Here is a 144179-nt window from a genome sequence, read left to right as displayed (position 1 = left end):
GTTCGGGTGTCGACTAGACATGTGTCTATTAATGTTGATGCCTGGCTTTTGTAAGTTCGGGTGTTGACAAGCATGAATCTACTTATGTTGATACCTGGCTTGTGTAAGTTCGGGTGTTGACAGACATGTGTCTATTTATGTTATACCTGACATGTGTCATTTAGGGTGTCGACAGGCAAGTGTCTGCTTATGTTAATGCCTGGCTTGTGTCAGTTCGGGTGACGACAGACATGTGTCTATTTATGTTGATACCTGACCTGTGTCAGTTTGGGTGCTCAAAGGCATGTGTCTATTTACGTTGATGTCTGGCTTGTGACAGTTCGGATGTTGATAGGAATGTGTCTATTAATGTTGATACCTGACGTGTGTGAGGTCGTGTGTTGACAGGCATGTGTCATTTCGGGTGTTGACAAGCATGTGTCTATTTATGTTGATACCTGACATGTGTCAGTTCGGATGTTGACAGGCATGTGTCAGTCCGGGTATTGACAGGCATGTGTCTATTTATGTTGATACCTGACATGTGTCAGTTCGGGTGTCGACAGACATGTGTCTTCTTATGTTAATGCCTGGCTGGTGTCAGTTCGGGTGTCGACAGACATGTGTCTGCTTATGTTAATGCCTGGCTGGTGTCAGTTCGGGTGTCGACAGACATGTGTCTGCTTATGTTAATGCCTGGCTGGTGTCAGTTCGGGTGTCGACAGACATGTGTCTGCTTATGTTAATGCCTGGCTGGTGTCAGTTCGGGTGTCGACAGACATGTGTCTGCTTATGTTAATGCCTGAGTTGTGTCAGTTCGGGTGTCGACAGACATGTGTCTGCTTATGTTAATGCCTGGCTGGTGTCAGTTCGGGTGTCGACAGACATGTGTCTGCTTATGTAATGCCTGGCTGGTGTCAGTTCGGGTGTCGAAGACATGTGTCTGCTTATGCTAATGCCTGGCTGGTGTCAGTTCGGGTGTCAGTGTCTGCTTATGTTAATGCCTGGTGGTGTCAGTTCGGGTGTCGACAGACATGTGTCTGCTTATGTTAATGCCTGGCTGGTGTCAGTTCGGGTGTCGACAGACATGTGTCTGCTTATGTTAATGCCTGGCTGGTGTCAGTTCGGGTGTCGACAGACATGTGTCTGTTTATGTTAATGCCTGGCTGGTGTCAGTTCGGGTGTCGACAGGCATGTGTCTGTTTATGTTAATGCCTGGCTGGTGTCAGTTCGGGTGTTGACAGGCATGTGTCTACTTATGTTGATACCTGGCTTGTGTCAGTTCGGGTGTCGACAGACATGTGTCTGCTTATGTTAATGCCTGGCTGGTGTCAGTTCGGGTGTCGACAGACATGTGTCTGCTTATGTTAATGCCTGGCTGGTGTCAGTTCGGGTGTCGACAGACATGTGTCTGCTTATGTTAATGCCTGGCTGGTGTCAGTTCGGGTGTCGACAGACATGTGTCTGCTTATGTTAATGCCTGGCTGGTGTCAGTTCGGGGGTCGACAGGCATGTGTCTGTTTATATTAATGCCTGGCTGGTGTCAGTTCGGGTGTCGAAAGACATGTGTCTGTTTATGTTAATGCCTGGCTGGTGTCAGTTCGGGTGTCGACAGGCATGTGTTTGTTTATGTTAATGCCTGGCTGGTGTCAGTTCGGGTGTCGACAGGCATGTGTCTGTTTATGTTAATGCCTGGCTGGTGTCAGTTCGGGTGTCGACAGGCATGTGTCTGTTTATGTTAATGCCTGGCTGGTGTCAATTCGGGTGTCGACAGACATTTGTCTGCTTTTGTTAATGCCTGGCTGGTGTCAGTTCGGGTGTCGAAAGACATGTGTCTGCTTACGTTAATGCCTGGCTGGTGTCAGTTCGGGTGTCGACAGACATGTGTCTGCTTATGTTAATGCCTGGCTGGTGTCAGTTCGGGTGTCGACAGACATGTGTCTGCTTATGTTAATGCCTGGCTGGTGTCAGTTCGGGTGTCGACAGACATGTGTCTGTTTATGTTAATGCCTGGCTGGTGTCAGTTCGGGTGTCGACAGACATGTGTCTGTTTATGTAAATGCCTGGCTGGTGTCAGTTTGGGTGTCGACAGACATGTGTCTGCTTATGTTAATGCCTGGCTGGTGTCAGTTCGGGTGTCGAAAGACATGTGTCTGCTTAGGTTAATGCCTGGGTGGTGTCAGTTCGGGTGTCGACAGACATGTGTCTGCTTATGTAAATGCCTGGCTGGTGTCAGTTCGGGTGTCGAAAGACATGTATCTGCTTATGTTAATGCCTGGCTGGTGTCAGTTCGGGTGTCGAAAGACATGTGTCTGCTTATGTTAATGCCTGGCTGGTGTCAGTTCGGGTGTCGACAGACATGTGTCTGCTTATGTTAATGCTTGGCTGGTGTCAGTTCGGGTGTCGAAAGACATGTGTCTGCTTATGTTAATGCCTGGCTGGTGTCAGTTCGGGTGTCGACAGACATGTGTCTGTTTATGTTAATGCCTGGCTGGTGTCAGTTCGGGTGTCGACAGACATGTGTCTGCTTATGTTAATGCCTGGCTGGTGTCAGTTCGGGTGTCGACAGGCATGTGTCTGTTTATGTTAATGCCTGGCTGGTGTCAGTTCGGGTGTCGACAGACATGTGTCTGTTTATGTTAATGCCTGGCTGGTGTCAGTTCGGGTGTCGACAGACATGTGTCTGTTTATGTTAATACCTGGCTGGTGTCAGTTCGGGTGTCGACAGACATGTGTCTGCTTATGTTAATGCCTGGCTGGTGTCAGTTCGGGTGTCGACAGACATGTGTCTGCTTATGTTAATGCCTGGCTGGTGTCAGTTCGGGTGTCGACAGACATGTGTCTGCTTATGTTAATGCCTGGCTGGTGTCAGTTCGGGTGTCGACAGACATGTGTCTGCTTATGTTAATGCCTGGCTGGTGTCAGTTCGGGTGTCGACAGACATGTGTCTGCTTATGTTAATGCCTGGCTGGTGTCAGTTCGGGTGTCGACAGACATGTGTCTGCTTATGTTAATGCCTGGCTGGTGTCAGTTCGGGTGTCGACAGACATGTGTCTGCTTATGTTAATGCCTGGCTGGTGTCAGTTCGGGTGTCGACAGACATGTGTCTGCTTATGTTAATGCCTGGCTGGTGTCAGTTCGGGTGTCGACAGACATGTGTCTGCTTATGTTAATGCCTGGCTGGTGTCAGTTCGGGTGTCGACAGACATGTGTCTGCTTATGTTAATGCCTGGCTGGTGTCAGTTCGGGTGTCGACAGACATGTGTCTGTTTATGTTAATGCCTGGCTGGTGTCAGTTCGGGTGCCGACAGGCATGTGTCTGTTTTTGTTGCTAACTGGCTTGTGCAAATTCGGGTGTTGACAGGCATGGATATACTTATGTTGATACCTGGCTTGTGTCAGTTCGGATGTTGACAGACATGTGTCTATTAATGTTGATGCCTGGCTTGTGTAAGTTCGGGTATTGACAGACATGTGTCTAATTATGTTGATACCTGACATGTGTCATTTCGGGAGTCGACAGGCAAGTGCATTTATATTGATACCTGATTTGTATCAGTTCGGGTGACATCAGACATGTGTAAATGCCTGGCTTGTGTCAGTTCTGGTGTTGACAGGCATGTGTCTATTTATGTTGATGCCTGGCATGTGTCACTTCGGGTGTCGATAGGTATGTGTCTACTTTTGTTGACACCTGACATGTGTCAGTTCGAGTGACATCAGACATGTGTCTATTAATGTTGATGCCTGGCTTTTGTAAGTTCGGGTGTTGACAAGCATGAATCTACTTATGTTGATACCTGGCTTGTGTAAGTTCGGGTGTTGACAGACATGTGTCTATTTATGTTATACCTGACATGTGTCATTTAGGGTGTCGACAGGCAAGTGCAATTATATTGATACCTGACTTGTATCAGTTCGGGTGACATCAGACATGTGTCTATTTATGTTGATACCTGACCTGTGTCAGTTCGGGTGCTAAAGGCATGTGTCTATTTACGTTGATGCCTCGCTTGTGACAGTTCGGATGTTGATAGGAATGTGTCTATTTATGTTGATACCTGACGTGTGTGAGGTCGGGTGTTGACAGGCATGTGTCAGTTCGGGTGTTGACAAGCATGTGTCTATTTATGTTGATACCTGACATGTGTCAGTTCGGATGTTGACAGGCATGTGTCAGTCCGGGTGTTGACAGGCATGTGTCTATTTATGTTAATGCCTGACATGTGTCAGTTCGGGTGTCGACAGACATGTGTCTGCTTATGTTAATGCCTGGCTGGTGTCAGTTCGGGTGTCGACAGACATGTGTCTGCTTATGTTAATGCCTGGCTGGTGTCAGTTCGGGTGTCGAAAGACATGTGTCTGCTTATGTTAATGCCTGGCTGGTGTCAGTTCGGGTGTCGACAGACATGTGTCTGCTTATGTTAATGCTGGCTGGTGTCAGTTCGGGTGTCGACAGACATGTGTCTGCTGATGTAAATGCCTGGCTGGTGTCAGTTCGGGTGTCGAAAGACATGTGTCTGTTTATGTTAATGCCTGGCTGGTGTCAGTTCGGGTGTCGAAAGACATGTGTCTGCTTATGTTAATGCCTGGCTGGTGTCAGTTCGGGTGTCGACAGACATGTGTCTGCTTATGTTAATGCCTGGCTGGTGTCAGTTCGGGTGTCGACAGACATGTGTCTGCTTATGTTAATGCCTGGCTGGTGTCAGTTCGGGTGTCGACAGACATGTGTCTATTTATGTTAATGCCTGGCTGGTGTGTCAGTTCGGGTGTCGACAGACATGTGTCTGCTTATGTTAATGCCTGGCTGGTGTCAGTTCGGGTGTCGACAGACATGTGTCTGTTTATGTTAATGCCTGGCTGGTGTCAGTTCGGGTGTCGAAAGACATGTGTCTGCTTATGTTAATGCCTGGCCTGGTGTCAGTTCGGGTGTCGACAGGACATGTGTCTGTTTATGTTAATGCCTGGCATGGTGTCAGTTCGGGTGTCGACAGACATGTGTCTGCTTATGTTAATGCCTGGCTGGTGTCAGTTCGGGTGTCGACAGACATGTGTCTGCTTATGTTAATGCCTGGCTGGTGTCAGTTCGGGTGTCGACAGGCATGTGTCTGTTTATGTTAATGCCTGGCTGGTGTCAGTTTGGGTGTCGAAAGACATGTGTCTGCTTATGTTAATGCCTGGCTGGTGTCAGTTCGGGTGTCGAAAGACATGTGTCTGCTTATGTTAATGCCTGGCTGGTGTCAGTTCGGGTGTCGAAAGACATGTGTCTGTTGATGTTAATGTCTGGCTGGTGTCAGTTCGGGTGTCGACAGGCATGTGTCTGTTTATGTTAATGCCTGGCTGGTGTCAGTTCGGGTGTCGACAGGCATGTGTCTGTTTATGTTAATGCCTGGCTGGTGTCAGTTCGGGTGTCGACAGACATGTGTCTGCTTATGTTAATGCCTGGCTGGTGTCAGTTCGGGTGTCGACAGACATGTGTCTGCTTATGTTAATGCCTGGCTGGTGTCAGTTCGGGTGTCGAAAGACATGTGTCTGCTTATGTTAATGCCTGGTTTGGTGTCAGTTCGGGTGTCAAAAGACATGTGTCTGTTTATGTTAATGCCTGTCTGGTGTCAGTTCGGGTGTCGAAAGAACATGTGTCTGCTTATGTTAATGCCTGGCTGGTGTCAGTTCGGGTGTCGACAGACATGTGTCTGCTTATGTTAATGCCTGGCTGGTGTCAGTTCGGGTGTCGACAGACATGTGTCTGCTTATGTTAATGCCTGGCTGGTGTCAGTTCGGGTGTCGACAGACATGTGTCTGCTTATGTTAATGCCTGGCTGGTGTCAGTTCGGGTGTCGACAGACATGTGTCTGCTTATGTTAATGCCTGGCTGGTGTCAGTTCGGGTGTCGACAGACATGTGTCTGCTTATGTTAATGCCTGGCTGGTGTCAGTTCGGGTGTCGACAGACATGTGTCTGCTTATGTTAATGCCTGGCTGGTGTCAGTTCGGGTGTCGACAGACATGTGTCTGTTTATGTTAATGCCTGGCTGGTGTCAGTTCGGGTGCCGACAGGCATGTGTCTGTTTTTGTTGCTAACTGGCTTGTGTAAATTCGGGTGTTGACAGGCATGGATATACTTATGTTGATACCTGGCTTGTGTCAGTTCGGATGTTGACAGACATGTGTCTATTAATGTTGATGCCTGGCTTGTGTAAGTTCGGGTATTGACAGACATGTGTCTAATTATGTTGATACCTGACATGTTTCATTTCGGGTGTCGACAGGCAAGTGCATTTATATTGATACCTGATTTGTATCAGTTCGGGTGACATCAGACATGTGTAAATGCCTGGCTTGTGTCAGTTCTGGTGTTGACAGGCATGTGTCTATTTATGTTGATGCCTGGCATGTGTCACTTCGGGTGTCGATAGGTATGTGTCTACTTTTGTTGACACCTGACATGTGTCAGTTCGGGTGACAACAGACATGTGTCTATTAATGTTGATGCCTGCCTTTTATAAGTTCGGGTGTTGACAGGCATGAATCTACTTATGTTGATACCTGGCTTGTGTAAGTTCGGGTGTTGACAGACATGTGTCTATTTATGTTATACCTGACATGTGTCATTTAGGGTGTCGACAGGCAAGTGCAATTATATTGATACCTGACTTGTATCAGTTCGGGTGACATCAGACATGTGTCTATTTATATTGATACCTGACCTGTGTCAGTTCGGGTGCTCAAAGGCATGTGTCTATTTATGTTAATGCCTGACATGTGTCAGCTCGGGTATCGACAGACATGTGTCTGCTTATGTTAATGCCTGGTCTGGTGTCAGTTCGGGTGTCGACAGGCATGTGTCTGCTTATGTTAATGCCTGGCTGGTGTCAGTTCGGGTGTCGACAGACATGTGTCTGCTTATGTTAATGCCTGGCTGGTGTCAGTTCGGGTGTCGACAGACATGTGTCTGCTTATGTTAATGCCTGGCTGGTGTCAGTTCGGGTGTCGACAGACATGTGTCTGCTTATGTTAATGCCTGGCTGGTGTCAGTTCGGGTGTCGACAGACATGTGTCTGCTTATGTTAATGCCTGGCTGGTGTCAGTTCGGGTGTCGACAGACATGTGTCTGCTTATGTTAATGCCTGGCTGGTGTCAGTTCGGGTGTCGACAGACATGTGTCTGTTTATGTTAATGCCTGGCTGGTGTCAGTTCGGGTGTCGACAGACATGTGTCTGCTTATGTTAATGCCTGGCTGGTGTCAGTTCGGGTGTCGACAGACATGTGTCTGCTTATGTTAATGCCTGGCTGGTGTCAGTTCGGGTGTCGACAGACATGTGTCTGTTTATGTTAATGCCTGGCTGGTGTCAGTTCGGGTGTCGACAGACATGTGTCTGCTTATGTTAATGCCTGGCTGGTGTCAGTTCGGGTGTCGACAGACATGTGTCTGCTTATGTTAATGCCTGGCTGGTGTCAGTTCGGGTGTCGACAGACATGTGTCTGCTTATGTTAATGCCTGGCTGGTGTCAGTTCGGGTGTCGACAGACATGTGTCTGTTTATGTTAATGCCTGGCTGGTGTCAGTTCGGGTGTCGACAGACATGTGTCTGCTTATGTTAATGCCTGGCTGGTGTCAGTTCGGGTGTCGAAAGACATGTGTCTGCTTATGTTAATGCCTGGCTGGTGTCAGTTCGGGTGTCGACAGGCATGTGTCTGTTTATGTTAATGCCTGGCTGGTGTCAGTTCGGGTGTCGACAGACATGTGTCTGCTTATGTTAATGCCTGGCTGGTGTCAGTTCGGGTGTCGACAGACATGTGTCTGCTTATGTTAATGCCTGGCTGGTGTCAGTTCGGGTGTCGAAAGACATGTGTCTGTTGATGTTAATGCCTGGCTGGTGTCAGTTCGGGTGTCGACAGGCCATGTGTCTGTTTATATTAATGCCTGGCTGGTGTCAGTTCGGGTGTCGACAGACATGTGTCTGCTTATGTTAATGCCTGGCTGGTGTCAGTTCGGGTGTCGACAGACATGTGTCTGCTTATGTTAATGCCTGGCTGGTGTCAGTTCGGGTGTCGACAGACATGTGTCTGCTTATGTTAATGCCTGGCTGGTGTCAGTTCGGGTGTCGAAAGACATGTGTCTGCTTATGTTAATGCCTGGTTTGGTGTCAGTTCGGGTGTCAAAAGACATGTGTCTGTTTATGTTAATGCCTGTCTGGTGTCAGTTCGGGTGTCGAAAGACATGTGTCTGTTTATGTTAATGCCTGGCTGGTGTCAGTTCGGGTGTCGAGAGGCATGTGTGTGTCTGTTTATGTTAATGCCTGGCTGGTGTCAGTTCGGGTGTCGACAGGCATGTGTCTGCTTATGTTAATGCCTGGCTGGTGTCAGTTCGGGTGTCGACAGACATGTGTCTGCTTATGTTAATGCCTGGCTGGTGTCAGTTCGGGTGTCGACAGACATGTGTCTGCTTATGTTAATGCCTGGCTGGTGTCAGTTCGGGTGTCGACAGACATGTGTCTGCTTATGTTAATGCCTGACTGGTGTCAGTTCGGGTGTCGACAGACATGTGTCTGCTTATGTTAATGCCTCAGTGGTGTCAGTTCGGGTGTCGACAGACATGTGTCTGTTTTTGTTGCTAACTGGCTTGTGTAAATTCGGGTGTTGACAGGCATGGATATACTTATGTTGATACCTGGCTTGTGTCAGTTCGGATATTGACAGACATGTGTCTATTAATGTTGATGCCTGGCTTGTGTAAGTTCGGGTATTGACAGACATGTGTCTAATTATGTTGATACCTGACATGTTTCATTTCGGGTGTCGACAGGCAAGTGCATTTATATTGATACCTGACATGTGTCAGTTCGGGTGACATCAGACATGTGTAAATGCCTGGCTTGTGTCAGTTCTGGTGTTGACAGGAATGTGTCTATTTATGTTGATGCCTGGCATGTGTCACTTCGGGTGTCGATAGGTATGTGTCTACTTTTGTTGACACCTGACATGTGTCAGTTCGAGTGACATCAGACATGTGTCTATTAATGTTGATGCCTGGCTTTTGTAAGTTCGGGTGTTGACAAGCATGAATCTACTTATGTTGATACCTGGCTTGTGTAAGTTCGGGTGTTGACAGACATGTGTCTATTTATGTTATACCTGACATGTGTCATTTAGGGTGTCGACAGGCAAGTGCAATTATATTGATACCTGACTTGTATCAGTTCGGGTGACATCAGACATGTGTCTATTTATGTTGATACCTGACCTGTGTCAGTTCGGGTGCTCAAAGGCATGTGTCTATTTACGTTGATGTCTGGCTTGTGACAGTTCGGATGTTGATAGGAATGTGTCTATTTATGTTGATACCTGACGTGTGTGAGGTCGGGTGTTGACAGGCATGTGTCATTTCGGGTGTTGACAAGCATGTGTCTATTTATGTTGATACCTGACATGTGTCAGTTCGGATGTTGACAGGCATGTGTCAGTCCGGGTATTGACAGGCATGTGTCTATTTATGTTGATACCTGACATGTGTCAGCTCGGGTATCCACAGACATGTATCTGCTTATGTTAATGCCTGGCTGGTGTCAGTTCGGGTGTCGACAGGCAAGTGTCTATTTATGTTAATGCCTGGCTGGTGTCAGTTCGGGTGTCGAAAGACACGTGTCTGCTTATGTTAATGCCTGGCTGGTGTCAGTTCGGGTGTCGAAAGACATGTGTCTGCTTATGTTAATGCCTGGCTGGTGTCAGTTCGGGTGTCGACAGACATGTGTCTGCTTATGTTAATGCCTGGCTGGTGTCAGTTCGGGTGTCGACAGACATGTGTCTGCTTATGTTAATGCCTGGCTGGTGTCAGTTCGGGTGTCGACAGACATGTGTCTGCTTATGTTAATGCCTGGCTGGTGTCAGTTCGGGTGTCGACAGACATGTGTCTGCTTATGTTAATGCCTGGCTGGTGTCAGTTCGGGTGTCGACAGACATGTGTCTGCTTATGTTAATGCCTGGCTGGTGTCAGTTCGGGTGTCGACAGACATGTGTCTGTTTATGTTAATGCCTGGCTGGTGTCAGTTCGGGTGTCGACAGGCATGTGTCTGTTTATGTTAATGCCTGGCTGGTGTCAGTTCGGGTGTCGAAAGACATGTGTCTGTTTATGTTAATGCCTGCCTGGTGTCAGTTCGGGTGTCGACAGGCATGTGTCTGTTTATGTTAATGCCTGGCTGGTGTCAGTTTGGGTGTCGACAGGCATGTGTCTGTTTATGTTAATGCCTGGCTGGTGTCAGTTTGGGTGTCGAAAGACATGTGTCTGGCTGGTGTCAGTTCGGGTGTCGACAGGCATGTGTCTGTTTATGTTAATGCCTGGCTGGTGTCAGTTCGGGTGTCGACAGACATGTGTCTGCTTATGTAAATGCCTGGCTGGTGTCAGTTCGGGTGTCGACAGACATGTGTCTGCTTATGTTAATGCCTGGCTGGTGTCAGTTCGGGTGTCGACAGACATGTGTCTGCTTATGTTAATGCCTGGCTGGTGTCAGTTCGGGTGTCGACAGACATGTGTCTGCTTATGTTAATGCCTGGCTGGTGTCAGTTCGGGTGTCGACAGACATGTGTCTGCTTATGTTAATGCCTGGCTGGTGTCAGTTCGGGTGTCGACAGACATGTGTCTGCTTATGCTAATGCCTGGCGGGTGTCAGTTCGGGTGTCAAAAGACATGTGTCTGCTTATGTTAATGCCTGGTTGGTGTCAGTTCGGGTGTCGACAGACATGTGTCTGCTTATGTTAATGCCTGGCTGGTGTCAGTTCGGGTGTCGACAGACATGTGTCTGTTTATGTTAATGCCTGGCTGGTGTCAGTTCGGGTGTCGACAGACATGTGTCTGTTTATGTTGCTAACTGGCTTGTGTCAAATTCGGGTGTTGACAGGCATGGATATACTTATGTTGATACCTGGCTTGTGTCAGTTCGGATGTTGACAGACATGTGTCTATTAATGTTGATGCCTGGCTTGTGTAAGTTCGGGTATTGACAGACATGTGTCTGCTTATGTTAATGCCTGGCTGGTGTCAGTTCGGGTGTCGAAAGACATGTGTCTGTTTATGTTAATGCCTGGCTGGTGTCAGTTCGGGTGTCGACAGGCATGTGTCTGTTTATGTTAATGCCTGGCTGGTGTCAGTTCGGGTGCCGACAGGCATGTGTCTGTTTTTGTTGCTAACTGGCTTGTGTAAGTTCGGGTGTCGACAGACATGTGTCTGCTTATGTTAATGCCTGGCTGGTGTCAGTTCGGGTGTCGACAGACATGTGTCTGCTTATGTTAATGCCTGGCTGGTGTCAGTTCGGGTGTTGACAGACATGTGTCTGCTTATGTTAATGCCTGGCTGGTGTCAGTTCGGGTGTCGACAGACATGTGTCTGCTTATGTTAATGCCTGGCTGCTGTCAGTTCGGGTGTCGACAGACATGTGTCTACTTATGTTAATGCCTGGCTTGTGTCAGTTCTGGTGTTGACAGGAATGTGTCTATTTATGTTGATGCCTGGCATGTGTCACTTCGGGTGTCGATAGGTATGTGTCTACTTTTGTTGACACCTGACATGTGTCAGTTCGAGTGACATCAGACATGTGTCTATTAATGTTAATGCCTGGCTTTTGTAAGTTCGGGTGTTGACAAGCATGAATCTACTTATGTTGATACCTGGCTTGTGTAAGTTCGGGTGTTGACAGACATGTGTCTGTTTATGTTGCTAACTGGCTTGTGCAAGTTCGGGTGTTGACAGGCATGGATATACTTATGTTGATACCTGGCTTGTGTCAGTTCGGATGTTGACAGACATGTGTCTATTTATGTTGATACCTGGCTTGTGTCAGTTCGGGTGTTGACAGGCATGTGTCTATTTACGTTGATGTCTGGCTTGTGACAGTTCGGATGTTGATAGGAATGTGTCTATTTATGTTGATACCTGACGTGTGTGAGGTCGGGTGTTGACAGGCATGTGTCATTTCGGGTGTTGACAAGCATGTGTCTATTTATGTTGATACCTGACATGTGTCAGTTCGGGTGTTGACAGGCATGTGTCAGTTCGGGTGTCGACAGACATGTGTCTGCTTATGTTAATGCCTGGCTGGTGTCAGTTCGGGTGTCGACAGACATGTGTCTGCTTATGTTAATGCCTGGCTGGTGTCAGTTCGGGTGTCGACAGACATGTGTCTGCTTATGTTAATGCCTGGCTGGTGTCAGTTCGGGTGTCGACAGACATGTGTCTGCTTATGTTAATGCCTGGCTGGTGTCAGTTCGGGTGTCGACAGACATGTGTCTGCTTATGTTAATGCCTGGCTGGTGTCAGTTCGGGTGTCGACAGACATGTGTCTGTTTATGTTAATGCCTGGCTGGTGTCAGTTCGGGTGTCGACAGACATGTGTCTGCTTATGTTAATGCCTGGCTGGTGTCAGTTCGGGTGTCGACAGACATGTGTCTGCTTATGTTAATGCCTGACTGGTGTCAGTTCGGGTGTGTCGACAGACATGTGTCTGCTTATGTTAATGCCTGGCTGGTGTCAGTTCGGGTGTCGACAGACATGTGTCTGCTTATGTTAATGCCTGGCTGGTGTCAGTTCGGGTGTCGACAGACATGTGTCTGCTTATGTTAATGCCTGGCTGGTGTCAGTTCGGGTGTCGACAGACATGTGTCTGTTTATGTTGCTAACTGGCTTGTGCAAGTTCGGGTGTTGACAGGCATGGATATACTTATGTTGATACCTGGCTTGTGTCAGTTCGGATGTTGACAGACATGTGTCTATTAATGTTGATGCCTGGCTTGTGTAAGTTCGGGTATTGACAGACATGTGTCTACTTATGTTGATACCTGGCTTGTGTCAGTTCGGGTGTTGACAGGCATGTGTCTATTTATGTTGATGCCTGGCTGGTGTCAGTTCGGGTATCGACAGACATGTGTCTGCTTATGTTAATGCCTGGCTGGTGTCAGTTCGGGTGTCGACAGGCAAGTGTCTATTTATGTTAATGCCTGGCTGGTGTCAGTTCGGGTGTCGACAGACATGTGTCTACTTATGTTGATACCTGACATGTGTCAGTTCGGGTGTCGACAGACATGTGTCTGCTTATGTTAATGCCTGGCTGGTGTCAGTTCGGGTGTCGACAGACATGTGTCTGCTTATGTTAATGCCTGGCTGGTGTCAGTTCGGGTGTCGACAGACATGTGTCTGCTTATGTTAATGCCTGGCTGGTGTCAGTTCGGGTGTCGACAGACATGTGTCAATTATATTGATACCTGACTTGTATCAGTTCGGGTGACATCAGACATGTGTCTATTTATGTTGATACCTGACCTGTGTCAGTTTGGGTGCTCAAAGGCATGTGTCTATTTACGTTGATGTCTGGCTTGTGACAGTTCGGATGTTGATAGGAATGTGTCTATTTATGTTGATACCTGACGTGTGTGAGGTCGGGTGTGTTGACAGGCATGTGTCAGTTCGGGTGTTGACAAGCATGTGTCTATTTATGTTGATACCTGACATGTGTCAGTTCGGATGTTGACAGGCATGTGTCAGTCCGGGTGTCGAAAGACATGTGTCTGCTTATGCTAATGCCTGGCGGGTGTCAGTTCGGGTGTCGACAGACATGTGTCTGCTTATGTTAATGCCTGGCTGGTGTCAGTTCGGGTGTCGACAGACATGTGTCTGCTTATGTTAATGCTTGGCTGGTGTCAGTTCGGGTGTCGAAAGACATGTGTCTGCTTATGTTAATGCCTGGCTGGTGTCAGTTCGGGTGTCGAAAGACATGTGTCTGCTTATGTTAATGCCTGGCTGGTGTCAGTTCGGGTGTCGAAAGACATGTGTCTGTTTATGTTAATGCCTGGCTGGTGTCAGTTCGGGTGTCGACAGGCATGTGTCTGTTTATGTTAATGCCTGGCTGGTGTCAGTTCGGGTGTCGACAGGCATGTGTCTGTTTATGTTAATGCCTGGCTGGTGTCAGTTCGGGTGTCGACAGACATGTGTCTGCTTATGTTAATGCCTGGCTGGTGTCAGTTTGGGTGTCGAAAGACATGTGTCTGCTTATGTTAATGCCTGGCTGGTGTCAGTTCGGGTGTCGACAGACATGTGTCTGCTTATGTTAATGCCTGGCTGGTGTCAGTTCGGGTGTCGACAGACATGTGTCTGCTTATGTTAATGCCTGGCTGGTGTCAGTTCGGGTGTCGACAGACATGTGTCTGTTTATGTTAATGCCTGGCTGGTGTCAGTTCGGGTGTCGACAGACATGTGTCTGCTTATGTTAATGCCTGGCTGGTGTCAGTTCGGGTGTCGACAGACATGTGTCTGCTTATGTTAATGCCTGGCTGGTGTCAGTTCGGGTGTCGACAGACATGTGTCTGCTTATGTTAATGCCTGGCTGGTGTCAGTTCGGGTGTCGACAGACATGTGTCTGCTTATGTTAATGCCTGGCTGGTGTCAGTTCGGGTGTCGACAGACATGTGTCTGCTTATGTTAATGCCTGGCTGGTGTCAGTTCGGGTGCCGACAGGCATGTGTCTGTTTTTGTTGCTAACTGGCTTGTGTAAATTCGGGTGTTGACAGGCATGGATATACTTATGTTGATACCTGGCTTGTGTCAGTTCGGATATTGACAGACATGTGTCTATTAATGTTGATGCCTGGCTTGTGTAAGTTCGGGTGTTGACAGACATGTGTCTATTTATGTTGATACCTGACATGTGTCAGTTCGGGTGTTGACAGGCAAGTGCATTTATATTGATACCTGACATGTGTCAGTTCGGGTGACATCAGACATGTGTAAATTGGAAAGCCTGGCTTGTGTCAGTTCTGGTGTTGACAGGAATGTGTCTATTTATGTTGATGCCTGGCATGTGTCACTTCTGGTGTCGATAGGTATGTGTCTACTTTTGTTGACACCTGACATGTGTCAGTTCGAGTGACATCAGACATGTGTCTATTAATGTTGATGCCTGGCTTTTGTAAGTTCGGGTGTTGACAAGCATGAATCTACTTATGTTGATACCTGGCTTGTGTAAGTTCGGGTGTTGACAGACATGTGTCTATTTATGTTATACCTGACATGTGTCATTTAGGGTGTCGACAGGCAAGTGCAATTATATTGATACCTGACTTGTATCAGTTCGGGTGACATCAGACATGTGTCTATTTATGTTGATACCTGACCTGTGTCAGTTCGGGTGCTCAAAGGCATGTGTCTATTTACGTTGATGTCTGGCTTGTGACAGTTCGGATGTTGATAGGAATGTGTCTATTTATGTTGATACCTGACATGTGTCAGTTCGGGTGTTGACAGGCATGTGTCAGTTCGGGTGTCGACAGGCATGTGTCTATTTATGTTGATACCTGACATGTGTCAGTTCGGGTGTTGACAGGCATGTGTCAGTTCGGGTGTTGACAGACATGTGTCTGCTTATGTTAATGCCTGGCTGGTGTCAGTTCGGGTGTCGACAGACATGTGTCTGCTTATGTTAATGCCTGGCTGGTGTCAGTTCGGGTGTCGACAGACATGTGTCTGCTTATGTTAATGCCTGGCTGGTGTCAGTTCGGGTGTCGACAGACATGTGTCTGCTTATGTTAATGCCTGGCTGGTGTCAGTTCGGGTGTCGACAGACATGTGTCTGCTTATGTTAATGCCTGGCTGGTGTCAGTTCGGGTGTCGACAGACATGTGTCTGCTTATGTTAATGCCTGGCTGGTGTCAGTTCGGGTGTCGACAGACATGTGTCTGCTTATGTTAATGCCTGGCTGGTGTCAGTTCGGGTGTCGACAGACATGTGTCTGCTTATGTTAATGCCTGGCTGGTGTCAGTTCGGGTGTCGACAGACATGTGTCTGCTTATGTTAATGCCTGGCTGGTGTCAGTTCGGGTGTCGACAGACATGTGTCTGCTTATGTTAATGCCTGGCTGGTGTCAGTTCGGGTGTCGAAAGACATGTGTCTGCTTATGTTAATGCCTGGCTGGTGTCAGTTCGGGTGTCGAAAGACATGTGTCTGTTTATGTTAATGCCTGGCTGGTGTCAGTTCGGGTGTCGACAGGCATGTGTCTGTTTATGTTAATGCCTGGCTGGTGTCAGTTCGGGTGTCGACAGGCATGTGTCTGTTTATGTTAATGCCTGGCTGGTGTCAGTTCGGGTGTCGACAGGCATGTGTCTGTTTATGTTAATGCCTGGCTGGTGTCAGTTCGGGTGTCGACAGGCATGTGTCTGTTTATGTTAATGCCTGGCTGGTGTCAGTTCGGGTGTCGACAGACATGTGTCTGCTTATGTTAATGCCTGGCTGGTGTCAGTTCGGGTGTCGACAGACATGTGTCTGCTTATGTTAATGCCTGGCTGGTGTCAGTTCGGGTGTCGACAGGCATGTGTCTGTTTATGTTAATGCCTGGCTGGTGTCAGTTCGGGTGTCGACAGACATGTGTCTGTTTATGTTAATGCCTGGCTGGTGTCAGTTCGGGTGTCGACAGACATGTGTCTGTTTATGTTAATGCCTGGCTGGTGTCAGTTCGGGTGTCGACAGACATGTGTCTGCTTATGTTAATGCCTGGCTGGTGGTGTCAGTTCGGGTGTCGACAGACATGTGTCTGCTTATGTTAATGCCTGGCTGGTGTCAGTTCGGGTGTCGACAGACATGTGTCTGCTTATGTTAATGCCTGGCTGGTGTCAGTTCGGGTGTCGACAGACATGTGTCTGCTTATGTTAATGCCTGGCTGGTGTCAGTTCGGGTGTCGACAGACATGTGTCTGTTTATGTTAATGCCTGGCTGGTGTCAGTTCGGGTGCCGACAGGCATGTGTCTGTTTTTGTTGCTAACTGGCTTGTGCAAGTTCGGGTGTTGACAGGCATGGATATACTTATGTTGATACCTGGCTTGTGTCAGTTCGGATGTTGACAGACATGTGTCTATTAATGTTGATGCCTGGCTTGTGTAAGTTCGGGTATTGACAGACATGTGTCTATTTATGTTGATACCTGACATGTGTCAGTTCGGGTGTTGACAGGCATGTGTCTATTTATGTTGATACCTGACATGTGTCAGTTCGGGTGACATCAGACATGTGTAAATGCCTGGCTTGTGTCAGTTCTGGTGTTGACAGGAATGTGTCTATTTATGTTGATGCCTGGCATGTGTCACTTCGGGTGTCGATAGGTATGTGTCTACTTTTGTTGACACCTGACATGTGTCAGTTCGGGTGACATCAGACATGTGTCTATTAATGTTGATGCCTGGCTTGTGTAAGTTCGGGTGTTGACAGCATGTGTCTACTTATGTTGATACCTGGCTTGTGTCAGTTCGGGTGTTGACAGACATGTGTCTGTTTATGTTGTTATACCTGACATGTGTCAGTTCGGGTGTCGACAGGCATGTGTCTATTTATGTTGATACCTGACATGTGTCAGTTCGGGTGTCCACAGACATGTGTCTATTTATGTTGATACCTGACCTGTGTCAGTTCGGGTGTCGACAGGCATGTGTCTATTTATGTTGATGCCTGGCTTGTGTCAGTTCGGGTGTTGACAGACATGTGTCTATTTATGTTGATACCTGACATGTGTCAGTTCGGGTGTTGACAGGCATGTGTCAGTTCGGGTGTCGACAGGCATGTGTCTATTTATGTTGATACCTGACATGTGTCAGTTCGGATGTTGACAGGCATGTGTCAGTCCGGGTGTCGAAAGACATGTGTCTGCTTATGCTAATGCCTGGCGGGTGTCAGTTCGGGTGTCGACAGACATGTGTCTGCTTATGTTAATGCCTGGCTGGTGTCAGTTCGGGTGTCGACAGACATGTGTCTGCTTATGTTAATGCCTGGCTGGTGTCAGTTCGGGTGTCGACAGACATGTGTCTGCTTATGTTAATGCCTGGCTGGTGTCAGTTCGGGTGTCGACAGACATGTGTCTGCTTATGTTAATGCCTGGCTGGTGTCAGTTCGGGTGTCGAAAGACATGTGTCTGTTTATGTTAATGCCTGGCTGGTGTCAGTTCGGGTGTCGACAGGCATGTGTCTGTTTATGTTAATGCCTGGCTGGTGTCAGTTCGGGTGTCGACAGACATGTGTCTGCTTATGTTAATGCCTGGCTGGTGTCAGTTCGGGTGTCGACAGACATGTGTCTGCTTATGTTAATGCCTGGCTGGTGTCAGTTCGGGTGTCGACAGACATGTGTCTGCTTATGTTAATGCCTGGCTGGTGTCAGTTCGGGTGTCGACAGACATGTGTCTGCTTATGTTAATGCCTGGCTGGTGTCAGTTCGGGTGTCGACAGACATGTGTCTGCTTATGTTAATGCCTGGCTGGTGTCAGTTCGGGTGTCGAAAGACATGTGTCTGCTTATGTTAATGCCTGGCTGGTGTCAGTTCGGGTGTCGAAAGACATGTGTCTGTTTATGTTAATGCCTGGCTGGTGTCAGTTCGGGTGTCGACAGGCATGTGTCTGTTTATGTTAATGCCTGGCTGGTGTCAGTTCGGGTGTCGACAGGCATGTGTCTGTTTATGTTAATGCCTGGCTGGTGTCAGTTCGGGTGTCGACAGGCATGTGTCTGTTTATGTTAATGCCTGGCTGGTGTCAGTTCGGGTGTCGACAGGCATGTGTCTGTTTATGTTAATGCCTGGCTGGTGTCAGTTCGGGTGTCGACAGGCATGTGTCTGTTTATGTTAATGCCTGGCTGGTGTCAGTTCGGGTGTCGACAGACATGTGTCTGCTTATGTTAATGCCTGGCTGGTGTCAGTTCGGGTGTCGACAGACATGTGTCTGTTTATGTTAATGCCTGGCTGGTGTCAGTTCGGGTGTCGACAGGCATGTGTCTGTTTATGTAAATGCCTGGCTGGTGTCAGTTCGGGTGTCGACAGACATGTGTCTGCTTATGTTAATGCCTGGCTGGTGTCAGTTCGGGTGTCGACAGACATGTGTCTGTTTATGTTAATGCCTGGCTGGTGTCAGTTCGGGTGCCGACAGGCATTTGTCTGTTTATGTTAATGCCTGGCTGGTGTCAGTTCGGGTGTCGACAGACATGTGTCTGCTTATGTTAATGCCTGGCTGGTGTCAGTTCGGGTGTCGAAAGACATGTGTCTGTTTATGTTAATGCCTGGCTGGTGTCAGTTCGGGTGTCGACAGACATGTGTCTGTTTTTGTTGCTAACTGGCTTGTGCAAATTCGGGTGTTGACAGGCATGGATATACTTATGTTGATACCTGGCTTGTGTCAGTTCGGATGTTGACAGACATGTGTCTATTAATGTTGATGCCTGGCTTTTGTAAGTTCGGGTGTTGACAAGCATGAATCTACTTATGTTGATACCTGGCTTGTGTAAGTTCGGGTGTTGACAGACATGTGTCTATTTATGTTATACCTGACATGTGTCATTTAGGGTGTCGACAGGCAAGTGCAATTATATTGATACCTGACTTGTATCAGTTCGGGTGACATCAGACATGTGTCTATTTATGTTGATACCTGACCTGTGTCAGTTCGGGTGCTCAAAGGCATGTGTCTATTTACGTTGATGTCTGGCTTGTGACAGTTCGGGTGTTGACAGACATGTGTCTATTTATGTTGATACCTGACATGTGTCAGTTCGGGTGTTGACAGGCATGTGTCAGTTCGGGTGTCGACAGGCATGTGTCTATTTATGTTGATACCTGACATGTGTCAGTTCGGGTGTTGACAGGCATGTGTCAGTTCGGGTGTCGACAGACATGTGTCTGCTTATGTTAATGCCTGGCTGGTGTCAGTTCGGGTGTCGACAGACATGTGTCTGCTTATGTTAATGCCTGGCTGGTGTCAGTTCGGGTGTCGACAGACATGTGTCTACTTATGTTAATGCCTGACTGGTGTCAGTTCGGGTGTCGACAGACATGTGTCTGCTTATGTTAATGCCTGGCTGGTGTCAGTTCGGGTGTCGACAGACATGTGTCTGCTTATGTTAATGCCTGGCTGGTGTCAGTTCGGGTGTCGACAGACATGTGTCTGCTTATGTTAATGCCTGGCTGGTGTCAGTTCGGGTGTCGACAGACATGTGTCTGTTTATGTTGCTAACTGGCTTGTGCAAGTTCGGGTGTTGACAGGCATGTGTCTGCTTATGCTAATGCCTGGCGGGTGTCAGTTCGGATGTCAAAAGACATGTGTCTGCTTATGTTAATGCCTGGTTGGTGTCAGTTCGGGTGTCGACAGACATGTGTCTGCTTATGTTAATGCTTGGCTGGTGTCAGTTCGGGTGTCGAAAGACATGTGTCTGCTTATGTTAATGCCTGGCTGGTGTCAGTTCGGGTGTCGACAGACATGTGTCTGCTTATGTTAATGCCTGGCTGGTGTCAGTTCGGGTGTCGACAGACATGTGTCTGCTTATGTTAATGCCTGGCTGGTGTCAGTTCGGGTGTCGAAAGACATGTGTCTGTTTATGTTAATGCCTGGCTGGTGTCAGTTCGGGTGTCGACAGACATGTGTCTGTTTATGTTAATGCCTGGCTGGTGTCAGTTCGGGTGTCGACAGGCATGTGTCTGTTTATGTTAATGCCTGGCTGGTGTCAGTTCGGGTGTCGACAGACATGTGTCTGCTTATGTTAATGCCTGGCTGGTGTCAGTTCGGGTGTCGACAGACATGTGTCTGCTTATGTTAATGCCTGGCTGGTGTCAGTTCGGGTGTCGACAGACATGTGTCTACTTATGTTAATGCCTGGCTGGTGTCAGTTCGGGTGTCGACAGACATGTGTCTGCTTCGGGTGTCGACAGACATGTGTCTGTTTATGTTGCTAACTGGCTTGTGCAAGTTCGGGTGTTGACAGGCATGGATATACTTATGTTTATACCTGGCTTGTGTCAGTTCGGATGTTGACAGACATGTGTCTGTTTATGTTGCTAACTGGCTTGTGCAAGTTCGGGTGTTGACAGGCATGGATATACTTATGTTGATACCTGGCTTGTGTCAGTTCGGATGTTGACAGACATGTGTCTATTAATGTTGATGCCTGGCTTGTGTAAGTTCGGGTATTGACAGGCATGTGTCAGTTCGGGTGTCGACAGACATGTGTCTATTTATGTTGATACCTGACATGTGTCAGTTCGGGTGTTGACAGGCATGTGTCAGTTCGGGTGTCGACAGGCATGTGTCTATTTATGTTGATACCTGACATGTGTCAGTTCGGGTGTTGACAGGCATGTGTCAGTTCGGGTGTCTGCTTATATTAATGCCTGGCTGGTGTCAGTTCGGGTGTCGACAGACATGTGTCTACTTACATTCGGGTGTCGACAGTCATGTGTCTGCTTATGTTAATGCCTGGCTGGTGTCAGTTCGGGTGTCGACAGACATGTGTCTGCTTATGTTAATGCCTGGCTGGTGTCAGTTCGGGTGTCGACAGACATGTGTCTGCTTATGTTAATGCCTGGCTGGTGTCAGTTCGGGTGTCGACAGACATGTGTCTGCTTATGTTAATGCCTGGCTGGTGTCAGTTCGGGTGTCGACAGACATGTGTCTGCTTATGTTAATGCCTGGCTGGTGTCAGTTCGGGTGTCGACAGACATGTGTCTGCTTATGTTAATGCCTGGCTGGTGTCAGTTCGGGTGTCGACAGACATGTGTCTTCTTATGTAAATTCCTGGCTGGTGTCAGTTCGGGTGTCGACAGACATGTGTCTGCTTATGTTAATGCCTGGCTGGTGTCAGTTCGGGTGTCGACAGACATGTGTCTGCTTCGGGTGTCGACAGACATGTGTCTGTTTATGTTGCTAACTGGCTTGTGCAAGTTCGGATGTTGACAGGCATGGATATACTTATGTTGATACCTGGCTTGTGTCAGTTCGGATGTTGACAGACATGTGTCTGTTTATGTTGCTAACTGGCTTGTGCAAGTTCGGGTGTTGACAGGCATGGATATACTTATGTTGATACCTGGCTTGTGTCAGTTCGGATGTTGACAGACATGTGTCTATTAATGTTGATGCCTGGCTTGTGTAAGTTCGGGTATTGACAGACATGTGTCTATTTATGTTGATACCTGACATGTGTCAGTTCGGGTGTTGACAGGCATGTGTCTATTTATGTTGATACCTGACATGTGTCAGTTCGGGTGTTGACAGGCATGTGTCAGTTCGGGTGTCGACAGACATGTGTCTGCTTATGTTAATGCCTGGCTGGTGTCAGTTCGGGTGTCGACAGACATGTGTCTGCTTATGTTAATGCCTGGCTGGTGTCAGTTCGGGTGTCGACAGACATGTGTCTACTTATGTTAATGCCTGACTGGTGTCAGTTCGGGTGTCGACAGACATGTGTCTGCTTATGTTAATGCCTGAGTTGTGTCAGTTCGGGTGTCGACAGACATGTGTCTGTTTATGTTGCTTACTGGCTTCTGTCAGTTCGGATGCTGACAGACATGTGTCTATTAATGTTGATGCCTGGCTTGTGTAACCTGACATGTGTCAGTTCGGGTGTTGACAGGCATGTGTCAGTTCGGGTGTCGACAGACATGTGTCTATTTATGTTGATACCTGACATGTGTCAGTTCGGGTGTTGACAGGAATGTGTCAGTTCGGGTGTTGACAGGCATGTGTCAGTTCGGGTGTCGACAGACATGTGTCTGTTTATGTTAATGCCTGGCTGGTGTCAGTTCGGGTGTCGACAGACATGTGTCTGCTTATGTTAATGCCTAGCTGGTGTCAGTTCGGGTGTCGACAGACATGTGTCTGCTTATGTTAATGCCTGACTGGTGTCAGTTCGGGTGTCGACAGACATGTGTCTGCTTAGGTTAATGCCTGAGTGGTGTCAGTTCGGGTGTCGACAGACATGTGTCTGTTTATGTTGCTAACTGGCTTGTGCAAGTTCGGGTGTTGACAGGCATGGATATACTTATGTTTATACCTGGCTTGTGTCAGTTCGGATGTTGACAGACATGTGTCTGTTTAATGTTAATGCCTGGCTGGTGTCAGTTCGGGTGTCGACAGACATGTGTCTATTTATGTTGATACTGACATGTGTCAGTCATGTTGTTAATGCCTGGCTGGTGTCAGTTCGGGTGTCGACAGACATGTGTCTGCTTATGTTAATGCCTGGCTGGTGTCAGTTCGGGTGTCGACAGACATGTGTCTGCTTATGTTAATGCCTGGCTGGTGTCAGTTCGGGTGTCGACAGACATGTGTCTATTTATGTTAATGCCTGGCTGGTGTCAGTTCGGGTGTCGACAGACATGTGTCTGCTTATGTTAATGCCTGGCTGGTGTCAGTTCGGGTGTCGACAGGCATGTGTCTGCTTTATGTTAATGCCTGGCTGGTGTCAGTTCGGGTGTCGACAGACATGTGTCTGCTTATGTTAATGCCTGGCTGGTGTCAGTTCGGGTGTCGACAGACATGTGTCTGCTTATGTTAATGCCTGGCTGGTGTCAGTTCGGGTGTCGACAGACATGTGTCTGCTTATGTTAATGCCTGGCTGGTGTCAGTTCGGGTGTGTCGAAAGACATGTGTCTGCTTATGTTAATGCCTGGCTGGTGTCAGTTCGGGTGTCGACAGACATGTGTCTGCTTATGTTAATGCCTGGCTGGTGTCAGTTCGGGTGTCGACAGACATGTGTCTGCTTATGTTAATGCCTGGCTGGTGTCAGTTCGGGTGTCGACAGACATGTGTCTGCTTATGTTAATGCCTGGCTGGTGTCAGTTCGGGTGTCGACAGACATGTGTCTTCTTATGTTAATGCCTGGCTGGCATGTGTCAGTTCGGGTGTCGACAGACATGTGTCTGCTTATGTTAATGCCTGGTTGGTGTCAGTTCGGGTGTCGACAGACATGTGTCTGCTTATGTTAATGCCTGGCTGGTGTCAGTTCGGGTGTCGACAGACATGTGTCTGTTTATGTTAATGCCTGGCTGGTGTCAGTTCGGGTGCCGACAGGCATGTGTCTGTTTTTGTTGCTAACTGGCTTGTGCAAGTTCGGGTGTTGACAGGCATGGATATACTTATGTTGATACCTGGCTTGTGTCAGTTCGGATGTTGACAGACATGTGTCTATTAATGTTGATGCCTGGCTTGTGTAAGTTCGGGTATTGACAGGCATGTGTCAGTTCGGGTGTCGACAGACATGTGTCTATTTATGAACCTGACATGTTTCATTTCGGCTGTCGACAGGCAAGTGTGCATTTATATTGATACCTGACATGTGTCAGTTCGGGTGACATCAGACATGTGTAAATGCCTGGCTTGTGTCAGTTCTGGTGTTGACAGGAATGTGTCTATTTATGTTGATGCCTGGCATGTGTCACTTCGGGTGTCGATAGGTATGTGTCTACTTTTGTTGACACCTGACATGTGTCAGTTCGGGTGTCGACAGACATGTGTCTGCTTATGTTAATGCCTGGCTGGTGTCAGTTCGGGTGTCGACAGACATGTGTCTGCTTATGTTAATGCCTGGCTGGTGTCAGTTCGGGTGTCGACAGACATGTGTCTGCTTATGTTAATGCCTGACTGGTGTCAGTTCGGGTGTCGACAGACATGTGTCTGTTTATGTTGATACCTGACTTGTGTCAGTTCGGGTGTCGACAGACATGTGTCTATTTATGTTGATACCTGACCTGTGTCAGTTCGGGTGCTGACAGGCATGTGTCTATTTATGTTGATGCCTGGCTTGTGTCAGTTCGGATGTTGACAGACATGTGTCTATTTATGTTGATACCTGACATGTGTCAGTTCGGGTGTTGACAGGCATGTGTCAGTTCGGGTGTCGACAGGCATGTGTCTATTTATGTTGATACCTGACATGTGTCAGTTCGGGTGTTGACAGGCATGTGTCAGTTCGGGTGTCGACAGACATGTGTCTGCTTATGTTAATGCCTGGCTGGTGTCAGTTCGGGTGTCGACAGACATGTGTCTGCTTATGTTAATGCCTGGCTGGTGTCAGTTCGGGTGTCGACAGACATGTGTCTGCTTATGTTAATGCCTGGCTGGTGTCAGTTCGGGTGTCGACAGACATGTGTCTGCTTATGTTAATGCCTGGCTGGTGTCAGTTCGGGTGTCGACAGACATGTGTCTGCTTATGTTAATGCCTGGCTGGTGTCAGTTCGGGTGTCGACAGACATGTGTCTGTTTATGTTAATGCCTGGCTGGTGTCAGTTCGGGTGTCGACAGACATGTGTCTGCTTATGTTAATGCCTGGCTGGTGTCAGTTCGGGTGTCGACAGACATGTGTCTGCTTATGTTAATGCCTGGCTGGTGTCAGTTCGGGTGTCGACAGACATGTGTCTTGACTTATGTACAATGCCTGGCTGGTCAGTTCGGGTGTCGACAGACATGTGTCTGTCTTATGTTAATTCCTGGCTGGTGTCAGTTCGGGTGTCGACAGACATGTGTCTGCTTATGTTAATGCCTGGCTGGTGTCAGTTCGGGTGTCGACAGACATGTGTCTGCTTATGTTAATGCCTGGCTGGTGTCAGTTCGGGTGTCGACAGACATGTGTCTACCTCATGTTAATGCCTGACTGGTGTCAGTTCGGGTGTCGACAGACATGTGTCTGCTTATGTTAATGCCTGGCTGGTGTCAGTTCGGGTGTCGAAAGACATGTGTCTGTTTATGTTAATGCCTGGCTGGTGTCAGTTCGGGTGTCGACAGGCATGTGTCTGTTTATGTTAATGCCTGGCTGGTGTCAGTTCGGGTGTCGACAGGCATGTGTCTGTTTATGTTAATGCCTGGCTGGTGTCAGTTCGGGTGTCGACAGACATGTGTCTGCTTATGTTAATGCCTGGCTGGTGTCAGTTCGGGTGTCGACAGACATGTGTCTGCTTATGTTAATGCCTGGCTGGTGTCAGTTCGGGTGTCGACAGACATGTGTCTGTTTATGTTAATGCCTGGCTGGTGTCAGTTCGGGTGTCGACAGACATGTGTCTGCTTATGTTAATGCCTGGCTGGTGTCAGTTCGGGTGTCGACAGGCATGTGTCTGTTTATGTTAATGCCTGGCTGGTGTCAGTTCGGGTGTCGACAGACATGTGTCTGCTTATGTTAATGCCTGGCTGGTGTCAGTTCGGGTGTCGACAGACATGTGTCTGCTTATGTTAATGCCTGGCTGGTGTCAGTTCGGGTGTCGACAGACATGTGTCTGCTTATGTTAATGCCTGGCTGGTGTCAGTTCGGGTGTCGACAGACATGTGTTCTATTTATGTTGATACCTGACATGTGTCAGTTCGGGTGTTGACAGGCATGTGTCAGTTCGGGTGTCGACAGACATGTGTCTGCTTATGTTAATGCCTGGCTGGTGTCAGTTCGGGTGTCGACAGACATGTGTCTACTTATGTTAATACCTGGCTTGTGTCAGTTCGGATGTTGACAGACATGTGTCTGTTTATGTTGCTAACTGGCTTGTGCAAGTTCGGGTGTTGACAGGCATGGATATACTTATGTTGATACCTGGCTTGTGTCAGTTCGGATGTTGACAGACATGTGTCTATTAATGTTGATGCCTGGCTTGTGTAAGTTCGGGTATTGACAGACATGTGTCTATTTATGTTGATACCTGGCATGTGTCAGTTCGGGTGTCGACAGACATGTGTCTGTTCTTATGTTAATGCCTGGCTGGTGTCAGTTCGGGTGTCGACAGACATGTGTCTGCTTATGTTAATGCCTGGCTGGTGTCAGTTCGGGTGTCGACAGACATGTGTCTGCTTATGTTAATGCCTGGCTGGTGTCAGTTCGGGTGTCGACAGACATGTGTCTGCTTATGTTAATGTCTGGCTTGTGACAGTTCGGGTGTTGATGATTAGGCATGTGTCTATTTATTTGTGATACCTGACGTGTGTGAGTTCGGGTGTTGACAGGGGCATGTGTCAGTTCGGGTGTTGACAGCATGTGTCTATTTATGTTGATACCTGACATGTGTCAGTTCGGATGTTGACAGGCATGTGTCAGTCCGGGTGGTATTGACAGGCATGTGTCTATTTATGTTGATACCTGACATGTGTCAGCTCGGGTATCCACAGACATGTATCTGCTTTATGTTAATGCCTGGCTGGTGTCAGTTCGGGTGTCGACAGGCCAGTGTCTATTTATGTTAATGCCTGGCTGGTGTCAGTTCGGGTGTCGAAAGACACGTGTCTGCTTATGTTAATGCCTGGCTGGTGTCAGTTCGGGTGTCGAAAGAAATGTGTCTGCTTTATGTTAATGCCTGGCTGGTGTCAGTTCGGGTGTCGACAGGCATGTGTCTGCTTATGTTAATGCCTGGCTGGTGTCAGTTCGGGTGTCGACAGACATGTGTCTGCTTATGTAAATGCCTGGCTGGTGTCAGTTCGGGTGTCGACAAGACATGTATCTGCTTATGCTAATGCCTGGCGGGTGTCAGTTCGGATGTCAAAAGTCATGTGTCTGCTTATGTTAATGCCTGGTTGGTGTCAGTTCGGGTGTCGACAGACATGTGTCTGCTTATGTTAATGCTTGGCTGGTGTCAGTTCGGGTGTCGAAAGACATGTGTCTGCTTATGTTTTATGCCTGGCTGGTGTCAGTTCGGGTGTCGACAGACATGTGTCTGCTTATGTTAATGCCTGGCTGGTGTCAGTTCGGGTGTCGACAGACATGTGTCTGTTAATGTTGATGCCTGGCTTGTGTCAGTTCGGGTGTCGACAGACATGTGTCTATTTATGTTGATACCTGACATGTGTCAGTTCGGGTGTTGACAGGCATGTGTCAGTTCGGGTGTTGACAGACATGTGTCTGCTTATGTTAATGCCTGGCTGGTGTCAGTTCGGGTGTCGACAGACATGTGTCTGCTTATGTTAATGCCTGGCTGGTGTCAGTTCGGGTGTCGACAGACATGTGTCTGCTTATGTTAATGCCTGGCTGGTGTCAGTTCGGGTGTCGACAGACATGTGTCTGCTTATGTTAATGCCTGGCTGGTGTCAGTTCGGGTGTCGACAGACATGTGTCTACTTATGTTAATGCCTGGCTGGTGTCAGTTCGGGTGTCGACAGACATGTGTCTGCTTCGGGTGTCGACAGACATGTGTCTGTTTATGTTGCTAACTGGCTTGTGCAAGTTCGGATGTTGACAGGCATGGATATACTTATGTTGATACCTGGCTTGTGTCAGTTCGGATGTTGACAGACATGTGTCTGTTTATGTTGCTAACTGGCTTGTGCAAGTTCGGGTGTTGACAGGCATGGATATACTTATGTTGATACCTGGCTTGTGTCAGTTCGGATGTTGACAGACATGTGTCTATTAATGTTGATGCCTGGCTTGTGTAAGTTCGGGTATTGACAGACATGTGTCTATTTATGTTGATACCTGACATGTGTCAGTTCGGGTGTTGACAGGCATGTGTCAGTTCGGGTGTCGACAGGCATGTGTCTATTTATGTTGATACCTGACATGTGTCAGTTCGGGTGTTGACAGGCATGTGTCAGTTCGGGTGTCGACAGACATGTGTCTGCTTATGTTAATGCCTGGCTGGTGTCAGTTCGGGTGTCGACAGACATGTGTCTGCTTATGTTAATGCCTGGCTGGTGTCAGTTCGGGTGTCGACAGACATGTGTCTGCTTATGTTAATGCCTGGCTGGTGTCAGTTCGGGTGTCGACAGACATGTGTCTACTTATGTTAATGCCTGACTGGTGTCAGTTCGGGTGTCGACAGACATGTGTCTGCTTATGTTAATGCCTGGCTTGTGTCAGTGTCGACAGTTCGGGCCTGTCGGGTGACAGACATGTGTCTGCTTATGTTAATGTGTCAGTTCCGACAGACATGGTGTCTAGTTCGGGTGATCGACAGACATGGGTGTCAGCTTCGGATGTTGACAGGCATGGATATGTGTCAGTTCGGGTGTTGACCTGGACATGTGTCTGTTTCGGGTTGTCCTGACAGACATGTGTCTGTTTATGTTGCTAATGACTGCTGTGCAAGTTAGGTGTGACAGGCATGATGTATGCTTATGTTGATACATGGATTGTGTCAGTTCGGATGTTGACAGGACATGAGTCTATTTATTGTTGATGCCTGGCTGTGTAAGTTCGGGTATTGACAGACATGTGTTCTGCTTTATGTTTGATACCTGGCATGTGTCAGTTCGGAGTGTTGACAGACATGTGTCTGTTTATGTTGATAACTGGCATGTGTCAGTTCGGGTGTTGACAGGCATGGACAGAATGTGTACTTTTATGTTGATACCTGGCTGGTGTCAGTTCGGATGTTGACAGACATGTGTCTGCTTATGTTAATGCCTGGCTGGTGTCAGTTCGGGTGTCGACAGACATGTGTCTATTTATGTTGATACCTGACATGCCTGACTGGTGTCAGTTCGGGTGTCGACAGACATGTGTCTGCTTTATGTTAATGCCTGACTTGTGTCAGTTGGGTGTTGACAGACATGTGTCTGTTTATCGTTGCTTACCTGGCTTGTGTCAGTTCGGGTGTCGACAGACATGTGTCTGCTTTATGTTGATGCCTGGCTGCTGTGTCCCTTAGTATCTGTCCGATGCTGTCAGTTTCTGGTTATGGGCAGCCTTTACTGTGTCAGTTGGGTGTCGACAGACATGTGTCTATTTATGTTGATGCCCTGAGCATGTGTCAGTTCGGGTGTTTGACCAGAAATGTGTCTGTTGTCATGTTGCTTAACTGGTTCTGTCTTAGTTCGGATGCTGACAGACATGTGTCAATGTTGATGCCTGGCTTGTGAACTGACATCCCTGTCTGTTCGGGTGTGACAGGCATGTGTCAGTTCGGGTGTCGACAGACATGTGTCTGCTTATGTTAATGCCTGGCTGGTGTCAGTTCGGGTGTTGACAGGAATGTGTCAGCTTCGGGTGTTGACATGCCTGGCATGGTGTCAGTTCGGGGTGTCGACAGAACATGTGTCTGCTTATGTTATTGCCTCGGCTGATGTCAGTTCGGGTTGTCGACAGACATGTGTTTGCTTTATGTTAATAATTCCTGGCTGGTGTCAGTTCGGGTTTTGTCGACAGACTTGTGTCTGCTTTATGTTAATGCCTGGCTGGTGTCAGTTCGGGTTTCGTCAGCCAGGTTTTTGCAGACATGTGTCCTGCTTGGGTGTAATGACAGGCAATTGTGTCTGTTTATGTTGACTAAACTGACAGACATGTGTGTCAAGTTCGGGTGCTTGACAGGCATGTGTATGTCTGCTATGTTTATTGCTGGCTTGTGTCAGTTCGGATTGTTCGACAGACATGTGTCTGTTTATGCTTAATCGCATGGCTGGGTGGATTCAGTTCGGAGTGGTCGACAGGCATGTGTATGCTTATGTTAATTTGCCTTGGCTGGTGTCAAATAGGGATATCAAACCTTAACTATCAAAATCAAAGATGACCGCCTGGTGGCCATCCTTGTTTTTCCTATCAGCCTCAAAATTTGTATGGCACAAATAGGGACCAAGGGTAACTTTCATGTGAAGTTTGAACAAAATTCCTTCAGTAGTTCTTAAGAAATATCGATAACAAACTTCAACTGCCAAAATCAAAGATGGCTGCCTGGCGGCCATCTTGTTTTTCCGATCAGCCTCAAAATCTGTATGGCACAAAAAGGGACTAAGGTTACCCTCCATGTGAAGTTTGAACAAAATCCCTTCAGTAGTTCTCAAGAAATATCGATAACAAACTTCAACTGCCAAAATCAAAGATGGCTGCCTGGCGGCCATCTTGTTTTTCCGATCAGCCTCAAAATCTGTATGGCACAACTTGGGACCAAGGTTACCCTCCATGTGAAGTTTGAACAAAATCCCTTCAGTAGTTCTCAAGAAATATCGATAACAAACTTCAACTGCCAAAATCAAAGATGGCTGCCTGGCGGCCATTTTGTATTTCCGATCAGCCTCAAAATCTGTATGGCACAACTAGGGACAAAGGGTAACCTTCATGTGAAGTTTGAACAAAATCCTTTCAGTAGTTCTCAAGAAATATCGATAACAAACTTCAACTGCCAAAATCAAAGATGGCTGCCTGGCGGCCATCTTGTTTTTCCGATCAGCCTCAAAATCTGTATGGCACAACTAGGGACCAAGGGGACCCTCCATGTGAAGTTTGAACAAAATCCCTTCAGTAGTTCTCAAGAAATATCGATAACAAACTTCAATTACCAAAATCAAAGATGGCTGTCTGGCGGCCATCTTGTTTTTCCGATCAGCCTCAAAATCTGTATGGCACAAATATGGACCAAGGGGACCCTCCATGTGAAGTTTGAACAAAATCCCTGTAGCAGTTTTTAAGAAATAGTGATAACAAGGATTGTTTACGGACGGACGCCGGACGCCGGACGGCGGACGACGGACCACGGACGCAGGGCTATTTGAATAGTCCACCATCTGATTGATGATGGTGGGCTAAAAATATGATTGTCCTTCCCTAATGATGTTTTACACCAAATATGGAAAAAAACCACTCAAGGGTTAAGGAGGAGTAGGATTTTAAAGCCAAATTTCATTGAAGTTCCCCCTTCTGATCGCCACTCCTCTGTCCCCAGGGGTCAGACCTAACTCGTTCATATCAAATATGATTGTCCATCCCAAATGATGTTTCACACCAAATCTGGATGAAATCCACTCAAGAGTTAAGGAGGAGTAGGATTTTAAAGCTTAAAATAAGAAAATTTGCCCTTTTGGGGCCCCACTCCTCAGCCCCTATGTGTCCGACCAGGCTCATTTATATAAAAAATGATTGTCCTTCCCCAATGATGTTTCACACCAAATATGGATGTAATCCACTCAAGGGTTAAGGAGGAGTAGGCTTTTGTATAAATAGTCTTACGCACGACGCACGGCGCACGACGACGGACAAAACATGACGACAATAGGTCATCCTGACCTTCGGACAAAACTGTACGTATGGAAACAACACCCCTAGTCGCTCGTTATCTTCATGTACCTCAATTACGGAGCTGACGTGAATGGCTTTCCTATCATTACACAACTAACACATCCTTCACCCAACAAATATCAGGTCTTTGGATATCATGGTCACTGGCAAGACATTTCAATGTTTAAATATTAAGCATATAAGCCATATGAAGTTGTTTCAAGGGCAAATTATTCATACGAATAAGATTGGTAGGGCTTAATGTTAGCAGCCTACTGAAGCAATATCTCAGCGTTTTATAATTATTATGAAGACTAGTTTGAAGGTTGTATCGTAACTCTGTAATATGGAGGTCATTCTATTGATTAAACGTGATGGCCCTTCATTTGAGTAGCCGTTCATGTCAGCTTTTAAGGGACTCAATATTATGTCTCCGAGGTTAATGATACAAAAAGGAAATGAAGAATTATTTATGGTGATTGATGCATTGCGTACACTGATGCTAAATGTAAACTGTTTACCAAAGTCCTAAAATGCATACAATTATCTTTTGTTCGTATTTCTTACTTGCAATTCGTTTTGAGAGAGGGAGTCTACTGCCTGTTCTGCTTGACTGTCGATTTCACGCTGTATCCGTGCCTAGAAACAAAGATAATATACGTTTTAGCAGACGTAGGAAGATAAAACGTAAGTCTCTTCTTATTGTTAATTTGCACCCGTGTGACTCATATATGGTGGGTAATTTCGTCATACTGAATAATTGGCAATCAGGTTTATACACATTTCAAAACATGGATAGCATGTATATGTAATTTGGGAACCAATACCAATGTTATAATCATCATATATTCGTAAGACATCGTGTAATTCATCACTGCTGCGACATGCATTTGACGAACTCCCTCTTTACTTCCGGTAGCGACTGCGATTTTGTTTCAGCACAATTTCGAATCCTTTTTTTTGTTCCTAGTGGACAGAAAATACTGTAACAATAGTTAATGCCTGTATTGCTGTAAACTATGAAGGGATGCCCTGTCACTTGTAATAACAAACTAAGTACTACTAAATAACTAACTACTGCCATATAGTGGCATATAATATGCAGTACAGCTTTATTAAGTAAAGTAAGTCGTTTTATTCAGAGAGTAATTAAGGTTCCAGTAATATCAGGAAAATAGAATTGTTATGTTTCAATGTATCTCTATTGTCTATTGATGAATGTGTCTATCTATTATTTCCTTCTTTTTTATTATTACTTTTTTTACCTCTTGTACATATATCTTGAGTGAATAAAATCTTGAAGCAAATTTCACTTTCAAGAACTTTCTCTCAACTATCGACAATTCGAACACTCTTGTATCGTCACTAACTGAGTCTTGTTTTGTATGTGTATCGTCTATGTCATGTCAAAACATCAATGCCACGTCCAACGACAGCAACAAAGGCGACAAAAGAAATCTGACCAATCAGCTGAATAAGGACTATATAATATACCACAAATTAATTCCGTTGTTAAATTATGCAGTTTCTTGGAAGGTTTCTATGTCTCGGTTAGTACTGGCTAAATATTTATCTGGAAGTTTGATGTTAGTGTGTCAAAGCAAGCTATAAATACCAGTTAATCCATCTTTTCTGGGTTGATATCTAATCCACCTTTTCTGGGTTGATACCGAGGTGTAAATTTCTTTGTGTGATATCGAGGTTTATTATATGACTGGAGTTTTGCTGTATTTTGATTGGCCGATTCGTTTCTCAGAAGTATTCATCAACTGCGATATCAACCCCGAAATCGGCGGCAAAAAGCACGCGAGGTTACTGGACTCAGTCCAGATACCTCTCGCGAGTCCAGTAACCTCTTTCAAAAATAGATCGAGGAAAACTCCCTTGAGATGTGACGTCATAATCACTTTTGGTGTCGAGTCGTACCCAAGTATAGCGTAACGAGAGTTTCTCTCATTCAATGACGTCGGGATAATCTATTGTGACTTCATTATTATAGTCGGCAACAAAAGGCAGCAAGTTTACTGCGATCAACGGTGATCAACTACAAACTTAAATTTATGGCCTCGATATCACCCCCAGAATATATCACTTACTCGGGTTGATAACTCACCGTATTCACCTGAAAATAGGCGATAATTGTATAGTAGATACCAGCTAACCCATCTTTTCTTGTGGCGATATCGAAGTGTAAATACCAGCTAACCCACCTTTTCTCGGGGTGATATCGAGGTGTAAATACCAGCTAATCCACTTTTTCCGGGTTGATATCGAGGTGTAAATACCAGCTAACCCATCTTTTCTAGGGTGATATCGAGGTGTAAATACCAGCTAATCCACTTTTTCTGGGGTGATATCGAGGTGTAAATACCGGCTAATCCACTTTTTCTGGGGTGATATCGAGGTGTAAATACCAGCTAATCCACTTTTTCTGGGGGTGATATCGAGGTGTAAATACCAGCTAACCCACCTTTTCTGGGGTGATATCGATGTGTAAATACCAGCTAATCCATTTTTTCTGGGGTGATATCGAGGTGTAAATACCAGCTAACCCATCCTTTCTAGGGGTGATATCGATGTGTAAATACCAGCTAATCCACTTTTTCTGGGGTGATATCGAGGTGTAAATACCAGCTAACCCATCTTTTCTGGGGGTGATATCGAGGTGTAAATACCAGCTAATCCACTTTTTCTGGGGTGATAAAGAGGTGTAAATACCAGCTAACCCATCTTTTCTGGGGCGATATCGAGGTGTAAATACCAGCTAACTCATCTTTTCTGGGGTGATATCGAGATGTAAATACCAGCTAACTCACCTTTTCTTGTGGTGATATGTAGGTGTAAATACCAGCTAACCCACATTTTCTTGGGGTGATATCGAGGTGTACATAACAGCTAACCCACCTTTTCTTGGGGTGATATCGAAGTGTACATAACAGCTAACCCACCTTTTCTGGGGGTGATATCGAGGTTTAAATACCAGCTAACCCACTTTTTCTGGGGTGATATCGAGGTTTAAATACCAGCTAACCCACTTTTTCTGGGGTGATATCGAGGTGTAAATACATGTTAACTCATCTTTTCTGGGGTGACACAGATGTGTAAATGCTAGCTACATGTAACCCAACTTTTCTGAGGGTGATATAGAGGTGTAATTACCAGCTAATCCAACTTTTCTTAGGTGATATAGATGTGTAAATACTAGCTACATGTAACCCACTTTTTCTGGGGGTGATATCGAGGTGTAATTACCATCTAACCCATCTTTTCTTGGGTGATATCGAGGTGTAAATACCAGCTAACCAACCTTTTCTGGGGGCGATATCGAGGTTTAAATACCAGCTAATCCACTTTTTCCGGGGTGATATCGAGGTGTAAATACCAGCTAACCCATCTTTTCTGGGGGTGATATCGAGGTTTAAATACCAGCTAATCCATTTTTTCTGGGGGTGGTATCAAGGTGTAAATACCAGCTAATCCATTTTTTCCGGGGTGATATCGATGTGTAAATACCAGCTAACCCATCTTTTCTGGGGGTGATATCCAGGTGTAAATACTAGCTAACCCATCTTTTCTGGGGGTGATATCGAGGTGTAAATACCAGCTAACCCATTTTTTCTGGGGGTGATATCGAGGTGTAAATACCTGCTAATCAACTTTTTCTGGGGTGATATCGAGGTGTAAATACTAGCTAACCCATCTTTTCTGGGGGTGATATCGAGGTGTAAATACCAGCTAATCTACTTTTTCCGGGGTGATATCGAGGTGTAAATACCAGCTAACCCACCTTTTCTCGGGGTGATATCGAGGTGTAAATACCAGCTAATCCACTTTTTCCGGGGTGATATCGAGGTGTAAATACCAGCTAACCCATCTTTTCTGGGGGTGATATCGAGGTGTAAATACCAGCTAATCCACTTTTTCTGGGGTGATATCGAGGTGTAAATACCAGCAAACCCATCTTTTCTGGGGTGATATCGAGGTGTAAATACCAGCTAACCCACTTTTTCTGGGGTGATATCGAGGTGTAAATACCAGTTAATCCACTTTTTCTGGGGTGATATCGAGGTGTAAATACCAGCTAACCCATCTTTTCTGGGGTGACATAGATGTGTGAATGCTAGCTACATGTAAACCAACTTTTCTGAGGGTGATATCGAGGTGTAATTACCAGCTAATCCAAATTTTCTTAGGTGATATAGATGTGTAAATACTAGCTACATGTAACCCACTTTTTCTGGGGCGATATTGAGGTGTAATTACCATCTAACCCATCTTTTCTTGGGTGATATCGAGGTGTAAATACCAGCTAACCCATCTTTTCTGGGGGTGATATCGAGGTGTAAATACCAGCTAATCCACTTTTTCTGGGGTGATATCGAGGTGTAAATACCAGCTAACACACCTTTTCTGGGGGTGATATCGAGGTGTAAATACCAGCTTATCCACTTTTTCTGGGGTGATATCGAGGTGTAAATACCAGCTAACCCATCTTTTCTGGGGTGATATCGAAGTGTAAATACCAGCTAATCCATCTTTTCTGGGTGTGATATCGAGGTTTAAATACCAGCTAACCTATCTTTTCTGGGGGTGATATCGAGATGTAAATACCAGCTATAACCCATCTTTTCTAGGGGTGATATCGAGGTGTAAACACCACCTAACCCACAATTTCTGGGGGTGATATCGAGGTGTAAATATCAGCTAAACCCACCTTTTCCTCTTCGCGTCTGTCTCTCTCCGTCAGAGCAATGGTCCCTCGGATCTTCATTGACTCTGTAACATAAAGGCGATATGTGGCGGATTGTCCGTTGTTTTTGGATAATTTTTAAATGGATACAATACTTCTTTTTGTAATGAAATGATCAGGAACAATATTAAGTTCGTAAATGAGCTGCAATGTTGACAACCCTTGGAAAGATATGCATTACTGTATCTGTGAGAATCTTATATCAACCACGAAAGTGGTTTAATTTGACTCCATGTAACATGATGTCACTATACCCAATTTCTTCATTTTGGTACAGACTGGGGGTATGGACTGGAGACCGCGATAATCCCTGTTGTTATGCCCTCCACATCTGGATCAAGAGTTCGAATCCCACATGGTGCATTTTCCAGGTACTGACCACAAGCTTATTAGAATGACAAACCAAACCAAACCCAATCAACATCTGATGACGTCACTAAGCAAACTAAGGAATTTTCTTGAGGTCATCTTATTGTAACCAGGCGGGAATGTGTGTTGTAAGCCAATCAGAAGCAAGTAAAATTATGGTCCGCCTGTGGATAGAGTACAGTGCATGTATGTACTGTACCTCCCACAAGGCTTGCGGAATCATAATTTAAGGCCAGTGGAATCCTAATATAAGGCCAGTGAAATCCTAATGTAAGGCCAGTGGATTCCTAAGGTAATGCCTACGGAATCCTAATGTAAGGCCAGTGGAATCCTAATGTAAGGCCAGTGGAATCCTAACGTAAGGCCAGTGGATTCCTAAGGTAATGCCTACGGAATCCTAATGTAAGGCCAGTGGAATCCTAATGTAAGGCCAGTGGAATCCTAACGTAACGCCAGTGGAATCCTAACGCAAGGCCAGTGGAATCCTAATGTAAGGCCAGTGGAATCCTAAAGTTAAGCCAGTGGAATCCTTATGTAAGGCCAGTGAATTCCTACGGAAACCTAATGTAAGGCCAGTGGAATCCTTATGTAAGGCCAGTGGAATCCTAAAATTATGCCAGTGGAATCCTAATGTAAGACCAGTAAAATCCTAACATAAGGCCAGTGGAATCCTAAAGTAAGGCCAGTGGAATCCTAATGTAAGGCCAGTGGATTCCTAAAATTAGGCCAGTGGAATCCTAATGTAAGGCCAGTAGATTCCTAAGGTAAGACCTACGGAATATTAATGTAAGGCCAGTGGATTCCTAAGGTAAGGCCAGTCGAATCCTAAAGTTAGGCCAGTGGAATACTAAGGTTAGGCCAGTGGAATCCTAATTTAAGGCCGGTGGATTCCTAAGGTAAGACCTACGGAATCCTAATGTAAGGCCAGTGGAATCCTAATGTATGGCCAGTGGAATCCTAAAGTAAGGCCTTTGAGTGGAATCCTAAAGTTAGGCCAGTGGAATACTAAGGTAAGGCCAGTGGAATCCTAATGTAAGGCCAGTGGAATCCTAAAGGAAGGCCAGTGGAATCCTAAAGTAAGGCCAGTTGAATCCTAAAGTTAGGCCAGCAGAATACTAAGGTAAGACCTACGACTACGGAATCCTAATGAAGAGGCCATGGAATCCTAATGTAAGGCCATGGAATCCTAAGGTAAGACCTACGGAATCCTAATGTAAGGCCAGTGGATTCCTAAGGTAAGGACCTACGGAATCCTAATGTAAGGCCAGTGGATCCTAAGGTAAGGCCAGTGGAATCCTAAGTAAGGCCAGTGGATTCCTAAGGTAAGGCCAAGTGACAGTATATTAAATGTGCTCCCAATATATGTAGACCTCGACTCAATGTGATGATCAGGTCAATAAATATATATTGGACCGTACTATTGAGTTTCTTAGAGCCACAAATAGATTTCTGAACATATAATACAGTATTGGGGATGTGGATGTGGCGCAGTGGTAGAAGGCGCAGCTATGTTTGGCTAGGCGATTGGGTGCCGTAGATCGTGAGTTCGAGGCCCGGAAAGGGCACGAGTCAATAAATTGTCATGCTTTGTTAAATTGTGTTTCTTTGATATTTAATACAGTATATTAATACAGTTTTGATAATATACCACTTTAAACTTGTAATGTGCCTCTGATCACTGGTTGCCATTTCTCTGTATAGATGTAATGGGTGTTTCGTTTGATATTTTGAATAATTTATACTGGTACGCATTATGAATTAATAATTATTTTATACTAGTTACTATGCAGTGTTATTTAGGTGATAACTAAGATATCTATCAGTTATAAACATAAATATGAGTTTGTGATGATGGATTAATTCAATCATCATCTTATTTTCTAACACATTACAGTTAACTATAGCTAAATGTATAACCATATAGTTATAAACATAAATCTTTTAGAGAGAATTCATCAATACAGCAGAACTGGAATACTTCGCTTTACAATCTTACTTTAAATACGGAATCCAATATCCATGGCTGGCCCCAAAACTCACGGGCGAATGACCAATGGCTTATAATGGTCTGTATCCCATGGATGCAGGGAACCCTTTCATTGAATACTGAATTCAATACCAATAACCTTTGGAACCTAATAACATATTTTCTTCATATATAGTTTGGTTTTGGCAATTAAGTATCATTGAAAAACATCTGTAACTACAAACTTCCACATTAAAATTTTATATCTTATAATTGTAAGATTTTATTCTGTTATATATTATAAACAACACTTCATATCTATGTATTTTGCTATGCAGTAGTTGTTACTTAGGAAGAGAACTCATATAGGCTATGCCTGTTGTTGGATCCTTTTCAAATATTTTTGAAAAAACAATTTGATGAAACTGAAAATAGAAAAGGCCTTGACCCATTGACTCTTTCCTCATTTCTGCACTTATTTGCTTCATAGTACCGAGAGAGGAGGGAGAGGAATAAACCCAATATAAATAAATACAAAACCTGAATCTTGGCCTTTGACCTTGAATTGTGAATTTCATTTTTCCAAGGTAAGATTGGTAGATCGAGTCGACTAGGGGTGAGGTGTTGGGGAAGTGATAAACGAATTCTTATGGGGTCACTTTTCAACGGGTCGGTGTAAAAAGTAAAGTTAAGTTTTTAACGGTATTCAGGGTCATTTGTCAATATTGAATAATGACCCGAGGTCAGTTTTCAACGGGGGTCCATTTTCGACATTACACTGATACATGTAATTACATATGCATATTTTTAATACGGCTATGAATGCCGAACGTTACTAAACGTAATCACATTCTTGACCTATATAATGATCAACGAGAACAGCTCAGGGTTTTCATGGAGAGTAATGAACCATCAATGTCCTATCAATTAATGTAGTATATGAAATTTGAACAATCGGTTGTTTTGTGCTAACTGAGATATCAATCAATTTACTAGACCTCTAATCAATGTCTTCTGAGTAGGAATACATGTATATTTCGGATGCCGACTAAGGTCATGACAAAATTTAACAATGACGACAAAGGTCATGACACAATTTAACGATGACGACTAAGGTTAAACAATTAAACAATGACGACTAAGGCCGTGGCACAATTTAACAATGATGACAAAGGTCATGAGACAATTTTACAATGACGATAAAGGTCATGACACAATTCCATAATGACAACTGAAGTCCTGAAACAATTCAACAATAGTAACTAAGGTTGTGACATAAATTAAACAATGACAGCTAAGGTCGTGTCCCAATTCCATAATGACAACTAAGGTCCTGACACAGTTCCATAATATCAATTGATGTCGTGACACAATTTAGCAATGATGACTAAGGTAGTGACACAATTCCATAATAGTAACTAAGGTCGTGATACAATTCAACAATAGCAACTTAAGTCGTGACCCTATTTAACGAGGACGACTAAGGTCGTGACACAATTTAACAATGACGCCACAAATTCCATCGGCGGTGTCATGTCCTGTACTCTGTATAAACTCCGTTTAAACATCATGGTTTTCACTTTAATCCCAACCGCCATTTTTTCCTTCGAACGCTTTTCGATTTTACCATAGACATAAGTAGGTGAGGACCATGATATGTTACTACACCTGTGCTGGCATGGCGCAATTTTTCATTGGCTTTTTCAATGGGTTGTGGGGAGACCATGGATGTAGAAATGTCTGTATCCAAACAGGTGGGAGTATTTTGTTATGTGGCTAATCATTTTTGTCCTGATTTATAAATATAACGGGTTTAGACCTATATAGTATGATAGTTAAGCCTGTAGGGATCATGGTTATTGACTGTTGATTACTGTTTTCCTGCCCACCATGGTTTCCTACCTATATGGCATTTCTCTTCCTTTGCTTTGTTGCGCTCCATCTCGTCAAAATACCACACAGTCATGGCGTATCTAAAAACAAGAGGCCCAAGGGACTTAACGGTCATCTGACTACTTTGGAAATAGTCATATAGCAAATTAATTAGTAATGGTGTCAAAGTAGCCATCTTTGATTTGTGATCAACCAGAAATGTAACAACACTTTGTCATGATCATATCAGGGTCATTTCAGGCAAGTTTCAGCCAAATCACACCGGTAGACCTTGAGAAGTTCAAAATGTGTTTTCAAGATCGCGGCTGTGGCCATCTTGGATATCAAATCGACCCAAAAATAACAACACTTTGTCAGGACCATGCTAGGATCATTTCATGCAAGTTTCAGCCAAATCGCACGAGTAGAACTTGAGAAGAAGTTCACAAAATGTTTTCAAGATGGCGGCTGTGGCGGCCATCTTGGATTTCAAATCGACTTGAAAAATAACAACAGTTTGTCAGGAACATGTCAGAATCATTTCAGGCAACTTTCAGCAAAATCGCACGATTAGAACTGGAGAAAAAGTTCAAAATGTGGTAAGTTTACACACAGCGGACGGCACACGGCGCACGACAACCTTCGGGTCAGATGACCTAAAAATATATTAATATATGGTGGCATTGCTGGATATTGAAATGGTTTGTCAAGGTTAAGCTATGATCAGCGTAAGAAATACAGTGTGAAAATATTGTTTATCATTATGTAATAGGTTCAAGTCCTATTTGTGTTATTGTTTATCGGTAGGTAATAGGTTCTAGTCCTATTTGTTATGATGATTATCGGTAGGTAATAGGTTCAAGTCCTATTTGTTATATTGTTTATCGGTAGGTAATAGGTTCGAGTCCTATTTGTTATGTTGTTTATCAGTATGGAATAGGTTCTAGTCCTATTTGTTATATTGTTTATCGGTAGGTAATAGGTTCGAGTCCTATTTGTTATATTGTTTATCAGTATGGAATAGGTTCTAGTCCTATTTGTTATGATGACTATCAGTAGGTTATAGGTTCGAGTCCTATTTGTTATATTGTTTATCGGTAGGTAAAAGGTTCGAGTCCTATTTGTTATATTGTTTATCGGTATGTAATAGGTTCGAGTCCTATTTGTTATATTGTTTATCGGTAGGTAATAGGTTCTAGTCCTATTTGTTATGATGACTATCAGTAGGTTATAGGTTCGAGTCCTATTTGTTATATTGTTTATCGGTAGGTAAAAGGTTCGAGTCCTATTTGTTATATTGTTTATCGGTATGTAATAGGTTCTAGTCCTATTTGTTATATGGTTTATCGGTAGGTAATAGGTTCGAGTCCTATTTGTTATATTGTTTATCGGTAGGTAATAGGTTTGAGTCCTATTTGTTATATTGTTTATCGGTATGTAATAGGTTCGAGTCCTATTTGTTATATTGTTTATCGGTAGGTAATAGGTTTGAGTCCTATTTGTTATATTGTTTATCGGTATGTAATAGGTTCGAGTCCTATTTGTTATATTGTTTATCAGTATGGAATAGGTTCTAGTCCTATTTGTTATATTGTTTATCGGTAGGTAATAGGTTTGAGTCCTATTTGTTACATTGTTTATCGGTAGGTAATAGGTTAAAGTCCTATTTGTTATATTGTTTATCGGTATGTAATAGGTTTGAGTCCTATTTGTTACATTGTTTATCGGTAGGTAATAGGTTTGAGTCCTATTTGTTATATTGTTTATCGGTATGTAATAGGTTCGAGTTCTATTTGTTATATTGTTTATCGGTATGTAATAGGTTCGAGTTCTATTTGTTATATTGTTTATCAGTATGTAATAGGTTCGAGTCCTATTTGTTATATTGTTTATCGGTAGGTAATAGGTTCAAGTCCTATTTGTTATATGGTTTATCGGTAGGTAATAGGTTCTAGTCCTATTTGTTATATTGTTTATCAGTATGTAATAGGTTCGAGTCCTATTTGTTATATTGTTTATCGGTATGTAATAGGTTTGAGTCCTATTTGCTATACAGTTCATCAGTATGGAATAGGTTTGAGTTCTATTTGTTATATTGTTTATCGGTAGGTAATAGGTTCGAGTCCTATTTGTTATATTGTTTATCAGTATGTAATAGGTTCGAGTCCTATTTGTTATATTGTTTATCGGTATGTAATAGGTTTGAGTCCTATTTGCTATACAGTTCATCAGTATGGAATAGGTTTGAGTCCTATTTGTTATATTGTTTATCGGTAGGTAATAGGTTTGAGTCCTATTTGTTATATTGTTTATCGGTATGTAATAGGTTCGAGTCCTATTTGTTATATTGTTTATCGGTATGTAATAGGTTCGAGTCCTATTTGCTATACAGTTCATCGGTATGTAATAGGTTCGAGTCCTATTTGTTATATTGTTTATCGGTATGTAATAGGTTCGAGTCCTATTTGTTATATTGTTTATCGGTATGTAATAGGTTCGAGTCCTATTTGTTATATTGTTTATCGGTATGTAATAGGTTCGAGTCCTATTTGCTATACAGTTCATCGGTATGTAATAGGTTCGAGTCCTATTTGTTATATTGTTTATCGGTATGTAATAGGTTCGAGTCCTATTTGTTATATTGTTTATCGGTATGTAATAGGTTCAAGTCCTATTTTTTACATTGTTTATCGGTATATAATAGGTTCGAGTCCTATTTGTTATATTGTTTATCGGTATGTAATAGGTTCGAGTCCTATTTGTTATATGGTTTATCGGTATGTAATAGGTTCGAGTCCTATTTGTTATATGGTTTATCGGTAGGTAATAGGTTCTAGTCCTATTTGTTATATTGTTTATCAGTATGTAATAGGTTCGAGTCCTATTTGTTATATTGTTTATCGGTATGTAATAGGTTTGAGTCCTATTTGTTATATTGTTTATCGGTATGTAATAGGTTTGAGTCCTATTTGCTATACAGTTCATCAGTATGGAATAGGTTTGAGTTCTATTTGTTATATTGTTTATCGGTATGTAATAGGTTCGAGTCCTATTTGTTATATTGTTTATCAGTATGTAATAGGTTCGAGTCCTATTTGTTATATTGTTTATCGGTATGTAATAGGTTTGAGTCCTATTTGCTATACAGTTCATCAGTATGGAATAGGTTTGAGTCCTATTTGTTATATTGTTTATCGGTATGTAATAGGTTTGAGTCTATTTGTTATATTGTTTATCGGTATGTAATAGGTTCGAGTCCTATTTGTTATATTGTTTATCGGTAGGTAATAGGTTAAGTCCTATTTGTTATATTGTTTATCGGTATGTAATAGGTTTGAGTCCTATTTGCTATATTGTTTATCGGTATGTAATAGGTTTGAGTCCTATTTGTTATATTGTTTATCGGTATGTAATAGGTTTGAGTCCTATTTGTTATATTGTTTATCGGTATGTAATAGGTTCGAGTCCTATTTGTTATATTGTTTATCGGTATGTAATAGGTTCGAGTCCTATTTGTTATATTGTTTATCGGTATGTAATAGGTTTGAGTCCTATTTGTTATATTGTTTATCGGTATGTAATAGGTTCGAGTCCTATTTGTTATATTGTTTATCGGTATGTAATAGGTTCGAGTCCTATTTGTTATATTGTTTATCGGTATGTAATAGGTTCGAGTCCTATTTGTTATACAGTTCATCGGTATGTAATAGGTTCGAGTTCTATTTGTTATATTGTTTATCGATATGTAATAGGTTCGAGTCTATTTGTTATTATCGTTATAGGTTCGAGTATTGTTTATATTGTTTATCGTATGTAATAGGTTCGAGTCCTATTTGTTTCATTGTCTATCGGTATGTAATAGGTTCGAGTCCTATTTGTTATATTGTTTATCGGTATGTAATAGGTTCGAGTCCTATTTGCTATACAGTTCATCGGTATGTAATAGGTTCGAGTCCTATTTGTTATATTGTTTATCGGTATGTAATAGGTTCGAGTCCTATTTGTTATATTGTTTATCGGTAGGTAATAGGTTTGAGTCCTATTTGTTATATTGTTTATCGGTATGTAATAGGTTCAAGTCCTATTTGTTATATGGTTTATCGGTATATAATAGGTTCGAGTCCTATTTGTTATATTGTTTATCGGTAGGTAATAGGTTCGAGTCCTATTTGTTATATTGTTTATCGGTAGGTAATAGGTTCAAGTCCTATTTGTTATATGGTTTATCGGTATATAATAGGTTCGAGTCCTATTTGTTATATTGTTTATCGTATATAATAGGTTCGAGTTCTATTTTTTATATTGTTTATCGGTATGTAATAGGTTCGAGTTCTATTTGTTATATTGTTTATCAGTATGGAATAGGTTCGAGTCCTATTTGTTATATTGTTTATCGGTATATAATAGGTTCTAGTCCTATTTGTTATATTGTTTATCGGTAGGTAATAGGTTCTAGTCCTATTTGTTATGATGATTATCGGTAGGTAATAGGTTCAAGTCCTATTTGTTATATTGTTTATCGGTAGGTAATAGGTTCGAGTCCTATTTGTTATATTGTTTATCAGTATGGAATAGGTTCTAGTCCTATTTGTTATGATGACTATCAGTAGGTTATAGGTTCGAGTCCTATTTGTTATATTGTTTATCGGTAGGTAAAAGGTTCGAGTCCTATTTATTATATTGTTTATCGGTATGTAATAGGTTCGAGTCCTATTTGTTATATTGTTTATCGGTAGGTAATAGGTTCTAGTCCTATTTGTTATGATGATTATCAGTAGGTAATAGGTTCGAGCCCTATTTGTTATATGGTTTATCGGTAGGTAATAGGTTCGAGTCCTATTTGTTATATTGTTTATCGGTAGGTAATAGGTTCAAGTCCTATTTGTTATATGGTTTATCGGTAGGTAATAGGTTCTAGTCCTATTTGTTATATTGTTTATCGGTAGGTAATAGGTTCAAGTCCTATTTGTTATATGGTTTATCGGTAGGTAATAGGTTCTAGTCCTATTTGTTATATTGTTTATCGGTATGGAATAGGTTCAAGTCCTATTTGTTACATTATTTATCGGTATGTAATAGGTTTGAGTCCTATTTGTTACATTGTTTATCGGTAGGTAATAGGTTTGAGTCCTATTTGTTATATTGTTTATCGATATGTAATAAGTTCGTGTCCTATTTGTTTTATTCTCTCATACCAACAAGTGTAATACTGGCTGGTCCAGGACAATACTATAAGACTCTTTCATATGTGGATATGAAGGATAGGGATATTCTACCCGAGGGTCACAAAATGTAGTAAAACCCAAGGGTTTTGCAGCGAGGCTTTATTGCATGGGTAGCCATGCAATACAGCCTCAGGCGGCATGAGTGTATTACCCTAGACCAGCCAGTATTACACCCGTAGGTATGAAAGAAACTCAAATCGCTTGAGCTTGTATTGCATGGCTACCCATGCAATAAAGTATCATGACGTCACAGCGTTAACAAAATTGCTATTTCTAGGTACAATTTTAACATTTTTTTTCATAAACTAGGATAGATTTACATTAAAGGTATAAACAACGGGAATTGATCGAGTTGAAAATATCACGCAATTTTCATATATGAGGAATTGACTTCAATCCCATTTTCTTTCGAAAATTGCGGACAATCATAGAACATGTAGTAAAATTGCAATAAAACGTCCAGGTATGAGAGAAAAATACTCTTTCATACGTGGATATGAAGGATAGGGATATTCTACCCTCGGGATCAGAAAATGTTGTAACACCCTCGACAAGCCTCGGATTTAACAACATTTTGTGACCCTCGGGTAGAATATCCCTATCCTTCACATCCACATATGAAAGAGTCTTATATTGTTTATTGGGGTGTAATAGGTAGAGTTCTATTTTTATATTGTTTATCGTTATGTAAAAGGTTCGAGTCCTATTTGTTATATTGTTCATCGGTATGTAATAGGTTCTATTTGTTATTGTGTTTTACCTTGCTCTATAGGAGGGTTGTACCTCGTGTGGATTTCGACTGTCGGACCAAAAAAACAACAAACGGTTAAACAATGGTGGGATATCCACATACTGATCAGCGGAACCAGCTGGAAATATCCTCAGGAGTCCTCCATCAGTCTGTAATTAAAGCAAATATTTTGTTTTTAAATGTCTGGACATGAATGTCATCAAATAAAATACCAAGGGAAACAAAGTGACAGGACGAGAATTGAAGGACGAGTTCACCGTCTTCTCCATTTCATAGCAGAGGCAGAATCGTCATATATACCCAAATTCAAAGTGTGAGGGGAACGGTATTTTAATATATTTCCTTATTAGTTTGGTTTTTGAAGAATAAACAAGTAAAACACACTGGTTATTTCTACTTTTCTTTCTTTTTGGTACATTACGTCCTCCACCAATCCTCCAACTCACTAAAGCCTTGTGTTATCACAATCTAATTAAAATCAGACTTAAAATTATGCTCTACAATACGCTCCAGTGCAGGGAGCATCATAATAGAGTGGGCTTACAAGTCCAATTTTAATTAGATCGGGTGTGGCTAATACTTTCATTTTAGCAGTCTGATATCCTTATATACTAAAATTTTGTCGGAAATTTATTAAAATCTTTCCTTTAGTTATTGTTTACTCAGTACATTTCAGAGTTTAAATGTCAGAATCAGAGTAAAGTGCCCAGACCCTTCACCATTTCATGAAAGTAACGTGTAGTTTAACTTCTATATAAACTAAAGTCCTTGGAACTTTGTTTATCGTCAAAAAAGAGCAACGAATCGCCGGGCAGCCATCTTGGATTTTGATAGTTAAATTTTGTTACCGCTATTTCTCAGAAAGTACTCAAGGGATCTCTCTCACATTTCACATGTAGGTTCCCCTAGGGCCATAGTTGTGTATATTGCATTTTAGGACTGATCAGTCAACAAGATGGCCGACAGACCGCCATCTTGGATTTTGATAGTTAAAGTTTGTTACCGCTATTTCTCAGAAAGTTATGAAGGGATCTGTCTCAAATTTCATGTGCAGGTTCCCCTAGGTCCCTTGTTGTGCATAATGCATTTTCGGACTGATTGGTGAACAATATGGCCGACAGGACGCCATCTTGGATTTTGATAATTGGAGTATGTTACCGCTGTTTCTCAGAAAATATTGAAGGGATCTATCTCAAATTTCATGAGCAGGTTCTCCTAGGGGTCTAGTTGTGCATATTTCATTTTCAGACTGGTCGGTTAACAAGATGGCTGACAGGTAGCCATCTTGGATTTTGATAATTGGAGTTTGTTACTATTTGATAGATGTATCTCAGAAAAATACTGAAAGGATCTTTCTCAAATTTCATATGTAGTAATATGTAGTAAAAGTTTGAAAAGCAGAGAAAAGATCCCTCTTTCCATTGTCAGACGTAGATCATTCTCTGGTGGGCGCCAAAATCCCTGGTGAAAAGACCTATTGTTTTCTTAAGTTTCTTATTCTTATTATTCTTATTTGTGAACGCTCTATTGGACAAACGGTAGGACATAGGATAACAAGAGGCCCAAAGAGCCTGTATCGCTCACCTGGTTTGTAATGCAAAGTTATGTTCTGAATACAGGATCATTGTTTCATTTCTGAAGAAATTTAAAGATTTACCTGGGCCCTACTCTCTCTGTTCTAGGGGGTCAGAGCCAAAATTTATATAAACTCTGTTCCCCTTCCCACAAGGATGTTTCTGGCCAAATTTGCTTATAATCCATGCAGAACTCTATGACTAGTAGCAATTTAAAGTCATTCACCTCTATTTCCCCTATTGGACCCTGCCCCTCCTGCCCCCAGGGGGTCAGTGCCAAAATTGACGCAAACTCTGCTCCCCTTTCCCTAAGGATGTATCTGGCCAAATTTGGTTAGAATCCATGCTGAACTCTATGACTAGTAGCGATTTAAAGAATTTACCTCTATTTCCCTTATTGGGCCCTGCCCCTTCTGCCCCTAGGAGGTCAGAGCCAAACTTTATACAAACTCTGTTCCCCTTCCACCAAGTATGTATCTGGCCAAATTTAGTTAGAATCCATGCAGAGATTTATGACTAGTAGCGATTTAAAGTCATTTACCTCTATTTCCCCTATTGGGCCCCGCCCCTCCTGTCCTAGGGAGGTCAGAGCCAAAATTTATACAAACTCTGTTCCCCTTTCCCTAATGATGTTTCTGGCCAAATTTGGTTAGAATCCATGCAGAACTCTATGACTAGTAGTGATTTAAAGGATTTACCTCTATCCCCTATTGGGCCACGCCCCTCCTACCCCTGGGGGGGTCAGAGCTTAAATTTATATAAACTCTGTTCCCCTTCCCCCACGGACAGATTGACTACGGACGCTGCGCCATGACATAAGCTCACCGGCCCTTCGGGCCAGGTGAGCTAAAAATTAATTCAGAATGTTTAAGATATGCATCTGAAGGTGTTCCATGATCAAAATTAAGCTGGTCAAAAAATCCAAAATGGCCGCCATGACGTAAAACCTAAAAACACAAAAACTATAACTCAAAAAGTATGAAAGCTATTTCAAATCTGAAGGTATTTTATTGTAGGGAATTAACAAATTTTTATCTGGAACTTGTATCAGCTTGCCACCGATATCGTCCAATAGAAAATTACACATGGTTGTTTGTCACCAATATCGTCCAATAGAAAATTACACATGGTTGTTTGTCACCAATATCCTCCAATAGAAAATTACACATGGTTGTTTGCCACCGATATCCTCCAATAGAAAATTACACATGGTTGTTTGCCACCGATATCCTCCAATAGAAAATTACACATGGTTGTTTGTCACCAATATCCTCCAATAGAAAATTACACATGGTTGTTTGCCACCGATATCCTCCAATAGAAAATTACACATAGCTGTCTTCTTTTAAGTTAAAAGTAACAAATATTTACAGCTCACATCACACAATGGTCAATGTGCCCAGTGCGATCACACAACAGTACAACACCCATTGAATTAACCACACCGCACCATTCACCATTCCCCACACCACATCACACCACTTCCCACACCACATCACACCATTCCCCACACCACATCACACCATTCACGTTACCACATCACACCATTCACCACACTACACCATTCACCACACCAAACCATTCACCACACCAACAACACACATACCACACCACCAAACACAAGACACCATTCACTACTGACATCATTCACCACACCAAACCATACCATTCACCACATCAAACCATCCTATTCAGCACACCACACACACACACAACTCACACCACTCAACACACAACACATCACCATTCAGCACACCAAACAACACTCACCACACTACACCATTCACCACACGACATGACACGGCACCACACCACACCACACTGCACTGAATCCACACTTCACCACACCACACCACAACACACCACGCCATTCATCACACGACACGACACGACCACACACACACACACACACACACCACACCATCACACCACACGCACACAATCCACCACTTCACCACACCACAAAACAACACACCATCTATCACATCACACCATACTATTCACCACCCCACACCAAACAACTCACACCACTTAACACAACACACATCACCATTCAGCACACCACACCACACACACAATACTCACCACACTAGATCATTCACCACACCACACCAAACCACACCATACCATTCACCACATCACACCATTCACCACTGACAACAGTCACCACTCACGCCATTCACCACACCACACTACACCATAGTATTCACCACATCACAACACTTCATACACCACACCACACCATTCACCACATCATTCACCAATCCACACCATTCACCACATCACACCACACCATTCATCACATCACACCATTCAAACCACACCATCACACACCACACCATTCATCACATCCACAACCATTACCACATCACAACACCATTCATCACACACACACACCATTCAACACATCACACCATACCATTTAACACACAACCACACCATACCAATTACACACACCACACCATTCACACACACCACACACATTCACCATCCACACCATACATTCACCACATCACACACACACACAACACATACCTTACCATTCACCCACATCACACACAACCCATACCTTACCATTCACCAACATCACATCATACATTCACAAACCCACACCACACAACACCATACAATATTACCACACACACACCACACCATACCAATTCACACATCCACACCACACCACCCACACCATTCACACCACACACCACCATTTCACCACACCACACCACTACCAATTCATCACCACACCACACACACACCATACACATTCACACACCACAAACATTCATCACCCACATCATTTAACCACATCACACCATACCACACCACACCACACCACAACACACCATACCATTCATCACACACAACATTCACCACACCATACATCAGTCTTTCACTACATCACAACACACACCATTCATCACATCACACCACAATCACCACCTTACACCATTTCATCACACACATCTCACCACTTAACACAACACATCACCATCAGCACACCACACCACAACACACACCACACTAGACCATTCACCGAACCACACCAAACCACACCATAACACACCATTCACCACACCATTCACCACTCACGCCATTCACCACTAAATACACCACTCACACCATCTACCACACTCACACCATACCATTCACCACACCACACCATTCAGCACACCTTACCATTCATCACATCACATCCTCACCACACCACTACCATAGTATTCACAACATCACACTACCACACCATTCACCATTCACCACACCAACCATTCATCACATCACACCATTCAGCACATCACACCATTTACCACACCACACATAGTATCACTACATCACACCACAACGATTCACCACATCAACCATCACATCACATTCACACACATTCATTCACACATCACACACCATTCATCACATCACACCACACATTCATCACATCACACATTCATCACATCACACCATTCACTCACACATCACATATCATTCACACCACCACACCATTCATCACACCACACACCATTCATCACACATCACACACCATTCACCACACACACCACACATTCAACACACAACACATTTCATCACATCACACCATTCATCACACCACCACACCATTATCACCACACCACACACCATACACCACCACACCACACCACATTCAACACACCATTACCATTCATCACATCACATTTCACCACACCATACCATAGACCATTCACACACCACACCATTCATCACACCCACACCATTAACCACATCCACACCATACCATTCACCACACCACACCATTCAACACACCTTACCATTATCACTCACATCATTCACACATCATACATACACACACCACACCACACCATTCATCACACACATCATCACAACATTCACCACACACACCCATTACCATTTACACACATCACACACACATTCACCACACACCACCAACCATAGTATTCACACATCACAACACTTCATTCACACCACACACACACATTAACACACATCATACACCACATCTACACCATTCACACACATCACACCACACAACACCATTCACCACATCACACCTACCATTCACCACATCACATAATACCATTCACCACCACACCACACATTCACCACAACAATTTACCACACCACAACATAACATTCACCACATCCACACCACACAACACCATACATTCACCAAACCACACCATACACCATTTACCACACCACAACCTTACCATTCACCACATCACACCATGCCATTCAACCACAACACACCTTACACACAACCTTCACCATACCACACCATACCATACACACACCACATCACACCATACAATCATTTCACACACACACCATTCACAATCACACCATACATTCACTACAACCACAACACACACACACACACACACAGTACAACAACACACACACTACCACACATACACAACACATTTCACCACACACACCACACAACATATTCATCACACCCACACCATTCACACACCACACAACATTCACCGACATCACACCACACCATTCACCCACACCACACACATTCACACACACACACCATTCATCACATTACACATCACACACACAACACCATACCACCATAGTATTCACACACATCACACCACACCATTCACCACACACACCACAGTCACATCACACCAACCACACCACATCACACACACACCATACCACATGACACGACACACCACACCAACCATTCACCAGTCACACACCACTACAACTACACACACACATCACACCACAACACATCACTTCACACCATTCACACACACTGACACACACACACACCACACACCATTCACCATTGGACACACATTCACCACAACACCATTCACCACAATACATCACACACACATAACCACACCACACACACACACACACACACACACACCACACACACACACACACACACACACAAACCAACCACACACACAACACAAACAACACACCACCACACCACACCAAACCAACACACCACACACACCACACACAACACACACACCACCACACACACACACCACCACACACACACATCACACACACACACACAAACACACAAACACACCACCCACACATCACACACACCACACCACACCACACACACACAACACAACACACACCACCAAACCACACCACACAACCACAAACACACACACACACACCACACCACACACACACACACAACACCAACACCACAACACACACACACACACACACACCACACACACCACACACACACAACACACCAACACCACCACACACACACACACACAACACCCACACAACCCACACACAACCACACAACACCACACCACACCAACACACAATACACACACACCAACAACACACCACAACACCACACACACACCACACCACAACCACACCACACACACACCACACACACACACCAACACACCACACACACCACAACACCACAACACACCAACACAACACAACACCACACACACACCACACCAAAACACCACAACAACCCACACACACCACAACAACACACACCACACAACACCACCACACCACACACACACAACCACAACACAACACAACACACCACACACAACACACAACAACCCACACACACACACAACACACAACACAACACCACAACAACACCACAACCACACAACCCAATCACACCACACACACACACACACCACACACACAACACACACACAACACACACACACACCAACACACACACACACACACACACACCACACACACACACACACAACACAACCACACACACACCAACACACACACCATACACACACAACAACACCACACACACACACCACACCACAACCACACACACACCAACACCCACCACACACACACCATTTCACGCACATCATACCATAGACCATACACTACACCCACTCCCAGCAAACACATTCACACAACACACCATATACTACTTCACACCGATACACCATTTACCTCACACCACACCATTCAACACCACACATACCATAGTATTCACCACATCACACACACTTCACACACACACCACCATTACACCACATCATACACCACATCCACACACATTCACACACACACATACCACACAACAACGCATATCCACACCAGCACCATCACACCTTACCATTCATACACACTACACATAATACATTCACCAACCCACACACACACACACTCCATACAATTTACTACACACACAACATAACATTCCACCATTCCACACCACAACAACACCATACCACCACCAACAACACCACACCATACCATTTACCACACCACACCTTCACACACACACATCACACACATTCACATTCTCACACAAACACACCTTACCGACAAAACACCTACCCAAACCACACCATAGTCATACCATACACCACACCACATCACACATACAATTCACCACACCACAACACCACACACACACACCACCCACACAACACAACACACAACCACACACCAAACCACACACCACACAACCACAACACACACACACACACACACATCACACACACACCATACCAACACACACACACACCACACACACAAACCACACACACAACACACACCAACCCACACCAACCACAACACACACAACACACACACACCACCACACACACACACACACCACACACACCACAACACCACACACACACACAAACCACACACAACCAACACCACACACACAAACACCACACACACAACACCACACCACCACCACACACACACACACACACACACACACACACACAACCACAATCCACACACACACACACACACACACACACACACCCACAACACCACACCACACACACACCACAACACACACACACACCACACCACACCACACACACACAACACACACCCACACACACACACCAAACACACCACACCACACACAACACCCACACAACACACACACACACACCACACCACACACACACACAAACACACACCACAACACCACACACAAACACACACACAAACACAAACAACACACACCACACACACACACAACACACACCACACACAAACACACACACCACACACCAACACACACCACACCACAACACCAACCACACACAACACCACACCACACCCCACACACACACACCACACACCACCACACACACAACAACAACAACACCAACACCACACAACAACCACCACACCACACACCACACAACACACACACCACACAACACCACACCACAACACACACAACACCACACCAACACACACACACACACACACACACACACCACACCACCACACACACACACACACACCACACACAACCACACACACACACAACAAAACAACCACAACACACACACACACACACACACACCACCACAACAACACACCACACACACCACACACACCACACACACACACCACACACACACACAACACACCCACACACACCACACACACACCAACACACAACACCCACACACACCACACCACACCACACACACACACACACACACACAACACACACACACACCACACAACACCACACAAACCACACACCACACACACACACAACCCACACCACACACCACACACACACACACACACAACACACACACACAAAACACCACACCCATCACCACACACACACACAAACACACAACACACACACCACAACCACCACAACACACACACACACCACACACCACACCACACACACAACACACACCACACAACACACACACAACACCAACACACACACCACACACAACACACACACACACACACCACAACACCACACACACACACACACCCAACAACACACACACCACACCACACACACACACACCACAACACCAACCACACACCAACACACCCACATACACCCAACCACACACACCACACACCACACACCCCACACCACACCAACAACACCACACCACCACCACACACCACACACACAACACACACACACACACCAACACACACCACAACACACACACACACCACACAACACACACACACACAAACAACACACACCACACACACACCACACACACACACAACCACACACACACACACACAACAACACACACAACCACACCAAAACACCACACACACACACACAACCACACAATACACACACACCAACACACACACACACACCACACACACAACACATCACACAACAACACAACAACCCACAACACACAAACACAACACACACACACACACACACACACCACACCACCACACACACACACACACCACCAAAACACCACACACACCACACAACAACACCACCACAACCAACACCACACAACACCACACACACCACCACACACCACACACACCAAACCACACACCACACACACACCACACCACCAACACAACACACACACAACACACACACAAACACACACACACCACACACACACACCACACCACACCCACACACAACACACCAACACACAAACACCACCACACACACCAACACACACACCAACACAACACACCACACACACACACACACAACACACCACACCAACACCACACACACACAAACACACACACAACACACACAACCACACACACACAAACCACCACACCACACACACACACCCACCAACACCACACACAACACCACACACACACACAACACACACAACACACACCCACAACACACAACACACACAAACACACACCACACACACACACACACACACACCCACACACAAACACAACCACACACAACACACACACACACCACACACACACACACACACACACCACCACACACAACACACACACACAACACCAACACAACACCCCACACACACAAACACACACAACCACACACACACACCACACACACACCACCACACACACCACACACACACCACACACACACCACACACACCCACACCAACCCACACCACACACACACACCACACACCACACACACACACCATCACACACACACAACACACCACCAACACACCCACACCACACCACAACACACACCACACCCCACACACACAACAACACCCCACCACAACACAACACACAAACCAACACCAACACACACACACCAACACCACCAACACACCAAACACACACACACCACCACACACCACACACCACACACACACACACACACCACCACCACACCACACCACAAAACACACACACACACACAACACACACACACCACACACACAAACAACACACAAAACACCAAACACAACACACAACACACACACACCAAACACCCACAACACACACACAACCCACAACACACACAAACAACACACACCACCCACACCAACACACACACACACCACACAAACACACACCACACACACCACCACACACCACCACCACAACACCACACAACACACACACACACAACAACACACACACCACACACACACCAACACACACCACCAACACACCACCACCACAACCACACACCACCACACATACCATTCACACCACACACACACACACAACACACACACACACACACACACCACAACACACACACACAACACAACACACACACATCACACCCACCACAACACACACACACACACACACACACACACACACCACACACACACACACCAACCAACACACACCCACCACACACACACACACAAACACACACACCCCACACACCACACACCACACACACCACCAACACAAACACACAACACCACACACCACCCACAACAACACCACACACACCACACACACACACACACACACACACACACACCCCACACCACACCACACACCCACCCACACACACACACCACAACACACACCACACCACACAACACACACAACAAACCCACAACACACACCCAACCACCACACACCACAAACACACACACACACCACACAACCACCACACCACACACACCACACACACCACACCACACACCACCACAACACCCACACCACAACACCAACACACACACCACACACACACACACACACACACACACACACAACAACCACACACACACACACACACACACCACCACAAACACACACACACACACACACACCACACACACACACACACACAACCACCCAACACACCACACCACACACACACACACACACACACCACACCAAACACACACCACACACACACAACACACACACACCAACAACTCACAACACCACACACACACCAAACCCACACACACACACACCCACAACACACACACACACACCACACACACACCAACACCCACAACACAACACACACACCCACCACAACAAACCACACACACACACACACACACACCACCACCACAACACACACCACACACACAACACCAACCCCCACACACCACACACACACACAACAACACACACCACACCACCACCACACACACCACACCCACACCACACCAACACACACACACACACACACCACACACACCCACACACACACACCACACACACACCACACACACACCACACCACACAACACCACCAACAACACACACACAACACCAAACCACAACACACCACCAAACACACAACACACCACACACACACAACCCACACACCACACACACACACACACACACACACACCACACACACACAACACACCACCCACACACCCCACCACACACACACACACCACCACACACCACACCAACAACACACAACACACCACACCACCACACACCACACAACACACACACACACACACATCCACACAACCCCCACAACACACACACACAACAAACACACACCCCACAACCACACCACACCACACACACACACACACACAACACACACCACACCACACACAACACAACACCACCACCAACACACACCAACACACACACACACACACACCCACACCAACAACACCACACACCACACACAACACACACACCCACCAACACACAACCACCACAACACACAAAACAACCACACCACACACACAACAACAACACCACCACACACAACACACACACCACACACAAACACACACCACAAACCACACCACACACACAACACACAACACCACACACACCACCACCCCACACACACACACACACACACACCACAACACAACACACCCACAACACACCAACACCACACACAACACACAACACAACACCACAACACACACACACACACACCACACCAACACACACACACAACACACACACACACACACACACCACACACACACACACCACACACCACACACACAACACCACACACACCACCCACCCACACCACACCAACACACACACACACACAACACACACACACACCACACACCACACACAACCCACACAACACACACAACCACACACACACACCACCACAACACACACCAAACACCACACACACCACACCACACCACACACACCAACACACCCACACACCACACAAACCAAACCACACCACACACAACCACCACACCACACAACAACACACCCCACCCACCACACACACACACACCACACCACACCAACATCAACCACACCACACACACCACACCAACCACACAACACACCAACACCACACACACCACACACAACCACCCACACACACCACACCACACCACACCACACACACACCAACACACCCACCACACCACCACCACAACAAACAACACACCACACACACACCACACACAAACACACAACCACACACAACCACCACAAACACCACACACCAACACACACACACCACACACACACAAACACAACACACACCAACCACACACCACAACACACACACCACACCCCCACCAACACACACACACAAACACACATCACCACACCACAACACACACACAACACACACCACCACACACCACCACCACACCACACACACCACACACCCAACACACACAACACACCACACACACACACCCACCACCACACACACCACACCACCACAACCACACACAAACACACCACCACACACACCACACACAACACACACACACCACACACACCACACACACACACACCACACACCACAACACACCACACACCACCACACACACCACCCCACACCACAACACATCACACACCACACCACACACACACACCCACACCACACCACCAACACACACACACACACACACACACACCACACCCACACACACACCACACACAACAACAACACCACACACACACACACCAACACACACCCACACACACACACAACCCACACACACACCACACACACCACAACACACACACAACAAACACACACCACACACACCACCCACCACACCACAACACACCAAACAACACACACAACAACACACACACCACACACCACAACACAAACACACCCACACACAACACAACACACCACACACCACCACACCCAACCACCACACACCACAACACACCACCACCACACACACACACACCCCACACACAAACACCACACCACACACACACACACACACACACACACACCCCAACACAACAACACAAACCACACCACACACACACCACACCACACACACAAACACACACACCACACACCACACAACACACACCACACACACCAACCAACAACACACACACCACAAACACCACACCAACACACACCCACACAAACACCACATCACACCACACATCACACACAAAACACCACAACAACCACAACAATACAACACACAACACACACATCACACCACACACACCACACAACAACAATCACAACAACACACACACACCAACACAACCACCACACCACACACACACAACACACCACCAACACACAAACACACACACACCCACCACACACACACACCCCAACACACACCAACACAACACCCCACAAACAACACAACCACACCACAACCACCAACCACCACCACACCACCACAACAACACACACAACAACCAACCACCCACAACATCACACACACACAACACATCACACCACAACACAACCACACACACCAAAACCACAACAATACACACACACACACCACACAAACAAAACACACCACACAAACATCCACACCACACACATACACACACAACCATTCACCACAACACCACACAAACAACAAACACAACAACACCACATCACACACATCACACCAACAACATTCACAAACAATCACACACCAAACAATCACAATCACAACACACACAATCGACACAAATTGCACAAACCAACATAACACCACCAAACACAACATCCAACACAACACATAAACACAACCCACCAGCCACAAACCAACACCCACACACATCACACTAACCCACACAACACCCACAACACACCAACAACCACACACACATCACAAACACACCACAAAACACAACCACACCACAACACACATCACAACACACATTCACCACACACACCAACACCACTTGCACCACAACACAAACACACACACCATTACAAACACACCACAACACACCATCACATCAACAACACATTACATCACCAAACACCATTCAACACACCACACCACACAACACACCACATACACACACAACCACAGCACACCAATACACAACACATACCACAGATACAACACACCACCACACCACAACAACACACCACCAAATCAAACACAACACAAACACATCACACACACACCACATCAACAGCATCACACATCACACAACCAACAATACAACCACACCAAACACCACACGTCACAATCCACCACCTAACCACCCAAACCACCACACACAAACACCAAACAGCCACAACACCACACATCACCACACAACACACCACACAATAACCAAAATCACAGACAACCAAACTCACACCCACCACACACAACAAACACCAACATCACAAACATACAATCCACACCAACCACACCTTACACAACACCACACACACCAGCACCACCCACAACACAATCCCACAAAACAAAACACAACACCCATATACACACCAAACACACCACCAACCACACCAGCACCACACACAACACTCACACACAACATCCACTCACACACACCAGATCCAAACCACACGATACACACACTAAACACACCATACACATATCCACACACCACACCAACAAACACACCACACCACATCACAGCACACCAACATCAAACACACCACAATCCAGACACCAGCATACATACAAACCACTAGCCTCCACTCACCACACATTCACACACACACCAAACAAACACATATCCCAAACACTACAACAAACAGACCAAAACAACCAGACACAACCCATCACAACACTACAACAATAAAACAAGTCCTTCCCACGACACATCAAACAACAATCCACAATACCAGCAACAAACACACCAAACCAAGCCATCCGCACCACACTACCAAAACAGCAACACACACTACACACAAACAGCGAAGAGCCCAACCCAACACACATCACTACACAACCAGCCCCAAACCACAACGCCCAACCACACCTAACCTCCCAAAACACATCATAACTCTCCACAAAACACCAATCAAACATCCCCCCACACCTATTAACACACCACCAACACACAACCACAAATTTCCGAACACAATGCACAAACACAGCAACACACCACCCACCCACCACCCACCCCCCAACCCAAAACCACCACCACCAACCACCACACACATCTCAACAATCTAAGCAAACACACAACCACACATCCACAGCCCAGAAGTACAACACCAACACACACATCATTCACACCACCACCACATCAACACATCTTGACCACAATTTTACACCAGACATCAACAACACACTTGCCAACCATTTGGTATCAAGAACACATCACAACCATAATGTCACACACACATAATGAACAGGTCATATACAATGATTCACTCACAAACAATTTTTTTCAATACAAGTATCAATACACACCATTACCCACCACACCCTCCATCACCACACCACACATACCATCATTCAACCACATCATGACAGCATTACCTTTCACCACATCACAAAAATTTGAACCAATCACAAGTCATTTGTCAACACCATGATACATTCACAACACAATTGTACACACACCCACACCACATTACATTAAACAATGCAAATTGTCATTATTTGCGCCAATCACAAGACTCATCATAATCCTCACACATATAACACATTGTATCACTTTCCGTGAAAATTCCATCCAATTAAATTTGGTGGTCAATTTTCAAACTTCAATTACAACTTAGAGGATTTCAATCTCGTATTACCAATGATAAATCTGTTACACAACTTCACATGACCCCGCCCATTTCAGATGGGGTACCACACATTTTTGTGACAATTCCACAACCATCCACCTCATCTGTTGAAAACAATTGTACATTAAATTTGAGAACCTGCCATATTCACCACACCACATAAATTCCAGAACACATTTCATACAAACATGATTGAAATTAATCACCACAGCATCGAAACATTATTGACAATTCAAGAGGTTCATCACACAGTGTTAACACACAATTTCACAGTATTCATGAACACTTTGTACCCAGTGTATCATGACCATTACAAACCCATTCATCACACATTCATGCATTCATGACATACACAACATTGTACCTTAAACAAATTCAATTTGTTCACATCAGGACAATTACAGGTTTTGCACAACAACACCATGGCCATTTCAAGGACCACATCAACATGGTGATACATGTGTCAACCATGGTCATTATCATGATCCACTGTACACTTTAATATCAACCATGTACACTTTTCCATAGGAATCATTTCATGTATAGGTTGATATTCACATCCATTCTGCAATTTGATTTGTCCCTTCCCATATACATATTAAGCACTTTGTCTACAGAACCTTAGTGTAAGTTTGTACCTTAGTTTCAGTTCCCTCACTTACAATACTTGATTTCAAACCCCATTTTTCGACATTTATCAACAGTGACACCAATGATACATCTTTACCATTTTTACACACACCGAAACACATATTCAATAAGCTGGTCTGACTCACACACGACATTGCACGGTTGTGATTACAAACAATAGTCCATTCATTTTATACCCCCACAAATACCAAATCATCAGTTGACATGTACATTATGGCAAAACAAAACACAACAAGTCATATTTCATAAAGTTTTTTGTGATTATGTTCTACTGTTTAAACTATGCACATGTAATAGTTGATTCAGTGTTAGTTTAATTCTACACAACTATCTTAAACATTGCATGTACTAAAAAACACGGGGTCGAAATAACCCGCCTTATACATCAAACGGGCCGAGACATTTCGTACCTGCACACAATAGATGTAAACAAACATGTAGACAAACACGTTGTGTTAGTGTTATTTCGGACTGAAGAAGGCCCTATAGTGGCTGAATACATATTCCATAGAAATGATTTTGATTTTACTTTGAATTTATTTTGGCCTTTTGTTTCGGATTATTAATATACTAGCTTTATACCGTTTTTTTCCTCATTTCAATAGAACAGAGGCCAAAAATTTTATTCATATCTTATCTTTTGACTCTCAAAACATAAAATAGTATACTACAACCTGCATGTAAATAAAACTCAAATATAATAGATTTAGCCTTGTGTTAAAGATGCTCCACCGCTGACAAATGGTATTTTTTCACTGTCATAGACAGGAGCAGACGATTTAGTATTTTTCTTCAGTTACAAAAGTTACTTACTTTACACCATTACCACCATTGAAAAGTTTGAGCTTCTAATTTTACTTAAAGTTTAAAATATGAAAAATAATTAATTGCATCCCGAAAAAATTCCGTGGCACTATATCCTATATGGAATGAAGAACTGATTACGCATGCACCAAAGCCGAAACAAATTATTTCATATTATTTTTTGTGTTAATTAGGCATATATATACACGATTAAACACCAATTGTTGTTCAAATGATGAATATCATTTATGCTCTGTCGACGGTGGAGCATCTTTAATGTTTGTATACATCATATTCTCAATTTTGATACCACTCGCCCCATTTTTTTGGGAAAATGGAAATTAAAAAAAAACCAAACAAAACAAAAAAAACACCCTCTCGCCCCCCCCCCCCCCCCCCCCCCCCCCCAAATTCCGAAGAACTATTTTTCAAATTGGTGTGGCCTTATATTTTGTTTAAAAAGTGATGTATGACAAAAGGGAACTCGAAAAGTTTACCTGGACATTCCAGTCCCGGTTAAGGTACAGGATACATGTGATCCGCCGTCCGTCCTTGGTAGGGTTATCCACGTGTCGTCTATAGCAGGTCCCCTCCCCAGGGTAGCATGTCACCATTACCTGTGGATTTTATTGGGGAAAAACACTGGTCCATTTTGTTTTTGTTTTTTTTTGTATCAAGATATCAAATAAAAACATCAAATCACAAATTCTATACTGCAATGCAAGGCAGCAGACAATATAATATTAGCATGATAATTCACCTAACTGTATAATTATATAATGTGCCTCCAACTTTACATTATGTATAATGTAGCTTTAATTTATGTGTGTTTCATAAAATACATGTAAAAGGTATGTTCATGATGTTATGGGGAAATAACATTTTCATGGTTAAACTCAGAAAAAGATGATCATAGTTATAGTTCCAGACCTTGGTCCTGCTGTTGATGAAACAGTCCTTGTCCTCGAAGAGCGAGTTCAGATCAGTCATTATAGAATCGAGACGCTCCACAGCTCTACCAATCTGTGGGATGTCTTCTTGATTCCGATCGACCCATGCCATCCGATCACTCCGAATTTCAGCCCTCAACTCTTTCTGATTATTGTCATCACTAGTTCGACCTCCAGCCAATTTTCCAGTTTTTAATTGAGACTTGGCATCCAGACTCTTGATTTCTGCTAATACTCTATCTAAATGGTGGTCTTCAAACAGCGAATCGACCACACAAAAGTTATTGTTATTCAGATTGTCCATAACAAACATAGCCAGATTTCTTATGTTTTTAGATTTAGGTTTCCCAAAATGACGTTCAATTAACGGTCTCTTGTCAAATGGCGTATATTCACATAAAATATCGTCTTCGTGTTTTGTTCTATTCGACTCTAATGCGAATCTTGTTTCCTTGTCAGTCTTAATTCGAACGTCTTTGTTTCCTTGACACATTGTATTATTATCAACATTTCTGGACGTCTCAACGTTATACTTCTCATTCGGGTTTGTAATACTGCTAGTTTCATCTTCGTTCACATTATGTTGTTGGTGCCATGGATGTTGTGGAGTTTCATTTGTTGGGCCGATCTCATCATTGATGCTCCTCGTTGATTGTGCATGCCGACAGCTTGATAACGTGATGACCTCACACATGTTTGACTTCGGCCTATTTTGGCCTAACGTTACCTGACATGACAACTTGTGTGCCGACCAGTCTTTCAGTTGATGTTCCCTGCTACAATACACGACCTGCTTACAGCGTGAACACCTTTTAAGAGAGGAGCTCGACCCACAAACATTACATTTCAATACAAATGGTACAGATTTAGCGTCGTCCGCCATATTCCGTTGACAAGCATACAGTACCTTTCTTAGGTGGAGGTGATTTCGTGTACGCCGTCCCCGATACCGTACCCGATCCCCGTACCAGGAATTATGTTTATTACAGATTACTCGACAATAAAACAAGCTACGATAATAATTGTGGTACGGTTAGATTTGGAATCGAATTTTACATCACTGTGTCAAATATCAACGTACAATTTGCTTTATTTTTCTCATAATTGCAAATATTCGTTTTTCAAGAGGTGATTTCTTGTACGCCGCAATCAACCGTGAAATTTCATTAATTTTGATGCATACTAGCTATTTAAAGGCTTTTCATAATATTTGTTGTATTCTTGTAATCAATTATGCATATATGATTGATATTGCAAAGGAATTTTAAAGATTTCAGTAGTTACATATGCAAAATCTTGCCTTTATCATGTATCACGGCGATGGCGTACAAGCAGTCTCAAGATCCCCGAACCCGTACCACGGGAGCTAACTCTAATTGATTGTAGAACTCTTGGCCATATACACTGTATTAGGACGTGGTTCTACTATGAGTCCATTTTTATTTTATTTTTATGTTATATCGTCCTACTTATTTTGAAATATTTATTCAATAACTAACTTATTACAATATTACGTTATTTGACGTTTATTTATAAATATTTTACAATATTGCCACTGTTTCTGTATCTGTAACAAAGTAAAAGGTTAATCCTTAATTGTTTTATTTATTTTATTACGAGCTGTTTTGCTTTACTAAGAGTGTGATTAGGTACATTTGCTACATTTCCAAATAAAGCTATCCCTAGAAAAATGCAAGTTGGAATCGTCAGAAACGCATCTATTGTGGAACCATCTGTTACAACCTGCATCACACGTAACCATATTGTCGAAAACATTGGAGAGATAACAACCATTTGCCTCACAATCCATAAAGATGTCGAAGACTAAATTTGGAATTTGTTTTTTTCTTTCTGGATTTAATTTGTTTCTTAGGAAATTTTAAGAAAACCCCTTCTGAAATGCAATTAACTAGATGTTGTCTCATACAGTCTGTATCATAATTTGCTTCTTGTAACCCATTATAACCGTTAAAGCAGTATTCAACTAAGTTTGCAATAGCGAAAACCCCACAATCTACCCCATTAGTTTGTTGCTGGATATTTGGAACAATAGTTTTAACTGATTTCCTATCTTCCCCATACGCTAATGAAATCTGCATTTCTAGTGAAGCTGGCAAATGACCCTTTTGTTTTACATTACCTACTTAACTATCAAGTAAATAAACATCCCCATCGTCGTTCTCTTTTACTGAAACTACCCAATGATCCTCCCCTGTATGATGAATTTGTGCTGCTGGCAATATGTTCGGTTTCATTTTTAAAGCGTAATCCCACCTATTGTTTTTTAACACTGGAACATAACCTGTATCCTGCATTCCGCCTATACTTGGAAATTGTTTTTGTAATAAATCTTGAACATAGCACATTGTGTTTCCGCACAGTTTTTTATCCATTAAAATATCATTTTTCTCTTTAAAACTTATGGTACTATGAAAAGGGTCACATTTAGGTTTCATTGATTTATGTGATATTATATATTAATGAGTTAATGATATACAATTAAAACATTTTCATGAACGTAGATCTATCCGGTATTTTGTGGGAAGTAGAGTTGAAGAGATTAAACGCTGGCAGATGAGAAATGTTCACACATTCGCAGTAATTAGGGCTATTGTGTATACTCGTAGTGTTAGAGTTGCTTAGGGGTAATTAAGAATATGAAATAAACCTGCCAGACGTATTAATTGTTTAGACATGTCAATAACTTGTCCAGCTCTAGGGGTAAACGGTACAGGGTTAACCACTCCCACTTGATTGGTTGTTTGACCAATGGAAATAGTTTTATGCTGTATGTTGTCAATTGTGTTAATTTTGTATAAATACGAATGTTTTAGAAAATTATGTTAGATTTCGGATCACAGTAGTGACCGTCTCACGTAAAATACTGTAGTTAATTTGGACAACGTATCGTTACCATATTGGATGATTAATTTTACCTATACTGTACTTGAGGACTTTTGTGTGTAATGTATATTCTTGGACTTATGTATTGTGGATAATTCCTTGATAATAGACCAGGAAAGACAGTGCTAAATTATCGTAAATAAAAGATTCAGTAACAGAATTTCGGTGTCGTCTCCTCATTGTCATTCACCCTGTGACAATTTGGTGTGAGAACCGGTTTCTGCACTTTTTAGCTGCAGACCGATCTTCGTACTCTCCGAAAAGCAAAGCGATTGAAGAGGATATTCCCCAGGTTTCTACAACAATGGATCAGGCTCACAGGAGACATGGAGTTGTGCAATACAGTGGTGTTAAAACTTTTGTGAATGGATCTTGTACAAAGTGTGGAGGGATTTTTACACAAGGACACTTGAGTGTGTGTCCTGCCAAACAGTCCCACTGCTACACTTGTGGACGCATAGGACACTATGCAAGACTATGTTTCCATACGAAACCCAGTGGCTTCCAAAAACGAGTCATTCACAACATCACCAGCATCAACCAGGACGGAAACCAACAACTACATGTACGCACCAAGTCCAGCTCCAAACGACGCCGCGATAAGAAAAGGATTCAGACCTACAGACAACGCCAGCGTCTTCAAGGTATTCTTCCTTTCGCCTCTTTGTCAGACGAAGACTTCCCGTGTGCATCAGTTGATCGTAATAAGGACGTTCATCAATCTATGATATCCAAAATTTTGATTGTATCAAAACGGTGTGCATTTCTCGAAAAAGAAAATAAAGACCTTAATGACAAACTACGTAATTGTTTAACCAAATACACCGAACTCCAAAGCATCCACGACCTTGATAAAAGAACTCTTGATGTGGTGAAAACCGAAAGTCAAAAACTCGAAGACTCGTTTCATTTTCAAACAAATATCGTCACTGCACAGGCTCATCACATTAAGGAAAAAGATGAATGTATTCAAAGGCTGCAAGATCGAATTAACTTTTATGAGGAAAAAGAAACCCGACAACATTCGGGTACATCATATGGTGCAGCAGCAGCAGTATCCGCAAACCGTCTTCAGGACCGGTCATGTGAGGTCCCCAAAAGGGACAATCCCCGCGGACGTGGTCGACAACAGCGACGGGGCGGTCAGTCACGCGGACGGTACCGGTAACAACTTTAATAAAGAACTAATGTGAATAACTCTTTCGACTTTGGACCTTCCATGGACATTCAGTAATATTACTATATTTTCATTCTATTTTTTCATAATATGTCAAAACGTTGGACTCGGATTCAGAAAAGTTTGCAGGAGCAAACAAGATTTTAACGGTGGGCAAGTGTGACAAGGGTCACATTTAGGTTTCATTGATTTATGTGATATTATATATTAATGAGTTAATGATATACAATTAAAACATTTTCATGAACGTAGATCTATCCGGTATTTTGTGGGAAGTAGAGTTGAAGAGATTAAACGCTGGCAGATGAGAAATGTTCACACATTCGCAGTAATTAGGGCTATTGTGTATACTCGTAGTGTTAGAGTTGCTTAGGGGTAATTAAGAATATGAAATAAACCTGCCAGACGTATTAATTGTTTAGACATGTCAATAACTTGTCCAGCTCTAGGGGTAAACGGTACAGGGTTAACCACTCCCACTTGATTGGTTGTTTGACCAATGGAAATAGTTTTATGCTGTATGTTGTCAATTGTGTTAATTTTGTATAAATACGAATGTTTTAGAAAATTATGTTAGATTTCGGATCACAGTAGTGACCGTCTCACGTAAAATACTGTAGTTAATTTGGACAACGTATCGTTACCATATTGGATGATTAATTTTACCTATACTGTACTTGAGGACTTTTGTGTGTAATGTATATTCTTGGACTTATGTATTGTGGATAATTCCTTGATAATAGACCAGGAAAGACAGTGCTAAATTATCGTAAATAAAAGATTCAGTAACAGAATTTCGGTGTCGTCTCCTCATTGTCATTCACCCTGTGACAGTACTTTTACCGTTATCCATCCAGATACGTTTTGTTTCGGTTACTGCTGGTTTAATTAGTGTTGGCCTATCGTCAGAAAGATCTAACATTAACTCGCTAACCTTAACCTTGTGTCTTTTTGGTAATGATAACCTACTTCTTTTTTTTATTGCAACTACCTACAGGTTGACCACTGATATCTTGTTTAATTTGTATATCAATTTCACTATCTAGTTTATCTAAAATATTTACGGGTTCTGTTTCACTTACATCTATTGGCGGCACATCGTTTTCCTCTACAATATTAGACAATCTTTTACGTGACAGGGATAATTTAGACCTAGGTTTTTTTTTGGAGTACCTATATCTGAAATGTCATGGATAGAAGTAAGTTTTACCGGAGACGCTAATGTTGTACAGGGGGTTGAAGATACTAATATCGAATCTATTTTTGTTAACTTACTGTCTGGTGCCGGAACGATATCATCTTTCTCAATGTCGCATGGTTGCGGTCTTTTTCTACCTGCTTTCTTATCGGGTTTCTTCCTAGCATTACGTCTAAGTTGGGTCATATGAAGTTTTCTCTTACCTGCGTCGTCGTCTATTCCTATACTTAACTTAGCGGCTATTATATGATAACAAGTACCTATTGATGGACACTGACATGTTTCTTTTGGATGAAGCTGAACGGCATACTTACTACCTTGTGAGCCTTCCACTATAAACGTTCTTGCAGATGGAACATGTGTTACCTTATTATCCTTTAAAGCTGCCAATGCTAACGATCTCTGTGAAGTACGGTATCGGGGACGGCGTACACGAAATCACCTCCACCCCTTTCTTACGGTGGGGGCTAAACCATATAGCCCGCCCCGAGCCCGAGCTTAAAACCCGAGCCCGAGCTTTGGTCATTTTCGTTTTTCTCCTCCTAAATAGCACGTATTAAAATAATTTTTGGCAAAAAGAATCTTTGAGCTATTTGTTATCTATTCATATAATTCATATTTCATGAAATTAATGTAAATTTCATAAATCGACCTTTATCACTTTTCAGGGGGCTAAACCAAACCATGTAGCCCGCAATGGAGCGTGACATTTTACGATTTTCCCAAATTATTTTAAATCTATGCTTTTTGAGAAGAATTGTTTTAATTCAAACAACAAGTAAACATAGCTGTTATGATAAGTATAAATTTCAACATCAATATCAAATTATTTCATAACGAATTCTGCTTTTTTGTAACCTCGTTGACCTGTCTCGCCGATCTCGCTGTTTACCCGAGCCGAGCCCGAGCTAATGGCAGACAACTCTCCGACCCGAGTTTTTTTAATGACTACATGTAAAATGCACACGTTATTATTACAATATTGTATAATGTAATTAATGTAACAGCAGTTTATATTAAATTTAATATTTGAATTTTAATTAAATGACATTAAAGGGACTAAATCGTTAAAGCGAATAGTCGGGCAAGTGACTGTAAAATCGGTAAAACTGGTATTAATATATCCGGTATAATTTCTTATGAATTAGAAAAATAAAACTTTCCGTCAAAATCGCTGTACATGCGAAGAAAATAATAATATCTATGGGAATCCTAAAAGTCCTCCCGACCGGCTATGAGTGCAGTTCAATCTTAACGCATGCACAACATCCACCACTCTCCGTAGTAAACAAAACATGGCTATCGTAGTTTTGAACCAAAAGGTTTCCGCCAAAACAACCAACTGACTCACCTAAAATGCGAAAGGAAAGGCAATGGAGCAGCGACAATCCCAACAACTGACTCGGTAAACATTACGACGCATGGAGAGTGTTAATACAACTTGTTATAGTGAAGAGAACAGTTCAAACGAGCACGCGGCTCCGTACCGCTTCTGTACGTATCTAGGCCTACTACCCGGTACTCCCTGCTCAGCTGATAGTGCAGGCGCGGATCCAAGGGGGGGCGGACCCGGCGTACGCCCCCCCTAAAATAGGAGAGAGAAAAGAAAAAGAAAAAGGAAAAAGAAGGGAAAAAGAAAGAGGGGAAGGAAGGAAAAGAAGGAAGAAAGAAAAAAAAGAGAGAGAAAGGGAAAAAAATAAGGAATATTAGATAAAGAGTGAGAATTAGACAGAAAGCTCCATTTCCTACCTTTACCGTTTGATGTTATCATTTTAAAATCTAAATGTATTCGACTTTGTGGTACATACATGCATGAACATACTTGTATCCAGGCATAATGGAATAATTATATATTTTTTTTTCATGTAAGTTAAGGTTTTATCTCCATCGCTTAAAAGGTACAATGTAAATCCCTTCAAGTATTTACTTTTTCCAAAAAAAAAAAAACCCCGATAAAATCCCAATATATTAGATAATTTATTGTCATTAATATTCAATATTGATAGGTTATATCTCGATATCCTTAGCAATAAAAGAAAAGGGGGAGGGGTGGGTGGAAGGAATTGTAGCTGGCCATGAGTCTTCGCTGGTTGACTATATGTCATGCCCTTCGTTTTCCAGGTTGTAAATGATATATTACACATTTTTGCATCAGCATTAAAGTCCTGTATTAAATCCGACTATCAATTCACAAATGTGTGCGTACTTTCAAAACGCCAGTTACAAGATCAATACTGACGCCGAATGCTTCTATAAGCCTTTTATTTGTCCTAAGAAAATGTGTGTAAAGAAAAAAGTGGAATGCGACAGAAAATGAGAGCTTTTAGGGTCTGGGTGCACCCCATGGCCAGATGCCTTCCTTTTTTGTTTCAATAAAAACATATCTTAACGATAATGTTATAAGATAGGCAAACGATGTTGAAAAATTAATGCACATGATAAAAGTCTCCCTATTAGAAAACAGGGTGATAGCAATGGTTCCTGGCACCGTATGGCCATAGACAAGACCAATAGCATTCTTTTCTTTCGTTGTCCAATACACGAATTATGAAGATTGTGTAAGTTAGGGGCAATGAATTATCTAATCTGACAGATAATGTATAAAAGTAAAAGCTTATATCGTTAAAAAAAGTTCACATACACTTTCATTAGTCCTATAAAAACCTTCAATAGGCGATTAGACTGAAAATGGTGTCTTCTTTAGATCTACAATTGTTCTCTATTACTTCAAAACCTCCAAAAAAGTATGAAAAACTGTACCCGAGTGATTTTCGGAGGCAGTGCTCCACTACGATACATAGGGACCAATTCGTACCCGGCCTAAAGGCATAGTAGGCCGGGTACGTATATTCGTTCTAGGCGGCCCCCAGACCCCCATCCTTTTCTTTGCTTCGTGCCTCTATGAATAGATATTCAGACTTTAAGCAGTGCAATTCTGTAACTTTATATTCAAAATATGACATTAGACGTCAAAAATAATAAACGAACATTTTTACACGGCTTCAATTATTTTTTGGAAAAAGTGTACATTTATTCGAGGGCTTCTGGGGGCCTAGGCGGCCCCCACCCAGACCCCCGCTCTTCTTTGCTTTATGTCCATATATAAATATTAAGATTTTGATATTGCAATTCTGTAAGTAAAAAAAATAAATCAAAACTTCAAATAAAAAAATATGACACTTGACACGAAAACCATAAAAAAAAACATCCTTAAATGGCTTCAATTATTTTCTGGAAAATGTGTTCATGAAATCCTCAGAATGCAGGATTTTGCATCATTTATTCGAGAGCTTCTGGGGGCCTAGGCGGCCCCCAGACCCCTCGCCTGATTTGCTTTGTCCCACGCCCCCTCTAACCTCAAAACCTAAATCCGCCCCTGTAGTGAGTGAGTCTTCGTATTTTGATCATTATGTAAATAGTCCCTAGCAATATTTTTTCATAAATGAGTGGTCACATATGGTCACATGTTTCATACCTGTTCCCCAATCACGTAAAACGTAACCCTGGGGTAAATAGCGGTTCTTTCGTGGGGCCTCTTTAGGGGTAATGAATGCCCTGTATATTTATAAAATGTACCGTTGTAATGCATGTACAGTTAGAATGTAACCGCTAGTGCATTATCAAGCTAAGATTTGTTTCAATTAATCTATAATATTATGCTACCGGTCAATTCATACAGTTCTGATGTATATATTTATAGATTTTTAATTTGTAAATTTTTGTTCTGTACATGTTCTGGTAGTGTTATACACATACATTGTATATAGGATTTACCAAGGACGTATATGAGAAGGATAAGTCACACTGGGTTTTGGGCAAAGACAGCGCAGGCGCTTTTGTGTTTGTGCACTGACCGTGACGTTGGGCGACGACTGATTTCCTTTGATATCCGCCGCCGCAGCCTTTGATGTAGCATGGGGGGGGGGGGGGGGGTGCGAGGGTTACCGCGAGGGTTACCGTCTTACTTTCTGAAGCGTGCTGCCATTTCATGAGCGGTCGTATTTTTTTAACGATAGTTTAAGACATTTCTTCTACATCTTCCATCTTTAAAGCAAGTTATAAACGTTGTGAAATTTTATTTACTTTACATTGGTGTTTCGTTTGACTCGATGAGACAAGTATTTGTTGAGAAAAACGGTTTTTATTCCCGGTTCATGACTCGATGAGACAAGTATTTGTTGAGAAAAACGGTTTTTATTCCCGGTTCATAAGCGTCTCGCGTGGTGTTTAGTAGTGTAAAGAGACAGACACGAATCCTTCTAACTTATAAATCCTTGGATTTACATTGTAGGTTAATTGGTAAAATTGTATTGTATATGTTCTGATATACACATATACATATGTACATGTAGGTTTTAGCTTGTTCTTTAGATATATTTGGAGGACAAATACAGTATTATTTCTGGTCATAATAATAAATAGTGTTTGTATATTTATTACAACTGTACCTGGTTCATGTGTATATGACAAACTTTACAGAGTTGAAATGTACTGCAGCCATGTATCATTTATAATTATTCTGAATTTTTGTTGGAACTATAGATAATGAATTTTGTATCTTTTTTTTTTGAAACAATATTTGATTCTATCAAATGCATCAGTGACACATTCACAACTTATAAAATGTTTTCTCTAAAATAAAAAAAAACCTGTAGAATGAACCTACATTTATTCATTTATATATATTTGAAATTGATCATTTTATTTTTTGTCATATTCAACAGATATAAAAAAAATGTTGGTTCTTTTTTTCAGGCACCATGCATGCATAGTGACATGAATACAGAAAGTTCATCCCTTGGACCTGTATAGAAGTGTATGTATACATATACATACAATTAGCATCATATGAAGACTGAAGAATGTTGATATGAGTGCTCTTGAAAGTAAACTTTTCCAATATGGACCTAGAAGATCATGAACAGAACATTTAAACAGTATTAATTTATTAAACGTTCCTTTCAACTGTAATCATTAAATAAAATTATGATGCAATACTTTTTCATTGTTTAACTTTGTAGAAATATTTGTTTATATTAGTCCTCTAGATCCAGTGATTATAATTCTTGCATCCATATGCCGGCCCATTTGTTTGTCAGGGCTTGTGAGATAGCTTTTCAATTACTTTTAAAATATAAGGATTTTTTTTACATATAGCAATATAGATACCATTGTCTTAGGATTTCTAAATTCTACTTTACAAGAGAGTAGACTCAACATATAAATAAAACCATAAAACTAGCAAGTTATCTGAAATGTTAAAAATCTTTTTGTCTGAACCAAATTTCACATTTATTGTCTATGTGTAACTTGTACATAGACCATTTATGTATTAATACTGTAGTAACAGTGATTACAAACACATAGACTAAAATGTAGTATGTAGTACTATGTACATCTGTCTTTGATTTGAGTTCTAAACAAAAAAGTGGTACCTATTGGGAAGTTGTGACTTGGGCGGAGGGTGAAATACAGAAGAAATAACTACACATGGAAAAAAGAAAGATATACAGTACCATATGGATTCAAAGTTGCTCCAAAATCAATGAGACTAAATAACCAAAAAAAAAAAGCCATGTAAACCCCAAATATGCAATGACCAGATCAATGATAAAGCACCCTTCCACTTCCAGTTATGTGTAGCTATTTCTTCTATATTTCAACCCCCCACTCAAGTTACAACTTCCCAACCTCATGATTCTTCTGTCTTTTAGCACCCCCCCACCCACACCCCCCAACCACACCCCTCAACACACACATACCTGATTGGTTGTCATGTTATTTCAGGTTCCTATTCAGGTATTATTCCTAAAAACCAAAAAGGGTATACACACTGTGTACTCTCAAAGGAGGGGAACCACTTCATTCAAAAATGGAATTTACAATTTCATCTTAATTTTGAAATTTTCAATTTAATTATTAATTCAAGTTTCAAGTTTTTTATTTTCCAAATGCAATACAGCATATAGGTTTAACCAATACACAAATACATAATACAATGATCGTTGTTATGTTTCAAGATGGCGGAGGATAATTCCGATATACTTCATACCAAATTAAACAAAATGATTAATACATGAGTATGATATATATACTACTACTGATTAATGATAATTTTCCTTTTTTCTGTTGCCTGGATCAAATATTTCCCCAACAGATTTAAGCTCTTTACATTTTTAGATGAAAATAACATAATTAATTTATATACACTTGGGTGTTTGTGGTAATACGTTTTTATAAACTTTTTACGTAACTCAGAATAAGCAGGACATAGTAATACAAAATGCATTTCATCTTCTACATCATTTTTGTCACAAACAGTACAAAGTCTATCGCCTCTGGGAACGGCGTTATAACGGCCAGCTTCAATTTGCAGAGAGTGGGCTTGCATGCGATATTTACTCAATATTTGTTTAGTTTTTAGAATTCAAAGGCTTCTTTAAATAAAATTGAATTTCAAAGTTATCAACAAGATGTTTATAAATTTCACATTTAGGAGACACGTCAAATGCGCAACGCAGTTCCTGAATAAATATATCATGCAAGCGCTGTGAATACAATTCCAAAAAGTGTTTTTCATTATCTACATTCTGAGCAATCCAAATATTGTTGAAACCACATCTGCCTAAATCATTTTTTACATCATACAACCAATTTAATTTATAATTAGGCTTTTTCATAATGAGCTCAAATAGAGCATTATAGCATGACTTTAAAATACAGTTATCTGTTCTTAATAGCTTTAACCAATATTTCATCACCATTATTTTACGCTGTATATGTAAAGTAAACCTTCCAGTCTCAAAATACACCATAGAACTATTGACTGTTTTTTTTCACATTCAATAGACTCTTCAGGAATAAAAGATGTACAGATTCAATCTTAGGTGCTGGGTGCGAGCCCCATACCTCGCAACAGTAATTAAGCACACATGGAACATAAGTATCAAATAAGGATAATTTTGTTTCAACATTAAGCATGTATTTTTTCATTCTACTATTAAGGAGATAGTATGACTTTCTTCCTTGTGATGCTAAAGTATTAAGCGCTAGAGTAAATCTCCCATTATAATTGAAAACTAGCCCCAAGTAACAAAAATTATCAACAATATCTATAGCCCTTCCTTGAAAGGTCCAGTACTCATTAGCCTGTAGACGTTTACTTTTTCTAAAAACAACTATTTTGGTTTTATCTATATTAACAGATAAACTCCATTTATTTGCATAATTTTGCAGACAATCTAACATGTTTTGCAGGTCAGTAGCATCTTCAGTAAACAAAACTGTATCGTCAGCATACATAAGTATGAACAAATTTAAAAGTTGCAGTTGATAGCTTTGACAGTTGGAGTTTATCAATTCACTTTCTATATCATTAACAAAAAGAGAATAAAGTATCGGAGACAAAGATTCCCCTTGTAAGAGTCCGACATGTAAATCGAACATTGCAGATAGTTTTCCACTTAATTTTGTACATGATTTTACATTATCATAAATTGATATAATCACTTTCAACAATCTACCCCTAATTCCACATCGCCATAGTTTAAGCCAAAGCTTATTATGTACAATGCTATCAAATGCTTTACTGTAATCGACAAATACACAATAAAGCTTTTTATTTTGTTGTAAAGTATTAGTAATTAGACTACTTAATGCAAATATAGCATCACGAGTACCGAAACCGGGTTTAAAACCAAATTGCGCATCTGTAACAGCAGATACAGATTCGCTCCATTTTAACAGCCTTTTGTTCAAAAGACTGGTAAATAACTTTGCTACATGACTAATCAATGTAATACCTCTATAGTTATTTACATTGTTCTTATCACCTTTTTTTATATACAGGAATAATTATACCTTGAGCCCAGGAATCGGGAAAATATCCGACTTCCATAATACTATTAAACAATTTTAACAGAACAGGTGCAAAAATGGTTTTATATTCAATCATGTACTCATTTAGTATCATATCGGTACCAGCCGACTTATTTCTAGACAGACCTTTAATTGCCTGAATAACTTCATCTAATTCAAAATCCACGTCTAATTCAGGAAAAACATTATCGAGATTTTTACCATCCAAGCTACTATCAGTGTCAGACGTGATATGATCTCCAGCAAGACTCTTGAAATGAAGAAAAAACTCATCTAATGTTATATCTCCAACACTACTGACATTCCGCTTTGCAAAGGTTTTATAAAATTCCTTAGGGTTATTGCGCTTTAGTAAATCCATCATGTTACCTTGCATTCTCATATAAGAACGCTTAGTCTTCGCTTCAAATGACTTATAACATTTTTTAGCCTCCGATAGACCTATCCTGTTAGTGAATGATCTGTCTCTATTAAAAATAGTCAGAGCAGATTTATAATTAGAGTATAACCGCCTACAATTATCATCAAACCATGGTTTATCAGGTACTTTCTTAGTAGACTTTAAACAATGACAAGAACAAGTACAGTTTTACTATTTCTCGTCGACGTAAGCAAAACTGATCAAACAAAGAACGTGTACATTTAACAAAATTATCCAAACAATCGTCGATACTTTCCTTAGTATTACTTAGCTGATCTACAGATCTCTCAATTAGATGCATGTTTTCTAAAATACGTTCATTCTCTTTGGCCTCATGAGACCAGACTACATTCATGACAGGATGCTTAATATCATCTGAGCAACAATTACATTTATCACTTATTGTCTTTTGACAATTCAGGGTAGCATATATAGGTGCATGATCTGAGAATTCATTAAAGCAGCCTACACTAAAACTGGTAACATTTGACAAGGCCATTATATCAGCAAGCACATAGTCAATTACACTTGTACCATGTGTATTATAAAACGTGATCTTACCATTTCTATCTCCAGATGAACGACCATTGACAATCTTTAAACCGGTAGATTTACATAGTTCAATAAGACTACGTCCAAACGTATTAAGTCGTATATCTTGGGATTTACGTTCAGGGACAGTCTGTTCTACGTTATAAGATATAAAGCCGTCGTTTAAACTATCTATGTTATTGTGCATATACATATTGTCGAATGTTATAAAATCTGGTTCTACTCCAGTCCGACTGTTCAGGTCACCAATAACAAAAACATGACCTTTCTCACTATAATGACCAACCCCATTCTCTAACACCTGGAATATATCTTCATCATAGGAACCATAGAAAATAGATCTCTCTGGTGGAATATAGGTAAAAGCCACATAAACATCTTTCTTATCATCAAAGAGAGAGCCATCTATTCTGATCCACATAATACTATCTAATTCTATCATTTCTACTGACACGAACGGACAAAGCCATGCTTTGAGTAAGCAAACGATACCTCCACCTTTACACTTTGCTCTAATGACTGGCTTACAAAATTCAAAACCATCTATTACAAGGTTGGAGTCATTATCTAACCAACATTCTGACAAAAACACAATATCTGTTTTGTTAAATACATTACAAAAGTCTATATTTTCCAGCTTAAGTCTTAAATTGCGCTGGACATTCCAGCTACATATAGTTAATGAGGTATTACCCTCCTGTAACCTCTATACTTGTTTAACGTGGGTTTCGTCAAGTTCAGGATCCGAGCTTTGCGTAGATAACGTAGTAGCGTGCTGTTGTGGTGTGACATCATCGCTATCTCTCTGAGATCTTCCGGTATTGTCAGACGGGTCTGATGGTCCAGACACCGCTGTCGCATCGCGAGACGTAAGGTCTAGGGGCTGGAACTTGTTATCGGTTGTAATACCTCTGACTGGACCTCCCGATAACGACGTAAGCGTAGATGGAGGGCTTGTACGTTTCTTAGGTCGTCGCCTATTATGCTGTAAGGTTTCAGAATCATGAAACACTTGGCTCGTTTGTTGAACCGGTTGAGGTGCGGAAGCCTCAGGCCCCGTGTAAAGAACACCGTCAACATACATTCTGTCCCGGATAAATTTTACCCTATGGCGCTCTCTACGAAGTCGTTTGGCGACTGGGTAAAGCTTCCTCCTGACATCCTCGACAACGGCAGGGAACTGCTCATTTATACTATAACGCGACCCGTGCAGCTTGTGGGTCAGTGATAGAACCAGCCCATTAATTACTGGACTATTAAAACAGTATAGAACCCCTCGGCTACAGACAAAGTACAGTGGTACACATTTCTCTTAATTAATTACTTTTCTTCAACTCAATCATCTTTTTCTCCAGAGCACAAAAAAGAACAGGAAACAACAGAAAAGGAAAGTAACATACATGTAGGCCTATATGTTTTCTGGAAATATATATGATGTGTTAATTCTCACAGCATAGGCCTACATGAATGTGAAGAATTAAATATTATCAATGTTTGAGAGAATTTCCTAGTTGTAATTCTATAGCAGCTACATGGAATGTACGTTTACATATATACATTGTACGATACATATACATCATAAAAGTTTCTTTCCTTCCAGCTGGACATTCATGTCATCTCTCTCCAGAACTCAAATATTGTTTACAAATAAAAACAACCAGAGACATAGGTAATTTAATTAAATCTCTGCAAAAAACTACACGAATAATTGAACACATATATTGTACTTGTAAAAAATCTATGTATGAGCTAATTTATTTTCACATCTTTGACAGCTACATGCATGGACGTTCTATGGAACGTTTTCGTGTGGTTTTAAATGGGAAATTATGTTACGATTATTTGTATTTAACCTTCATGATTCGGTTGATGTAAAATACGACGAATGCGATGCTGCAATAATTGCCCCTTGCCGGGGCCCCATCTCTGCATCGGCCGAATATTTGTGTCGATTTCCATGTCTAAAGATGCTTTTATCGAAAAATAATTACAAAGCATTGTCATCAATGTAAGAATACTTCATTTGCATCAAATGTATCATCTCAAAACAACAATTTGCATACCGCATTAGTGGTTTATCACACGAAACGAAACCGACACGACTGAGAAACACATGTCCATGTTGACATTTCCACGCAGCCTCGTTTTCAAAGAGTTTGGCGAATTTATATTTAGAACTGTGCTAAATTTACACGGGGCTTCCCCAAAATTTCAATGGTCAAAACTGGACACCATAAGCAGAACTTGACCATCATTATGGTATACAATGACTTTTGGAAGGCCAAAGAACGTATTTAGACTGGTTTCCTTTGCCCGACTATTCACTTTAAAAAATCATGTAATAAAAGATAAAACAAATTATAGAACTGAAAATAATGGTAAAAGTTGTGTACTTTGTGTTAATAACAAAATTTAAAAGTTTGTATAACCATTTTGTTCAAAATGAAGAAAAAACTAAAAATAAATAGAAACGACCTAGTCACTATTTCATATTATTATCTTTCGGCGAGGTAAACAATCCCTGTGTGCATGCGCGATGTGGGAACATTTACCGAAGGAAATCTCATCTGTCTAATGGACATATCTGCTATCGACTGAAAACACCAATTTATCGACTACAAGTACCTGATTACTGTGTTAAATCTAATAGTTTCTAAGTGTAAATATTCATATATTGTACAGGTTTTTGCAGCTTTAAAGAAGAGTTTTTATTATATTATATGGTTTTATACTTGCTTCTACCATTATTTAATTTTCACTTGTCATGATATTAGGTACTAGTCCGCTAAACATGCCAATATTATAAGGTTTTAAAAAAAATGGCCTAATATATAAACTTTATAATAAGGAAAAACTAATAATATATGCATGTTTAGCGGACTAATGAGGTACATGTATTTCTTGTATCATTATATCAATATTTGACATTCCCTATATATCCTTAGTTATAATGTCTACCCGTCTAATGGACATTCCCTATATATCTCTAGTTATAGTCTCTATCTGTCTAATGGACATATCTGCTATCGACTGAAAACACCAATTTATCGACTACAAGTACCTGATTACTGTGTTAAATCTAATAAACGTTGAAGTTTTGGGAAGAGTTTCTAAGTGTAAATATTCATATATTGTACAGGTTTTTGCAGCTTTAAAGAAGAGTTTTTATTATATTATATGGTTTTATACTTGCTTCTACCATTATTTAATTTTCACTTGTCATGATATTAGGTACTAGTCCGCTAAACATGCCAATATTATAAGGTTTTAAAAAAAATGGCCTAATATATAAACTTTATAATAAGGAAAAACTAATAATATATGCATGTTTAGCGGACTAATGAGGTACATGTATTTCTTGTATCATTATATCAATATTTGACATTCCCTATATATCCTTAGTTATAATGTCTATCCGTCTAATGGACATTCCCTATATATCTCTAGTTATAGTCTCTATCCGTCTAATGGACATTCCTTATATAGCCCTAGTTATAATATATATATCCGTATAATGGACATTCCCTATATATCTCTAGTAATAGTCTCTATCCGTCTAATGGACATTCCTTACATAGCCCTAGTTATAATATATCCGTCTAATGGAAATTCCTTATATAGTCCTAGTTATAATATATATTCGTCTAATGGACATTCCTTATATAGCCCTAGTTATAATATATTATATCCGTCTTATGGCCATTCCCTATATATCTTTAGTTATAGCCTCTATCCGTCTAATGGACATTCCTTATATAGCCCTAGTTATAATATATACAACTGTATCCGTCTAATGGACATTCCCTATAAATACCTAGTTATAGTCTATTCGTCAAATGGAAATTCCCTATTATACAAATATTTCATGGGTTAAAAGTTCATAATATTAACCTGAGTTGGTGGTAATCAACAAACGTTATAATTCGGCCGAGTGCAGAATAATATTTGTTGATTACCACCACCGAGGGGTAAATATTATGAACTAGAGCACAGACACCCATGAATTATTTGTTTTATTATATAAACGTCAACATGACGTGCTTGATTCGGGATCTATAAAGCTAGCGCGAAATTGAGCGTGAACCTTTATGACGTCATAATAACGTTACTCACTGTTACGCGCGATTCCTCGGAAGTTTATATTAATAGATGAAAATATTATATTTACTCGAATGTAAATTGGTGTAAACAAATTATGTAATAAATATCCCTAGTTATGATGTCTATCCGTCTAATGGACATTTCCTATATCCGTCTAATGGACATTCCCCTATATAGCTACATGTCACTTGTTATATAACCTTTTTCCATCTGATTTACTTAATTAAGATGCCCCACCGCCGACAGAGCATAAATGATAATTATCATTTGAACAATAATTGATGTTTCATCGTGTACATATGTCTAATTAACACAAAAATGTATAAAATAATTTCTTTTGCCATTGGTGTATGCGCAATCAGTACTTAATTCCATATAAGATATAGTGCCACGTATTTTTTTCGGGATGCAATTAATTATTTTTCATATTTTTAATTTGAAATAAAATTAGAAGCTCAAACTTTTCAACGGTGGTAATGGTGTTAAGTAAGTAACTTTTGTAACTGAAGAAAAACACTAAACCGTCTGCTCCTGTTTTTGATAGTGAAAAAATACCATTTGTCAGCGATGGAGCGTCTTTAAAAAATCAACCGAACTATATATCTAAATTGCATGGGTACTTTTATGTATTCAAAGCAAAATATACCTTACATATACATTGTAGACCTATGTAAAATGAATATGTTTCCTTAATTAACCAATTATTGTTCAAATGAAGAATATCATTTATGCGCTGTCGGCGGTGGAGCATCTTTAATAAAGTACACGTACACCTGTATAATATATACATAATTAACGGGTGAAAATACCTCTCACTTCTTGTCATATTTTCATCACATACTCTAAAGCTTCATAGTAGAACGTATGCTGATTTACTTTTCAGTATGTATCGGCTGTTTCACTGAATCAGGCCAATATAATCATAAAAAATAAGTGGCCTCTTAGTGTAGTGTTATTACATCTATATCCATTAGGCGGATGAGATTTTCATCGATCCCGATTTTGAACTCAAAGCTGCACTCGGTTCTTTCCGTTATAAACAGCTAATGCCGACAGATACAGTTTCTTGTTGTGTTTGGCGATATTTTAACGTTGATAAACATTGCCAATATTTCAAATAAGATGTTGTAATTTTGAAAACTTTTCTAATTTCAGGTATAAGAACGTTTGTAGGAAGTCAAAACCCCTAAGAAATTTATGTAAATCTAATGATTTAGTAACTTTAAGTACAAAACTAGACTTAATTCAAATGAAAATTAATAAGATAAAAAACTTTATCGGTATATGAAATAAACATCAGTTATTCATGATATTGTTTATTTGTAATTTCAATATAATGTTGCTTATTTATTTGAAAGATATTCTACAATTATTGAGGTTTGATAGTGAAAGTGATTTTTTAAAACTATGTTAGATAAGGTCTCTGAGAAGTGGAGTGAACCATTTGTAGATTATTTCAATTCTAATACCAAGGGAGATGTCATAAATCGACCTTTATCACTTTTCAGGGGGCTAAAACATGTAGCCCGCAATGGAGCGTGACATTTTACGATTTCCCCAAATTATTTTAAATCTATGCTTTTTTGAGAAGAATTGTTTTAATCCAAACAACAAGTAAACATAGCTGGTCTGATAAGTATAAATTCAACATCAATATCAAATTATATCATAACGAATTCTGCTTTTTTGTAACCTCGTTGACCTGTCTCGCCGATATCGCTGTTTACCCGAGCCGAGCCCGAGCTAAGGGTACACAATTCTCCGTTCCTGAGCTTTTTCTAGTACATGTAGAACATTTAGCCATTCTTCACTGAGTAAGAATGTTTCCACTTCTCAGAGACCTTATCTAGCATAGTTTTAAAAAATCACTTTCACTATCAAACCTCAATAAATGTAGAATATCTTCCAAATAAATAAGCAACATTATATTGAAATTACAAATTGGACTATTAAAACAGTATAGAACCCCTCGGCTACAGACAAAGTACTGTGGTACACATTTCTCTTAATTAATTACTTTTCTTCCAACTCAATCATCTTTTTCTCCAGAGCACAAAAAAGAACAGGAAACAACAGAAAAGGAAAGTAACATACATGTAGGCCTATATGTTTTCTGGAAATATATATGATGTGTTAATTCTCACAGCATAGGCCTACATGAATGTGAAGAATTAAATATTATCAATGTTTGAGAGAATTTCCTAGTTGTAATTCTATAGCAGCTACATGGAATGTACGTTTACATATATACATTGTACAATACATATACATCATAAAAGTTTCTTTCCTTCCAGCTGGACATTCATGTCATCTCTCTCCAGAACTCAAATATTGTTTACAAAAAAACCCCAGGGACATAGATAATTTAATTAAATCTCTGCAAAAAACTGCACGAATAATTGAACACATATCTATGTATGAGCTAATTTATTTTCACATCTTTGACAGCTACATGCATGGACGTTGTAGGGAACGTTTTCGTGTGGTTTTAAATGGGAAATTATGTTACGATTATTTGTATTTAACCTTCATGATTCTGTTGATGTAAAATATGACGAATGCGATGCTGCAATAATTGCCCCTTCCCGAGGCCCCATCTCTGCATCGGCCGAATATTTGTGTCGATTTCCATGTCTAAAGATGCTTTTATCGAAAAATGATTACAAAGCATTGTCATTAATGTAAGAATACTTCATTTGCATCAAATGTATCATCTCAAAACAACAATTTACATACCGCATTAGTGGTTTATCACACGAAACGAAACCGACACGACTGAGAAACACATGTCCATGTTGACATTTCCACGCAGCCTCGTTTTCAAAGAGTTTGGCGAATTTATATTTAGAACTGTGCTAAATTTACACGGGGCTTCCCCAAAATTTCAATGGTCAAAACTGGACACCGTAAGCAGAACTTGACCATCATTGTGGTATGCAATGACTTTTGGAAGGCCAAAGAACGCATTTAGACTGGTTTCCTTTGCCCGACTATTCACTTTAATTATCTAATTAATTTTCATTTGAATTTAGTCAAGTTTTGTACTTAATGTCATTAAAATATGCCGTTGACGTAGCGTACGTAGGCCAAATCTGGCCGACGATTTCACATTTTTAAGAGCTACCTCACATCTGAAGAGCTCTTCACTAAGATAGACTGGATTGCCTGCCGTAGTTTTTCTACTCTCCGCTAGGCTTCACTCCGAAAATATAGACTGGTTCCCTTCCCTTAGTTCTCTACTCTCCGCCAGGCTGCGCTCCGCTCACTAGGGACCGGTAGCGGGTAACCATGATGATTTTTTTGATTGGTCAATCTACATATCCGGTTCGCTGGTATCACTTTTTTTTAGACATGGGAAACCCCTTTACGCACGAAGCGACGGATCTTAACGTAAAGAATAAATAATTTATTTGAACGATATATAAACAAAATTAAATAAGATCTTAAGTTTTGAAATCATTTCGTGCTAACAGAGTTTAGTGTGTTCATAGGTACGACGTTAATGACGTTATTTTCTCTTAACGGAAGTAGCCGTCTCCATGATGACATATCATGCGCAGAAATGATGCGCACTACTCTGGAGTTGGAATAGACTGGTTCCCTTCCCTTAGTTCTCTACTCTCCGCCAGGCTGCGCTCCGCTCACTAGGGACCGGTAGCGGGTAACCATGATGATTTTTTTGATTGGTCAATCTACATATCCGGTTCGCCTGCATCACATTTTTTTAGGCGTGGGAAACCCCTTTACGCACGAAGCGACGGATCTTAACGTAAAGAATAAATAATTTATTTGAACGATATATAAACAAAAGTAAATAAAATCTTAAGTTTTGAAATCATTTCGTGCTAACAGAGTTTAGAGTGTTCATAGGAACGACGTTAATGACGTTATTTTCTCTTAACGGAAGTAGCCGTCTCCATGATGACATATCATGCGCAGAAATGATGCGCACTACTCTGGAGTTGGAATTCCCACTCAAGATGGCTACCCGCTACCGGTCCTCAGTGAAGCTTACGCAAGGGAGGTAACTGAGGCGGAAACCAGTCTAGAGTTGGAATTCTCACTCAAGATGGCTACTCGCTACCGGTGAAGCGTACGCAAGGGAGGTAACTGAGGCGGGAACCAGTCTATCCGAAAATACATCTTATGAACGCGGCCTAGCGGAGAGAATTGGTACTAAGGCAGGTAATCCAGTCTATTTCGGCAAACCTCGGCCGATTCCGGTACCCTGTTAGGGCGAGTTCACTTGAAACTCTATAGAGTTAACACCAGAGGTGCGTATGACGTAATTTGAACTTTGAACTCTACTCGTGTCTAACCCAGCTGTGACCCAGGGTTCGGAGAGATTAACGCGTTTTGTTCACGACTCTCGAACTAGGGTCTATAAATAGGGTTTTACGTCAATCAGCTCAACCCGCGAGTTTCACGTGAACCCGCCCAGACTGATGTAGGGTACCGGAATCGGCCGAGGTTTGCCGAATGACAGTGATACAGCCGAGGTTAGATGTAGCTAGGGTACCGGAATCGGCCGAGGTTTGCCGAATGAATAGCTGGTTCGACTCCTCTAGCGGTAATGTGAAATTATATTTCTTTTTTTTGTTCTGACATTTCCGTTACAAGTAGTTTCATTTTTTCTTTTCTGTTCGCACTTTCATATTTTAAAATGAATATTATTATTTTCATGACAAAATAATATGAATTTAAGTCAAAGCCTCAGAAGAGCGCAGCTACATTTTGTACATGTAACAAGGTGAAGTGTACATACCTTGTATTCACTTGTTATATGCGTTTTAAATATAGACTATCAAGGTCACGTGATAGTCATGTGACATTTAGTCAAAAACTATATGTGATATTTTATAAGTTATTTTATATATAGCCTATGTTTTTTTTAAAATTGTAATCAATCAGCGTGTTAAAGAAAATTAAACACTACGGAAAGTAACGACAGATTTCGGCCAATCAGATTAACTGGTCAGTTCAAACCATAATTCCTTGGTAAGAGCTGGTCAGTTCCAGATCGTCTAGAAGACAGCTAGCACGCATTGAAATATATACAATATTCAACCAAGTTACAACTTACCGCTTTTGAATCATGCACTATCTGTAATATCGAACATCAACATGTAATGTGAATGTGAAACTCCATAATCCTTGCTTAGGACCAAATGCCTGAATTGTATTGATATAAACACGAATGAATAAAACCCGTATGATACACACATCTTGGATTTGGTGCATTTCTTCAATGTAACATCGTGTACGTGTGTGTCAACTCAGGTTCAAGGGGGTTGTACTCGACTTATCTGTAAATTAAAACTTAAAACAAACAAGAAGAAATATAAGTTTACAAATTGACCCAAACAACAATGAGACTACATGCTGCATGTACATACATATAATGTATATTTATAAAAGTAGACTCCATCACCCTATCTAAAACCATATCATAACGCAACAAATGTGCCCATAAATATATCCCGCCTTATGTATGCAAATCATTGATTTTTGTTATTAAATGCTATTCTTCAACACTATTGATGGATGTTTTGTGTCTAACACTATATTGACAGTCGTTACATACAGGTCAGAAAGAAATATTCAACTCGAATAGTTTATTCTTTCGATCTTGTCAAAGGTGGAAAACTTGGCAACATACCATGTATCAAAACTGCGCGGGATTATGTGCCGTCATCTTTGGCACCAAAGACGTCCTGATGTCATGGTTGTCGGTGCCGAGCGCTTGACACAGATTATATCATTTTGACCAGTACATTTATTGTGTCGTTTTTGTCTTTGTGTAGTTATCTAAAACTAATAACAGTAATTTCAAAGTGTATCCTGATGATACGTTTTGTCTACAGAGAAAATTTCAAATCTCGTCGTGCTTATAACCCAGCAAGAAGTGTAGCCCGCGAATTAGAACAATTAGGCCTAGTAACCCAAGACATACTGGGTAATAACACTAAAATTATATTTAGTGGCATACTCCCAAGATATGGAGGGAAACAAGACTATGAACGAAAAAGGCGCTTCCTCAATGATGAGCTGTCTTATATTTGTAGCAAACATAATTTCATGTTTGTTCCCCAAGACAATTACTACAGAGAAGACTACTACGATGGAATTCACTTAACATTCGAAGCGATACCGAAACTTGTCCGTAGTTACAAAGCTGTCCTCAGTCCCATATTGGGACTGAATTATTCGGGGTCGTATGGTACAAATGACAATTACACTCAGAATGATAGATCAAACCTAAATTACCCGATAAACACAAAGCAGTCATATGAATCGGAAAACGTCGATATTGCTAGCATCGCGAAACAGGTTGCAAGCCTGCTACGGCAGTGAATGAACGATACCTTAAAGCTTGCTCTGTTAAATGACACGCGTACGTTACTATGTAATGAAACTGTCTGTGAAAACTTTTGCAGCGTGACTGATTTACTCTTATTTTGAGACCATGTCTGTCTGTTCTAATTCAAATAATGTAAAGTTGTATTATAAAGTTTCATTTGACTTATCAGTTCTACACCACTATCATAGGTTGTCATTTATTTACTTTTTACATATATTGTATTATTTGCATGTGCCTGTGAAAGTATTAAGTAATACAAGGCCTATAAAAGGGTAATGCATTATCATGGAGACTACAAATATTGTTGTGTTTAATTCTATAGCTGTATGCTCTGATTACAGTCATATCATGTTATATAGCTGTTATTTTATGTATGATTTAGTATAATATGTACAGTTAAGTGAAATGTAATTTCCTGAGGTGAAATATTACATTATTTAGTTTAATGGCCATGGCAAATATTGCTTAACTAAAAATGCACATATCCATATTTGCATGCTAAGAGAGGCAACTTCTATAATAATTGTATGGAAATAACAGTATGGCATTTATTGTATATAACTGTTATTATATGTATTTTTTTTTATATATACTCTCACCTATAAAGTATCTCGATTTTAAAAGTCGAGTGAAATGTAACTTCCTGAGGTGAAATATTTTTACATTATTGAGTTCAATAACTTGGACAACTTCAATGCACATATCCATATTTTTTGTGCTAAGGGAGGTAACTCCTATAATATTGGAGCTACAGGAAATTGTTGTATGTAGCTGTTATATGTATTATCTGATATATACTCTCACCTAAAAAAATACATGTAACATGTTTTTTAAAGTGAAGTGAAATTTAACTTCCTTAAGTGAAATATTACATTATTGAGTTCAATAACTTTGACAAAAATGCACATATTCATATCTATTTGCTAAGGGAGGTAATTCCTATAAGAATTTGTATGGAAACAACAGTATGAAATTTATTATTTGACACTTTTATAATGGTTTTTAGTCCTACTTGCATTCTTGTCTTTTGATATAAATGAACGATTCTGTCTCAATATCTTGTTGGAATATCAATGGCCTTGGAGAGAAATATAATGATGACATTTTCAAATCTAAAATAAAATATGATGTAAATATCTGTATGGAAACCTGGGCTGGTGAAAGTTCTGCATCAAAAATACAAGGTTTTAAAACATTTTCAAAAATCAGAAAAAAGAAAAAGAAAGCCAAGCGAAATAGTGGAGGAATAATAATATATATTAGAAACTCCATATCCAAAGGGATTTCATACCTAATAAATGGGTCTCTCTCAAACAATAGAATGTGGATAAAACTCGATAAATGTTTTTTTGGTCGAGATAAGGATATTTATTTGTGTGCAGTGTATGTGCCACCGGCCTCTTCAGCATATTATGATGATGATTTTATCGAGATTGAAAATGAAATTTCGAAATTTAGTCTTGATGGAGATATTATTCTTGCAGGTGATTTTAATGCTAGAACGGGAAGACTACCAGACTTCCTACATAACGATGATGTGTCTCCGCATGTCTCGCCATTTTTACCTGTTTATGCTATAGATCACGAGACAAAAGAACGCGATTCCTTAGATGAAGTGATTAATGCCCAAGGTCGCCAACTGGTAGATTTATGTATCTCTTCAAGGCTACGGATATTAAATGGGAGATTTTTGGGGGATTTATTGGGTAATTATACTTGTATAAAGCACAATGGTTGTAGCGTTGTTGACTATGTTTTAACTAGTGCAAGCCTGCTTTCCTCAGTAAATTATTTTGTCGTAGAAGAACCAACCTACTTGTCGGATCATGTTCAAACAATTACGTTTTTGGATTGTAAAATATCAAATAATCCTGCAAATTTACCTTTACAAAACACAGATATAAAATCGTATCATTGGGGAAATTATTCAAATGGAAAGCTCATTGAAATTTTGGGAGATGTAACAATTAGAGACGATATAGTGGAACTCCAAACTAAGAATATTCCTTATACTGAGGAAGGAATTGAGAACGCGACTTCTTTAATTACTAACATGTATGAAAAGCTACAAAAACGATGTATGTCTGTTAAAATTAGAAAAACCGGTAAATGCAAGCGAATTAAAAGGGAGCTTTGGACAGATAAGGAATTTTTCAGCCTTCGAAAAACTGTAAATAGACTTGGTAGTAAACTTAAAAAGTCAAGATATGACTTGCAGCTTAGATTAAAATTTCTCTATTATACAAAACAACTTAAAAGGATGAAAAAAACCAAAAAGAGAGCTTTCAAACAAACAATACTGGGCAAGATAAATAGTATATCAAATAAAGATTCTAAACAATTGTGGCAAGTGCTTAAAACTCTTAAGCCAAAAAGCAATGATAACTGTGAAGACCCCCCTAATTGGCAAGAGTTTATTGCACATTTCAAAAACTTGGGGAATCAAAACTTGTACCCAGATACTAAATTTAAGAGGGATATTGAATTGCAACTTGACCAACTAAAAACCCAGTTGCAACATAATGATATCACAGATAGGCCCATTACAATAAAAGAAATAAAAGAAGTAATTAAGCTTTTAAAGAATAATAAATCGGTGGGTCCTGATTCTATTAGTAACGAAATAATCAAATATTCCATAAATATCATGATGCCTCTTTTAGCAAAATATTTTAATGCTATTTTTAGTAGTGGCTGTTATCCAGAGTTTTGGAACAAATCCTTCTTAATTCCTATTTTCAAATCTGGTGATGCAGGTCTACCAACGAATTACAGAGGCATCTCTCTCCAAAGTTGTTTGGCAAAGTTATTCAATTCCATTTTAAACAAAAGGCTTACCATGTTTATGCAAAATATTATATGCCCAAATCAATTTGGGTTTCAAAAAAATAGTAGAACTACTGATGCCTTGTTCGTACTAAAAACATTGTTAACTAAATACTCACAGTCTAAGAGAAAAATCTACGCATGTTTTGTGGACTTCAATAAAGCCTTTGATAGTGTATGGAGAAATGGATTATTATTTAAGCTTGCACAGCATGGTGTCGGAAAAAATATTTTCAAAATTGTTAGTGACATGTATGGAAAAACGCAATCCTCAATAAAATTTAAAACATTCACGACAGAATATTTTAACATTATTCGGGGGGTAAAACAAGGAGATAGTTTAAGTCCTACCCTTTTCAACATGTACATCAATGATTTACCAGTCATTCTAAATAATAATCCACTACAATTAGGGGATTTAGCAGTAGGTAGTTTGTCATTTGCGGATGATTTATTGATTTTATCAGAAACTCCCGAGGGACTGCAGCAATCATTAATTGAATTGGAAAACTACTGTGAAAAATGGCAGCTTTCAATAAATTCTAAAAAAACGATGATTTTCCAAACTAGGCAGAAAAATATAAAAACCAAACATAATGTGAAACCGTTTATGTTTAAAAATCAGGAAATTGAACAAGTCTCTGAGTATAAATATTTAGGTACAACTTTATGTAACAACGGTAAATTCATGCTAGCTGCTAAGGAACTTAGTGTAAAAAGTAGAAAAGTTCTGTTTTCAATTAAGCAATATTTAAATAAAATAGCTGATATGCCCATATGGCTCTGGAAAAAGTTGTATAATTCTTTAGTCAGACCAATCTTAACATATAATTCTGAAATATGGTATGCTGACTTTTACAGTAAAATTGCAAATGCAAGTAAAAGAGCGCATGTGAATAATTCAACATTTGACAAATTTTCAATAATAGATAAAACGCCATTTGAACAAATAAATTTAAAATTTTGCAAAATGGCCCTTGGGGTTGGAAAATATGCAGTAAATGCTGCTTCCAGGGCTGAATTAGGACAATATACACTAGACTGTTTCATTAATACTCAAGCATTGTGTTATTTGGCTAGAATATCACAAGATGACATTAATAATCTTGTAAAAGAGGCTTTGAAGGTCAGTCAAAATATTCATGAAAGTGGATCATATTCGTGGTATTCATACGTATCAAGTATTATCAACGAAAATAACATCACATTTGACATTAAAAGGGGAAAATTCAGTAGGAAGGCACAGGCCAGATTAAAACGGTCGTTAAAAAGATTCATACATGGCAGATTTGACATTATTTTCTCAAGCAAAATGCAGCTTTTAGATTGTAGTAATAAGCTATTTCTATATAGTAAACTTAAACAAAACTATAAAGAGGAATATTATCTCTCTTTGCAAAATTTTGAATATCGAAAATTGTTGACAAAACTTCGGATCAGCAATCACAACCTAGAAATTGAAGCTGGTAGGACAAAAAAGATACCTCGCCAGCACCGGTTATGCAAATTTTGCAATATTGTAGAGGATGAAGCTCACTTCATCCTCCAGTGTACAGTAAATTCTACTGAAAGAAAAAGTTTCCTATCTAAATACAACATTAATTCTATGTTCACAGACTATGAAAATTTAATAAAGTTATTGTCATCTAATGAACCACAACTTCTGCAGGATTTGGGCCTCTTCATTAAAAAGTCGTTTGAACTGAGGAAAGCGGGCTTGCTGAATGCATAAGTTGTTCTTGTTTTATTGTTATTGTGTTATACATGTAATGTTATCTTTGTAATTTGCTATCGATCCTTGTTTGTGGATGTAAAAATGCAAATAAATGAATTGAATTGATAACGAGAATCTAAACATGGCAGCCTGCATGGAGTCGCGAGACTTTTCCCGCGGGACATGATTTCAAAGTCCAAGGGGTACTGGAATGTATTGGATTCTATATGCTCACACACGTGTTATGGTTAGTAGAGCTTCGCTCTACGCGGCCGAAGGCCGGTGTAACATTGAAAATGGACCCCGTTGAAAATTGACCTCAGGTCATTTTTCGACGTTGAAAAATGACCCCGAAAACCGTTGAAAACTGAACTTTAAGCGCACTTTTTACACCGACACGTTGAAAATAGATCCCGTTGAAAAGCAAACCCATATGAACTCGTTTTTAAACAACAACACAACACGACACCACAACACCATGAAACCCCACAGCACCACACAGCACATCAACACACCACAACACAACAACACTACACAACACCACACAACAACAGATCACACAACAAAACACAACAAAATAACACAACACCACAAAATACAGCATCTCACAACATAACATCACACAACACAACAACGCATCACACTAAACACAACATCACACAACCACACAACACAAGACAACATTACACAACAACACGACACAACATCACAACAAAACATCACACTACACAACACAACAAAATACAACAAAATAACACAACATCACACAACATAACGTCACACAACACAACAACAACCACACAACACAAGACAACATTGCACAACAACACTACACAACAAAACATCACACAACACAACACAACCACGTAACAACAATTAAACAACATCCAACAACAACACTCAACAAAACTACACATCACAACACAACATCACACAACAGCACATCACACAACATAACACAAGAACACATCACACAAACACACAACAACAACACAACACCACCTAACAACAACACACAACAACACAACACGCCTCACAACACAACATAACAACAAAACATCACAAAACAACACATAAAACAGCACACAACACAACCACAACACACAACCACGCAACAACAATACAACACCACCCAACACAACACAACATCACACAATATAACACAACACAAAATCACACATCAAAACATCACACAACAACACATCACACAACACAACAACACAAAACAGAACCACAACACAACAAAACAACACCACCTGACAACAACAATACAACACCCGACAACAACACAACATCAAACAACATAACACAACAACACATTACGCAAACACGGAACAACAACACATTACGCAATCACGAAACAACAACACAACACGCAACAACATAACACAACACAAAACACAGCCACACAGCATACAACAACACACAACAGAACAACACACCAACGACACACAACACAATAACATTACACAACCACACATAACAACACAACACAACAACACGCAACATAACAACACAACATCACACAACAACAAAACATCACACAACAACACAACAACACACAACACAAAAATACACAACCACAAAACAACACAACACAACATAACCATACGCAGAACACACCATAACTGATCCTTACGCAGATATATAATACATGTATACTTGTATCGCAGGGAATAAATATATATTAACAATTACTGAATACCTGACAAACTTAAAATCGTCGAAAATATAATCATAAAAAAATCATTAAGAAACAAATTAATAATATCACATAATTATAGTTTTGTAACACTATCCACTGGTACTCAGAAGTGAACACCACATAGTACAAACTTTTCAAAAGACCATCCGTTGACAGTTTTCCAAGGTAATTTTTCAACAGTCATTTTTCAACAGACCTGCCGTTGAGAATTGACCCTAGACACTGTCAATTTTCAACGGCATGTTCAATTTTCTACGGCATTCGGGGTCCGTTTTCAACGTTGAAAGCTGACCCGAGGTCAATTTTCAACGGAGGTCCATTTTCAACGTTACACCGGCCGCGTAGAGAGCCGCGCTCTTAATATGAATTTAAGGCAAAACCTCACAAGAGCGCAGCTACATTTGTACGTGTAAAAAATGTTACAAAAAACCCAGAACGAGCTTGTTTAAACTTGTATATTCCGATCATTGACTTTTTTAAATGCAATTTTTCAACCCTATTTTGGTATCAAAGACGTGCTGACGTCACGGCTGACGGTGCCGAGCGCTTGACAACACACAGAGTATATCGACCAGTACATTTATTGTGCCGTTCTTGTCATTGTGTAGTTATCTAAAACTATTTACAATAATTTAAATGTGTATCCTGATCACACGTTTTGTCTATAGAGAAAATTTCAAATCTCGTCGTGCTACTATAACGAGAATTAAATTATGGCAGCCTGCATGGAAGCGCGAGACTTTTCCCGCGGGACACGATTTCAAAGTCCAAGGGGAACTGGAATGTATTGGATTCTATATGCTCACACACGTGTTATGGTTAGTAGAGCTTCGGCCGCGCAGAGAGCTGCGCTCTTATAAATTGTAATATTCAAAAATGAAATACGGCTACTAAATTACACGTTAGCCACTTATCATCATGGTTGAGCTACACTTTATATATAGATCAGCGTATACGACACACTATTATTCTAAGTTTAATTAAAACCAGAAATATATGTATATATGTTTCTGTTAAAACATATCTAATTTCATTATCAGCAACAAGATCAAACACAATTAAAATATCAATTAAAATTTATAACACATAATATGACTGAAGGCTAGGCCTTCAAGGGCACAGCCAGATGTTTTAATATGAATATTTTATTTTCTTTTTCATGTAGAAGACATAATTAGAAATAAAAGGACACACTTTAAACTATAGAAGTATATGATGTAATAATTGTCTAGCATAAACTTAAAGAAATGAACTCAAAGATTCGGATTTCTCTGTGTCCATTCAAGGCTGGAGTGCCGCGTATGCAAATCCTATGATTTCGCGCCATTTGTTGACGTTATGTGACGTCATGATTCCTTGTACTCATCTTCGCCTTGGTGGAGATTTTGAATGCATTCTATAGCTGGTTGGTTTTGTTTTTCTGGACAGTCCGGCTTTTTCCACCAACAAACCTGAAAAGTAGGCTACTTAAATAACTCTGGCTGTTAATTAGACTTACTTTGTTCGCGTTTACGCAATTTACCTCGTGCTCCATTGGGTTTATCATCTCATACACTAAAGAAAGTAAGAGGTTTAAATTTACAATATTTTCTTTAAACAATTAAATCAACAAGAACATCAGATAAATCATTTATCGTGTGTTATTCGCCGTCATAATTTTACTGCCGTCATTTTAATCCACGCACAACAGCCATTGTTTTCCATGACGTCACAAAAAATAGTTCTCATATTTCAGTTATTTTATTCATGTCAAATACCAATAATACATTCAAAAAAATTAATGTGTTTTATCATGTGTTATTTGTAAAGATTGACACGTACGTGATTTTGCGGAATGTCAAAGGAAGTCCGCCAATGTTTACATGTATTCATGCGCACCGAATCGGGTCACGTTCTGTACTCAAGTTATTGGGAAATAAGCAGATCTGCCCCAACATAGTTTATCGATATAGAAACGGTGGCAATTGTAAATATTACAAATTAAACGTCCCCAATAAATCTATTTCCACTTCGTTGTGTTTTCACAAAACGACTTTGATTTTTTTTTAGAATTTGGCTTTGTTAAAAAGAAAAGTTGAAAAACTTGAAAATCTTTACGAACTATCATCAAATGATATTAATCTTCTATATATATAAATTTTATATATATTTTTTTATTTTCAAACATTTAATACAGTATACATGAAAGGACACCAACACACAAACATATGCATACACCACAGGCGTTTGGCTCTAAAGACATTTTTTCTCTCCATTTATACATTGCGTATGTAATACTTTGTCCTTGACACAGTATTACATATATAGAGAGAAAAATGTCTATAGAGTCAAACGCCTGTGCATACACACTCACCCGCAACACTCAGACATCAACGTGTACGTGTTGTTACATAATGTGCATATAAAACATGACTTATCATGCCATGATGTTACCCACATAACATATGCATGTGTGCATACCAGCATGACACAACATACATACATAAACATTGTAAATATGCAGGCGATGAACTTGTCAATGGACGTCAATAGCTATAGTACGGAGCCCGCGAAGGGACATGGAAATATATTTATTAATCCGTGCACACGGTTTGTCAATCCGTTCGCACGGATTACTAATCCGTGCAGACGGTTTGTGAATCCGTGCACACGGTTTACTAATCCGTGCACACGGTTTGTGAATCCGTGCACACGGTTTACCAATCCGTGCACACGGTTTGTCAATCCGTTCGCACGGATTACTAATCCATGCACACGGTTTGTCAATCTGTACACACGGTTTACTAATCCGTGCACAAGGTTTGCCAATCCGTGCAAACGGTTTGCCAATCCGTGCACACGGTTTGCCAATCCGTCCGCACGGATTCACAAACCGTGTGCACGGATTACAAACCGTGCGGACGGATTGGCAAACCGTGTGCACGGATTAGTAACCCGTGTGCACGGATTAGTAAACCGTGTGCACGGATTAGTAATCCGTGCGTTCGGATTGACAAACCGTGCGGACGGATTGGCAAAACGTGTGCACGGATTGACAAACCGTGTGCACGGATAAGTAATACGTGCGAACGGATTGACAAACCGTGCGGACGGATTGACAAACCGTGTGCACGGATTAATAAATATATTTCCATGTCCCTTCGCGGGCTCCGTACTATCGTGACATCACACTTACATCCGTGTTTCAAAAAATATTCGAAAAAGTGTTGTACTGTAGAATACTGCGACAATCCGACGACCTTGGGTTCCCAGCGCCTTTGCAACAGGGTTTCCGAGCAGAGTGTGGCAGCATTACGGCTGGATTCATAATTAAGGAAAGTATTTTACACTATACAGATCAAGGGTCTACGGTTCTTGTTGCATTCCTGGACAACCAGAAGGCATTCAACTCTGTTTGGATTGATGGATTGTTATATAAACTGTGGCTTTCGCGGCAAAATATGGCGATTACTCCGCGACTCGTTTAATATGGTAACGTCACGTGTGCTGTTCAGAGGACACCTATCCGAACCCTATGACGTCCTGCAGGGAGTCGGTCAAGGCCGAGTTATATCTGCCTGGCTATTTTTAGTAATGATAAATGACCTTGCTGAAGAACTCGAACTTGCTAGGAATGGACTTCTCATAGGGGATATTCACATACCAGGGCTATTCCTTGCTGATGACACTCTAGTTGCCGCCGCGTGCGGTTCCCATTTACAACGTGGGTTAGATATTGTATATCGATATTCATTGAAATGGCGCATGAAGTACAACTGTGGAAAGAGTGAATTCGTCATATTCCAAAAACATAAAAAAACGACAGCAGAGTGCTTGGAAAAAAACCTTCTTCATTGGACCAGACCAAATAGAATATAAAGATTCTGTTGTTTATACGGGTATTCTTATGACAACGGTTATGACAAGTGACGAATGTATGGCACAACAACTGGAAAAAGTTAAAAGGTTATTTAACTCGTTTATAGCACTGGGAATCCACAATAATGGAATGTCTCCAGCGTTAAGCGTAACAATTTGGAAGAATATCCTACTTCCGTCACTGACATACGGATGTGAACTGTGGAACAATGTTCGACGTGTAACATCATGGTCCGACATGGAAATATTACAACGAAAAGTAGATAGGAGATGTCAAGGGTTCGAATTCACCATCGTGTGTGACAACTCAATCTTTAGGCCTATGGGATATCCAGTCCCTCGTTGACAAGTATAAACTAATATTTTGGAATCGACTTAGTAGAGAAGATCCGAAATTTCTATGGAAGCGTATGTGCGATTTCGTCATAAATGAAACTATGACGTCAGGATTTATTCCGGATATCGTAAGGCTGTATAAGAAGTATAAAATTAGTAGTCTTTGAAGATTTCTTTCTTTATGGAGACACGACTATTAAATTATATTGGAATTTTTTTTGACAAATGTAATTCACTTCACCCTGGAGGAAAAATGGAGGGCTATACTGAGTGAGCGTCATGAACTTAGTGTCTACTCAGATATTCAAACCAGTCTTACATTGCATCCATTGTGGCAAATTGGCGAAAAACATCCAAGGTACATTTGGAAATTGGCAGAGATGATAAGGCTGTCATTTGTATATGTCAACGAAATAGTGGTGTGTAAACTATGTGGACAATAAGGCAGTAATGTAATAGTTCATTTCTTAATTCAATGTTGCATGCTTTTCGAAACTAGAGATAAATTACTCGATAATGTCATCAACATACTTGGAACAACGAACTATATAATAATTACATTCTCTGACCTGGACGAAACAAGTATGGCAAAAGTAATACTTGGCAGTAAAAATATCTTGATATCGAAGAAAATGTCTGGGAACAGTTCATGCTCATGAACAGTGACAGCATTGCAGCTATGACAAAGCTATTATATGAGAGACTAATGTAAATTACATATCCTGGCAAATTATATGGCCATCGTGCCATAAGTGTAAAGTAATCAGTGACAATAATATTTTGTATATAGTGTACAATGTACTTCTTTTTTCTAACTCATTATTATGAACTATTTTTGTAATCTTCATACACATGGAGGAAATAAAGATATCTATCTATCTATACTAAGCATAACAGACATACATAGCACCACAACATACATACATTTAAACATATAGATATGTCCATGCAAACATACAAGGAAAAAAAACAGAATAACAAAAACAAAAACAGAAAAAAAGGAGGGGGGGGGGCGGGGGTTAAGTTTGTTGAAGTGAAATATTCTTAAGCGACCTTAGAACCGATTACTATATTTTATATAGGTATGTATGGATTTAAAAATATATCCGTTTCGCTCGTCTGACAGGTTTGGAGAACCACAAAGAATAACATTAATTGTGACATTACAATATTGAGAAATGTTGTTAAATAAAATTTCACGCTGTCTTCTATATAATATATATTCTAAAATTTAATGCACAACATTTTCACATTCATTTCCGCATTCACATGATGGGTCATTGATTATATTAACTCGAAACAAATCATATTTTAAACCGCTACAAGCATGTCGCAACCTTGTATGTAAAACATTCAATTTTCTGTTTCCTACTATATAAAATAAAGGTAATGCGTCAAGGTTTTGTTGAACTTTGTAATTTAAAACAATTGATAGATGATTGTTTCCCAGGACGAGAGGGCAAACATGTCTTTTTGCTTTTGTCCCCCCCCCCCCTCCCCGACTGAAATTTTCTAAAAATGCTTATTTGAAAGAAAAAAGGGTCCTCCTGCACATTTTTCGTACTTCATTCTAGAACATTTTCCGCTGCGCGACGCATTTCCTAAAACGTTCAAGCACATATTGTCAAACCTTAAATAGTAGAAATTCAATACACACGAACTAGAGTAAAAATAACCATCAAGGGATTCTATGGTTACAAAATATTGAGGACCTTTGCCCCCCTATTACGTTTCATCTTCCTATGCCACTGATGGTTTTCAACACAATTCAAAATTTCAGTACCAAAAGTAAGTTGCAAAAGTGGCACGTTTTTAGAATTTGTTATGAATAATACATCAGTCTTTTGCGGGTTGAATTTAGTGAGCCAGTCTTGGGACCATTGATGAAGCTTCTGTAGGTCACTTTTTAAAGATCGTTGGATATATCTGCATAAGATGATAAAGAAAACATTAAGGAAGTATATTTTGTATCATCGGTAAACAATATCATTTATGTAAATTAAGAATAAAAGTGGTCCCAAGACACTTCCCTGCGGAACACCTGCATTTGTGGAGCCTTGATCAGAATACACATTTTTTACTAAAACTTGCTGTTGCCGTCCTGATATGTGATTTTATAACCAACGTAATAGATTACCTCTAATATCATATGCTTCTAATCTGATTAATAAACCCTGTGCCATACACGGTCAAACGTTTTTGATATATCACAAAAAATACGACAGGTATGTTTTTTTTTTCTTCAAGAGAACAACATATATTATGGTACATTTCAATTAATTGGTGTACTGTAGAATGACGAGACATAAAACCAGATTGTTTTTCATAAAATAAGGAGTTATCAAGAAAATAATTGTAAATATACTTGAACACTTCTCTTTCAAAAAAAATTACCGATACATAACAACAAAGTAATAGGGCGATAATTGGACACCACATGTCTGTCCCCTTTCTTAAATAAGGGTAGAACAATTCCCTTCTTCCAAATAGAAGGAAAAACATTTTGGCTAAATGACATATTAAAAAGAATTGCCAATGGCTTACATATGGAATTTGCAGTATATTTCAACATGTGGTGGCTTATAATGCAGTGGCCAGACGCTTTTCCTAATTTGAGAATTTTGAAGATATCACAAATCTCATCAAATCGAGCAACAAGAGAATCAAGATAAGAATTTGTTATATAGTTAAATGTGGGTAATGGAATATCCCTATCGTCCATATTTGAAGCATGATTTTTCAGTATCATCAAGTTCAACATTTCCGTTCTCAGGGTTTATCAATGGTGGAATAACTTCCTGTGAACTAGATTGTTTAAATAATTTACGAACGAGTTTCCAATACGATTTAGGATTACTAGTATCAAGTTTATCAATTACATCACCAATATTATCATAAAATAATACCCTCGCATGCTTTTTCATGTTATTAACCTCGTTTCTTTGGTTTTTATATTTGACTTGATTAGAGGTTGATTTCACACGTTTGAATTCTTTATGGAGTCGGTCTCGTAATCGCAGAGCTTTCCTAAATTCAGAGTTCATCCAAAGTTTGTCATGGGGTCTTATAGTAACTATTTTTAGGGATACATTCTTCAGCAAAAATAAAAACTACTCGGTAAATTTAACACTAGCAATATCAACGGAATCAAAATTTTGAAAAAAATGAGGTCCAATCAAAACTATTTATCAAAACGTTAAACTTATTAAAATCAGCATGCTTGTACGACCAAACTTCACGAGTATAAGTACGAGAAAGCTTTACTGGTACAGACAAACATATTACACAAGTGTCATGATCGCTAATGGTACGATCAATTGTAATGACATGCGAATCATTACATTTAGAAATATAACTTATTAAAACTGGATATAGTAAACTGTGTCTTGTCAATCCATGCCTGGTTAATTGATTACATTTGTCAAATCTAGTTCTAACATTACCTGATATAAAACATGAGTATGTGATAAGGTAAGTAGATCAACATTAACATCTCCAACAATCATCACATTGGATGTACTTTCTAAGGCTTTCTCTACTGAATATTTAAAGTTTTCCCTAAAGGGGAGACATGAACCTTCTGGCCTGTATACAGTACCTATCAATAAAATTTGACTCGGCGTTTCAACTTGTATCCATATAATTTCTCCACCCATAAATTCGAGATCAACTCTTCTAACACATTTCAGAGAATCGGAGTAGTAAACTAGTATCCCTCCACCACAGAAATGTCTATCTTTCCTAAAAGGCTCCATAAAACCTGGTTTAGTTAAATAAGCTGAAGATACTTGATAATCTAAGTGTGTTTCAGTAAAACACAAAAATATTAAATTCATTTGTGATATTTTCAATATATTCTCTCTCTCTTTCTCTTCTTAGTGACAATAATAGAACAGCAAAAACATTTCAGGACCAAAGAATCCAATATATGTAGGGGTTTGTACGCAAGGAATGAACAAAATTATTTTAAGCCCAAAAATGGTATTTTTTAGCGAATTTTTCATATTTGGCTTGACGCAGCAAAAATGTTTCCCCAACAACAAACCAATATTCGTAATTAGTTAATTGGCATCTTATCAATCATTAAAACAACGACAACAACAAAAATACAAATGTATATAGAGATGTGAAAGAGAATTATGTTTATACCATCATTTGGTTTACAAAACATCACTGGGTTCGTATACTGGGTCCATGTTTGTTATTTTTTTCCAAACCGTTGACACTAGTTTCCTGGTGTCTTAGAATTTCCTGAATATGACATTCTAAATTTCTCCGTGGTGTCGCTGAGATTTACTTAGTGATGATCCGGGTACGTGCAGGCACGTAGGCTATTTCAGAAAAAAACGCATACAATGTATACGTGTTCTATTTATATGTATTTTCAATATGCATTTTTGTCGAAACTGTATATAATTGAACAGAATTAAGTAAAGATAAATTCATAAGGACCATCGATATTTAGTTTGTAGAAAAAATCATAAAATCATAATTGGACCTTTCCAAAACGGCTTTGAATTTTTAAAATGGGAATATAAAACGAGATCGATAATTTTATAGAGTCGCAAAAGTTATCAACTTACCGTTAATACTTCATGTATCATCACCTTCTGAACAATTTGATTAAAATAAATAAAATGTTAATTTTTGTAACGCGGGTCGTCTTATTTTTCCTGTCGTCGTCCTAAATACCGCGCGGTAATTGCTATTACTGCCCCAAACAAGCGAAATGACTCTCCACTGTTATCATATATTACGCAGAAAATCCTGAATATGTTTGGTGTTGTAACCTCGGTTTATATTTTCTGATTAATGTTTTATAGAAACCTTTATGTTTTGCTCCTGAAAAGAGGGTGGGCCTTTAACAAATACTATAAGATATTGTAACCCTATAGTGGTAGGCAGGCTAGTAGCCCTGATTAGTCCCCATGAATATCATTAATAGATATGATATTTGAATATTCCCGCTAGGTAAACAGGAAGTGGGGTACCTGTTGAACCTTGACAGAAGTTGTCATGTTAGCCGTGTATAATTGTGGATCGCGGGGCTGAGTTAAACTATAGTGTATTTTATAAGAGTACAAGTATTAGTTATTTAATAACAACCATGTATATATTTATAAAGCTGTGTTTAATTTCATAGTGCATTATTGTGGTGTATCATGTTGCTTAGACCTAGTACCGATGTGTAGTATATTTAAAGGTCAGTAACGCGGAATTGTTTACTCATGCTTGCAGCCAGAGTTAGGTTGTTGTTTTTAGGCATGGCCAAACTAGGTGACCGAAATACCAGTAAATTGTTACGGCACCTACTTAGTAGCGACTACGTGGGATGTTCTGGAAAGCATGACAGAACGTCGCACAGTCTATGCACGTGTTAAACTAGGTGACCAACTTATTAGTTAATTGTTACCGAATAGGTATGGTAGGGACTACGTGGAATGTTCTGGAAGGAAGGACAGGACATCACGTAGTCCACACACCTGTTTAACTGCGCAGTGTCGTTTGTGCAAAATGTGCATATTACAGGCGGTTCTGTCCAGCTTCAACCAAGTCCAGTCAGAAAATCAAAACATATATTTTGTTAAGTCTGCATCAGGCGCCGGTAAATCTGTATTCTGAATTAAAATTAGTAAATTTTGACAGTTTATGACGAGCTGGGTAACCTTTGGGGCAAGCATTGTCCCAACGGCACGTGCACCAGTCACGTACCCAATCATTATAAATAGAGAGCCGCAATAGGCCCCAGTCAGACGGGAATCAGACGGAGATTAGACTGAAGCTGAGACTGAGGTTTGAGACTGGGTACTTCCGCCTCACATACACCTTACATCCACCTACGTCACCGCCTCCTCTAGGGCCACGTATCAGAGAGAAAAAGAGAGAACTCTTGTCTACACTTCACATTGAATAAATAAGCCGTCAACAAGCTTCTACCCTACTCCTTGTCGTCATTTCGACCAACACAGCCATCCATAGGACGACAAGGTGGGGTAAGGGGTTTGTTATTTGGTGCTGTGACCAGGATCTTCAATATACCGAAGAAAAGAAAGAACCTGAAGACGAAGAAACAGACGGCTAAAGGTAAGCGAAATTTATCTTCTTTGATTAGTACCTCTAGTAGCTGACCATTTTTAATGTTGTTTAGGTATTTAGTGGTATAATTTGGTTAGTTAGAAACCGGGTACTGACAGTATACATAATTTGGCAATATTTAAAAAAAATGTCTCTCAATTTAGATGTAGACATGGCCCAATTAACTGAGCGTATGGCAGGTCTAACACAGACAGAACAAAATCAAAATATGCCCCCAGATCAGAATATTGCTCAGGACGATAGTGAGGTAGTGTTCAGAAACATAGCACAACATTTTAAGAACTTCTCTGCGGCTATGACAGCACAGGGAGTTTTCCAGGTCGTTAGGTCATTTGAGGGTGACCCCGCTTAATTCAAGACCTGGATAAAAGAAATAGAAAAATACGCCAAATTAGTAGGGCTAAATGACAAGGAAATCCATAATATAGCGTATCAAACAAGTGTAGGTTCAGTAGGGGATTTTATCAAACGATACTTAGACGATTTAGAGGGAGATCTGTCTTGGGAGGACCTTCAGAAACTCCTCGAACAAAGATTCGTTGACATAACAGATTTGCATCAAGGTATGGCCTTATTACGTAAAACGATACAGAAACAGGACGAAAGCGTCCAGATATACGCTGAACGACTCATGCAAGTAGCAGAAGACGTGTATCCTGATGCCAAGGAATGTGAAAAGGGCATTGTTCAAAGACAATTAGTTAACGCCTTTTGTGATAGGTTGCATTTCGACTATGTTAAGATGAAGGTTATGCGCGAGGACCCAGACACATTAGAGAGGGCGGTACATATAACTATGCGCGAACAGAACCTTAGGAAAAGGTTCAATCTAAGACAAGACATGAATAACGACAATGACATGGTCTTAAGGCCAAGACAGGAACATGTATATGACCCTCAGGTAGCCCCTACGCAAGACACATACTTTACCCTAAGACATAACGAAACTAACACGAGGCGAGAAGTACCAATGGACATTGACCACACCAGACAGTGTTATAAATGTAAACAAAACAATATCATAAGACATAGACCACGCCCAGTACAAGACAGAAATAGTTTTAGGGAATCACAGAGGCAGGCTCCCCTTAATAGAGCCCCTAGAAATAGGTATTCAGACAATAGCAGATATCAGAGAAGAAGGTCACATAAGAAAGAATTGTCCCCAATTAAATAGAAAAGGTAGGCCGTTAAACTAAAGACCTCGCTTCATAAGGAAACCGATGGGGCGAGGTTGAAAAGAAATAAGAAGCATGTGTCTAAGAAAATAGAAATATCGGATAACCCAAGTACAACTGTGATAAAAATAGGTAAACAAAAATTAAGAGTTATCTTAGACACAGGTGCTGAGGTTTCCATAATCAGCAATATGATTTTTATGATGTTACCGAATAAACCAAGACTAAGAAAAGAAAGCATGACTCTCCAATCAGTCAGCAGTACACCGCTCAAGGTAATAGGTTCAGCAGACATTTCATTTCAAATAAGACATTTGACCTTAAGACATAAATTTTTTGTTGTTGATGGCATGAGCAGAAACTGTATCCTTGGTTTAGATTTTCTTAAGCAAAATGGCGTTAGAATGTATTTTGACCTTGCATGTATACGTATAGGTAAGACCTATGTTCAATTAGAGGAAGACATACATATTGCCTCAATAATAAGGATCACCCACAAGACATTGTTAAGACCGCAAACAGCAACGGTATGTCAGCATCCTTAAAAAGAGTCATAAGATATAGAAGACAAGAAAGTTCAGATTCGAACTCTGAGGATGATATTCTGTTAATGGAGCTAAGACAAAGGCTCCGGACCAGAGAATTGGACAAAGCTAGTCCTATTGATTAAGATGATGAACTTATACCCTTATCACAATTGAAAGGTAAGTTAAAAGAAAACAATAACGCTGGCACTCAGACAGATGACGACGATGATGATGATGATGATTTTGTAGATGCGTCTGAGACTGGTGGTACCGCTGATGACATGGAGATTGGTGCGGTTAATAAATTAGCAAATGAAGTTTCGCCCCAAATCTCCACCGCAGTAGATAAAACATGTCAAGATGATAGGCTTCACAAAAGAAAAGATGTAGATTCTAAGAATCAGACAAAGAAACTTAAGAGAAATATATCAAGAGACTCAGCGGACAATTCAGAGCTATTTAAAAACGAGATTCAATTGTGAATCGTTTCTTATCGTTTCAGAAAACGAAATATAAGCTTTTGTTCTTAATCTTAATCCTTACGAGGAAGTTCTTAGAAAGTTAAATACTAGTCTGTCAGAAATAACTAAAAGCATCCTAGCAGAGTCAATAAAACACCATGAAACTTCTAGAAAGAGATTAGGTCTTAATAACAACCTATAATATTGAACCATGAAGTTGAAAATTTAAGAAATACAAAAGACTTTCTTCAGTCAGAATTACCAACATTAGGACACTACATCAAGCAAGAACTGAAAGAGCATTACTTCCTATATTACGTAAAGCAATGAACTTTCTGTTTGGTACTTTAGATGAAGGTGATATTAATACAATCAAAACTAACGTCAACCTATTAAGACGTAATCAGGTCAATCTTCAGCATGCAGTAAAGGAAAGCTTAACAATAATTCATGCTGCACAAGGTCAAATCACTGATAATAGAAGGAATATAAATGACGTGATTGATACCTTAGAGAATCTAAGAAGCATAGCTCTAAATTTAACAGAAGCAATACAAGATATTGATGAATATTTAAATACATATACTAAGATCGACAGGGCCCTTAGTGAAGCCAAGGAATTCGTTAAACTAGCTAGAGATTATCTTAATCATTTGAAACTTCATATCAATATGCTATCTCTAGGACATTTAAGCCCTTCAGTCATTTCACCCCAGACTTGTACGAACTCCTTATAGAAGTAGAAAGCAAACTTGACCCAGGTGTTAGAATACCTTTTGACCCGGAAACTGACCTTTGGGAATTTTATAAGACAGTGACCTGTACGACACTTATTAGTACTGATAGTCTTATTGTAGTTATTTCCATTCCATTGATAGACATAACCGAGCACATAACCTTCCTCTTCCGTACCTTGGATCGAATCAAACAAATATTTTGGCGACTTATAACCTCTTCCGTACCTTGGATCGAATCAAACAAATATTTTGGCGACTTATAACCTCTTCCGTACCTTGGATCGAATCAAACAAATATTTTGGCGACTTATAACCTCTTCCGTACCTTGGATCGAATCAAACAAATATTTTGGCGACTTATAACCTCTTCCGTACCTTGGATCGAATCAAACAAATATTTTGGCGACTTATAACCTCTTCCGTACCTTGGATCGAATCAAACAAATATTTTGGCGACTTATAACCTCTTCCGTACCTTGGATCGAATCAAACAAATATTTTGGCGACTTATAAATTAGAAGCAGAAGCTCTTGCAATCAATGAAGCGAAAACACAATTGGTTACAATGACAATTGAGGAGATGAATCAATGTGTAAATAGCATTAAAAACTACTGCAGGTTTCGTAGTCCAATGTATACTATAATGGGAAATAAGAAATGTATTGTTAATCTTTTTATGAATTGGACCAATAATTTAGTTAAATATTGTACTACAATAGTACAAAATACAAACACTACCTTTATGGCCCAGTATTTGACCAATGGCCAATGGATAGCTGTCCATGATAGATCCTTGACCTTTACACTGAAATGCCCCTATAGAACCCAATCTGGTACTGCGGTGACCAGATACCCTATTGACACCTTATCCCTTGCGGAAGGTTGTTCTGCATCAAATGAATATATGACCTTGCCCTCATATTATCATTCAGAGAGTAAATATAACCTAATAGATCATTTTCAACAGGTGATTTCAAATTATTATGCAGGCTCTATTGAACTCTGGAAACCAATGAACCCAAAGACTACCATATGTAAAAAAACATTATGATACTCCATAAACTTACGCCTATAAAGGAAATCTCCATCGATGAGTTGATAAATGAACTTGACAATTCATTTGATCTTGAATCTATGGAATCTGATTTGCCTCTCTCGACCTACTTGTCGATAGTAGGTGTGGTAGTAGTAGTTGTTATAGTGATGTATTTATGTCGTAGGAGAATTAGGGATAAATATCAAAAATGTAGGTTAGGTAAATGGTCAGTGAAAAGGGGAAAGTCGGAGTCGAGTGCTTCGCAAGCCTCAAGACCCATGCAAAGACACAAAAGTTACCACTCCACAGAAGACATGACAGCGTTAGAAGAATTGATGACAACATACATCAAGGAACTCATCCACCAGGAACAAGAAAACACAGAAAAACCTACACTGATGTCAGGAAATTACCCTGAGGGCGTTGACCTCGCCGAGGCAGATGTAACTGCCCCATCAGGAAGTGGAGGAATTGAATCGGGTAAACAAGACTGCCTTACAACCCGAGTACGAAGTTTAATATACCCAGACTTGAGAAAAGAGCTCAGTCATCCACAGACGTAACGTCTTGGTCGTAACAAGACAATGTCTAAATGTGAGTAAGGAAATGATAATGACCCGGTGAAACATTATGTTATTACAAGACAATAAGGAAACGTCTTGGTGTTAACAAGACCATGCCTTGTCTGGATATTAACGTTAATTGATTTTAAGACAAAATGTGACCTCTTCAAGAACCGTGGTGGATAACGGACCTAAGAACATAAAGAAGCTCTGGATATAACTAAATAAGCAGCAACTGTGGAGATAAACTGTGGATTTTTATATATGAGCAGCCATATTGTTACGAATGATTTTTAACGATGAAGTTACCATGGAACTATGTGACTGTTAAATATGTTCGAACTACAATGGACGTGATTGTGAAATAATATTACTGATTTTCAACGACGTAGTTACCATGGAACTGTGTGACTGTTAAATATGTTCGAACCACAATGGAAGTGACTGTGAAATATGTTTGAACTACAATGGACGGACTGTGAAATATAATTACTGGTCAATTTTAAGTTGTTGTGACCATAGAACTGTGACTGTAAATAAGACTTTATATTGCATGAATACATTAAAGAGATGTTTATGGTATAGCGTCCAAGATAATTACAATATGAGTATGTACATATTGTGCATTAAGGTAAAGAGTTGTAACGTTTAATAGGATAACTTCGCGATAATTAAAAACAAATACTGCATGAAGCATGCGAATGAAAGAAGGTTGAAAGGAGAAATGAATGAAATGACCGTTAGTTACTATTTAGGGAATTTTTTTAAAGGAGGCGGTGGTAAATTAAAATGTTAATAATACTTGATACTTTGTGTTAAGCAATATGTAAGCCATTCTGAGAAATGCCTTACATATTGTCTTGTTTGAAGAAAGGGGCGATTGTAACCCTATAGAGGTAGGCAGGCTGGTAGCCTTGCTTAAGCCCAAATGAAATTATTGGTGATAGATGATTGTAACCCTATAGAGATAGGCAGGCTGGTAGCCCTGCTTAAGTCCCCATGAATATCATTAATAGATATGATATTTGAATATTCCCGCTAGTTAAACAGGAAGTGGGGTACCTGTTGAACCTTGAAGTTGTTATATTAGCCGTGTATAATTGTGGATCGCGGGGCTGAGTTAAACTATAGTGTATTTTATAAGAGTACAAGTATTAGTTATTTAATAACAACCATGTATATATTCATTAGGATGTGTTTAATTTCATAGTGCATTATTGTGGTGTATATAATGTTGCTTAGACCTAGTACCGATGTGTATTATATCTAAAGGTCAGTAACGCGGAATTGTTTATTCATGCTTGCAGCCAGAGTTAGGTTGTTGTTTTTAGGCATGGCCAAAGTAGGTGACCGAAATACCAGTAAATTGTTACGGCGCCTACTTAGTAGCGACTACGTGGGATGTTCTGGAAAGCATGACAGAACTTCGCACAGTCTATGCACGTGTTAAACTAGGTGATCAACTTATTAGTTAATTGTTACCGAATAGGTTTGGGTATGGTAGGGACTACGTGGAATGTTCTGGAAGGAAGGACAGGACATCACGTAGTCCTCACACCTGTATCGTTTGTGCAAAATGTGCATATTACAGCCGGTTCTGTCCAGCCTCAACCAAGTCAAGTCAGAAAATCAAAACATTTCTATTTTTTTAAGCCTGCATCAGGCGCCGGTAAGGCTGTATTCTGAATTAAAATTAGTAAATTTTGACAGTTTATGATGAGCTGGGTAACCTTTGGGGCAATCATTATAAATAGAGAGCCGCAATAGGCCCCAGTCAGACGGGAATCAGACGGGGATTAGACTGCAGACTGACACCGAGGTTTGAGCTGGGTACTTCCGCCTCACATACACCTTACATCCACCTACGTCACCGCCTCCTCTTGGGCCACATATTAGAGAGAGAAAGAGAGAACTCTTGTCTACACTTCACATTGAATAAATAAGCCGTCAACAAGCTTCTACCCTTATCCTTGTCGTCATTTTCGACCAACACAGCCATCCATAGGACGACAATATCTGTTGGTAATAATTGATATGATAAATTTTCCCAAGGACGTTCATCTAATATTGCTTTACTCACCTAAATCTGTGTACAGCTAGATGATTCACATTATATATGCCAACAGGGGTCTGGGAATTAGTTACAGTTATATCATTATATGGACTCATTTTTAGTTTTATACGTTTTAGAGGTCAAAATCAGTAAAATCAGAAATCAAAAATCGGTAAAATCGGTAGAATATTTCATATAATACTATATGTTTTATATTTTTTTTTTGCTAGTTCCATTAATGAGTATAAAGAGAATATTTGATCAATAGTTGAGTAATTCCGTCGAAATCCAGCTTAGTTCTCCAGAATCAGTTAAACATGCTCTGCATATTTATTAAGTCTATCATTAAAGGGACAATTCGATCTAAGAGTGCATAAATACTTGCACATATTTCGGAAACAAATCAGTTATAATGGTAATTAGATTAGTTGGTTTAACTGTGATATGTCAGAAAAGCCCACAGTCGTCAAATGTATGTGAAATGTTCAATCGCCATTACACATAGCCTTGTATGCCGAACCCAGACCCTTGCCTGTACAGTAAAGATTTTTTGGCTAATTCTTTACATAACCATGATACAAAATATGACATAAATGTATTGTTCTACATTCCTTATGAAACATATGAAAAGAAATAGTGACAAATTCCACAACATTGTTAAGTATTTTGATTAATACCATTGAAATTCCGAATCGTTGATCAATACGATTACATAATGTAAGCAGGTACAACATGTACGCTGTACTCTTACCCGAGTCAAAGTCACGCACGTTAAACAAATGCAATACATAACCACTGAGGAGTTGATAAAATTATTTCTAGACAAGAACGTGCATCTAATAATGTTAACACAACTGTAAGAGCGTTTTTAGTAGTTCTAGACAAAAAAATCTTTACTGTACAGGCAAGGGTCTGGGTTCGGCATACAAGGCTATGTGTAATGGCGATTGAACATTTCACATACATTTGACGACTGTGGGCTTTTCTGACATATCACAGTTAAACCAACTAATCTAATTACCATTATAACTGATTTGTTTCCGAAATATGTGCAAGTATTTATGCACTCTTAGATCGAATTGTCCCTTTAATATTTTTATACATTTCATAATTTCTTGTGGGGATGTACGATTTATTATCCAAGAGAGATAACCCTTGTAGTTCATCCATCAAATTCATTATTGAAACATGTACTAAAAAAGTTAGCAAGAGCGATATCATTGATGTCCGCTTTAAATGCATTCTTTTTACTTCCTTTGTTAACAGTTTCCCAGTATTCCTGTGGGTTATTAGATCTCATATTTTTCAATTTGATTTTTATTTCTTTTTTGAGGTTAAGCGTTCTTTTATATAAACGTTCTTTATTTTTACGATCTGCTTGTGATATGTCGGTACCAAAATTTTTATTCAATCTTTTTGACTTTCTATAACTTTTCCTGGTTATTTTACAAGATGGTGTAAACCATGACCTTTTGAATTTTGGCCTTTTGTGTTCTTATCATTTCCATTATTTGTTTTAAACCTTACGTTTCCGAATGCATGTATAGCGCCGTCAATAAAAAAAATTGCATATTTGATCAATAGCATTATCAATACAAACATTATCATCAGATGGAATGCTCGCCGGGACAAAAAAATCTACTGTCCTAGTTTTAGCAGCAAACAATCACATTTCTACAGTAAGTCTTCACAAAAATGGATTAGGGGTGTACATATGCGAAGTCAAAATTTTCTTGTATTAAACTTTTTTTCTCATATAGAATTTTGGAAATAGAAGTTCATACCATAAAAGAAAATTAAAGAAAAAGCATATGCCCATTTTTTAGTTATTGTCTCTCAAAGATACCTAGTTGACAAAATATTGGATTTAATGGGAATTTTGTCGCTCTAAACATATACACGATAGATTAAAGTCATAATTTCCATATGAAATGTTTGATATGTATGGATTTTGCAGAATTTATTTTCAGTTATGATGAATAAGTCTCATATTTTATTTTATCAAATCAACAACATATGCTACTCCTACCCTTTAATTTTGAGATACAAAATGCACGTTTTTCAGCCATTTACCAGATTTAACTCATTATAGAAAAAGTTCTGGTATTAAACTTTTGGAAATATTTTGCATATCAATAGGGAAAAGATTGCTTTATCTAAACCGAGCAGAAAAATAGGGAGTCTGTTTGCTTACGTTTTTGCCCAATTTGATTAGTTATTTTTCAATATTTTATAGAGTAAAAAATAAAAGTGCTATAATTGTCGTTAAATTTAAAGATAAAGTGACAAAAGCGTACGGTTTTACACATGAATGCTCAATATTTTAATTATCACGAACCTAGTAATAATTTACAGTAAAAATGAGATCAATACAGCTAAAAATACTGGCGCAGTGATGATTCAAATAAAAGCAATTTGAATAGAAAATAGCTCTACATGTATCTTATGAGTTTCCTAGAGTAAGCAAAGTACACAATGAGTAAGAATCCAGGATTAAAACAATAAATAAAGAAATAATCTTCTTCTGCCACTTTCTCTTGCATTATGCATATATTAAGATGTTCTGGTGTTTGGGTTATACAATGTACCAAAGGCAAACAACGAGGTGTCCCGAAAGGAGTATAACAACTTTGATTCATTTTCAGTCAACCAATGAGATTGTAGCCATGAGATTGTAGACTCGCTCATGCACAAATACACCAGTTCTTATACATGTAGTGTTCGGGTCATCTGACCCAAAGGGTCAGGATGAACTATAGTCATCATGATCCGTCCGTCGTCTTCCGCCGTCCGCCATGCGTAATCTTTTCATTCAAAAGACTTCTTCTCAATAACCGGGTACTGATATTTGGCCTGTAGCATGCTGGGATGAAAGGATATCAACTTTGTTCAAATGAATGCCTTGACCTTCATTCAAGGTCACAGGGGTCAAATTGGCTAAAATATTTAAGCGAAATCTGGTGAATAGCTAAGAGGCTTGGTGACCTGATATTGGACCTGTAATTGCTGGGATAAAGGGCTACCAAAGGTGGGCTATCACTTTGGGCCGTTTTACGGCCACTCAATGATATATATTGTATTCTATTCAGAATGTCCGTTTTTTTCCTGCGGTCATGGTAATTTCAGAGGTCAAAGGTCAAATGGCGAAAATTCACATTTTCATTATTTATTTCCTAATTAATTAAAAATTAGAATATAGATAACATTTTTGCAGGTTTTGTCTGTAAGTTTTGGGTTTGTGAAGTTCAGTTCAGAAAACTGATGAAAAATTCAAAAAGTAGGTCACAGTGACCTAGTTAAGCATTTATTCTATTTAAGCATTAAAAACTTTAATATTTTTGCTGAAAACTAGGATTTTTCAAAGATTTGATAGCATGAATTTTATGTTTAGTACTGCATAAGGATCTTCTTTTTTTTTTTTTTTTCAATTTTTGATGTCACATTCATATGTCTTATATAGTTTGAATTACAATAAAAAGTAAGTGTTTTCTATATAATATACATATATAGGGCTTATTTGTACAAAAATTGTCTACATCATTTTATTAGATATTATAAAATTTACTTGATTTTTGTTTGAACAAGCACACTCAAAAAAACAACAACATGGTTAAAGGAAAACACATATTATGTGAAAACATGAAGAACAACTTAATGACGATGCCTTATTAAATGAAAAATGACACATTCGTATATACGCGCACAGATAGAGAACCAGACAACACACAGAGGTAAATAAACACATTTTTTAAATATGATTGAATCATGCTGAATACGATTAAATCACAATAGTGGCGTTACGTCTTCTCATTTTTGTGAAATGACGGGAAAACAATGACATTTTCAGCTTTTTCACCTAAAAAAATCGATAAATGTCATAATTTTTATCACAAATAAAAAAGGACAAATCACCTTGTAACAGTCATTTCGATTTGCACTAACCCTTGTTTAACATATGTGTATTTTAAAAGGATTTTATGTTTTTAGCAGAAGAATCCTGGACATCCCCCTCCCAACACTACTCATAGAGAAAAAAATCTCATAATTATTATTACATAAATTACATATTTCCTGATCTATGATTCAGACAGTTCCAAACTACAATTACATTTTTTAACAACCAGGGTCATGTAAGGATGTGCCAGGTTTATTGGTGGAGGAAAGGCGGAGTTCCCGGAGAAAAAACCACCGCCAGCAGTCAATACCTGGTAACTGCCCCTGTAGATTCGAACAAGCTACCCAGAGGTGGAGGTCTTGTGGTAATATGTCGAGACATCATACCAATCGGTCATCGCGGCCCCAATTACAACTAGAACGTGGTTAGAACCGTAATAATCCACTCTCTTTTAGTGGACAACTGGAAACATAGAATTTTTCATAAATTTTCGGCTCGTGCCAGAACGAAAAGTACCACTGTGTTCGAATTATTGTCCTTGTTTTTTTGTCCTGAATACACGATGGCATAGCTCAGTTCATTACCACAAAACTAAATCCTTTCGGTATCACGACTGTTACTTTGGTTTTCATCAAACTGCTGCAGGTTGGCGTATGATTTCATCACTCCAGGAAAATAAATGTACACATCTATTTCGACGATTCCCTCATACTACACTGAGTCTAGGAATCGTTGAAGCGATTGACAGATGACAGGTTGGGGGTCTTATCTCGACGGCCATTGCCAGTCGGGGGAGTGGTCTGGGGATCAGGTCTCCGAGCACATCAACGTGCTGGAGATAAGGCTGTTCGGTTGGCTCTGCAGGCTTTTCGGAAGATTCTACATTCCAATGTGGTTTGTGTGACTACAGACAACTCTACAGTTGTCGCGTATTAAGGACCGAGACCACAATTAACTCTGCTATATGTTTAATTGTAAAGTTAAAATTCATAATAATTTCCCAAAATTTCGTTGACAAGTTTCCATCTAACCTGGTCAAGGTCAATATCCGAGGAACAAATTCTGAAAGTTTCAACCTAGCATGACCGGCATTTCCTCAAGATATCTGTCATCAAGTGTCACCATGTGCCAATTATATACATCCGGGTCATGGGTTGGGGTGAAAACAGGACTTTTTACACAGGATCCTGGAGCAATAAAAACATAAGAAAATTCAGTATTTTACACTATAACATTTAATATGACATATGCACTACATATCTACATTAAATTTGTTGGCAAATACCAAGTTCACAGGGGCATGCTGCATGTTTTCATAAAATACATACATTTCTGAAGGGACTTCATTCGTGGGTACTTAAACCGGAAGTATGTAATTGTGGTCTTGTGGTCTCAGTCCTATTTCTGGAGAGAAAGGGGGGGGAGTCCCATGACCTTTGCGCCCTCGTCATTTGTGTTCTTCTCATCTGTCAGGAAATGCGGTTGACTCTCTTAGTCAAGCATCTTCTAGACAGGTTGAATGTTCTGGTGGATACTCTTTCCAAGCGTTGCAAGCCGGTTGTAACAGAAAGGCAGCTAAATCTCCCGATCTTCGAGGGCATTTGCTAGGTGTGGAACAGACCTCATATAGACCTTTTCGCCACTTCGCCACTAATTTTCCACTTTTGTCTCTCCGGTGCCAGACCAAATCACTTGGGCTGTGGACGCTCTATCTCTAGATTGGGAGGGGATACATGCTTATGCATTCCCTCCATTCAACCTGGTGGGCAGGGTTCTAATAGAAGTTTCGGGAGCATAATTTCCCCCTCCTTCTGATAGCGCCTCTGTGACCGAAACAATCCTGGTTTCCGGAGCTCTTGTCGTTTCTGTTGGTGGATATTTCTCTGGTTTTCCCACTCAGAACCAATCTCCTGCGCCAGTCTCGGACTCGGAAGATCCATTCAAGAGCGTGGAAGCTATCTCAGGAGGCCTATCTCAGTCAGGCTTTTCTTACGACGTGTCACCTCGCATCACCTGCCGTCTAACAGTCATGGAAGATCGTCTGTGATTGGTGTATCGACAGGAAGATTGATCAAGTCAAGGCCCCTGCCCAGCTGATTGCGGATTTCCTTTTCTATTTGTTTAGGGAACGCAAACTTGCCTCTAGTACTATTGCAGGCTATCGCATGGTTATTTCCATTGTACTGTATTCTCATGGTAGACCAGAGTTAGGGTCTTCCAACTCTTTGTCTGCCTTGATTAGGTGGTTCAGTCTGGACAGGCCTAGGGTACGGCAGTTAGCTCCACAGTGGAATATAGCACTTGTGTTACTGAAAGAGGCTCCTTAAGAGCCTTTGGTGTCGGTCTCCATTAAGGTTTTTACTTTTGACTTCCTGCTTGCTTTTGACTGAGGCTGTAGGACGAGTGATATCCATCTATTCACTTTTTGTGCTCCGTTGGGCCAGATACAGCTCTGTTACCCTACTCACTGATCCTGCCTTTTTGGTAAAGATTCACAATCTCTATCGAGTCGAAGGAGAACGATCGGCTGCTTTGTCCCAGTGGGACGCTAAGGTTATCCCTTGATAAAACAAGGGGGCGATGTACTATTCTTGCCCATTTAACAGGGTCAGCAGGATTTCTCCTCCCAGTACATCTCCAGATGGATATGTCAGGTGATCAGGATTGCTTATGAGCAGTATAATTATCAATCTGGGGCGAAATGCAAGGACATAGCCCATGAGGTTAGAGCCCTTGCAGCTTCTTTGGCTCCTGGTTCCAGGACATCATGTCTGCTGCCTTTTGGCGTGGTCAGACTACTTTCAATGACTTTTACCTACGGTCCCTGTCTTCTCATTCTAATTGACTGTTTTCCTAGGATCCCGTTGTGGCGGCCCAGTCTGTGACTGTTCCTCCTCAGCAGATATTATATGTATTTGTAGTTTTTAACTTATGCGAGCAGGCATCACAATGGTACACCTTTTTCATGGGGAGGTATATCAAAAATTGAAGGAGAATAATTCGAACCCAGTTGTTTTCACTAAAAAGAAATAAATTATTACTGTTATTGGGAACTGCCTGAATTATGGATAAATCATGTGAACAAGCCTTTGGATGTTTACTGGATCCGGGAATATTTTTTTTCTAATTATTGGGAAGGGGGTTGGAGGTCATCTCGCTTCTTCTGCCAAAAACATAAATCTATCCATTTATGATGCACATATGTTTAGACAAGAGTCAGTTCAATTCAGAATAAATGTTACAATGTGTGTTGACAGAATATTTGGAGTTTTAATTTATTGATTTTGTCTGCATTTTCTTTTCGGTGTGTGTGTATGTTTGTGGGGGGGGGGGGGGGGGGGGGGGGTCCCTCTCTTTTTCCCACCTCACTCATGCGATATATCTTTTTATAGTACACATGTGTTTACACAAGGGTTTGTGCAATTCGAAATGACTGTTACAAGGTGTTCTGTCAATCAGTTGTTTTACTTGTGTGTAAATTATGAGATTTATCGATTTTTTAGGGAAACAAAGCTGAAGACGTAACGTCATTATTATGATTTAATCGTATTCAGCATGTTTCAATCATATCAAAAAATGTGTTTATTTGCCTTTGAATGTTGTCTGGTTCTCTATCTATGCGCATATATGCGAATGTGTCATTTTGGCCATTTTTGAACCTGAAATCCAAGATGGCCGCCATATGACCCCCATGGGACATTAATTGTCAATGGCAACACGCATAAAATGAAACTAGACACCATACCGGTCCTAAAAAACCATGTTTCGAGAAACTGCCAGAGGGGTACATGGGAACCTATTTGTCCTCCCCCACTACATGTACTTGGAATAAATATTCAATTTTTAATATATATTAGCTATACAAATTCCATTGTAATTGGACTAATAGAATGTACATTTATCTAAGTCTAAACATAACCGCATGTTTCGAAAAAAAGTATATACATACGGGTGTGATGCTGACTGGTCTCGGGCAATAGGTGAGTTCTCTATTTGCCCACTTTTTAGAGAAAATGAGCGTTGGTATAGGGAACGATGGAAAACCAATAATAGTCAGTTCCATGTTAATTTTAACCAGTGTTTACGTAGTGAACAATATTTTTTACCAATTCGATACAGACTCGTGACGTCAAAGCGTCAACATAATCATTATTTTCCACAAACTAGGTTGGTTTTACTCTAAAAGATGCAAACAACGGGATTTGCGTAGAAAATATCACGCAATTTTGATGTATACAAAGCTGACTTGCAGTCACGTTTTTTCAAATTTACTTTCAAGATTGCAATAAAATATCAAGGTATGAGTGAAAAAGAGGGGAATTCTTCATATCCACATATGAAAGAGTCTTATAATGTTTTATTAGGAGTCCTATTGTTTTCAAATTTGTTCTGTTTTTGACTATTCTACTTCATGCGAAGTAGTATAGAAAGGATCTCCGAAATGATTAAAGATACGCCAATGAATGAACGCGTCACCATATTGTATGACAATAGTAAAAGGTGAGACAGCATCAAAATCCAATATGGGTATTATGACTTACTTCCGATATAAAACATAGGTCAATATCTCGTTAGCTTTGTGACCTTTTTTGGCCCCTGTGACCTTGACTTCATTCATAGTCACAGGGGCCAAAAATATATTTTAAAAACAACAACAACAACAACAAACAAACAAAAAAACAAGATAATCTTGTCAAGTTCTGGACGGCATAGAGACATGATTTTGGACCAGGAATATGCTGAGTTGAATGGTACCAAGTTTGTTAATGACCTTAATTGCCCAATGACAATTTCTAGTATTTCGTTAATTAATTCTATTTATTCTGTCAGGAAAAAAAGTTTACATCTCTATAATGCCTTTGGATGTTACAACAGCTTTTAATTGAATGAACACGTGTTTTCTTTTCAATCTCAATTCTGTACTTGATAACACGAATAAGAATGTGAAAGGTTGTTTTGGTCCCTCTGAGATGTTTCCGTTATATATTGTGCTTGTGTAACGAGGTGATTGTTCGAGGCGTGCCTTGAGCTCGTGTCGTAAAACGAATGAAAACCGTAGTTAAAGCTGTTACATGGGGTAATCATACCAATAATACACGTATATATACCTTCATCAATGAAGTGTACTGTCAACAATGGGACTCCTTACTATTTAATCGCCCTTTGATACAGATAGCCTTTGTCATGTTTACCAGCATGTACTAGTAAACCTTCTATAATTGTAAACTAAAGGGCGGTACCTATTTCGGATAGGGATTTACATCATATATCTTGCCAGTTACCCTATCAAATTGATAGATATTAACACATTGTAAAGTTATGTTTAAAAGTTCTGATTTAGGTTAGCATTTTTTGAAGTCAATGAATCAATATATTGTTTTTATTAATGTGTCCTACATCCTACAACGTATTTCTTTTTTAAGATTTGTCCAGCTAATGAAGACACTCGTGATATTGGTCTCAAATGAATCTAGAATCAGAACTCTGTATTATATACAGCGAAATATTTCCTTTTGAAATAATTTATGGTACATATAGTGACTTTTTAATGTCCCACTTTGTCAAAAAACCACATTTTAACACATGACGTAAAGATTAGGAAAGACGAACATTGTGATGTACAAGGCAATGGTTTTTAAGAAACCCATTTAATTTTCAGCAGAGAATAATTTACTAAAATAGCAGAAGGTCTTTTGGATTTCAGTGATAACACATAACGATAGAAATTGATGTGAATACTACGAAATAAGATGTTATAGAAGAAATACACAGCGTATTTGCGAGTTTTAGCTCTGCTGCGATAGGAAACGGTCGCAAAATAATGACGTTATTGAAGCGGTTATCCTAAAATGTATAATTATATTGGACCAAATTATGTTTTTCATCAAAATAGGACACAGTAGAGACACAAAATGAAATGAAAACACTCAGTGCAAATACGAGGTTACCTTGGGTTAGGTTGGGTTAGAAGGATCAAATTAACTGACGTCTGAATATCGTATTATTGTAAGATGTTGCAGCGTTACAATTTCGGTACTTTTTATATCTTTTATATCTGAATTAATGTAGTCAATCCGCCGATTAGCACGCAACTACGTAATTGAGATGAGTGACACAATATACGAGACATGTTAATATAGAATATTATTCAGAAAACTGATATGGAATTTGATATATCAAACGAAGATAAGTGATGCCATAGGCGATGACCGCCAGATCTCGAGGACAATGGACGAGATCTTCGTCCAAGAGATTAACATACACGAAAGGTAGTATTTTGATAAAGAATGAGTCAATACCGTGCTCTTGATTAAATGCATGAATGGCAGGATGCAAATCCAGACAAAGTGACATGTGTAGGGCTACATATCTCTCCGTGATGACTGACAAAAATGCATAGTGTCTTATCGAACATGTCCGATAAAACATACCCATCGATTTCCCTTTGATATATTTTTTATACTGTAATAATAATATTAACCGGAACAGGTAGTAAAACTATAGGTAACTAAGCACATTAACGCACATATAGACAAATATCTGCTACCCAAGACACCAATTGCTTCAAGAAATATTGTAGATTCAGGATAAACAAATACTATATGGGCCACGTAGATAACTTTTGTTAACGAGCCAATATTTAAAAATGATATTTAAAAATTATTATGATAGTAAATAGTTCATCTACGTACCTTTCATAAGTCCTTGAAGCATTTACAACGATTCGCTAGCCATAACGTTTCTAGTTTCAAGGTTTTTTTCTTCTTTTCTATCTAGTTTTTTTCTTCATTCTATCAAGTTCACGGAAAACTCGGACTGTTTATAAACCCCCTCATCATTTACCAGACTCAAATCGCTATTGACGGATGGAAAACAATAGCAGTCATACCGATTCTTTTCAATTTCTTTATTTCCAAATGTATAATTCAGCATATAGGATTAATGAAGAAAAGAGAGATATGATGCCACCGACTAATTCTGGCTTTAATTCAATCGGACTTTCAAAATGCGTTATAAAATGTAGCCCGGGATTTGACAATCGACGAAAGTATTGTGAGTTTCAAAAGTAGTGTTGAACAATACGGATTTCCTAACTGTAAATAGGCAAAAAATGTAAAATAGAAATGGAAATAAAGACGATAGAACATTTTGATCAGAGGGATATGATAATTATTAATTGATACAGTGTTATATATTTGGACATTTATATATCCTAGTGTTCAAAGACCAGTTTAAGTCGTGTTAGGGGGATATATAAAAGTAGGTAAATTTAATAAAGAAAATTTGTGTTTTTTAGGTTCAGTTCGGACCGTTGGTAATGATATATATTGCAGGACACAAAACGAAGAATTCAAGTGGAATTTGCTTTTCTCTTGTATTGTATTTCTTTCTCATACATCAAACATATGTGGCACATTACATAGAAATAAAATGAAAGTTCACTCGTATTGGTAATCCAACGTAGATACTGAATTTTTTGTCCGTAGATGGCGATCCAATATATTAAAAGTCCACTATTTGAATAATGTTCACACACAGTTCACTATCTGGTAATCCAAGAAATATCCGTAGTGACCGCCTTGAAGGTTGGAAATTCAACTCATGTTCATAAATCAGGCATAGTCACGTGATGGCTGAGCTGCAAAGACGTGGGGTAAGGTGTGTGGTGAAAATTTCGCTAGAACTCATATTTCTAGATGAATCTCATTATTGTGGTATTTCGCATTTGTTGACACTCTCTACGGAAATCTACTAAGTGATGATCAATTCTTATGAACATATTGAAATTCTGTAGAAATTGGAAAATTTGTTGGCGACGTACTCGGTGGTTTATCCGACGACGAGTTATTTTTAGAAACTGGTTGAACGACATCACGCGTACCTAACGTTCAGTGTTTGTGCAGGTATGTCAGGTATGTCACTCAACATATCACAGGAACAGGCGCATGTGTTTGTTAGTACGTTAGCTCAAACGGACAATAAAAGAAAGGAACGGAGTAGCCCTGAATCGCCTATTGATATTGAGTCGAAAAGGTCTTCAGTTTTCCCCACCCCACCTCCAATATACATGCAGGGGCAGTCACCTTGTGTCGGGTCACCGTCAGTAGCTCTTATGTCTGATCCAGCTTTTGCACATCAGCAGATGATGTTTACTCCAGACTTTTTATCTAAGTTCGCCGAAATGTTGGCACCGTCATTAGCAACCTTGGTCTCGAGTTTATTGCTTGACTCAATGAAACCCCATATCGAACAGGCAGTCAGCCATGCTATTTCAAATAACCATACGATCAACGAGGTGGTCGATTCTAAAGTCAACGAGATCATCGCTCCGATGAAACTGGAAGTCCAACGCCAAGCCGCAGAGATCGCAGATCTTCGCAAATCCGTATTTGCTCTCCAAGTTGATCTTGATGAACAACAGCAATATACCAGGAGAGGGGCTTTGAAGTTTCATAACGTGCGGATTGATAAGCCCGTGAATGAATTTGATACTTACCAGGCAGTGATTGATATCTGTAACAAACTAGGTGTGCCTCTCACTAAAGCCGATCTATCTAGAACCCACACAATTGGTAAGATACGAAACAATAAAGTTACTATTATCGCACGCTTTGTACGTTACACCGACAGACAGGCCGTGTTCAAGGTAAAATCTGATCTGAAATCCCTCTATAAAGATGAAAAAATCTTTATCACTGAATGCCTCACTCCATATCGACAAGGTATCGTATCCGAACTTGGGAGAATGTGGAAAGACAAAATCATTGAGTCCCACTGGACAATGGATGGTCGTATTTTCGCTAAAGTGTCGAAAACCTCCCCGAAGATCCTCATTTCGTCTTACGAGTCTGTGAACGCGATCAGGACAAATTCGCGGGTTTCTATGTCGCATCTATCCTCTGAAACCAGGTACCATGCTGATACTACTGGAACTCAGTCTGCTCCATCTGCCACTTTGTCCTCTGCGTCAGCCGGAGGACGTGTCGTATCGGATTAAGTGTCTTTCTAAGTGCACATTTATGTACATTTTGATGCTGCATATTCGTTATTCTTGCCATAATGTGTCGACTCGTGTATTAAACACACTTATAATATATTAGTGAATCATATGTGTATATACTGCTATGTTCATGATTATTCCGTCATCTTTTTTTTATTTTATTTTATTTTTTTATTTTTTTTTATTTTTTTTTTTTTGCAAATGTAATCTTTACAGCCCTATAACATGCGACTAAAACAAAAAGTTAAATTTGTATGTATTTTCATCTGTTCTTCGATTCTTTGGCCTTTTTCAAAATGAGCTTACAATATCCGTGGGTTAACCACCTACTCTGGTAGTTGAGCCTTACATTATTCATGTACTATTGGAGACTTTTCCTCACGTTGCATTCTTGTCGACACATGTCCGCTGCATGGCCACGGACCTACGAACTGTCTATTTTTGGTGGTCAGAAGGTGGATTTGTGAACGGAATGCAGCCTTTGGCACTGTCTCGTATCGTTTAATTGTCAAATCGTTGATATTCGGTTTTTTTCATATAATTGAACGAATAAGCTTGCATTGAACCTGTTTAAACTACTTTGAATTAATAGATCAAGGTTATTTCCATTTTGTTTCCCTTGTCCCTTTACGTTCTACATTCTCTTAGCATTAGCGAAATTGATTTTGTGAGACTCGCAAATGCACGTTTACAGGTATGAACGAGTACGTGGCATGCGCACGTGTGTAGTTGAAGTTGTTGATGTTATGATAGTCTATCCGACTATATATATTGCACAACAACGCTCGCACCTCGTCGAAGACACGATCACATTCATCTTGATTGTACGTGTGCGCACACGTACGTGTATTACTATGGGCTATTATGGCTTGTACGCTATACCGAAACAGTTTTTGGCCATACATTCACGTCATTTTTTCATTGGAATACGGGCGTATCATGTTCAATAAATACTCAGTTTCGTACTTGATAAGTCAATTAGTTCCATTTGTTTTTGATAGCCCTAGTTTAATTGGTATTTTATTGATATAGTAAATCAACTGTATGCGTTGTCTTCTAATAATCCTTCTCCCCCCCCCCTATATATAACGCCTAAAAAACTAAAATGGGTCCAAATATTTATAAACTACAACTAATCCCTGTGGTTCTGGCGAGAGCATTTTCAGTTTAGAATCATTATCCATCACAATTATCGTTTTCTATTATAGAAAGACAAAAGTACAAAATGTTTGACTCGTTTTGGCCAAGTCGGATACAGCTGCATGCATTTCTCTCAAAACACTTGGAAGCTACATGTACAGTGCAGAAATATAATGGTCTTTGTTTATGGTGTCTGGAAAACTGACATTTTGTTTCCGATGGCCTCCCCAAAGTTAATATTTGAAACTACAAATTACTATAGCAAACCTTAAAAAATAAAGATTTGATACAAATGTATTCAAAAAGTATATGATTATAAAGTGTAATGAAACAAGATATTGGTTTACACATATTTACGAATATGACGTAACAAGGAGAATCAAAAGATCAATAAATTATTATCGTATTTTTATTCATTGACAAAATCGTCATTATTGCTTGCAACATAAAAGAAGAAAAGAAGCTCAATACCCCTGTTGTAAATGTCAATATAAAGTACATGTAAGTGGTACTAATGGGTTTTATTTTAGGCCTAAGATCCAAGAGAAATTTTGTCAAATAGGCCTATGTCACAAAAGGATTCGGACATGGTGCTCTCTTTGTGAGGCCGGACTGTGTGTTGTTCAGGAAAAAATAAGTTTAGGAAATATCACTCTTAGCGAAAGTTCAAGCGTGCTTAACAAGAACAATAAATAATGCACATTGTACAGTCCCATTTCTTCTCTTTTATTTCATTGTAAAATATCACTGAGGTTGATGACGTAAATGATTGGGATCGTCAATACTAAACTGGTACTGCAGCTGCAGCTGCATGTACATATACAACGTCGCGAACTTGACGTTACGTCATTAGTTCTGGCAGTGACGTCACATATTTCAAACAGAGTTCTGGCAGCAAGAGGGTTAATATCTGAGATGATCTGTTTTGGCTGCCAGAGTGTACATACAAAAAAGTATATATGTCAATTTCAAGTAATCCCGTGTGAGTGGCGTATAGCTCGCTTGATTTTTAACAGACTATCGTTATATTGGTCTCAAATGAACCTAGAATCACGACTCTATCATATATACAGCGAATTATTTCATTTTAAAATAATTCATGGTACATAGTGACTTTTTAATGTCCCACTTTGTAAAAAAAACAAACAAAAAACAACACATTTTAACACATGACGTAAAGATTAGGAAATATGACGTACGGAACAATATGATGAACAAGGCAATGGTTTTTGAGAAACCCATTAACTTTTCAGCAGAGGATAATTTGGTAAAAATAGCAGAAATCTTTTGGATTACAGTGATAATGTCATAACGATAGAAATTGATGTGAATACTACGAAATAAGATAGAAGACATACACAGCGTATTTGCGGGTTTTAACTCTGCTGCGATAGGAAACGGTCGCAAAATAATGACGTTATTGAAGCGGTTTTTCTAAAATGTATCAATGTATGGGCCAAATTATGTTTTTCATTCTAAAATAAGCTTGATACTTTCCCATTTCTGTCGGTTCTTGTTTGCTGCGTTTGGAGTAAGCATATAGGTTGAATACTGATCAATGGCTCTGTAATTTCTAATAAATGTCTTACATATTTCCCAATTTGAAATGTTATCATATCATTAAAGATACATATTTTTAACCAATAATATGCATGCATTTAGACCTGTCAATTGAAAGTTTTCTACCAGACCAAATAGGAAAATAACAGGATTTCTTTCTAATACAACATTATATTTAAGATTAACAGAATTTATTAGACCTATACAGAGTGCTTGGCTATGTGGACAATTCCAAAAAAGATGCAATATTGTTACAGATGCCCCACTACAAAAACTACATTCCTGATGTTCTAAAATATTTCGTTTTAAAAGCATAGAATTTGTGAAGAAGATTCTATGTATTATTCTAAATTGTAAAGTTTGTAATTTTGAGTCCTTTGTCTCCTGAAATGGAAGAGCATGAATGCTTTCCCATTGATCTTTACTAAGGGAAACATCTAAAACAACATGCCATTTTTCATGAGTTTGCTGAGGATAGACAAACACCGAGGATAATATTTTGCGATAGAAATATCTACATGGTTTTTCAAGTATTCTGATCTGTTTTAAATTATCATGTAAAACATTTTCAATATTTTTGCCATAGTTCTTTACCATTCTCTTCCAGTCTCTAGGTATTGCGCTAATAATACTATTATAACACATAAAATTGATATTTACATGATATTTCTGAACAAGATTATTAAAAGACATAATATTTCCGTTTTCGTCTATTATGTCGTTAAAATAGAAAACGCCTTCATTGCATAATATTTTTGAAAATATTGTTTTTCTATTAACTTTTATTTCTTTATTGAACCATAGAGGCTGGGAGAGAACAACTTCTGGGGCTGCTGGGGGGATGTCGTACAGATTTCCCCAAAAAGACAAAATTTCGCTCCAAAATTTTCCAAAATTGTGCCTTTTTATAACTTCATCTAGACCACATTTTGTTAAGCTCCATATTCTATTTCCTCCAAAATGCTCATAATAATTATCCCTTTTACATCGGGTTCAAATTTAATTGCTGCACAAAGTAATTTAATACATATAATAAAAAGGTATGGAGACAAAGGATCACCCTGTCGTACTCCGCGTGTAAGTTGAAAAGAGTTGGAGAGGTGACCATTGCTTTCTACAGAGGCTGAAATATTTGAATAATAAAAATTTAAAACAATTTAAAATAAAATCACTAAAACAAAAAAATCGCAAACATCTTTCTATGAATGCCCACTCAATGGAATCGAAAGCTTTTTCAAAATCTAACATTGATAAAATACCTGCTTGATTATTCTCTTCTGTCTTTTCAATTATGTCACTTATAATTCTTGTGCATTCTCCTATATACCGACATTTGACAAAGCCTGACTGACTTGGGCTAATGCTATCAACTAGAACTTTTTTTAATTCTGTAAGCTATACAAGATGAAGCGATTTTATAATCTACATTCAATAATGTAATTGGTCTCCAATTTTTTATAAATAGTTTTGATTTCCCTTGTTTTGGAATACATTTAATCAATCCACGACGCTGACTAATTGACATTTCCTGATCTGTAAGAGATTGATTAATGGATTTTATTAAAAAAGATTTTAGATCTGACCAAAAAAAATTGTAAAATTCTACAGTTAATCCGTCTAAACCTGGTGATTTTCCATTACTCATATTTTTTAAAACTTTTAAACATTCTTCCGCATTGATTGGGCCATCCATTGAAATCTTTTGTTCATCTGTCAGTTTAGTAATAAATGGATTATTATCATTAAAAAAAGAATCACGGTGAATATTGTTAAACAGAGTTCCCTTTGAATTATAAAGATTTGTGTAAAAAACCGATTGTTCATGAAGACTATCCTGTAAATTGTTTATTTCTTCACCGTTGTCATCTATAAGTTTAGAGATCATTTTTTCGTTAAATTGTCGTTTTTCAAGATTACAGAAATACTTTGTACTTTTTTCACCTTCGACTCTCCATCGCACCTTTGCTCTATTGATCAATCCCTTTACTTTTTTTTGACGTAATATTTTCAATTTACCCTCCGTTTCTGAAATAGCTTGTAGTAATTGTGAATTATGTTCAGATTGGTGTCTATTATATAACTGATGTAGTTCGTTTTCTAGATTATTTTCCTGTTTTTGTCGTTCTCTTTTTTTAAATGATGAATAGCTAATGGTTTTTCCCCTTATTATTAGTTTTAAAGTTTCCCAAAATAACTTATCACTAATATTAAATTCTGGGGGGTTTAAATCATTATTTTCGTTTTTTCTATATTGTAAGATGACTTCCGTGATGATATTTTTAACTAAGTTTATATATTCGGGATCGCCGAGAAGACTATTATTGAATTTCTATGTCCCCCTTCCACGCTGTTGTTTAATAAATTCAATTTCTACAAAAATAGGGGAATGATCAGATTTATAAGCAAAGTCCATACCTGCAGTAAGAATGTTGTTTTGTAGATCAGCAGATACCAGTTGACAAATGACAATTTAAAAGTACAGTTTCAATACACATACCTGTAACTAATAATACAATATTTTGAGTTACATGGATACTTTTCACTAGATTGATCATGTTGTCACTATTCGAAAGCCAGAAGTTGCAAGAGATCAATTTTGTTGTTTTTGGATCTAATGTTATATCAAAAATTCATTACATGTACCTATCGCAATATCTTGAAAAATCTCCGAGAGCATTCGGAAATTCCGAATATCTACACGTTAGGGAGGAAAATACAAAGGGGCAATAACCCCGACCGAAAAAAACCTACAAAATGCATGTCAATCATTCATATTTGCAGATTAGTTTCAGTAATGTAAACTGTTATGATATTATGTCAAAATCAATATTACTATTTTTCTAGAAAACATGTACTCCTATATTATAGTTACCTAATAATTATTATTATTGCATATTTATGCTACATATTTGTAATTATAAGTATTTTCATTCATGTCGTACACATTTTACTTCGTATTTTAATATAGCAATACCGGCAATTGAACAACAACAAACACAAACAATATGTATATGTGTTCATGTTAACACATTGTAGTTATACACGTGCACTGGTACATCTTTACACGTGGAAGGCACGCGCATGCTCAGTCCGTGTCACGCATAACGGCCTTCACACAATAACAGACTAAAGTATTGTCAGCCTTCATCGTGCAGAATGTAGATCAAACAAAGCGTCGAAACTATGTGTCAAGAATTCAGATTGTCCGTCACGGTACGTTATGGAATGTTACAAGAGATAATAACATCACTGCAAAAAGCACTAAATTCATAATACTTGCGCCAATCATTTCATATTTGCAAATTAATATTAGTAAAGCAAAGTATTTGTCAAAAACAATAATCATATTGTTACTATTCTAGTTTTATTTATCAGAGGATATGACCATATACATACTGAAAAATCAATACACATTACTTTAAATTCATCGAATTAGATCCATTTTGCATAAGGTTTTTTCTGATCTTATAAAAAACGGCATCTCTTATTAAGAAAAAAAACCCGACAGTAGATTGTATATATAGAATTAGCCTTTTTCAGTAATTAAACCTTTTTTATAATATTTTTAGGAACCTTGTGATAGGTAAAGCACTCATACATAGTTCGATATCAAACTTAAGATTATTATTTTATCTCAAACAAAAGTATGAAACCCATATTAATCCCCTTAACTACTATATTACATGCATGTAATTACAAAAAATGAATACACATTTTGATATAATACCAAACGTATTAATTCATATAGTACCATTAAACAAAAACTTTTCACTTTTAGGCTTAATAACAATAATGTTTGCAATGGAAACAAAAACAGAAAAAAAAACCAAACACAAAACACAAGTATCTGTAAATATGTTCACACATTGTATACACATGAGTACTGTTTCTTTTAAAGCGTGGTAGGCGCGCGCGTGCTCAGTCCGTGTCACGCCTAACGGCCGCCACACAAAAACAAGTATTGTCAACCTTCGTCGTCGAAACATGTGTTCAATATTTGGGCTTTTGCTTCAATACCACAAAAGGAAACTCCTTTTGATACACAATTTTAAATTTCTTCTTTTCAGACGAGGGCATCTCCCAACGGTCTTTCAGCAACTTAGCACGGATTTTATTTATTTCAGGGGGTAGATCTGTCATTACACTGTAGCCCGATCCAGGTTTAAGCTTCATGGCAGCTTCTAGCACCTCATCCCTGTCTATCAAGCTATTGAAACGTATGAATTTTTTTTCAATTTCTTTATTTCTTTAGCAAAAGCTAATCAGATTATACAAATCATACAAATACATAACATAACAATTAAGAGAGTGAAAACCTTGAGAGCGTGACAAACAAACACACGATGAAATATAGATAGATCACTAACATAGAAATAATAATATAGATAAAGATAAGGCATTAATGGCATGGATGGCAATTTACGGCTGTACATTTTGTAACACAAGACATTCAGCTCGGCGTTTGTTCGCGCGGAAAATGTATTTCCCCAAATTATTTAATTCTGTTACATTATCAGAAGATAACAGTTGGATTAACTTAAACACACTTGGGTTTCTTCTATAGAACAGTTTGATTAATTGTTGGCGTAAATCATTGTATAAAGGACAAATACGTGTAAAATGGAATTCATCTTCAATATCATTTTTATCGCAGACATGGCATTTTCGTTCAGTTCTTCGAATATTCCTAAAACGACCACTTTCGATATTGAGTAAGTGGGCGGATGTCCTAATTTTAGTGACTTCTCTCTGATAGACTCGGCTGTTCATTTTGATCAGATAAGTTTGGAGGGTAAACGAATTATCTAAATGTTGAAAAATATGTCCTTTCGGACTTGAAATTATAGATTCGTGGCATTTTTGTTGAAAAATGTCCAAGATTCTGTATTTTATTTTTAAATATGTTACGTTATCAACATTGGGAGACTCCCATATGAACCCTAGTCCACTTCTATACAATTCATTTTTAATACTCAGAACCCAACTATCGCCGTTCTGTAGCATATTTTCATAACTTGCCTGAAGTATACAGTTATCCGTGTTTTTGAGTTTGATTCAATATTTAAAAATTCCTGATTTTCGCACGATGTGTAAAGGGTAGCGCCCAAGTTCTTGGTAAACAAAATTATTACAAGCACTCTTTCTAATTCCTAGCAACTTTTTACAGAAACTAATTTGTATTTTTTTGACATCAGGTGCTTGGTGGAAACCCCATATTTCCGAGGCATAGTTTATAACACTACCTACGAAAGTATCAAAAACGGATAGTTGAGTTTCAATGTTGAAAAAATTCTCTCTACAAATTTTGTCGATTGCAAATAATGCTTTACGTCCCTGATCTGCTACTTTTTTCTGAGTTTGTCTAAATTTGCCATTGTAATTCATAAGCATACCTAAATAGTTAAATTCATTTACAATTTCTAATTTTTCACCGTTATAAAACCACTGTTCTTTTTTCCTAATTACCCCACCGTTTCTGAAAATCATAATTTTTGTTTTATCAGTGTTAACAGTTAGCGCCCATTTCATGGTATAGTTAAGCAACGAGTTTAACAGTTTTTGTAAGCCTTCAGGAGTTTCAGCTAAAATAACGGTGTCATCTGCATACATAATCAGAAACATATTCAGTTCCTGTAATTCGATACATGGGCAATTGTCACTTATAAATTGCATTTCAAAATCATTAACTTAGAGGGAGTATAATATAGGGGATAGTACTTCGCCTTGCAACAAACCGTTTTTACATTCGAAAAAGTCAGAATTCGACCCATTATATTTAACACAACTTCTAACTTTATGATATAGCGAGCGTATAATAGCCAACATCTTACCTTCGATACCCTCTTTTATTAGTTTATAGTACAGGTTTTGTCGATTAATAAAATCAAATGCCTTACGGTAATCTATGAAACAGCAGTATAATCTTTTCTTAGTTTTAAGACTTTTATTAATTAAGGCCTGTAAGGCAAAAATAGCGTCGACAGTGGATAGATTTTTGCGGAAGCCAAATTGAGCGTCAGTAAGGATATTGTATTTACTATCAAATGCTAATAACCTACGGTTCAAGATAGACGTAAATAGTTTTCCTAAACAACTGACTAGGGTGATTTCTCTATAATTATTAGTGTCGTCAATATCACCCTTCTTGAAAACAGGGATAATATTACCAATTGACCAGTTATGGGGGAAATGACCAGATTTGAAAACATTATTGAATAGTGTGAAGAGACATGGCACTAGAATGTCCTTACAATGGATCAAGTACTCGTTTTGAATGCCATCCATGCCACAAGCCTTATTGGAGTTCAGATTATTTATAGCAATACCAATTTCCTCATGAGAAATTTCTAAGTCAAGTTCTTGATAAACCGCATCTTTAAGATCATAATTTCTGAAAAATTCAGGAACATTTTCATTTACGTTAGTATCCACATTAGCTACACTAGAAAAGTGATGAAAAAAATTCATTAAGAGATATTTTACTATTCGATGTATTTTTCTTCTTACGGAATTGCTTATAAAAACTTCTGGGGTTATTTTTTTCTCATGAAATTCAACATATTACCCTGCTGGTGTTTGTATTGATTCTTCAGTTTACGTTCCAAAATTTTATAGGCTCTTTTCTTATTTACCAGTAATAGTCTATTTTCATGAGATTTACAGGAATTGAAAGAGCCCAAAGCGTGTTTGTATTCTTTGTATTTGGACTTGCACACGTCATTAAACCACGGCTTGTCCACCTTAGGTGTTTTCTGGTGATCACCAGAAGGGATTTTCATGCGAGAACAGAAAGGGATAATTATGCTATTTAACGTCTGAGAGAAATTGTCAATACATTTGTTAACATTTTCATCAGTATTATCTGAAATGTCACACAGATCATGTAAAAGTTCAATATTGTTCTGTAGAGCTGAAATAATGTCCTGTTTATTATCATGGATCCACTTATATCCAATGGTTGTACTTTCAGTCTGATCAGAAATCGTTTGATTTATATTTGGCACTAATTCGACGGTCGTATAGGCTTCTACCTGGATGCCAAAGGTCACGGGAGAATGATCAGAGAATTGCGTAAATTCTCCAGAAACAAAATGTTCTATCACCTCCGTGCAATATTTATCTACTAAAACGTAATCGATTAGGCTAGATCCCTTTTTGCTATAAAATGTATAATTTCCTTCTGCATCGTTATCATGCCTACCATTGACAATACGAAGGCCGGTGGCTTTGCATAGGTTCAGTAAGTTTCTACCAAATTGATTAACATGTTTGTCCATATTTCGCCTATCAGTGGTTTCAATATCAGGCTGATAGTTTACAACATTGGATAATAATTGGATAGAATCCTCATTCAGTTGATCATTCTGTACAAAGTCATCATTTAACCCTGACCTGCTATTAAAATCACCAATAGCCATAATGTTGCCTAAATCCTGATATCGACTTATGGTCTCCTCAAGGACGTTAAATAAATCAACATCATTATTATCATAATAAGTACTATTGATTGGAGGGATATAGTTTGCAATGATGAATACATCTGAACGCTCATTGGTGGCAGGTGTACTTAATTTCAAAACTATAATACTGTCATTAATATGTTCAGCAATAGAACAATAATCACCAATATCCTCTTTAATATATATTGCAATACCACCCCCTCTCCCGTGAGAGCGAGGAATAAAATGGTTGATGTAGTTCGATACACACAGATCATCATCCGAAGACGCCCAACACTCGTACAGACAGAATATGTCATATTGGCATATAATATATCGGTAAATTCGGGGTCTTGTAGTTTTTGCACGAGATTCCTGCATATGTTCCATGAAATACATGTAACACTCTCGTTTATCCTCAATTTCACTCGGGTATTGTTCATCGATAGAGAACGGTTTACCTTTGAGGGCGCCAGCACGTGATAACACCAGTTGGAGGTCATTGTAGAAGTGAAACTTGGCAACAATCGGCCGTGGTTGCCTCCTTTTCCTGCTGTTTTTGCTATTGAAACGATGAACGTTAGCGAATGATATTGGACGTTCTATGCCTAACTCATAGTACAGAAAGTCACGAATGAGATTTTCGGTATTCTCATCACGGTGTTGAGTTATGCCGGAAAAGATAAGATTATACTTCATATTTCGACAGGTTTGATCAGTGACTTTATTTTTAAGGTCACGATTCTCCTTTTTCAGCGTGGCTATTTCAGCTTTAAATATTTTGGCGTAATCGGTCAATGTTTTAACAATACGTTGTAGAGCTTCAACGCTAGATTTATTCTCATTGGACGTCGATTTAATTCCGTCATACATATCACTAACAAATTGAGCACTTTGTTCGATGTCCTTTGCTTTAGCCTTCCCATCACGGACCTCTCTGTCAAGTTGACCAACCTGGACGGTCACTGAAGCAGGAGAGGATTGAATTTGGTCTATTTTCTGTGTACGTGTTTCTATATGTTGTAATCTGAGGTCCAATCTGTTCATCATATCAGCCAAATTGTTCATAAAGTCGTTTTCTGAGGATCCATATATTACGGAATGAGCGTCACTCATAACTTTGCTTGTGATGTCACCATGTTTTTGGCTAGCCATGTTGAACGTGTAATTCAGGAGTATCTGGATCGAAAGTCAAATAACTGGATATTATTGAGTAAACTGTTATTGGGAAGCTTGGAAAGTATACAAACAAACACAGTATACAGTATACGACGTGCACATTGTCAATGTCGTATGCACGGCTCGGTGTATGAGGGCGGGTCGCCGGGTGCAAAGTCCACGTACATACCGATATACACGAGTGATTACTGTAGGAGACCCAAGTTCAAATCATGCTTTATTCAGCATATAGCATACCGGCACATCAACAAAATGTTATTCGCTGTGAACTAGAGTACTTATACCCGTTATTGCACGATAGTACAAATCCTGTGAGTCAGAATAATCTTCATTCTTGTCAGTTTTTCTTCCGAGCAAAATTCCGTGTCCATCACTCTCAAGGGAGATCACTCTGATGATATTGCGCTTTCCACCCTGGCCACCCTTCAGCCTGTGCGCGGCTTGAAAGATCATCTGGTCGATAATATCGTTTGGAAGTTTTAATGTAGTCGACAGAAATTCTTTTACTTTTGTGAGTGTTTTCCTGGGTTTTAAAACCAGATTCCATTTTCGGCCCCAAATTTCTAGCTTCAGTCTCTCATGCGACTCATTTTTTATTTTGGTTTCTATTTCAGGCTCTAGTTTATTCAAAGTCTGGTTAGCATGGGTCGCAAATTTCTCTAAGTGGTCGACACGCGCACCAAGATCTTTTACGGTTCCCCGAATAACATCGATCTCACGGCTAAACCTTTAGTGCATATTTGCAAAAAATTCGGCGATGTCCTTGTTTTTATATGAATCAACAAGACTTTGGTATTTAGACGTTTTATTTGGCTCTACCTCCATTGCTCCTGAATACACGTACACGTACACGTACTCGTATAGGCCACGTATTTCTATAAATAGTTCACAGGTGTGGTCAAGCAGGTACCCGGTAATTATTTTTCAATAAAACACGTTTCCAAAGTAACAAAAGTTCAAATAATCAAATGGTGAGTTACCTTACAACATAAGGTCAGTACTGGTATGTGCAATTCCTCCAATGTAATGTTAGGAATGTATATATGGATATGTTTTCTTCGGAGGCTTCTCAGGCACGTTCACTCACCCCGTTCAACCGGAAGTCTGATATATGATATATGATATACAAATACTATATGGGCCACGTAGGTAACTTTTGTAAACGAACCAATAGGTAAAAGCAATTATTATTATTATAGTGTAAATAGTTCATCTAGATTTACGTACCTTTCACTGATAGCAATATCCGGTGTACGAATATACATATATGTCGTGTAAAACACTATTAGATACCCCTTTCACGTTCCACAATTACACAACGGAAGCAGTAAATTGTATCATCCAATGTAGCACCACACTAGCAGACTTCAAGGCAGACATCCCTATAAAAGTCCTTGAAGCCTTTACAACGATTCGCTAGCCATAAAGTTTCTAGTTTTCTACATTTTTTCTTCTTTTCTATCTAGTTTTTTCCCTTCGTTCTATCACGTTCAACAAAAACCCTTACTGTACATAAACCCCCTCATCATTTACCAGACTCAAATTCCCGTCGATATTGACGGATGGAAAACAATAGCAGTCATACCGATTCATTTCAATTTCTTTATTTCCAACTGCGTTGTTCAGCATATAGGATTAATGAAGAAAAAAAATCTGGCTCTTATTCAAAATGCGTTGTAAAATGTAGCCCGGGCTTTGACAATCGACGAAAGTATTGTGAGTTTCAAAAGAAGTGTTGGACTATACGGATTTCCTAACTGTAAATAGGCAAAAAATGTAAAATAGAAATGGAAATAAAGACGATAGAACATTTTGATCAGAGGGAAATGATAATTATTAATTGATACAGTGTTATATATTTGGACATTTATATATCTTAGTGTTCAAAGACCAGTTTTAGTCGTGGTTGGAGATATATAAAAGAAGGTAAACATCATACCCTACATAGCCGGATACACAGCGTGTAGAAACGCCTAAAAAATCTAAAATGGTCCAAAAAATACTTTTAAAAAAATACAGCTTATTCTTAGATTCATATGATTCTGGCAAGAGAATTTTCAATTTAGAATCATTATCCATCACTATACATTTGAGAATAATTAAAACCGTACAATATGGTTATACAAGCCTAGATTCCATTAGTTACATGTATTTTTACACAGTGTAGTCTAACCACGAAATACTCATAGGTTAAATCTAAAAGCGTTTGTTAACTTAACTTAATTTTAATGTCTCCACGCTCATAAGAAAACGCGAGTTTGTTTTGCATAAATGAGAATTATCGTTTTTCTATTATAGGAAGGCAAAAGTACAAAAGATTTGACTGATCGTTTTGGCCAAGTCGGATACAGCTGCATGCATTTCTCTCAAAACACTTGGAACATACATATACAGTGCAGAAATATATAATTGTTCTCGTTTTATTGTGACCGGAAAACTGACAATTTGTTTCCGATGGCCTCCCCACGGCTAATCACTTTGAAACTACTAATTACTACTATAAACCTTTCAATAAAAAAATAAAGATTTGATACAAATGTATTCAAAAAATTGATAATTATATAGTGTAATGAAACAAAATATTGGTTTACACATATTTACGAATATGACGTGACAAGGAGAATAAAAAGATCAATAAATTATTATCGTATTTTTATTCATTTGACAAATCGTCATTATTACTTGCGACATAAAAAAAAGAAAAGAAGCTCAATACCTCTGTTGTAAATCTCAATATAAAGTACATGTAAGTGGTACTAATGGGGTTTATTTTAGGCCTAAGATCCAAGAGAAATTTTTTTCAGATAGGCCTAAGTCACAGAAGGATATGGTGCTCTCCTCGTGATGCCGGTGTGGGTGTGTTGTTCAGGATTTGGTTTGGTTTCGTTCTTTAATTAACGTCCTATTAACAGCTATGGTCATGTAAGGACGGCCTCCCATGTATGCGCGGTTTGTGGCGTGGTACTGTCTGTGCAGGTGGTGTGGCGTTTCGGGAGACTGCACGTGGTATTATTCATGTCTTGTCCTTCTTGTATATAGTGGAAACTATTGCCCTTTTGTATAGTGCTTATATCACGTGAGAAACATTGCCGCCGAGACGTAAGTGACACCAAGCACTTACCGTCCCACCGGTCAGTCACATTGCTATACTGACAATCGGGCTAACTTGATCGTCCCGAACTCCCGTTTGCTGAGCTAGCCTAAGACAGGAGAGCAGAAAACATACCACTTTCACTAGCGATCTGATTGTGTGTCTCGGCCAGCTTGAGGACAGAACCCCGAAGCCTTCCTTCACAAGGTGGAATCCGCGTCCACTCAAGGCCAAGACGTTTTGATGAGGCGGTGCCGAGGGAGGCATTAGGAAATCGATAGGGTCAGTTTAAGGAAGGAAATGACAAAGATAAGATACCAATAATTTTAGAAACGCCTTTTACGACCATGTCAATAGGGGCATGCAGGTTACATATTCTAACGCCTCTAAACGTGTTCAGGAATGAAAAAAATTGTTTATGGAAAATAGCACTCTTCGCGCGAAAACTTCAGAGCGTGCTTAACCATCATGGGATTGTGAGAATTAGTTTACATTAGTTATGTAGATCAGTGGACTCACCAGGTGTGCCCTAACACCATTTTTTAAGAGACGTTTTACGCGTTCTAGAATAGAAAAACAATAACGGTAAAAAATCATACTCTACATTGTAGAATATACTGTTGCATTTTCGAATTTTTTAATGATTTATTACCACTTTTTTATCTAGTCGACTCTAAAACGTCTGAAACGTCTAAAAATGGTGTCTAAATTTAATAACAGTTCCATCTTTTTTGTTCTCTATTTTATTGTAAAATATCACTGAGGTTGAAAATTTGTGTTTTTTTTAGGTTCAAATTCATATTAGTTTTAATTCTGAAAGTTCGGACCGTTGGTAATTATATAAATTGCAGGACACAAAACGAAGAATTCAAGTGGAATTTGATTTTCTCTTGTATTGTATTTCTTTCTCATACATCAAACATATGTGGCACATTACATAGAAATAAAATGAAAGTTCACTCGTATTGGTAATCCAAACGTAGATACTGAATTTTTTGTCCGTAGATGGCGATCCAATATATTAAAAGTCCACTATTTGAATAATGTTCACACACAGTTCACTATCTGGTAATCCAAGAAATATCCGTAGTGACCGCCTTGAAGGTTGGAAATTCAACTCATGTTCATAAATCAGGCATAGTCACGTGATGGCTGAGCTGCAAAGACGTGGGGTAAGGTGTGTGGTGAAAAATTTCGCTAGAACTCATATTTCTAGATGAATCTCATTATTGTGGTATTTCGCATTTGTTGACACTCTCTACGGAAATCTACTAAGTGATGATCAATTCTTATGAACATATTGAAATTCTGTAGAAATTGGAAAATTTGTTGGCGACGTACTCGGTGGTTTAACCGACGACGAGTTATTTTTAGAAACTGGTTGAACGACATCACGCGTACCTAACGTTCAGTGTTTGTGCAGGTATGTCAGGTATGTCACTCAACATATCACAGGAACAGGCGCATGTGTTTGTTAGTACGTTAGCTCAAACGGACAATAAAAGAAAGGAACGGAGTAGCCCTGAATCGCCTATTGATATTGAGTCGAAAAGGTCTTCAGTTTTCCCCACCCCACCTCCAATATACATGCAGGGGCAGTCACCTTGTGTCGGGTCACCGTCAGTAGCTCTTATGTCTAATCCAGCTTTTGCACATCAGCAGATGATGTTCACTCCAGACTTTTTATCTAAGTTCGCCGAAATGTTGGCACCGTCATTAGCAACCTTGGTCTCGAGTTTATTGCTTGACTCAATGAAACCCCATATCGAACAGGCAGTCAGCCATGCTATTTCAAATAACCATACGATCAACGAGGTGGTCGATTCTAAAGTCAACGAGATCATCGCTCCGATGAAACTGGAAGTCCAACGCCAAGCCGCAGAGATGGCAGATCTTCGCAAATCCGTATTTGCTCTCCAAGTTGATCTTGATGAACAACAGCAATATATACCAGGAGAGGGGCTTTGAAGTTTCATAACGTGCGGATTGATAAGCCCGTGAATGACTTTGATACTTACCAGGCAGTGATTGATATCTGTAACAAACTAGGTGTGCCTCTCACTAAAGCCGATCTATCTAGAACCCACACAATTGGTAAGATACGAAACAATAAAGTTACTATTATCGCACGCTTTGTACGTTACACCGACAGACAGGCCGTGTTCAAGGTAAAATCTGATCTGAAATCACCTCTATAAAGATGAAAAATCTTTATCCTGAATGCCTCACTCCATATCGACAAGGTTAATCCGAAGTCTTAAAGACAAAATCTATTGAGTCCCACTGGACAATGGCCCATGGTCGTATTTTCGCTAAAGTGTCGAAAACCTCCCCGAAGATCCTCATTTCGTCTTACTAGTCTGTGAACGCGATCAGGACAAATTCGCGGGTTTCTATGTCGCATCTATCCTCTGAAACCAGGTACCATGCTGATACTACTGGAACTCAGTCTGCTCCATCTGCCACTTTGTCCTCTGCGTCAGCCGGAGGACGTGTCGTATCGGATTAAGTGTCTTTCTAAGTGCACATTTATGTACATTTTGATGCTGCATATTCGTTATTCTTGCCATAATGTGTCGACTCGTGTATTAAACACACTTATAATATATTAGTGAATCATATGTGTATATACTGCTATGTTCATGATTATTCCGTCATCTTTTTTTATTTTATTTTATTTTTTTATTTTTTTTTTATTTTTTTTTTTTTGCAAATGTAATCTTTACAGCCCTATAACATGCGACTAAAACAAAAAGTTAAATTTGTATGTATTTTCATCTGTTCTTCGATTCTTTGGCCTTTTTCAAAATGAGCTTACAATATCCGTGGGTTAACCACCTACTCTGGTAGTTGAGCCTTACATTATTCATGTACTATTGGAGACTTTTCCTCACGTTGTATTCTTGTCGACACATGTCCGCTGCATGGCCACGGACCTACGAACTGTCTATTTTTGGTGGTCAGAAGGTGGATTTGTGAACGGAATGCAGCCTTTGGCACTGTCTCGTATCGTTTAATTGTCAAATCGTTGATATTCGTTTTTTTTCCATATAATTGAACGAATAAGCTTGCATTGAACCTGTTTAAACTACTTTGAATTAATAGATCAAGGTTATTTCCATTTTGTTTCCCTTGTCCCTTTACGTTCTACATTCTCTTAGCATTAGCGAAATTGATTTTGTGAGACTCGCAAATACACGTTTACACGTATGAACGAGTACGTGGCATGCGCAAGTGTGTAGTTGAAGTTGTTGATGTTATGATAGTCTATCCGACTATATATATTGCACAACAACGCTCGCACCTCGTCGAAGACACGATCACATTCATCTTGATTGTACGTGTGCGCACACGTACGTGTATTACTATGGGCTATTATGGCTT

General features: G+C 39.8%; 1 protein-coding gene and 1 pseudogene across 4 annotated transcripts; both read right to left on the bottom strand.

Annotated features, from left to right (window-relative positions):
* Positions 1–32274: 32274 nt before the first annotated feature.
* LOC138319211 (egl nine homolog 1-like) lies at positions 32275–67075 on the bottom strand. Of its 4 annotated transcripts, XR_011207972.1 has the most exons (7): positions 65789–67069; positions 65356–65475; positions 46651–46790; positions 40696–40766; positions 38824–38962; positions 36423–36484; positions 32275–32347 (listed from the first exon to the last, which is right to left on the bottom strand). XR_011207972.1 is itself a non-coding variant. In XM_069262192.1 (5 exons), the coding sequence occupies exons 1-5, from the start codon at positions 66689–66691 to the stop codon at positions 32331–32333; spliced, it is 1242 nt and encodes a 413-aa protein (XP_069118293.1). In that variant the 5' UTR covers positions 66692–67071; the 3' UTR covers positions 32275–32330. The 4 variants fall into 4 exon arrangements, 3 of the variants coding, with proteins under 3 accessions (XP_069118293.1, XP_069118295.1, XP_069118296.1); XM_069262192.1 differs by lacking the exons at positions 38824–38962; positions 40696–40766 and having other exon boundaries at positions 65789–67071; XM_069262194.1 differs by lacking the exons at positions 32275–32347; positions 36423–36484; positions 38824–38962; positions 40696–40766; positions 46651–46790 and adding an exon at positions 49195–49527 and having other exon boundaries at positions 65789–67075.
* Positions 67076–77016: 9941 nt separating this feature from the next.
* On the bottom strand, positions 77017–79549 carry LOC138319210 (uncharacterized; annotated as a pseudogene).
* Between the last annotated feature and the right edge of the window lie 64630 nt (positions 79550–144179).

Source organism: Argopecten irradians, chromosome 3, assembly GCF_041381155.1.
Source record: "Argopecten irradians isolate NY chromosome 3, Ai_NY, whole genome shotgun sequence".
NCBI classification, from domain to species: Eukaryota; Metazoa; Mollusca; class Bivalvia; order Pectinida; family Pectinidae; genus Argopecten; species Argopecten irradians.
This window is presented reverse-complemented; position numbering and strand designations above follow the sequence as displayed.

Coding starts and splice junctions, on each gene's coding strand:
- LOC138319211 (XM_069262192.1), bottom strand. CDS start 66,691: ATGGCGGACGACGCTAAATCTGTACCATTTGTATTGAAATGTAATGTT. Junction 46,791..65,355: donor ACCGGGACTGGAATGTCCAG/GTAAACTTTTCG, acceptor CTTTAATTACAG/ACTGATGGAGGACTCCTGAG. Junction 36,485..46,650: donor CAACCCTCCTATAGAGCAAG/GTAAAACACAAT, acceptor TTTATGTTACAG/AGTCAATGAAGATCCGAGGG.